The sequence below is a fragment of the Vigna angularis genome, chromosome 10, assembly GCF_016808095.1.
Source record: "Vigna angularis cultivar LongXiaoDou No.4 chromosome 10, ASM1680809v1, whole genome shotgun sequence".
Lineage (NCBI taxonomy): Eukaryota > Viridiplantae > Streptophyta > Magnoliopsida > Fabales > Fabaceae > Vigna > Vigna angularis.
In genome coordinates this window covers 28,326,011-28,428,649 of record NC_068979.1, presented here as the reverse complement: position 1 = coordinate 28,428,649, position 102,639 = coordinate 28,326,011, and the positions used below count along the sequence as shown (strand labels likewise).

General features: G+C 32.3%; 7 protein-coding genes across 14 annotated transcripts in view; 4 read left to right on the top strand and 3 right to left on the bottom strand.

The window, feature by feature from the left end:
* Positions 1-12,949: 12,949 nt before the first annotated feature.
* On the top strand, positions 12,950-14,863 carry LOC108334640 (uncharacterized). The gene has a single exon (XM_017570538.2). The coding sequence runs from the start codon at positions 13,514-13,516 to the stop codon at positions 14,687-14,689; it is 1,176 nt and encodes a 391-aa protein (XP_017426027.1). The 5' UTR covers positions 12,950-13,513; the 3' UTR covers positions 14,690-14,863.
* A 5,437-nt stretch (positions 14,864-20,300) lies between these two features.
* Positions 20,301-22,048, top strand: LOC108335200 (uncharacterized). Its single transcript, XM_017571161.2, has 2 exons — positions 20,301-20,718; positions 20,866-22,048. Exons 1-2 carry the CDS (start codon positions 20,399-20,401, stop codon positions 21,737-21,739), a joined length of 1,194 nt encoding a protein of 397 aa, XP_017426650.1. The 5' UTR covers positions 20,301-20,398; the 3' UTR covers positions 21,740-22,048.
* A 7,274-nt stretch (positions 22,049-29,322) lies between these two features.
* Positions 29,323-31,043, top strand: LOC108334581 (uncharacterized). The gene is made up of 2 exons (XM_017570443.2): positions 29,323-29,731; positions 29,844-31,043. The coding sequence occupies exons 1-2, from the start codon at positions 29,394-29,396 to the stop codon at positions 30,688-30,690; spliced, it is 1,185 nt and encodes a 394-aa protein (XP_017425932.1). The 5' UTR covers positions 29,323-29,393; the 3' UTR covers positions 30,691-31,043.
* Positions 31,044-31,295: 252 nt separating this feature from the next.
* On the bottom strand, positions 31,296-33,619 carry LOC108334582 (uncharacterized). Its single transcript, XM_017570444.2, has 2 exons — positions 33,250-33,619; positions 31,296-32,378 (listed from the first exon to the last, which is right to left on the bottom strand). Exons 1-2 carry the CDS (start codon positions 33,540-33,542, stop codon positions 31,517-31,519), a joined length of 1,155 nt encoding a protein of 384 aa, XP_017425933.2. The 5' UTR covers positions 33,543-33,619; the 3' UTR covers positions 31,296-31,516.
* A 5,191-nt stretch (positions 33,620-38,810) lies between these two features.
* Positions 38,811-69,946, top strand: LOC108318749 (uncharacterized). 7 transcript variants are annotated; one of them, XR_008245709.1, is made up of 33 exons: positions 38,812-39,125; positions 39,827-39,888; positions 40,166-40,258; positions 42,601-42,772; positions 43,096-43,211; positions 43,661-43,747; positions 43,846-43,962; positions 44,092-44,155; positions 44,239-44,381; positions 44,974-45,021; positions 45,110-45,178; positions 46,242-46,317; positions 49,202-49,332; positions 55,122-55,181; positions 55,312-55,381; positions 55,493-55,557; positions 55,645-55,706; positions 55,772-55,895; positions 55,973-56,030; positions 56,379-56,491; positions 58,669-58,746; positions 58,831-58,893; positions 58,982-59,077; positions 59,174-59,283; positions 61,680-61,869; positions 62,054-62,168; positions 62,894-63,006; positions 63,104-63,181; positions 68,684-68,749; positions 68,831-68,947; positions 69,081-69,137; positions 69,225-69,311; positions 69,402-69,420. XR_008245709.1 is itself a non-coding variant. In XM_052869646.1 (33 exons), exons 1-33 carry the CDS (start codon positions 39,014-39,016, stop codon positions 69,450-69,452), a joined length of 3,057 nt encoding a protein of 1,018 aa, XP_052725606.1. In that variant the 5' UTR covers positions 38,813-39,013; the 3' UTR covers positions 69,453-69,946. The 7 variants fall into 7 exon arrangements, 4 of the variants coding, with proteins under 4 accessions (XP_052725608.1, XP_052725606.1, XP_052725604.1 ...); XR_008245708.1 differs by having other exon boundaries at positions 68,831-68,959; XM_052869646.1 differs by having other exon boundaries at positions 38,813-39,125; positions 69,231-69,311; positions 69,402-69,946.
* Positions 69,947-92,813: 22,867 nt separating this feature from the next.
* On the bottom strand, positions 92,814-95,930 carry LOC108335375 (transcription factor FAMA). Of its 2 annotated transcripts, none has more exons than XM_017571385.2 (5): positions 95,801-95,930; positions 94,612-94,741; positions 93,724-94,464; positions 93,201-93,629; positions 92,814-93,103 (listed from the first exon to the last, which is right to left on the bottom strand). In XM_017571385.2, the coding sequence occupies exons 2-5, from the start codon at positions 94,633-94,635 to the stop codon at positions 93,014-93,016; spliced, it is 1,284 nt and encodes a 427-aa protein (XP_017426874.1). In that variant the 5' UTR covers positions 94,636-94,741; positions 95,801-95,930; the 3' UTR covers positions 92,814-93,013. The 2 variants fall into 2 exon arrangements, with proteins under 2 accessions (XP_017426874.1, XP_017426876.1); XM_017571387.2 differs by having other exon boundaries at positions 94,693-94,741.
* A 4,921-nt stretch (positions 95,931-100,851) lies between these two features.
* LOC108335451 (serine/threonine-protein phosphatase PP1) overlaps positions 100,852-102,639 on the bottom strand; it is a 1,837-nt gene continuing 49 nt past the window's right edge. The window contains exons 1-2 of the mRNA XM_017571472.2: positions 102,117-102,639; positions 100,852-102,014 (exon numbers count right to left, since the gene is read on the bottom strand). The exon at positions 102,117-102,639 is cut by the window's right edge and continues 49 nt beyond it. Coding sequence (XP_017426961.1) covers positions 101,281-102,014; positions 102,117-102,285 — 903 coding nt within the window. The 5' untranslated portion in view covers positions 102,286-102,639 and the 3' untranslated portion in view covers positions 100,852-101,280. The remainder of the gene's footprint in view (positions 102,015-102,116) is intronic.

The following is a 102,639-nucleotide window of genomic DNA, read 5'->3' as shown; positions in this document are numbered from 1 at the left end:
TTTCACTTCTAAAGAGGTAAGCTTGTAAATGTTGAAATAGAAACCCCTCTATGACCTGAAATAATACTCAAGGTTTCTAGCAAATAATTGCTAAGGTTTAAAAAGTACTTGACCATGTTATCTAGGAGTGGTTACAATTAGAAATAATATTCATATGTGCTTAGCTAAAGTGATTATAATATGAAAAAAATACTTATTTATACTTCGCAACGATAATTTGTCAAATTAAACTTCACTAGTTGGTCAAAAACTTATTAAGAGAAAAAGAAATAAAACAATTCATTGCATGAAAGATGTATAATTTACATAATAATAAAAATTATATATAATAGCAAACACTAACAAATTAAACATAAAAGAAAACAAAATAAAAGTGAAAATTATATATAATAAAAAATATTAACAAACTAAACATAAAACAAAACAAAAATAACTTCATTATATAATAACTAAAAACTAAATAACTTAATATACAAAGAGTTTATTTGGTAGTCATAACTAGGGTTGGGCAAAAATAACTGATCTGTACTGTATTATAATTAACTATACTATATTATACTTAAAAAAACTGATCCACTTTTACTAAAAGTTCAGTATACTATTTTATGGTTTAGTTTTTAAAAACTGAACTTATAACAGTTTCGGTTCAGTTAACTGTGAGAACTGTATCTACTCTTTTCTCTTCTCTAGTTCCCGTTCAATTGCTCCGGCTTCCTAAGAAAACGTTATTTAATAATAAAATATTAATAAAAGAAACCGTTCAAATAAAAAATTAATAATGAATTTTTTAAGACAAAATTTTTTTATCACCAATTTTTATACTTTTTCATCAATAAACATATATTACTTTTTAAATAATATTATTTTAAGTAATAAAAGTAAAATATATTTTTTTAAATTTAATTTTATTAAATGATTAAGTAATATAAATCATAAAAAAAAGACTATATAAAAAAAATAATACTTTAAATATATTATATTTTTTAACATATTATTAAATATGTAAAAATATGTTAAAAAAACTTTTAATGATATTAAAATGTGTGTAAGCGCACACACTAAAATAACTATTTATTTTAAAAATTAACTTACTTTAAAATAAATATCAATATTATTATTTTTAAATGATAGTATTTTACATACTAAAACTAAAATATATTTTTTAACGTTAAATTTTATTAAATGAATATATAATGAAATATCATAAAAAAATAGTAATGCAACAAAAATAATTAATATTATAAAAATATCAAATGACAAAAAAATTAACAAACATTTATTAAGAGTAATTTTTCTATTATCATCTTTTATTATATAATAATAATTAATAAATATTAGTTTAATTTTTACATAATAAAATATAAATAATAAATAATTGATTAATAAAACAATTTTACGAGGGAACAAAATAAATATAAATAAAAAATTATTTTAAAATAAAATAAGTTGATAAAAAGATAAAATAAATTATATACACATATAAAACAAAAAAATATAAATAAAAAATTAAAAAAATAAATATAAAAGTAAAATAATATTCATGACAAAATAAAAAAAATAAAAGAAAATAAAATAAATAAATAAATAATAAAATAATTTCCATACACATATAATAATAAAAGAAATATAAATAAAATAGAAAATAATAATATCAAATAATTAAAAAGTTAATTTGTAAGACACTTATGAATAAAATAAAATAAATATTAAAATAAATTTCAATTAAAAAGATGTATTGTTATACTATTCAGTTTAAAAACTAGTACAATTCAATTTAAAAACTAGTACAACTCAGTTTAAAAACTAGTATAATTCAGTTTAAAAACTAGTACAATTCAGTTTAAAAATTAGTACAATTCAGTTTAAAATTAGTATAGTTAGTAGTTCAGTTTAGTTTATATTGTAGTTTAGTACAATTTAGTATAGTTCAGTTCAGTCCAGTTTGATAAAACAAAAAACAGTTCAGTTCAGTTTGTCTGAACTGTTTTACACCTCAGTTCAGTTTATACAAATTAGTTTTTAGTTCAATATAGATTTTAGTAGTACAGTGCAGTTCAGTTCTATTTGCCCACCCCTAGTCACAACTCTAAATATATAGATGAAAAGTTATTTATAAACTAAGTTTAGCAAAAAAAATTATATAGACTCTCTTTTTTTAAAATTAGATCAAGAAGCTCACCGATAATAATTGATTATTTAAGAGATAATAGATTAAAAACTTTTCTAAAACTTTTTCTCAATTTGATAATCGATTACCATGAAAGTTTTTCTAAAAATTATTATCTCAGTATGATAATTGGATATTAGGAGTGATAATTGATTTATAAAGACTTTTCTAAAAAAATCTGAATTAATTTGGATAATCATTTAATCGATTATCACATAGTTTTTATGAATCATTTAAAACTTTCGTGATATTGTGCAATGCTTCTTTGTGACTCTAAACAGTGCCTACACGTTCATAATAAGATTTATCACAAAAGCTTAATTTCCATACATACTAAATTGAGTATTTCAATATCTTTTTCATGTTGGAGTTCTTGGACTTGCTTTTATCATCATCAAATCCTGATTTTCATCATCTTTATTTTGTCAACCGGGCGTGCTATGAATAAAATCCCCGCGTGGGCATGTGACCAGGTGAAGCTGGCTAAGGAACCTCAAAGCCTCTAACTCAAGTTAGCCTAGAACAATCCAAGGAAGCTTTGAGATTCAAAGTTTGACTAGAGTTGTTGCAATAAGCCAAAAAGCGTTCTTCGTATTAACTAGGGTTGAATTCATTGTTTTCATTCTTCTCTAATGGAGTCTGAGAGAGTTTTTTCCTATATAGATAGCATAGAGTAGAGCGTGATGGAGAGAATTGTGTAATGCGAAGTGAGTGTGTAGATGTAGAGTAATGTTTACGAATTGTATAGTGCATTCTAGAGGATTCAACTGGTTAGTGCAACATTAGTTTAACTCTTGAATTCAATAGAATGTATGTTTTTCTTTTCCAATTTCAATGCAATTCTGCAGTTATTCTTTTACTTCTACCGATTACAATATTAATTCTCTGTTTTCTTTAAATTTTTCTTGCACCCTTTATGTTTCTTGCAATTTTATCTTTCTGTTCTTACACATTTAACTTAAAGCTTTTTACCCTTTTTCTGTTTGATGTTAAATTCTAATATTCCTGCCCAATTAAAATTCAATATGGATTTTTCGTTTTGGTTCATACGCTGCACTATATTATTTCTGCACATGTTCATTCATTCTTTGCGCTTTTCAGCATTCTACATTTCCTCTGTTGGGATTATTTTTCTTTCATAATGTTTGTTGACTTAAAATTAGCTTCTTTTTTTAATGGGTTGAACTTTTTAGTTTTATAAAATTAAGGTTATGATTTAGAATCTAAGGATTCTAAAGTGAGCGTTGGTTTTTGAGATGTCTTATTGAGTAAGAAATACGTCTAACCCATTGAGTGAAGCAACATTTCCTATTTTAAGTTCTTTTTCAAGTTGTTTTGTGGTTATGTTTCCATGTCTATATTTCTGTTTCTTTACTTTACCTTTGTTATTACTACTTTGGGGTTTTACAGCTTTCTTTAAATTCAGTGTATTTTAATTTTATATTCATATTTTTCATATCTGCATTTACATTACTTGTTTATACATCAAGACATGTCAATGGATCTGCATTCATTCCATGATTCTTATTTCAGCTTTTGCATACCAAACATTTAATTCCAATATTGGTTCTGTTTTATCATTTTACAAATTAGGGTTTGTCTGTGACCAGCTCACACGAGTATAATGGTTCTTATATAGAAAGTTTTTCTGATGAAAGGTTTCAGATAAGCAAGTCTCGTTAAGATGAACGACGGTACCAAGGACTACTCGTGATTGTGGTTGGTTAGGAATGTTTTCGCTAGAGGGGGAGTGTACCAATGTGAAATTGTTGAGAATCCAAGTGTGAGTTCAAGTCCCACATTGGATAAAAATGAGAAAATAGAACACTATATAGTGAAAGACCCGTTAAGTCATTATCTTAAGATTTTGGGTAAAAAATAACGTCAATTCCTTATGTAAGTAGGCTTAGATCTCTTGGTGTTTGTGTTTCCCCGGTGAACATCATCCTCCATAAACCCAACAAGTTTTACTGATCTTTTAATCCAATGAGATGTTCTTAGGATTAACTCACATAGCATATATCATGTTTGCATCACATTTAGTCTGGTCAAGTCATTACATTACACAAAATCTGATTTCACGTTTCTTAGACCTTCATACTATCACGCTATAAATATGCCAAATTTGTGTTAAACTGATTTTATGCCATGCATTCATTTCTCATGAGTACATAGCATATTCCATCCATAATCTTCATTTTAAATTTGCTCAAAGCATTACATATATATAATTTGCATTAAAATTCGACCTTGAATCTGAATTAGGTGCAGTCAAGATTGCCAGCTCAGTTTTCATGCATGATTTTTACTTTTTGCACTATTCTTTGCATCCCAATTACATATATTGCATTATTATGACATAGTAGACATGTATCATTCATCAAATCCATAAAATCTCCATCCTAAGTTATTTGAAGCATTTCATCGAAGAGATTTGAAAATCGTTCATATGCTTTGTTTTTCAGCATTCTAAATGGCCAAACACATTCCATTGCATCTTCATAAGAGTTTTAATGATCATTCTCACATTTTAATCATTCTAGCAGCATTCCACCATGCATTAGCTCTTTACATATTTTAACTCATTTTAGACTAGTACTTGTTTTAAACATAGTAGTTTTTACATGCATCATTTTCATTCATTTTAATTCATTCCCCATATTTGCATCATTGTTACGTGGGCTTAGTTCATTAAGACATAACATTCATTTGTAAGCCATCTCCTTGGATTTTACACTCATGTTTTCCCTATGCTTCATTAGGGAAGTTTGGTTTTTTATTTAAATCTTAGTACGACATGGGATTTTAACACTTGTTCATCGAAAGTGACATCCTGGAGACAATAAGGTGGATAAAAACATTCATACTCTTTTTTGTGTGATAGAGTACCCTAAGAAAATATATTTAAGTTTGTTTGGATCAAAATTTTCCTTTGTTGTTTATGAATATGGTAAAAAAGAAATATAATCAAATATTTTATGAGGAAGGCTAAGAGAATGATTTATATGTAGGTAAAAAGAATAGAGTACTTCCATTGAACTTTTTAATTGTAAAACAATATAGGGTAACCCGTTAATTAAATAAAAGAGAATAAAATGATTTTCACTTACTTTTTCTTTTTATACAAATTGAATATATATAATAAATATTTCTATACAATTTTGAAATCCTTTTGGACAATTTTATGAATAAAAATAAGATACACATAATTAAAACCTAATAAATGTATAATTATAATGAATAAGAATAATGTTAAAAAATTTATAAAATATTTTCTACAGTAAAAATGTTAGTTAAAGACTATTTATACTCAACTCATAAATGTTAAAAGAAAAGCACGAGCTCAAGAAAAATAAAGCATAAAAATAGAGAAAGAAGAAAGACAATACTCTCCAACTTCATTTTAATATTGATTATGTAATCATATTCTCTCTGTGAGAGTAATAGTCTGAACGACTTGTAAACAATCATTGATTGCAATTCTGATGAAAATTAAACCACTTGTTGAACTGAGTTGAGTTAAGGAAATCTTGGCAAGGTTGCTTAGTACTATGAATGGTGTGAATTCTCATCCAGTCTAGGGTAACAGGAGATTATTCGCTAACGAAGGAGACTATAGGAGTGGTGAGAATAATCATCCAGTCTAGAGTAGCAGGAGGTTATTCGCTAACTAAGAAGGCCAAAAGTGGTGCAAATACTCAATTGTAATCTTGTTGAAGATTATTGTGAAACCCTCTATGGAGGAGTGAACCAATATAAAAATAATCTTCATCAATACAGTTCTTTTAGTCCAATAACATCAACTTTTTTTACATGTTAAATCATGTTTCAGATTAACATTTGAACTATAACGTGTCAAATGATTTAATTTAAACTATAACGTGTGAAATGATTTAAACAAGCTAAAACGTCAACAAAAATATATTATTTAACACTTAAGAAAAAGTTGACGTAAGTTAAATTAAATCATTAATTTTGAAACTAAAATATATTAAAGTTTGAAACATAAATAAATTTCAATTTCACGTCCAAATTAAAAATATATTTAAAAATCCTATCATACACCCAAATTTGTTTAAGATTTCTTAAGTACCTCGGATGACTTTTATGTGCTCATGTCTCTTGTATTCACATACTAAAAAAAAATCGATAAGTATTTTTCTAGAAATAATTCAACAGCTATGAAACAGCTTAGAGCATTGGTGACAATATAGGACTAAGATGGGCCCATAAGAGGTGCATGTCAGACAGCCAACATGCCCATAACTTAGTAGGTTAATTGCATTTAATCATTTCTCATTCAAAGAAAAGCACATAGACAAATCTCTTTCTTTTCTTTTATCTTTTTTGGGTCTCTTTCACTTTTGTTGGATGGCTCGATGTAAGTGTATTTTATTACTATCCCAAATCATTTATACCTTAATTGATTGCAAACACAACAAAATAATTAGTGAGCAAAGACCAAGGAAACATCATCATTACCCTAATATTTATAAATTACGACAAACTCAAGAGATTTACTATACAGAATATAAGGAAGAAAAATAAAGGATGAGACAATGCAGCATTGCTTAAGCAATATACTATTCTGCCTCTTTGTCCCAATGATTCAATAGGATTGTGCATGCTATGGAGCGTGCCATTCCCACAATTATGTCTTTCTATTGCTCCATTTGCAATGTTTCATTCCACTGTTCAAATTTGCAATTGATATTATGCAAGAAAATTTTATGAACAGAACTTAAATTCACTCTCTTTTTTAGTTCTTATAACAATTTAATTACACATTTCTTTTATCACTGTTAGTATAATAGTAGCTGGCAACTGACAATGTGTAAGTGTTTTCTGTTAATATTTATGAGACAATAATTGTGAACAATTGTTTAATGTTAGAAAATTGAAAAGTTGATGTATAATTAGATTTTTATAAATTATAGGTTTGAGAAACTATTAGGTGATTTATATGGTTCCCTCTTTATTATATTACTTTTAAGATTTCCTTTTCAATTTCTATTCCAAAATAATTTCTTTATTTAAAATAAAAATGTGTTTTTTAAATAATATTTTTTGTACTCTTATTATTTAATATATTCTAAAAAGATATAAAATTTAAGTTTTAAAATTATGACACAAAAAGATGCATTTAATATATACGCATTAAGATAAAAATGATGAAAGTCAAAATTATTTTTCGTTTTTCATTTGTTTCTAAAAATTATATTTTATCCTTAAATTAAATTATATATCTATTTTGTTCTTATATTATATGAAAGCTGTGTAAAATATATAATATCATATAAAGGTTATCAATCTTTATAGCGTGAAATTTCTTTTGTTATATAACAAAACACTTATATTCCCTTTACTAATCATAATATTTTAGATGAATTTTTCATTAAAAAAAAACAGTGACAAAATAAGTATATAGTCTATTTAATGACAAAACATAATTCTTGAAAATAGTTTAGGTATTATTCTATACTGAAACTTTAAAATACACTAATTTTAATACTTTCATTACAAAAACAAATCTCTAATTAATAATATTAAGTTACCAAAGATAATTTAATCATTACAATGATCAATTTATATATTAATTTATAAATTAAAAGTTATATATAACTAAAATAGTTTCTAAATTGGTCACGGTGAATTGATCTTTAAATGGTTTCTAAATTTATATGTAATTAAAAATTTTATAACTAATATTAGTGACAAATCAATTCACTATGGTGACTAGTTTAAAAATTATTTTAATTATTAATAATTTTAATTTATACATTAGTATTTAAATTGGTCACCATAATTACTATTATTTAAATTTTTTTATTGTGTTTAAAATAAATTAAGCTTGAGTTTCTTAATGTTGTTTCTTTATTAAAATTATCCAATAAAAAATCCAAATTCTAATTTATCATGATAACATTGGTGATTGTTTTGAAGCAACTCAAGGAAGAGTAAAATTCATTGATTTTCTTCATCAATGATTATTATTTTCTCAACACCCAAATTAAGTGAGTTACTGAAAATGAAGTGAGTTAGCCATGTTCATTTGTATGACCTCTTTGTGATCTTTCTATAAACATGGATTCATAAAACTTTTCTTTTTCTTTCTTTCTCTTGCATTTTTAAAATCAAACTTTTCTAAAGACATTCAGAAACGTAAGGCTATCAAATGACAAGTAATTATTTCTCCTTTTCAATTCTCATCTTATTTGGTAAAATTAAAGCCTAGTCTCTAGTATTTATGTCCATTATAAATAATAATATAAATTGTTTAATTTAAACTCATTTTATAAAGTAATTTTTACAGAATTGTTAAATTTAAAATTTATTTTAAATCTATTAAAAGAGTCTATTACTATATATGCTAACAACTCATCAAGCATAATAGCGCTAAAAACATTATATTATTGAAAAGTTTCACAGGAGAGTCAAACTATTACAATATATTAGCAAATATAAATCTTATTTTTACAAATTGTAAGATTAAGCCAGACTAAAACTTAATTTATAGGATAATGATACTTTGACAACATATTTTTTTATAACATTTTAACATCAGTATCATTCTTTGATTGATCCAAAATTATTCCATAATCAATAATAATAATCATAAACACTAACATGAACCAATCACAGAATGACACATAGATGATGCTAAAATATTGTGAAAAAAATGTTATTATCATTATCCTAATTTATATGTTTAAAGATTTTAAAAAAGTGAAGAATGTGTAGAAGGATGTTGCCAAACAGCCATAATAGTTAGTTCCTGTTTTGGTGAGACAAAGAGAGTGGAAACTGCTTTTTCGTGTTGTCAGTTTGCTATGCCTACACAAAAGACTTTCTAAGAGATTTGCATCCAAGGTATAATTTAGATTAAATTATCAATATTTTTTTGAAAACATTTAAGTAGATTTTTACTTCAACTAAAACAATATGTCCTATAATTAATTTATGTGACTTAAAATGAATAAAAATATAAAGGTTTAATAGAATTTTTATTATTATTGATAATTTTCTCATTTTTGTCTATTATTGTTAATTAAGACAATGTTATACATAATATTAACGGTTTATCAAACATGTCGGTTTGATCAATAAGTCGATTCTCATTGATAAAATATTATTGTTGTTCATATCTCATGTTATTATTTGTTACTGGTAAAAATAACTATATTAACTAGATTTATATAAAACATATATATTAAGGCAATATTCCTTTCTGTTTTCACTTTTTTAACTTAATTTTCATTACTGGTAAAATATCTTGTTAAAAATGTTTTTTAATTTATTATTCGTACATTGCTAGTATAGATTTTTTTTTACAGTGTTAATCGATCAAAAAATATTTTAGAAGTACCTTTTTAACTAGTTATTGAAAAATATTAATTCTATCATCTACAATAATCTATGATTAAATGATGTTATAAAAAAAATAGTTAACACTCAGTGTACTATGCATTAAGTCGCTACACTTTTAAAATATATTTATAAGTTTAGAGTGAGTATTCAACCACTTTTTATTATTATTATTATTATTTTCAACTCTTTCCATATATGTTTCCTATTTGCAATTAAATATGCACCTATCCAAATAAAAAAAGAAATAAGTTCTTGTCAAATACTTTTTGTAGCAATAAATATAGTGATTAGAGTGATCTCTGTTCATCCAACTTTTTATGGAGTTGATATTACACATTTGAAGTTCCAATGGGCCATAGAAATAGATACTCCTCCCAAAAGAAAAATCATGGTGATGCAATAATAATGGTAATAAATAAAGAAGTAAATGACACAATTAATTTAACAACTAGAATACCTTTTGCAGTTTATTGTTCTTAAAAAAATGGTGCCTCTTTCTTCCACTCCCCACATGCAAAGCTCTTATGATGGTGATACCAAAGGGGTAACTTGCTTTGCTCCTACCATGAGACTTCCTCATAGAAACGAAACAGTACTTATGTGGAAAAGACAACATAGAGAATTGAATGAATACGGCACGCCAAACCTCTCTCATCTCTTGCCCCAATGATGGATCAACCTAGTCTCTTGCCTCAATGAACTCATGCTCCAAATTGCTCACCTTTCATTTCTCAATGAAATCATGCTTGTTCACAATTAAGTCATCTCTAACAAGAGAAAGAAAAATTAAAAAGTATACCATTAAGAAGTTATTGAAGGAAAATAGTTATGATAAATCACATTATGGAGTTTTTTTTGTATAGTTTAATGGCATTTTAGGTTCCTATTTTCGGTCCAAAATCTCAAATAGGTTGCCTTCTTTTTCGATGTCTCAATTAGGTCCTTATTTTTGTAAAATTGGATCAAATAAAGACTTTCCGTCAAATTGATCAAACACCGTTAAGTTGGGTGTTTCGTGACATGCTGACACTGTAATTTTTTATTACGTGGCATTAAAAACGTGACTGAATTGTATTTTTTTAATTTTTGAATTAAAAAATGAAGTGTACAGAGTGGAAATATAATTTAAGTAAGGGCAAAATTGGAAAATCAAATTAAATTAAGTGCTGAATTGGAAAATCTTCAACCGATCGGCTCCCGTGCTTCAGCTGTTCGGTGTCCTCCTTCTTCTTCACTGCTCGGCCTCGCTCGGTAGCCTCACCGCCTTCAGCCGTTCGGTTCCCTTCTTCTTCTCCCTCACCGCTTGACGTCTTCCTACATTTCGTCGTTCGGTTGACTACTAATAATATCATATAACAGGCTGCCGCCAAACCTTAATTCCCTAACCTAGCCAATGTCGTCGTCAGCCACGTTGTGCCGCCACCATCATCCTCGTCGGAGCACAAGCCGTTGTCGTCAACCTCCATGGTCGCCGCACATTCATCTTCATCACCTACAAACCGAGAAATCAAAAAATCCCAATTGCCATGTAATCCTAAATCGCAGATCCCTTTCTTCTTCCTTGCGAGCTTCGCTGCAACCACCAGTTAGCGATATCATCTCCTCCATCATCGCATCAGAAACCTACATCAAATAGAAACCACATCATCATCTTCGACTTCCCATCTGAACTACATCATAACAACCCACCAAAATCCTAAATCCATAGTCAGCCACCACGCCGTTCAACCACTGCAGGAACACCATCAGAACCTCGTCGGTCCTCCGTTCACCTCCAATGCATCTCGCAACAGCCACAAGCATTGGAAAAACCATTGTGAGCTCGCATCATCCTCATTGAACCACCTCGCGAGCCACACGTGAAGGCTCCATCACAACGCGAACCAGATCTCTGCACCAGAGTCGCACCACCACGAAACAAAAACAACACCATCACGAGCCCCAAAACTCGTCCGCACAAACCCTAATCGCGAAAGATCACCGCGCCGGAAAGGAGATCGAAATCGCAAGCCATCAACGAAGCAACCCAAACCGCAACGAACAAAAACGCAAACACCTCAAAATCAGATTGTTCTCTGCAATTGAAATCAGAGAAAGGAGCAACCTTTAATTTCTTTTTCCCAATTTACCCTCAATTTTTTAATTTAAAAATTACAAAATACATGTCACAATTATGTATAAACTGACACGTAATCTAAAACAACACCCTCAGCATGTCACGTAATACCCTCTTTAACAGCGTTTTCTCAATTTATTTGATTCAATTTTACAAAATTAAGGACCCAATTGAGACGTTGAAAAAGAAGGTGGGCTATTTGAGATTCTGGGTGAAAATAGGACCTAAAGTGACATTAAACCTTTTTTTATTGAGTTTATCGAGAATGAAGTTCACACCGATGATATTTGAGTCTAACTAGATAAGAGATTGACATTATTTCTACTTAAAGCTTTAAAGTAATGAATTAATGGATTTTTTTACCTTTATATAATGTTATAATTTCTTATTTTTATCCAATGTGAGACTTGAACTAATGCTTGGATTTCCAACATTAACGTTAAAAAATCCACTAAAAAGTATACCAATAAAAATTAAATCATATTATTGATTTTTTTTTTCTATTGTTAGATCTATCGAAGAGAAGGTTAACTTGGGAGATATAAAGACCAATGATATCTGAGTCCAACCAAATAAGGATTGACATAATTTTTTATCCAAAACCTTAAAGACAATGGTTTAATGATTTAATGAGTCTTTTATTTTTATATAATGTTCTAATTTTTCATCTATTATGTGAAACTTGGATTCATAATTAGATTTCTAACATTAACATTGATCAACTTTTAAGAAATATAAAATTATTAAATATATCTAAATAACTTTTATGTATGTCATCAATTTTAAAAAATGAACTAAAAAAGTATTTAAATTATTGTTATGATGAATAATTTATTTCTAAGTGAGTTATAATTTTTTAAATGAATTGGAGGAAAGAAAATAGAAGGTGATACAGCAGTTGTGAATGTTAATGAGAGTGAGAGAGACCTGCAAGGTAGAACTGTCGGTGGGACACGTGGTTATGATCGACGAGGAAGGAACATATATTTGTGAGAGACTATGGTTTGGGTAGAAATGAATAGAAAAGAATAGAATAGAATAAATAGAAGGAATGATGGTAGGGAGCAAAAAAGAGAGTGGACAAATGAATATGCGTGCCACACTCATGTTACTATGAAGGGTTGCTTTCTGAAACCACTAATCCAAGGGGACACATGCAAAGTGGGTATTGGGGGTAGGATTTATTGTCAAACCTCTATGCCAATGGCATGAAAAAGTCAAGTGAAGAGAGGAACTCCTTGGGAAAATGCTGTTGACAGTTCATATGAAAGATTGATGGGTTTCAAGACCCGATGATTCCAATACACTTTTTTTTTAAATTTGGTTAGAGAGGGGTGTGTGTGAGGGAGAGTGTTTGAAGTGGCACTTCAAAGTGTGTACGGTGGGAAATGCAGACATAGTGTTTGATATGCTCACTCAAACAAACAAGCATACACACATATTTATCACCATTTGCAATGCATGCAAGTGTAGCAAGTGATGAAAAGAGTTTGTTCACTTGTTCACTCAATTTTGCTGTTTCAGTCTCTTCCCTACATAATAATGCCTGCAGGAGCTAGTGCTTTATTTTTTCTTTTCTTTTCTTGCATCACCCTTTTTCTCTTCCATCCTATCACTGTTTTTCCTGCAAAGAAAACGTAAAGGAAACGCCTCTGTGCTTCCTCTCTCTCTCTCTCTCTCTCACTCTAAACATCACCCTTTATTCATTCACATTCAAATTATCTACTTTTTACTCATAGCTTCAAAGGGGAAGCTGCTTCTACAAGCCAAGTATTTGGTCCCTTCTCTTGTTTTTCTCTTTCTTTCATAGAGCTTAGCTCCTTGCCATTTTTCACTTTATTTTTGAGGCTCCATCTGAAGCCATGAAGGAGAGGAACAAAGGTGTGGAAGCTTACGCCAATGACATGGATTGCTACTACTACTCCACCTCTGAACTCCCATGTAAGAAACACCCTTCTTCTTCTTCTGTTGGTATATGCGCTTATTGTCTCAAGGACCGTTTGGTTAAGCTTGTGTGTTCTGACTGTGGAGAGCAAAGGCTTTCTTCTTGTTCTTGCTCTGATGAGATGACCTCCCACCGAAATTCGTGCACTGTTGAGGTGGGAAGCGTTGGAAGGGTATCTTTTCTCATTGAGAATGAGAAGCATGAGACTCCGGTTCTTCAGCATTTGAATCCCAACAAGGCCAAAGATAAGGAGGAGGAGGTTGTGGTGTTGAGGAGGAGCAGCAGCAGCTGTGTTGAGATCAAGAGGCATGGTGGGTTTTGGAGAATTGGGAAGTTGTTTAGGAAGAAAAAGGAGAAGGATTGTGGGAGAAGTGTTGTTGGGTTTGATGATAGGAACGAGATGTGGATGGTGGATCAAGGGGGTGTGTCTAGGTCCAGGTCACTATGCAGCTTCAGAGGGGGAGGGCTATTTGGATCTGAGGATGGTGGGGATTCAGTGCTGTCAGGTGCCAGAAGCTCAATTTCTGCAGCAAGGAGTTCTGGGGTTAATGGGGGTTTGATGTTGGAATCTGGGAGAAGAAGTGGATACAGTGAAGCTGAGCCAAGAAGAAGTGGTTTTGATGGGGAGAGGAGGGATTTCTTGTTTGATTATGAAAGTGGCAATGATCTCAGTCTCAAGGGTGGTGGGAAGAAGATGGATGGCGATGCAGGGTTCTATGGGGCAAATAGGCGTGTGTTTTCACTGAGGGAGAGTGATTTCAAAGGCATGGATGAGTCTAGCTTTATTGACTTGAAGCTTGATTACTCAGCAGAATCCAAGCATGAGTTTTCTGCTGCAAAGATGAGCAACCTTGGTGATGCCTTCTCTTCTTTTAGAGGTGGCAATTTCATGGCACATGATGGGGGAGGTTCTTATGGGGGCATGGTAGGGGATGGAGTTTTAACCAATGGAGGGTCATGTAGAATCACTGTGAATGACAGAGGAATCAAAAGGGGAAGGAAAAGCATGAAGGGTTGGAGGTGGATTTTCAGATACCATTCAAATTGGGGAAGCTCAAGGAAAAGAGATGAACATTTTATGTTCAAAGCCTGATATAGTAAGTAGCATCATCAAATACATATGAAAAGAAAAGACATCTTCCTGGTAGCTTCATAAGGGTAGTCTTAGTCTCTGGTTTAAATTGTCTGTAGTTTGGTCATTAGCCATTATCTTTCATGTGTACTAATGTTTTTTCAGTAAATGAGGAAACTTCATACTTCTTGTGAAGGTCGTTGCTAAAGGAAAGTTCCTGGCAACATTACTAATAGTCCTTAATTGTAAAAGAAAGAGCTAAAAACCAATCCTGGTCACAAAATTTTCAATGGAGAAAAGTATGCAGTAGGGTAACGTAATAGATATATGATAGCACTCTCTACAACCTAAGTGGTTGCCAAATTTGACACTTGAGCTGTTGCTATCACATATCCATATGATGTATATCTCCAATGCATTTATTTAACCAACCCTTCACAGTGAGACCCATTACTGTGGCAACAACTTATCTTTAAAGGTAACTGATCTGCATTATTGAAAGAAAGGGCCAGGAAACTCAGATGTGGGGATTCTCTTTTGACTCCTTGTTGCAACTTTACTAATCTTTTGTATAAACACAAACAACTATTTGAATTATTTACTTGATTTTTGATATTATGTTTCTCTTCAATTTTCAAAATACATTAATATTAATATATTTTAAAACATTTACTTAATAGCCAGTTGTTTTATAGTTATGGCATTGTTAGAAATTATTCATCATGAGAGGTAAATACTAATGTCCTTTTAAATCTTCAATTCACATAGCATAATTAATATATAGATATTTTATGTAGTTCAGATTCTCAACAACTTTAGTAAAATACACAAACTAAACTAAGACAGTAGCTAATTAACATTATGTGATATGAACTTAGTAATATGTACACATTTTAAAACAAGTATTTTTGTACGATTTCTTGCAATTCAAAACATTTTAAAGCTCAGTGTGTTTCTAGACAAATTAAAAATAGATCAATTAAAACTAATTACCACTAGCCATATTTTAAATTTTTGTCGGATTTATTAAAAACATATTCTTAATAATTTATTAAAAAAAATTAAAGAATAAATATGTTTTTTGTCTTGAAGTATTACGAAAAATTAAAAATTGTCCATGCTCAAAAATAATTTAGTCTTTGATTGTTTTCGTTGCATTTAGGGTTTTCTTTCCACAGATGGATGTGTTTGTTTTCATTCAATGGAAGTTAACTTGTATGTGTAGTTTGTTATTTTCGTTTAATGTGTAATTAACTATATTGGTGAATTTTTTCTTGTTTGTATTATTTTTTTATATAAAAAACAAGAAAGAGGATGAAGTGTAACATCCCAAAAATACAACAATAAACTATATAAAAGAATAATTACATTTAATAGAATATCAGTTCAGTCTTACACTAAAGAGAGCATGCGATTTTTGTCGAACGATCATTTCCGAAAGAGTTTCAATTTAACTAAACAGAAGTACAAAGCCGACCGAACGGTTTACAAAAGGAATTATCGAACGGTCATTTCTTACAAAAGGGAAGGTAATCGAACGACTACCTTACACTAACTAAACTATACTACTAACTGAACGTCCTACGGTTCGGCTTTTACTTCAACGTCGACGAGGTTCTCTTCCTCCAAATTTCCTTCTTCCAGCGCATCTTCCAACAGCGCGTCCGCTTCTGCTCACATCCACACGAATGATCATTGCAACGACAAGACGGATGTACAAAACAAGACACAACAGAGAATACAGGGTAAGCTTATGTAATTTAATTTTATACATCAACATACATTTCAAACAATCTAACAAACAAGGTACATTTCATCAAATATATCATACAAAACCTATTACTAGACTGACTGTCCGGACTGTATGAAATCTGTGTAGCTACAGGCGTTCGTGCACCCGGGTGATGTAGTAACTGGGATGCCCTCAACAGTTGCCACCCGAGGTTAATCCTATCTGTCCAAAGTACCCCTAAGGACTAGGACCTCCTACCGTTCCCACACATGACCTACTCTCCTCTACGTGAAGACGAGTACCCACGGAACATCAGGATGAACAGCCAGCTTAGCATACCCACAGTCATACTTTACCAATTCCAATATTCATACATGAGTCGTTCCTCCCCGGAACGCTCGTCCATAAACCACAACATTTCTATATCACATTTTCTTCATCTTTCACTAATACCTATCTCATTTAATCACCTCGTACAAAGATTCATGAGGATTACAAATAACGAACGTTCAACCCGAACTTAAAACTGGGCCGAACACATAGAGCGAGACCGAGAGACCTTCAAATTTGAGAATGGATTAAGACCAAGGGTTGACATCGGGTTTTAAGAAAGATAGCGAGCACAATAAAATATTCCAAGAAACGAATGGAACGAACGTCGATTTCAACGCTGAGCCAGTTAGAGGAACCGACTCTTGAGAACTCTATCTGAACATCAAAAGACCAGACCAAGAACGAGGACTCCAGAGTGAAACCAATGAATAAGAATATTTCAAGGCACGAAAAATAATACTTAGAATTGTCTTATAGGAAGAAACCGAACGCTTGTGAATACTTAGTTTAGTTGAGTTTAGTATCAAGAATCCAAGTGACAGTCAAAGACTAGACACTATAGTGAGCGAACCCTAGAGGGCTTGAACGAACGCTCATATAAAGAAATTTAGCTTAAGGAGATCGAAAGAGTGCCAGGTGTGAGACCAAACACTTGCTTAGGATGAACACTTGGTATAAGACCAAGTGCTACTAACGGATATAAAAGAAGATGGATAATTATGCCAAGATACTATTGAAGTATTATTTAAGAATACTAAAATATTTCATAGCAGGATATCAAGACGGAACTATGCTTGGCCGAACGCTCAAGCACATAAGTTCGAAGTGTAGACGCTCGTCCTCCACTAGGATTCTTCCCAAATGAAAGAATCCACTTCTAACCAAATTCACTATCAAACCGAACGGTTAAGGACCGTTCAGTAACGAACGTTACTTTCTTAGGGAAATTTCTTATCAGAATTAATATTATTCAAATTCAGTTCTTAACATATAGTTTCACATCTTTATACATCCATACCATAATCAATGTTTCATATCTCATGCCACCAAATCATGGAATTTTCATACATTTCATGCATCATAACATAGCACAGTCATTTTTCATATCAAATCAAGTCAACGAACGTTCATGCAACACATAGTCATATAAATTAAATTAATAAGCTTCCTTTACCTCTAACGTGAACGAGCGTACTAAAAATATGGATGCGGTTTGTCTGACTAAAATTCCTTCTACCCTCAAAGCTCAACCAACTCTTCAAACTAAAACAGATAACAGAAAACCAGAATTGGTTCAGGCAAGAAGACAGCATGCAACCAGAACTTGAGTTGCATGTATTAGAGAACGAACGGCTAAGAGGCGAGGAAACTTACCAGTTCAGAACTCGAAACTGTTCGGTTCAGAATGAAGCTTAGGACGCCGGAAACGCTTCTACAGTTCCTGAATGATGATCGGAGGAGAGAAATGGTGAGATTTCTTAGAGAGAATGTAGAAGATGTAGTGAGAAGGAGGATCAAATGAAAAGTTCAGAGTTTTGAAAAAGAAGGGTGCATGCAGAGAGAGTGGGACGAATTTTCAGAAAAAAAACACAGTTTTGCTTCCCACGTTAAAACGAACGTCCGCTCTTCTGCTGACACCTGCCTTTCACTATCTGATTTCCAAATCTCGACGCTTGACACATGGCGTCCGTTCAGAGGGGTTTTTGGATGCCTTTTTAATGAGGTCTGACACGAAGATTTATATGTCAATTCGTCATATTAAAAACTTGTTATCAATAATTTATTACAAAATTAATGTAAACTCGTTTTGTATTAAGAATTGAAATTCTTAAGAAAAGTGTGTTATCAACACTCCTTTAACTACAAAATCATAAATGAAAAAGGCGTGAATTATTATTACCTGTGTAGAAATTTATTAATTTAACATTACAAAATTACTATTATCACTTAAAATCATATAATCAGTTAACTATTATAAAATTACTATAATTATAAACATTAACTTTTAAAATATACACATTTCTATTTTATTAGAAAAAAGTATAACAATTCACTATTCAAATTTACCAACATATACTCATATTATAAAATTTAGCAATATATAATGACAACTATTATAAAATTTAACAATTAATTAAATTATTTATAAAATAGTCATTATAAATTTTAACCATTATCAAATTCATTTTTATCATCAATAGCATTACAAATTAAATAATCATCTCAATTTTAATAATAACTTATACATTTTTCAAATTCTGGGAATTAATTAAATCTCATTATATTATAATATAATTATGGACTACCATAATTGAAAACTTCTGACCTTTATTATCATTATTTATTTATTAAAACTTCCTATTTTCATTTTTTTATCAACATCCCCAATTTTGTTACACTGTTATTTATTTATTTTTAGACATGTTTTAAATTTTCAGCTTATTAAAAGTAACCCATCTTCACCCATATTCTAAAATTATTTCAATTTTTAAAATCTGTTCTAACTTTACCATAAAAATTCTAAAGGTAAATTTTAATTGATAAAAATTACCCATTGATCACTTTAAAAGGATACCGATTAAAAAATTGGTTACCCATAATCGATTCTCCAAAGTGTTAGAAAAAATGAAACTTCTTAAATTCTTTCTCAACTGGATTTTGAACGTGAATAATAATTTGAGTTATTTAAGTAAATAACATGATGAGGTATTCATTATTGAATTTAATTTTTATTTTTCTAATGTATTGAAAAAATAAAAGTCACGGGTTTCATAAGCAAGAGAATTTCAAGTGGTATTTGCTAAACCAAACCAAAGTCCTTGTCTTTTTACATATACTATCAACCATAGTTCTAAACAGAACACAGAAGATCCTGGTTTATTAATTATTAAAAAAGTTGACTAGGAATTGAAAGACAGCATGATTCGACCAAACAACTAAATCCGACAAAACATACCTAACATTGGCAATTTTTTTAACAGCTTTTCTAATCTTAGGATATAATTTTTTAAAAATTTTATTCTACCATTTTGAATATTTTTATTTTGCTTTTTAAAAGTAAATTAATGGAACATTTTCAGTTAAATTTATTATCTTTAACCATGTTATTAATATAATATATTACATTAGTTATTTCTATCATGCATGCCTTTTATCAATAATCCAGTGTGATAGAATACACAATATTTGTTGGTAATCTGAGAAAAAGAATCATTAAATTAAATCACTTATCTTTTTTTTTTTTTTTTGAAAACATGGTCCAATCTCTTCAAACTTGACATCTCAGCAGTCTACACCAATCCCCAAATCCTCCCTTTGCATCCTTTTAGGCAGAAACTTCCGAACAGCCAAAGCCAACAAGACTGACCAAAATGGACCCTTTCACGCCCCTACCCAGCAGGATAATTTATTGTCCAGTGGGTCCCACATCTTCAAAATCCCATTTGCCAAAAGAAAAAAAAAGTATTTTTCTTCAGCAACTTGGTCAATGGAACACGTTTACTAAATTTGTTCATTGACCATATCAAAATGAAACTTCATCTCATACATATAAATAAGTAGATCTGTACATCCTTTAATTTCCACATTGAACAAGCTGTTCTTGGAAGGAAGAAAGAAACAGAGAATAATTGAGAAGAGAAGCAAGATTAGAGATAGAGAAGAGAATGTATGTGACTAGGCCTTTATCTCTGTTTAAGAAGTCTTCAGATGCTCTGTCATTGCCTCCACCAGAAGGTCCCAATTCTGGGATTTTGGTGATCCAAGATGAAGAGATGGAGCCAACCTCTTGTTTTGGGTTAGGAGAATTTCATGAGCTGAAGGAGTTGCCTTTCCCTCAAAATTTAAACCTTGAGTTGTTCTATAGATCAGGTATTTCACTCAATAGAACCACTCATTACCACCATGTCGCCTTCATCCCAGTTCCCAACCAGCCTCTGTCTTCCAACAAATACTATGTCATAAATCTAAATGGGAAGAAAAGAGGGTAAGCCTAAGCTTTCATTTCAATAAGCAAGTTAGATTTTCCTTGATGAGGGTGATTCCATTCTAATGCAAATTTGAGGATTAATCTTCTTGATATGTCTTATGTTAAGGATTATACTGATGTAATAATTTGCATTTGGTTGTGCAGGGAAGCGTATATTAACTCAAAGGAGGAGGATTTGGACACATTCTGTTTCTACAATGCTGTAACTGATGTACCTCTGCATCAAATAGATGTGAATGACACATACCAGGAGTTTGAGATATATCCTAGGAGAAGTAAAGTTACTTTCAGGAGTGGTTTTTCAGCTAAATCTGTTGCCCCAGATGGATACCCTCCAAGATTTTTGAGCAGAAGGTGGAAAGTGAGTGCTTCAAGTGGTTCAAGTGATTCAAGTCTAAGCGAAGCATTAGGGGTGAATGAGGCCCTCCGTGCCAGCAAGCCAGAATTCAAATTCTCCTTAGGAAAAAAGAGTTCAGACAGCGTTGCTGTGGGAAAATGGTACTGCCCCTTCATGTTTATCAAGGAACGAACTCACAGAACATTGAAGGAAGAAATGAGAAAGTCAATGTTTTATGAAATGACACTGGAGCAGAAATGGGAGAAAATATTTTCATGCAAGAACCAGAATGAAGTGGAAAAGACTGTAGTTGTGAATGCTGTGGTTCAAAAGGAAGTGGTTGTAATTGGTGGCTGGGAAGCTGTGATCGATGAAATGGATATTGCTGAAGGTTTTAGGTGGTTCCATAGTTTGAACAATGTGGGAGAAAAGAGAAGTGTGGGATTGAACAGTGCAGTGGTTGAGAGAATGAAGTGGGAGCAGGAAAGAGCAGGGTGGAATGGAGGAAAAGAGAAGGAAATTAGAGTGAAGAAAGTGGAAGAATTGAAGGGGACTAATAAGTGGAAGGAATTTGGTTGTTATGTGTTGGTAGAGACTTTTGTACTAAAAGCATTGGATGGAACCACATTACTCACCTATTCTTTCAAACACCATGATGAACTTAGGAGTAAATGGGAATGAAAACTTCTGTTATTGGTTTCATTTCAAACAGCATGCCAAACTCACCCATATCTGAGTAGAATGACTGCTCTTGTATGCTGTCAATTTTTGTGAGATTTTGTTCACTAAGTTTGTTCATTCTTTAGTTTCACTGTAATCATTTCGATATTGCTTACAGATTGTAAGGATAAACCATAATATTTTCTCCATATACTCGATCATCTATTGAATCATGTGCTTCCTAGAGTTATATCTATATTGGACAATGAGCCTCAACCATATGTACAGTCAAAAACTTGAAAAACGGAATACAAGGCGGTTCTTCCTGCATCCCCATTTTCTCTTCCTACACCCCTAAAATCCTATATTCCAATTTTACCCTTATAAAATTTATACTAGAGAATGAAAAGTTAATCTTATATTCATTAATGTCTAATTATTTTTTATATAAATTATAAAATAAAGGTTGCATTTAAATTTTAATTTAAATCCATTTATCTCTAATGATAATGTATATATAATTAAGATAGCATTACTTTTAATATAATAGTGAAAGTATGTAAGACCCATAGAAAAAAATAAAAGTAATTTATATATGTTGTGATTTTGAATAATTATTTATGGTGTGAAAAATGTATAATGAAAGTTGTTGGACCCAAATTAATTGTGATAAGATGTTTTATTTCATTTTGTTCCATAATTAATAAAAAATTTATTGTTATATGATACTAATATGATATTAAAGTATCGAGTATATGATTTTAATATTTTATTTTAGTCTATTGTATAACTAGGGTATATATATATATCAATATTTTATTAAGTTAGAATATACATCTAGTATATGAGTTGTCTATAGTAGAAATACTCATTATTTTGGCTAATGAAAATGTAGCATCTTACTTTTCTCTCTTCCATAATGAGACCTTATATTCTTTTCCCCACACACCTATAATTCATTTTTTTCCACCTAGCAACTTTGAAATTTTGACTCCACTCCAAACTTCTGCCCAATGAAACAAAATAGGACAAACCTACAAAAGTTGAAGTGATATTGTGGGAAACATTAAGCATAGATTAAGGGAGAGTGGTCTCTTTGTGGTAGGAACCATCCAACACTAAGGTTGCTGGTTTTCAAGGATAAAAATACATTGGTTCTTTGCCTTAATAAAACTTAAGAAAACAAATTAAAACTTGGGAGAGAAGTGAGGTTGGTTTGAGAAAGGAAGAAAAGGGTGCACAAAGTAGAGAAGTTGGATAAACTCAGTCTAGATCTAGACGTTTGGAGTTACTAAAGTTGAGGTAGGGGAACTAATACTTTCTTATATATGATATTTATACATGTTATGATCATGAATATGAGCTATGAACATGTTCAAATTTTGGTAATGATAGTTATCTATTCACTTGTGTAAATTTAGTTTTCATGATTATAATTTTATTATTTTCGAGTTACTGTGGTAAAACCTTCCTTTTAATTTTTTTTACCATTGGATTTAGCTAACATTTTAATATATGAATCCTAAGACCTATTTATTCACTTTGACTCTTCGGATCATTAATTAGAAGTCTATACTTGGAGAAATAAATTCTGCATGTTTGAGTAAATTAATTACCCCTATAATTCTGTAGTCCTCTCGGTAAAATATATATTTTGACCTATTTGACCGTTAGATCAACCTGAAAATGTGATATATGCTTCCTAAGATATATTACTACACTTTGATCGATCGGATTTGTAACTGGAAGTCTATGTTTTGAGAAATTAATTTCGAAATTCTGAAAAATCTGATGAACACTGTATTTCTGTTCTTAAGTTATCATGGTAAAAACTTGAAATATATTTCATTTACCGTTAGATTGAGCCTAGACTCTAGTATGTAGTTCATAAAACATATTAAGTCATCTTGACCATTCAGATTTGTAATTAGATGTCTGTGCTTATAGGAATTCATTCCGCATTTTGAGTATAATCGAAAACCACTTAAATTTCTGTACTTATGTTACCTCGTTAAAACCTCATTATCTACTTAGTTAACCGTTAGATTAACCTGAAATTTTAATATGTAATTCCTAACACAGTGAATTACTTTGACCGTTCAAATTTTAAATCGGAGGTACAAATTTAGAGATATTAGTTTCGTATCTTCTTAGGGATCTCAATATTGCTTAATTTCTGTTTTTGGATCATCTATACAAAAATTAAGATTTTGCCTTATTAACCGTTTGATCGGACTGAAAATTTTACCATATGTTCTAAACATGTTGTTAATTAGTTTGATTGGTTCAGATCTTTAATTAATGATATGTATAAAGAGTAATCTTTCCACGAAATAGTAAATTTATTTGTATTGGGTAAAATCTTGAGTAATTATATTCTTAAATTGTATGTGTAGTTGTATTTTAAGGATTGGAAGATGAGTAATATGATATATTCTATATTAGAAATTAAATTATATTGAATATTATTGAGTTTGTAATCATTATTTGAGTTAAATCATGGACTGTAAATCATTTGATGGTAAATTTGGATGGGTTGTATAGGTATTCTTGCCATAATTGTAAATTCGAATTTTATTTATTTTCTACGACTTTGGTAAGTCGGGAGGAGAGAGGTTCGAAGCCGGACACTACTTTTGTAAGTAGGTGGGAGGATGAGAGGTCAATTTGACATAAACCGTACTGCTTTGGTAAGTAGGCGGAATGTCCCATGCTATGCTACTTTGGTAAGTAGATAATATCACTTGTTTGTGCTACTTTGGTAAGTAGACAATATTACCTTGTTGTGCTACTTTGGTAAGTAGATAATATCACCTTGTTGTACTACTTTGGTAAGTAGATAAAAAAAATCACCTTGTTATATTACTTTGGTAAGTAGTCAGTATCACATGGTTATGCTACTTTGGTAAGTAGACAGAAGGATTGTTGACTGCTTTGCTTTTGTAAGTAGGCAGGTTAATAATATGTTGTATTGACTCTAGTAAATGGACTAATGATTTTGACTTGAGAAATATTATATAGTATTAATGTAATAGTGTTCTTGAGTATGTTTGAGATGCATAAATTGGACTGATTGTCACACTTGTGATATTAGTAAGATTGCGGATGATGTATATTTCTTGATTCGGTTAGCTCACCCTACTGTTTGTGTTTGTATTTGTGTATGTGAATACAATGATCGTATAATGTGTGATATTATACGGGAGCAGAAACTATTTCAGATGAATTAGCAGATATTTCTGGATTTGCTTAGAAAATGAGAGATCTGCGGGGAAAAGATACATGGGAAATTTTTAAATAATTATACGTTTGAATTTCTGAACTATGTGGAATTTTAAATTTTAGAATTTTCTGAGCTGTATGAAATTTTATTTTCAGAAGACTTATGTTGTAATAAAGAACTTAACATTTTGTTGGTGTTGAAATTTGTCAAAAATAAAATTATATATATACATATATACAGTGGAGCATAAATCGTAACGCCTAATTCGAGGTGTTACAAAGTATATTTAAACTTTAATAGTACAATATATAATTTATAACATATTTATTATTTTGTTAAAATGATATCCAACATTTGATTGTCATATTAAAATTAATACCTTATTTTTATATTATAACACACAAAATATTAAATGTGTAAAGTAATAAATATAATATTAGTAGATAAGTTTAGAAAATGTAAAAAAAAATGAAAAACTCTTAATTATTGTAAACTTATGAAATTATCTACATTGATATTCAGGTTTTCCATAATTTGTTTTATAGAGGTTTTGACAATCCTATCATTATCTTTTTCTTGGAGAGAAATACTTGAAACTTAGAATTTATATTGACATCTCGAAGAAAAGAAAAGAGTTCCATTCTCTCTCTACAATAATTTGTTACGACGTGGAAAAAAGTTTCATTGAGTTTCACTATACATACGTTAACATGGTTCAAGGTGTTCTCAAACTATATGTTTCGGTAGATATTTTTGGCACCGAGACACAAACCTTTTTTACGCTTGAATCTCGAGCTCCACCTACTCCTTCTGTTTAGACCGCTCGACTTCCATAGTTTGACCGCTCGGTTGACTTTCGTCTAGGTCGTTCGGTTACGTCAGTCTTGGCCGATCGGTTGTCTTCGTGTTCCAGGGGGGAGGTATCTGCAAAAGGCACTCCGACGCTCAAGTTAGTCGTGTGATTTGAAGAACCTCGGCTCTTGGTTGAGTATTTAGTGAATGGTTATCACTACTGAATTTTTGGGTGTTATGAAGGGTGAGCGTGAGTAGATTGTGAATGGAACGTACCTGGCTTTTGGTCCTGTCAATGTATTTATAAGTGTTTCATAGATAAAATAAAAACAACCTTACCTGGAGATCCGGTTAGTTACTCATAAACAACTTTATCAATATCAGCTTTACCAATATCTTTAATAAGATATTATAAACAAACTTATCAATATCTTTGATTATTTTATCATCCACTGGATTATTGGCCCAGTAACAACTTAAGTGTTGGCCCAATTACCATTTGAAGTAGCTTATTAGCGTTGTAGGCCCAATTACGACCCAAACCATTCGACCAGGTTGACCAATGGGGATAGACCGATCGGCCTTGTTCAATAACCGCTCGGTCAATATTACATACGATACATCATGCCCCCTAGTCCGAGTTAAGCGTTCGGCTTCAGCCGTGGTTAACTATAGGACTTATGAGTTCGAGGGAGGCTGTATTTGATGTACCTGTACCAAGGAGGAAAAATAATCGAATTTGAAGTAAAAGAAATTAGATGGTTATACCATGTAAGCACGACCGTTCGGCTGCGATTATGGTGTGAATGATCGTTCGGCTTTAACGTAGAAGTTCTTCCTAGAGAGCGAGCTTTACCGTTCGACTTTGCACTAGGAGTTCATGGAGAACTTCCTAGCGAGAGGGCTTTACCTCTTTGCTTTGACTTTGACCTAGGAATTCTTCCTAGGGAACGGGCTTTACCGTTCGACTTTACATTAGGAGTTCCTGGAGAACTTCCTAGCGAGAGGACTTTACCTCTTTGCTTTGACTTTGACCTAGGAGTTCTTTCTAGGGAACGAGCTTTACCGTTCGACTTTGCACTAGGAGTTCCTAGAGAACTTCTTAGCGAGAGGGCTTTACCTCTTTGCTTTGACTTTGACCTAGGAGTTCTTCCTAGGGAACAAGCTTTACCGTTCGGCTTTGCACTAGGAGTTCCTGAAGAACTTCCTAGCGAGAGGACTTTAGCTCTTTGCTTTGACTTTGACCAAGGAGTTCTTCCTAGGGAACGAACTTTACCGTTCGGCTTTGGACGAGAGTGAGCGTTCACTTTAGAACGTTCCCCACCGCTCGGTTTAGGACGAGAGTGAGGCCGTATAGAACCTCACCGCTCGGTTTAGGACTAGGGGTTATCGGAGAGCGTTCCCTGGGTTTTTTTGACACCAGTGATGGCTTACTTCTGAGAAGGATTTACCTCTTCGGTCTTCAGTTCAACGAGAGGGATTTACCTCTCGGTCTTTCTTCAACGAGAGGGATTTACCTCTTGGTTCTTGCACTCCTCTTGGCCGAGTGGTCTGCATGGTCCTGTCATGTGCACTGTGAAGCCGAACGGTTGAATACTAGTGAGGCCGAATGGCCGAGCTGTTACACGGTTGAACACTTGATGCCAAATTTGGGTAAGTGGTGAGTGCATTATTGAACCCTTAATAAATCTTCAACAATATTGAATTAAGATATCATATAAAATAATAAAATGAATCTATATCCAAATAATTATCTGTAAAGCCGTAGAAGCTTGTTGATGTCGATCGTGAGATTGCATCCTTGTCCAGTTTCCTGTGGTTATAAGGGATGCCCCCGGCCCCACGGTGGGCGCCAAAATGTTTTGGTAGATATTTTCGGGACCGAGACACAAACCTTTCTGACGCTTGAATCACGAGCTCCACCTGCTCCTTCCGCTTAGACCGCTCGGCTTCCACAGATTGACCGCTCGGTTGACTTCCGTCTAGGCCGTTCAGTCACGTCAGTCTTGGCCGATCGGTTGCCTTCGTGCTCCAGGGGGGGAGGTACCTACAAAAGGCACTCTGACGCTCAAGTTAGGCGTGTGATTTGAAGAACCTCGGCTCTTGGTTGAGTATTTAGTGAATGGTTATCACTACTGAATGTTTGGGTGTTATGAAGGATGAGCGTGAGTAGATTGTGAATGAAACGTACCTGGCTTTTGACCCTATCAATGTATTTATAAGTGTTTCATAGATAAAATAAAAAATAACCTTACTTGGAGATCCGGTTAGTTACTCATAAACAACTTTATCAATATGAGCTTTACCAATATCTTTAATCAGATATTATAAACAAACTTATCAATATCTTTGATTATTTTATCATTCACTGGATTATTGGCCCAGTAACAACTTAAGTGTTGGCCCAATTACCATTTGAAGTAGCTTATTAGCGTTGTAGGCCCAATTACTACACAAACCATTCGACCAGGTTGACCAATGGCGAATAGATAGATCGACCTTATTCAATAACCACTTTGTCAATATTACATACTATAATATTCATATTCATACTCTTAAATTGTTTTTGTAGTCAATGTGGTTTATATTAAAAAGCAACTTATATATCTTAAAATATGTTAAAAAAGAAAATACGACGGAACATATTTTATCATTTTTTTAATAAATTATTAATTTTTATTAACTGTTTTTTACACTTATGAGGTTATAAAGAACCTAAGTGTAAACCCAAAGACTTAAGTGTTTTTTGAAGTTTGTCCATATAATTATTGATTTATACATTTGATTTTGTTAATATCCTTTCGGTCTTAATTAATAAACTTTTTTGTTTCTCTTTTATAAGATTATTTTCTAATGGTCTCATTTTGCTTCTTTTGCTACATAACAAAACTTTGAAAAATAATTTAAGCTTATATTTTATTTCTGAATATTAATTATTTAAAAATAATTAAAAAAAGTATTACTATTACATATACATTTATTATTATTAATTACATAATCAATTTATAAATAAGTTTGAATAAGAGATTAAACCAATTTGTTTTAACTTAAGTATTGATCAAATAACCATTTATTTAATAAGTACGTAGAATTTGTTTAAAGTGGAAAATTGCTTACTTTTAAATTGAGCAAATTAGATAAATACACAAAAAGCAAAAATCTGTTTATTTTATGAGAAGAGCACCTACTTTATAAAATATGCACTAATAAACTCATTCATAATATTTGATATACAAGATGAATTACATAATATTATTTTCGCATGTTATATTTTAAACATAAACTATATATATCAGAATACCAATGTTGGTGGTGTGTTCGATATTCATTCATATTTGATTACGTGTTTCGTAGCAAATAACTTGGCAGCTCAGAATTTCTGTCTGCAATGTGTCATCTTTGTAGCATACAAGGTTAGAATGTCGCCTATTCCAGTATAATCTAAATCCAAATGCAGAAACCGAACAGAATATCTCTCCAGCTTGCAACAGATAAACATTATCACTTCACTTTTTCTGATAACACTTAGAATCTAGAAATTTAGCATATATATATATATATATATATATATATATATATGCATATTCATGAGAAGCAAAGATTGGGTTTGTAACTAAGATTGAATTATAAGGAAATACATCAGAAATATCAGAGAGAAAAATGTATGTGACAAGACCATTTTCTATGTACAAGAGGAACCCTGAGGTTCTTTCAGATCCTCCATTGGGACCAAATTCAGGTTATCTTGTAATATGGGATGAACCAACATCTTACAGTTGTTTCGGATTATGTGAAGACCCAGAAATCAAGAATCTTCCTTTTCCTCAGGACAAGAACTTAATCATCACAGACACATACACCAGCCATGCAGCTCAACAAAGTAACCCTCCCAACCAAACCATCACATACTGGGAAAAGGTCTTGTTCATCCCAGTATTGAATCAGCCACTGTCTTCAAACCGCTACTACGCCATAAGAAGGGACGGGAATTATCAAGGGTATGGATCAAATTTTTCTTCCAATCGAAGTATCTAGCTTCCAATAACTTCAATATTATATATCTATTTTTTATCCAATTTTTTATCTATTCTCTACGTGAATTTATTTCAGCGAAGCAAGCACAAGTTCAAAGGAAGGAGAAAAAGCTACTTGTTTCTGTTTCCGCTTTGTCAAAGATGTTGAACCAAGACCTTTGGTTCCCTCTGATGATTATCAGAAGGTTGAAATAATCAATAAGCATAACGGTTTTCATGCAAAGTCTGTTGCCCCAGATGGAATTCCTCCTGACTTCTTGAGGAGTAAAGGTTGGCGTGTAAAGGCTAGCACTCCCCGCAATTACCATTTGGATGAAGCTTTAGGCTCGAATGACTCTTTACGCTCCAAGCTTCCAGATTTCAACTTCCCATTGTCTAATGGTAGTTCTGAATCGGTGGTAGTTGGAAAGTGGTACTGCCCTTTTATGTTTTTGAAGGAAAGAATGAGACTGAATGAGCAGATGGAAAGGTCATTGTTCTATGAGGTCACACTAGAGCAAAGATGGGAAAAAATATTTTCAAAGGAAGTTGCAAACAGTGAAGATAGTGTGCTTGTTGAAGTTGTCATTCAGACAGAAGTTGTGAAGGTTGCAGGAAGGGATGCTGTTTGGGATGAAAGTGGGGTGGTTGAGAAGGTGCTGTGGTTTAAGAGTGTTGATGAAACTGGAAGAGAGATGAGTGTTGGACTGAGTTTGGAAGTGGTGGAGAGAATGAAATGGGAGCAGAAAAGAGTTGGGTGGAAAGCAAGCAATGGAAGGCAAGAGAGATTGATGAGAGTAGAGGAGTTTAGAGGAATGAACAAGTGGGAGAAATTTGGTTGTTATATGCTGGTAGAGAGTTTTGTTTTTAAGAGAATGGATGGAAGTTTGGTGCTGACTTATGATTTCAGGCATCCACATCAAATTATGTGCAAATGGGAATGAGAGTTATTACAATCTAGTTACTATGTGATTGTTTTGGAATGCAGAGCTAGAACAAGGGGAAATAGTTCACCTTCCCATATGCTTTGAAGATATTATTTCTTTGCCTTATATGTATGCTTTGTAAACGCAAGAACAGTAGTTGTTATATAGATATTTTGTGTGTAATTTTACTTTTAAAAGCAAGTTTGGCCTTTTCAGTTAGGACATATAGCATCTTTAATCGTGTAAGACTCATCATATTCACCACCCCACACCCAAGTGTCTTCATTTTCCTTCCTTAAATATATCATAGATAATTGTAACATTAGTGCATGTATTTATGGTTTTTTCCATTCAAACCATTATCTCCTCCCAATCATGTTCCATTCCCACTTATCTTCATTCCAATGTCTGAACTCCCCTATAAAGTTGCTTGTTTGGTATTCAAATTGACATATAATCTACGATTTGAATGCATGAAAACCGATGGTGTGGCCAAAAGAGGATGGGAGGTGAGTTATAAAATCCATGATATCAAGTACTAGACCGGACAGAAAACAATTTAAAAGGTTTTCAGGAGAGAGATTGATGACGCAGTTAGAACACTGTTTATTGAAAAAGAATCCTAAATCCCTGAAAATCCTTTAGCCATATTGGCTTGGTCACATTTCTCTTGGATCTGGATATATGAAACCCAACATGATGCATATAAGATTTTGTTCTCATGGGCTATCTGATTTGCTTTCCCTTAGTCAACATTAAATAACATTACAACTCAAATATGCAGAAAAGAAAAACAAGAACTAACCAAACGTTAAATAACACAAGTATGCAGAAAAGAAAACAATCACTCCCATTTGCACTTAATTTGATGTTTGTGTCTGAATTCGTAAGATAACACCAATCTGCCATCCATTGCCCTTAATATAAAACTTTCTACCAGCACGTAGCAACCAAATTTCACCCACTTGTTAATTGTTCCTTCAAACTTCTCCACTCTTTCCACTCTCACTTGCCTTTCATTCCCTGCAATCCACCCAACTCTTTCTTGCTCCCATTTCATTCCATTAACAATTTCCAAACTCAGTCCAACACTTCTTTCAGAGGTTCCATCGCCAAAACTCCTAAACCACACCACTTTCTCATTGTCAACACCATCCTCATCCCAAACAGCTTCCTTTCCTGCAACCTTGGCAACTTCTGTTTGAACAACAACATCTATAAACACAGCATGGTTCTCACCACTGTGTTCATTGTTTTCCTTCGAAAATATCTTTTCCCATCTTTGCTCGAGTGTCAACTCATAGAACACTGACTTCTTCATCTGCTCCTTCAGTCTTATTCCTTCCTTCACAAACATAAAAGGGCAGTACCACTTTCCAACAACCACTGATTCAGACCGATCATTGGATAGTGGGAAGTTAACACCAGGAAGCTTGGCACGCAAGGAATCATTGGCGCCTAAAGCTTCACGTAAATGGTAATTGCTGGGAGTCCTACCATAAGCTGTCCACCCTTTATTCCTCAACAAACCAGCAGGAATTCCGTCTGAGGCAACAGACTTTGCCTGGAAACCGTAATTCTTTTTGATGATTTCAACTTGCTGATAAACATCAGAGGGATCCAAAGGTCTTGATTTAACATCGCTGACAAAACTGCAACACAAACAGGTTCCCATGTCCTCTTCCTTTGAACTTGTGCTAGCTTCACTGAAATCAATTCAAGAATCAAAATGATGTTTGAAACCACACTCTTCAAGAGTGTGTGAATGCAATAACGTTTCCAATCAAATTCATTGAGATAACATTATTATGATTAATCACTTCCATGCTCATAACTCCTGTTTTATCTTTTTAAAAACTTCAAAAAATATGTTAGAAAGTGGTTTTTAAACCTAACTCAACCCAAAAGGTTTGGTTTGCATCCCACTTATATAGTATAATTTGGCTTTATCTCTAGTCGATGTGAGACTTCCAACACACCCGCTTCATGTCAAGATATAAACATATCAAACGTGAGAGTAAAATTAATGGGTGGTCCCGACAACGGGTGAAACAGAATGTCCACATAGATCTCGCTAGGATAGACTCTCACTATGACTCTGACACCATGTTAGAAAGTAATTTTTAAGCTTAATTCAATCTCACAAAACCGGTTTGTAACTCTTAAATAACGTGGAACTATTAGAACAATTAAAAATTTCAAGTTTAAGAGATGAATATTATCCAAAATGTTCAGATTTAGTTATACTTGACCTGATATAAACTTTAGCTTTTCTGTATTGTTTGTGTGACATTTATTATTGAAAGTTTCACGTAAAGATAAAACCAATTTATAATATATGAATAAATGCAAATCTCATATATTTTATAGGGTTGAGTTAAGATTAAAGTCACCTTCTTCGCATTTATTAGAATGTAAAAACATGCTTCTTTAGACAGACTACATAATACTAACATTCTGCAGAAAGAGTGGTTGGGAAACACTTACGCTGAAACCAGTTATGTTGTTAAAATTTTGTGTTACAAAAAGCATCCTTTGAACTTTAACTGAAATAAAGAAAGGAATAATAATTCATACCCTTGATGCTTCCCCGTCTTTCTTATCACATAGTAGCGGTTTGATGACAGTGGTTGATTCAAGACTGGAACAAACAAGGCTTCTTCATCATCACTTCCATAGTTGATGGTTAAATTTTTGTCCTGAGGAAAGGGAAGATCGCTGATAGTAGAGTCCTTGCACAAACCAAAACAAGAGTATGTCTGAGCTTCTTCATCAAAGATTACAAGATAACCTGAATTTGGTCCTGCAGGAGGCTCTGAAAGAGCACCAGGGTTCCTTTTGTACATGGAAAGGGGTCTTGTCACATACATTTTCTTCTCACTCTCCAATATTTTTCAGCAGCTTAACAACTCATAGATACCAATAGTAGATTGGTTTGGTTTCATAACGTGTGTACCAAATCTATTCATTGACTAAGTCAAAGAGCCTGTGGATAGTCTCTATACGAAAAGTATATTCATATAGGATAGTTTGCGAGTACGACAAATAAATATTTAATAATATATGTGCTTATCCATAATATAAAAGACATTGTCTTCTTATCACGGTAATGTAAAAAATAGTTTGAACTTTGAATGGACTATTATCAATTCATTGATTAGATCAAATCGTGTGGATGAATTTTCAATAATGGGTCAACTTTATACCATGTTCATTGGTATGTTCCTTTAGAATATTTTACATGCACAATATCCAAATATTGAATGTATCGGAAGCTAATATAAAACTGTTAATGAATAACTAATTGTAAAACACAAGAAATCATAAGAAAAGGTTAAAGTATATTTTTAGATGATTTAAAAAGTCTTCAGAAAGGAGCATTTTGGCGTTTGATATATTAAAAGAAAAAGAATGCGAAAACAACTTAACGCATAAAGTATTTGACAAACTATATGTAAAATGTTGGAAAAATTTAAAAATGAGTGACTTCAATCTAATTTCTTTTAGTCAGAAATTTTGTAATCTTGTTTAATTAATCCATCACGGATTAATATGTTTGATAAATTAATTCACCGATATTTTTTTCTCTTGATTTATTCTATATGTTTATTAATATATTATAAAGTTTAAATAAAAGTACAATATTCTTTGTACAAGAAATATTTCCAAAACTCAAGCGCTATAAAACAAAAACAAAAATATAATCGATAATGTTCGATCAAATTTTTATTCACATTGTGAATAATGGAAAATAAAAGAGAAGACAACAGTAGTTACCATATCCAATTCAATACTTTTTTTTTTCATGTAATTCAATTTGCAAATCTTTAATCAATTGGCCACAATCAAATTCAAAATGTGAGTACAACAACATATGTAATATGCTGTAAGACTCATTATGCTTCTGTTTTCAAATTGGGAACATTTGGTTTCATAAGATTCTGAATTGTTTTTTCTTCTTAGATATATACCAAAAGTAAAAAATAATACAAACTTTTCAACTCAAAATAACTTTCATTCGTTACGATAAATAACATCGTCAATTATACAATACTGAGCTCAATGTATTTGTCATACATATTGCATCCTAACTACATTGGATCATAATTAATTACAATGAAAACACTGCTAATAGACGTCATGGATTTGTCATCCATATTGTAACTACAATAATGTTCATCATACAAACAACATTAACCACCCCTATCAACACCTTAATCCTTTTTTCCAATCTCTACACTAATTTCTTCAAATCACTTATAGTCTTCCATCCACCATTTTCTCTATTCGTGAAAGACTCAGTCTTTCCTTCAGACTTTACACTCCTATCCCTTTCCATTATCCCATCATCAGTACACCATCTAAAGTAATTGCAACCACCATCTTCACTACCATTTTGTGACAAAAAAACACCAATTACATCCAACAATGGCCTCTTTTAAAAAATAATAACGAAAATACCATACCTTGTACTTAGGACAATCCCAAAATTGCTTGCCTTTGTTCTTAGTTATTCTCGCAGTTCTTAAAACATATTTCTCTCCACAAAGGCAAAACGGTGATACACCACCACTGGTAGATCCTTCACCACCACCACATTAGGGTTTTGCTTCCGCTAGCCACTACATGACGAAGACCAACACGAATGGGCCATCTTCAAACCTATCTTAGCTCAACAATAACGAACACCCCTCTCGAAGAAGAAGAAGAAGCAGAACAAAGTTATCCCCTTTTATTAGGGATTCAATCAGGGATTTATAAAAAATGGAAGTTCTCCCAATTTTTTCCCAACTTTTTAATTTTAAAACAACCAAAATCCACATCATGCCCAACATATGTCAGTTACGTCAATTAAAAACATAGTACACCATGCCACGCCAATCATACATTAACGTCGTTGGGCCCAATTTAACGGTAGGGGTGTAATTATTGCAATTTTCACAAAATAAGGACCCAATTGAGACGTCAAAAAAGAAAAGACCAATTTGAGATTCCTACAAAAAACAGGGACTTGACAAATTATTAAACCTTGTTATTATTAGCATTGAGTATGTCTTCTGTCTATACTTCTTTAATTCGAGTTGTACCTTTCCTCTTGCAGAGGGTAGAAAGGTAGATCTATTCGTCTTTAAAAGGCGGTAGAAGAGATGAATCTCTTCATCCTTGAGGGTCGGTAAAAGGGACTGGGTATTCGAGTGCTACCCTTTCCTCTTTCGATGGAGTAGAAAGGGATGAATGTCTCGCCCGTAGGGTTCTGACTCATGTTGAGTTTAGTGTTGAGGTGAACAACTTGGAGCAGGGGAGACAACTTCGAAGCTACGTGGATGACCATTCAAATCGTCTTGTTTTGGTTAACATGAATGTGCGGCAAAGTATGAAAGTTGACATAAGTTTATAGTGGTGGTTGGTATAGGCACATATTGCCATTTCTCGACAGGTGATGTAGATCTAATGGGTTGGAACTTATTCCGGTTAAGAAAATGGATGATGGGTTTTTGTATTGGTTGTTATAATCTTATTGTGTATTGATGATTCTTGGATGTGATAAAGACTTAACAACTATGATATACATGTTATATCAGTGATTTAATGTTTATTGTGTTAGCTCTTTCTTGCATTTTCTTTGTGGTTGTGGTTTTCACCTACGATGATCGTATGACTCATGTTGTAGGGAGTAGATAATGTTACAAATAGTCTCACGGATACTTGAAGCGGCGAGGATATTGAGAGATTGGGAATTATACTTCTTTGGGTTATTTTTAGCACGGTTGACTTTTATTTAATTGTTGAACGGTCTAATATTTTATTATAGTTGTAAACAATTGTTTTGAGTTTTATTTAATGACGTCTAAAGGATTTAAATTATGTTTTGAGTTGTTTAATTTATTTTTATTTGCACAATAAAAATGGTTTGTTAGTAATGCCCAAAATTAGGATGTTACAATGACTCTTCAACCGTGTTTGCAGGAAATAGGTTCTCTTCGACATGGATGCAGGAAAAGGATGAGTTCAAGTGATAATGACTCTTTTGGTTATGGATGCAAGAAGAAGATGAGTTCGAGTGATGATGACTCTTTTTCGACCGTGGACGTGTGAAAGAGATTCTCTTTGGTTATGGATGCGGGAAAAATGTTCTCTTTGACTATGAATGCCAAAAAAGGAAATGTCTGGAATTGGATAGCAAGACGGCTCAAATTGATTGATTCTGGTGAATAAGTGGTATAGTAGGGTACAAGGAATATACTATTTTTTTTTATGATAATAATGTGTAATAATGTTTATGTTATTGGCGTGTTATCGATGTGTTTCACACTCAATATTATAAAATTACATATGCCGAAATGAAAATAAGATTTGTGCAAAATAACCATTATATCACTCAATTGTCATTCTAATCAACAAATTTTTTAACAAAATTTTAATTGAAAAGTTTTAAATTTTTAAAGATTTAATAAATCATAAAAAATTATTAAAGATTTAATTGAAAGTTTTCAAATTTATTTAGAAGTGGTGATTAAATCTTATTATTATTAATAATATTTTATTACCATCATAACTTTTTATTATCATTATTATTATTTATTGTCGTTATGATATAGGTTGATAACTTACATTTAATTTGGTATTTACCATGTCTAAAAAAGCTAAATCTCGCCTACCAAACCATGAATTTGATTTATTTTTACCTTAGGGATGGGTCCAAACAAGGCTTAATACCATTGCTGGTTCTTATTTTTGTCAACTTTGTTTGATGTGAGACTCATTTTTTTCGAATGTTCAATGTAGTTCTTAATTTCGTAATTTATGTTCAATTTGATTATTTTTGCTGACGCTTTTTAAATTGTTAACGGAATGACTTATAAAATAGAATGACCTGTCACACATCTCGCCATATCATCACCATCTTCCCTAAATTAGAAACCCTAATTTTCCTTCCATCATCTTCTCCACGTCGTCAGACCACCATGAGCTTTGTCGTTAGCAACCACACAAGCCACCACGAATAAACCAAGAAACTCAATCTACAAAAGAAACATTTCACTACAACGAATCATACCCAAACTGCAAGCCCAAATATTTATGCACCATGAGAACTACCATCAACATCTCACCATCTTAATCTTCTCCCCAACTTCACGAGAATCTGCAAAGTGAAACCCCAAAAATCACAAAATCATTGAACCTGCAGAAAACCCAAAATCACAGAACCCAAATCGAAAAAACCCAATTCACGATGAACCCCCAATTCGCGAAATAACGCGCCTCTTCCGCGAAAACCTGTAAAATCCCAAATCGCACCACTGAACTTGTTCAAACTCCATTATTGACGCAAAACCATCTGCAATGAATGAAACTCCCAGATTGTTTTCCATTAAATCACAAAAACTTAGAGAAATTAGGGTTTTTAATTTGGGAAAGATGATGATGATGTGACAAGATGATGATGTGACAAGATGATGATGTGAGTGAGCCATTGTGAACATTATCGTGTGACAACTCATTCTTGATAGCTGACCTGAATACTATGCCATTAATAATTTAATAATCCTTAGTCAAAAGATCAAATTGAACATAAATTATGATTTAAAAAATTATATTAAACATTAAAAAAATTAAGTCTCGTATCGAATAATTAACAAAAATAGGAACCAATATTAAGCCTTACAAACAATGGTGTGCCATCTCGATAAATTTTACATGTTTACATTTTAGTGGAGTTTACTTTTAACAATACTATGTTAATTCCCATGATATAAAAGTAATGGAAAACTGCTTATCAATACATTATTATTAAACTATTAAAGTAGTTTATTGATTGAAATTTAATATTTAATATTATTTTAATTATTAAAAAATATATGCTTAATATTTAATATATGAAACATTTAAATCATAAAATGAAATTAAATTCCTTTGTTTAAACTAACATTTTAGCTGTAAATAAAATGAAAGATTAACATATGCACAAAGCAACAACTAAAAAAATTTAATTTATGCCACTGCCGTGTATATAAATTTAATATTTTATATTATTTTCACTTATTAAAAGAATATATAGACAAAAATAATTGTTAATATATAAAACATTTAAGTCATGATTTTTCACCTTAAATTAAGAGCTAACTATTGATGAAATGGAGGAATAGAGATCCACAAGGCAGCAACTAACAAAATTTCATTTCTGCCACTGCTCAGTAGTCTTCTTTACTAATACTTGAAAACGCCTCTCATGTGTGTATATATCCTTCTTCAGCAGAGCGGGAAAAAGCAGCCCAGTGAAGTGGCAAGCAGCGCAAACCACTAACGTCGCCGTTACATCGTGCTTTAGGGTTTTCCGTTAATGGATCAAGATCAGCAATGGCTACTCAATTGTTTGTCTGCCACACTCGACCCCAACCCCGAGGTTCGATGTTTCGCCGAAGCATCCCTCGATCAGGCCTCTCGCCAACCAGGTTTTCTTCATCATTTTAATTTTCATCGCCTGCAACCTAATTGAATGCGGATTTTGCTCTGTGGTGTGAAAACCTTATGGAGTGTCTAGGTTGGACTGTTTTTGTTTTCTTTTCTTTTCGAAGACAAGAGCGATTGTGGTGGGTTGTTTGTTAGATGTTATGCTTGCTGTTTATGTGGTGTGGTGGTAGCGTGGGAGTGAGTGTTTTTCAGTTGAGGACTTGAGGGGGTAATGGGTTTCGGAAATTGAGTTTGTTTGACAATGCTGTTGTTTTTTTTTTTAGTGTGTGACTAAAAAGATGAGAGGAGGAGTGGTTTATGGTATTTAGAGGGTGGAGGCATCTGCATAAGCATGTAACAAGGAAATGAGGATATTCACTGGGGTGGTAGCTTGTTGAGCGTGAACTTATGACAATGATGTTATGCCTCAATCTTGTATTGGCTTGAAAGTTGTCATTCGTAAATGGAAGTTGTATTTTCATACTTAAATGGGACTTATATGCTTCATTGATTTTAGTGAAACATGTTTTTTGTTTGGCTTGATCTACTTTTGTAATATGTATACATTTCTTTAGCTTGGCCATGGAGATGAAGAACATAACTTGGGGTGCTCATTCACTACTGTTTTTATTTGACAAAAATTCTCAATACCGCTCAATCATGATTTTTCTATGTTAATTTCGAATGTTAAATTGCCCTGAAGGTTTTGGCAGTGCATTATCAAAAGTTACTGCAAACAAGGAGCTCGCGGTGGGACTGCGTCAGATATCCTATTTCATAATGATCACATGTTCTGCACTTTTATTCAGAGCCAAAATATTTCCTTCTATCTTTCATTCTTTTTCTTAAAGAAATTAGTATTTTCTTAAATGCCCCCTTTGTCCTTTAGGATTAACACGTCTTATGCTTTCTTATCTATTCCTTTTTTCCATTCACATTTGAAAAACTTTACTAGGATTACAACTCCAATATTTGTACCAGTAAATTATTTATTTTCCTTCTTCCGTTTATTGGGAACTTGTATAACTTAACCTTGTTGTACTTAGCTGCTGTCCTTATTAAGCAGTTAGTTAAAAAGCATTGGCAGGAGGGTGAGGACACTTTTGAACCTCCTGTTATCTCTACTGATGAAAAGGTAAATATGCATTTATTTCTATTGAGTATTATTGGTAAGTGGATTTCTAAAAGGTATTTTTGAAAAATATTCTGAGCTTGTTTTAGTTGAGATTTAAATATATAGAAACTGATGACATCTTTGAACCCAATATGTGAAGAAGAAGCAGAAGGAGAGGCTGTTATGCCATGTGGAAGTGTGAGTGAGGTCCAGAAGGAGGTGTGCAAAGTTGGAGGTGGTTATAAGTTACAGACTAGAAAGCTTGGATTGGGCTTGAGCAGGATATAGCATTCCATAGCTATTCTGCATTTTCCTTTCTATTTTCTACAATCCATACTTTCTATGTTTATTGTTTATTGAAAAGTCTAACTCAATCATTTTTTATTGTTTTAATAAAAATTAATTATTGTACACCAGTGCCAGAAGGCTTCTCACTCTGTAATGGTTATGCAGTCTTACCCTTGATGTTGCAAATAGGCTGTTTGCAGATTCAAACACACGACTAAATTGGTCAAGGCACAATCCACCATTGTGCTAGGACTAGCCCATAGTAGTCAATTGCATGTGGTGATGGGTTAGCAGAGCAGAGCTTGCTGCTCCTAAGACTCATAGAGCCTTCCTGTCCCAGTAGTTGTGGCACCATTCAGGGGTTAGGTTGTATTAGAACAACAGAGTAGAAGAAGGAACTGCTTTCATTATATTGAGAGAGCACAAGGACTTACATTTCAATGGTAAGACTCAACTATTTATAACAACACAAGGATAAAAAATAAACTTGCAGTTATAACAACTGTAACTAGCTTACAGTTGTACCCATGGCTATCATTTAGAGTCTACTTCGTATGAAAAAAATATTTAATACTCATAAATAGCAATACCAATTCAATAGTTCAACATTTTGATTAAGCAAACTAGTAAAACAACAACTCCACTATTCTACAATAGCTAAGTTTAATGGTGCATAACTACTATATAAGTTCAAACTACTCCAATAAATAAGTTCATACAATTACAAAACAGAAGTTGTTAAAGTGATAAAAATTAGAGGTCGTTGGTGTCAAATATTTGTTTGGGAAGGAAATCATTGTGTTGATAAGTTGGTGAGTTTAGGCCTGTCTTCTAGAGAAGTGTTTAGATGGTATACAATTATGTCAGCTTTTATAAGTTTGGACTTTTATCATAAGGTTTCTTTTTCCTATGTATAACGCTTCTTAACTTGTGTATAGCTTTATAGGTGGCCTGTTTTTTTGTTCATGGGTTTTGGTTGGGTCCCCCATGAGTTCTTTATATCTTTTTTTTTTGTTTTCAATGATATTTGCATGTGATGGCATATGATCGATGTTCCTGAGGGTGTCAACTTAACTGAGATGCCAAGGATCATAGTGATGCCTCACATCATAAAAAAAAGTGATAACAATTAAATAACTAAAAAAGTTTCTATCAGCACCTTTATCACCATCCCACTTCCAAACATTTTAAAATTTTAGGACCTAAACATGTTATAGATACAAACACAAAATTTATAGATACAAACACAATTTTAGAAGTAAAATGGACATAAACCAAGTCCAACTTGTGGCATTGGAAATGAAAGAATAGAACCAAACCACGTCCAACATGAAGTATCGAAAAGTGGTATCGGAGCTTGATTTGTCTTAGCGATTGACTCATTAGATTATGACATATAGTAGGTGGAGAATTCTAAGTTTGTGGATTTCTTTTATTGCAAGTCTTTTGTTTCAAGAAAGTGTGTCCAAATGTGGTGAATGGTGATTCAAAGAAAGGTCACCATTGAGTTACTCTTAAAAAGATGAATTGCTCATTGTTGTTTATTTATAGAAAATATATTTTTAAATAATAATGTGGAAGATTAAGATAATTGGACAAATTTTTAAAATATGAAAAGCAACAAAAAACCAATTTTTATTGTTTTTTGTCTCATAAGTTAGAAAGAGTAGCATGAATAAGCTCTAAAAACTATCATAAAAACATCTGTTGTCAAAGCTGTCCACCTGCTGCTTTGTCTTCCCTCCATTGAGCTTTAGGTCTGATGGATATCTCTTTTATTGGATAAGGATGGAGGGTAATAGCAAGGTTTCTATGCCTTTTGACTGACCTTTTGACTTATTATTTACTATGGGTTCAAAGTCTTGCTCGTGGATCTCATATATAGCACTCCAAATAATATTAGTTTGCTGAACCTGAATTTCTGGAATGTTAAATGATAGGTTTATACATCACTGATTAGCCTTTTGTAGTTCCATGCCAATCTTAGTTTTTTATTTTATTTTCTGTATGGCCATTTAATTGAACTGACTACTTAGTCATTTTTTTATGGTAACTAATGTATGCTACATTGCCAGGAAATCATCCGAAGAATGCTTCTATTGGCATTGGATGATCCTCATAGAAAAATTTGCACGGCCATTGGTATGGCTGTTGCATCCATTGCAGTGCATGACTGGCCAGAGTTATGGCCAGATTTGTTACCATTTCTTCTAAATTTGATCAATAACCAAGCCAACTTGAATGGAGGTAAGCATTTTTGTTTGAGTTGATTTTTGGGATTTTGTATGTGTAAATGATTTGGAAAAAGCCTTGGCTGTACCAAGCACTCCATTTTTGTATAGTAGAGACCAAACATTTATGGTATGAGCAGTTTATATCCCTGAATTGTAAATGGTTTGCTTGATGATTTTCTTTCATGCTGGCTACTAGTTGATTCATTTACTTTCTCTATTGGGTTTTCTGGAAATAATTTTATGATCAATAATTGTACCATATTTGGGTTTACAATTTTATGGAATTTCAATATGTTAATTAGATTTATTATTTGTCTTTTAATAATTTTATTCTAGTGCATGGCGCTATGAGATGCTTGACTCTTCTCTCTGCGGACTTGGATGATAAAATGGTTCCAACATTAATACCTGCTCTCTTCCCGAGTTTGCTGACAATTGTATCATCTCCCCAGGTTGTATTTTGTATATCTTTCTGAACTAAATTGGCTATGCAAAAAGTCTGGAAAGGAGTTATTCATTATCAAAAGTTGACGTTATATCTTTATCCTACATTATCTCCATTATTGCGATGTCTTAACTTTCAACATCAAAAAGGAAAAGAGCATATTATTGGAATTAAGAAGTCCTTTTTACCTATATTTTGCATATTAGTTGTCAATTTTCGTTTGTAAAAAGATTTTTCCATTATGTCAGTGGATGTTTTTGAAGTAAAATTGAAATACTTTCCTTTTGTTAATTTTTTGATAACTCATTTAAATACTTTTCTAAATCTTTAAATTCTTCAATTTAAAAAACGAAGAAAATAAAGGCAAATTACCACTTTTTTTTTTGGTTTCTATGGTGAACTGAGTCTCTTTTGTCTGACCAAAAACATATTTCTTATTTTCTTGTTGCCATTCAGAAATATGACACATACATTCGATCAAAGGCCCTTTCTATAATCTATTCTTGTACATCTATGCTGGGGACAATGAGTGGTGTCTACAAGGTATTTTGTCACTTAAGTGACTGTGAACTGTTTGAGTGGATTGTTGGGTTAGTGTATTTTTCTTTTAAACTATTAACAGATCAAAGTATTCTGTTTAGGCAGAAACAAGTTCTCTGATAGCTCCTTTGGTTAAACCATGGATGGGCCAATTCTCGTCTATTCTAGAAATTCCAGTTCAATCTGAAAATCCCGATGATTGGAGTATCAAAATGGAGGTTAATCTATCTATATGTGTTTATATATAGTTATATTCATGTATCTTGTGTGTATGTATAGTATACAAGCACACATACATGCATATCTTTCCTATGTAGTAACATGATGTTGTATTTTTCTTTGTCAAGGTTTTGAAGTGCTTGAATCAGTTCATTCAAAATTTTTCAAGTCTCTTTAAAAGTGAATTTGAGGGTATGTTTTCCCCTAAGTTGAGCTTCTAGGCATTTGTTTTTAGTTCTTTGACTTATTTGTTTACGAGAGGTTTTTCCCTGTAGTTATACTAGGACCTCTGTGGAATACATTTGTCTCTTCTTTGAGAGTTTATGAGAAAGCTGCTATTGAAGGAACTGAAGATTCATATGATGGAAGATATGATTCTGATGGTTCAGAGAAAAGCCTTGATTCATTTGTTATCCAGGTGAGGATAGCAGCCAGCAGTTTCTCATGTTGATTATTTTATATTGCATAAAATGACAATATTCTGCTCAATGTATTTTTATGTCAAAGTTAACTGACTGACTTTTGGTGGTCTCCTTTAGCTTGTTATTTGGCAAGGAGGATACCTATATTAAACTGGTCACCTGAATCCAAGGGGGATACAGCAGTCACTGCAATGAAAATAAGCCTTTTTTTTATTAATTAGTATTGTGGCTTCATCAGTTTATTCATGAAAAGGAACCTCTTTGTTGGATTTATACCTTTTATGAGTGTTTTATAGCTGTTTTTGCTGAATTGTATGGAAAATGTTGAAAGTTATAATTATAGACTTCTAAGTAATCAACTGGCTGTGGTTTGCATTGTTAGTCAGTTACAATCATCATTATGGTTGTATTCTGTTAGAGTAGTTTATTGCAGCTGTCACTGTCAGGTTGTGATAACTGATCCAGTCAACTGGATGACCTTCTGTAGTCTCTATATACCTCAGAATTATAAAATTTCTTTTCTGTTAGTTTGTTACTTTATGATAACTTTTGAATTATCATTTTTCATCTATTTTTTTTTATTTGCAGCTCTTTGAACTCATGTTGACTATTGTGGGTAATACAAGACTGAGAAAGGTTTGGTTCAGAGTATTCTTGCTATATTTTTTTTGCTGATTCTGGTCTATTGTACGGTTGCTTTGATCTGTGGTTTTCACTTCTATAGGTGGTTGGGGGTAATATCAGAGAATTGGTGTACTATACTATTGCTTTTCTTCAGATGACAGAACAGCAGGTATACCATTTTTTACTCTTCTCGATGCTCTTGTTCATTTTTGCCTTCATTTTGCTTAGTAGCATCTGACTGGCTTTCTGCAGATTCGGTTTCTAATTTCTTTTGCTATTTTAAATGCTGTGCTTTTAATTTGAATAGAAAAACTGTAGCTTCCTGGAGACGAGTGCAGATGGATCTTTCCAGTACCCATTATTTTAATTTTGTTATTTCAGCATAAAATGAATGCCAATTTCTTACTGCTTCATATATCACTTTACAGCATGTGCATGTTTATGTTAGATAGAGAGGAAGCAAATGGTGTATTGGAGTCTTGTTAGGAGTTGGAGAGTCTATGAAAGGAGGAGGAAGAAGAGTACCTAACGGTAAGGGAATGGGGGTCCGAATGGTAGGGGAATAGGAGTGAAGGAGCCGAACAATATCTACACTAATACCGAATGGTGGCTGCAAGGGAGGAAGGAGTGAAAGGCTAGACACTATAAGGTTACTAATACTGAATGGTAGAGGATGAATAAAAAGAGCGGGAAAGTTTGTTATGTTGTTAGGGGGAGAGAGAGAGAGTATAAATAAACATTCTGTAATTCTGTTGAGGAGCTAGCCATTTTCTTTGTATAAACACGTCTTGGACCTTGTGAGGGGGATTAGGCTCCATCATCATTGTATTCGATATTCGTTGCAGTGAATACATACATTTCATTTGTTCTCTCTTGTTTGCGTGCCTTTGTGTGAGTGGGTGTTGTGAGAAAGTTAGGCTTCTAACTTAGAAACCTAACAAGTCTTCTCATGGATTCCATCCCTCAAAGGGATGGTAATGGGCTAGACAAGTGCAGTTTGACTATACTCGCCCTCGGCAGATGTTATATGCTATGAATTGTTTTTTACTGTGGTTTGGTTTAGAAGATGTATTTGGCTGTATTTTGTAATAGTGCAAATAGGACAATATGTAGCAATGCCTTGGATGTTCTATCTGTCTCCCATTGTTGTTTTTTTTTTTCTTTTTTTTGTATGTTCCTGCAAAGAATTCTTTCACTATTTTTTACCAAAGTATAATGCATTCTAATTTTAGGTTCATACATGGTCTGCGGATGCTAACCAGTTCATTGCTGATGAAGATGATGCCACTTATAGCTGCCGCAACTCTGGTCAGTATCTCCCTTGAAGAAACTAGAACTAAGCTGAAAGATAAGGATTTATATACAGTGAAAATGATTTGGCATTACTATTGTTGAAGTGCTAGGACAGGAATTTATATAGATCAAGTAACTTGCACATCAGCTATGCTGAGTAGACTGCAGCTCAGTGTAACTAACTAGCAGAATAGCTTGCACAGCAAGCTGTGCTGACTAGACGACACTTCATCTAACTAACTGACAGTGCAGAGTGTCGATGACTATTGTTAGTTACAACAAATACTAAAGAGATTGTAACTGGGAATCTTATAGTTCACTCCTTGTGATTTTATTTCCTAGTTTAACTATGTGGCTGCTAATTTATTTTACATTAGCTTGATAGTTTCCTATTGTTGAAGGACCAACATTGACTAAAGATAAGACGATTTCATAGTACATAAGTAGATACAAACTTTATCTTACAAGTCGGTTTTGTCAGGTTGAGTTAGACTTAAAGTCCACTTTTTAACATGGTATCAGAATAATAGATTAAAAGTTTATCCTAGCAAAATTTGTTGTTTGTCGAACATTGTTCCACCTGCTATCGGACCACCCATTAATGTTTAGTCTCAAGCACGAGATGTATATACTTCAGCATGAGGGGGTGTGTTGGAAAATCTACATTGACTAAATATAAGACGATTTCATAGTACATAAGTAGATGCAAACCTCATCTTACAAGTCGGTTTTATAGAATTGTGTTAGGCTTAAAGTTCATTTTTTAACAGCTATGTTGAATTACTTTCCTTCATCTTAATTATTTTGGTGTTTGTTATGATAATGATTCTGACTCTTGTCCTTATAATTAAACTTTTAAATTTTGATGCATTTTATCATTCAAGGACACTAACGATCCTATTCCCTCCCTTGCTATTGTATGATTTTCTCAAATAGGTATTTCTCAAACATATAATGACAACACTTAATGTAATCAGATGCCTATGATTCAACAATATAATCAGATTCTTATTATTCAAGGATATAATCAGATCCTTATTATTCAAGCATATATTCAGATCCCTATATTTCAGGGATATAATCAAATCCTTATTATTCAGATATATAATCAAAACCTTATTATTTAGAGATATAATTCGATCCCTATGGGGATATTTTTGTTATATACTTTAACTCTAATATGCCAAATATTAAATAATAAAATATGATTGTTGACACTCCCCTCAAAGTTGGTGGATATGCATATCCCATTCATTGTTTGGAAACAATCCTTTCAAAGTTGTTGCTATTCAGCCCCTTTGTTGATAGGGCGAATGGGTGGAAGGTTGAGTTAATTGATTAGATGCAATAGAGTCTTAAGATTGAATTGGGGAAGGTGTCGGAGTTTTGGTTTGAGAATTTTGATGTGAGGTGGAGGACATGTTTATGGGTGTTGCGTCAGAGGTGGTTGTTTGTGTAGGTGGAGGAAAAGATTGGTTTTCTGTTTGTTTGAATGAAGAGGAGGATTCATGTGTTACCATATCCAGAGGAGGTGTCTCAAGTGGAGCATCAAATGTTGATGAAGGATTATCGTCTTTTCTTCCTTAAGAAAGCAAACACCATATCATCTGATGTTGTTGAGGGGTGGTGTCCCTGGTACGTTTTATCCCATGAGATGGAATGGTCCTCTTTTTCTTAGGAGTTGGCTCAAAGGTTTTTCTATTGTAGGAACATCAGACTGAGTGTATTTAGCCGCATCTTTTGAATTGCCACGGGCAAATGGTTCTGATGAAGGTGAAGAAACTACAAGACTCCTTTTTCCTGTGGTTTGCTTCCCTTCTATTTTAAGCATTCGCCAACATGCAATTTTTCTTCCATCAAAGGCAAGCATTCATAAGTTCTTATGTGTGGAGGCTCAAGATTGGCTAGACAATATTGTCTGAGATTGTTTTGTTGAGTAGGGCAACAACAACCTTGTCTAGAGATATCCCCATATGCATCTTCTTCAAATTGGTCAAGGTTCTTTTTGCAACGGCACGTAATGATAGGATATGTAACGTGTATGATAAGGGGAAAGATTAAAAAAGTACTTATTGGTCGGGTTGTTAGGATAAGTGAGTTTGTCTATTTATAATTAGGGATTCCTGGTATGTGGGGGACTTTTGGATGTTTTGGAGAATTGTTGACAGGATCATTGACATCCTGTGTGAAGGGGAAACCCTTGGAAGAGACAGTGCTTTCCTATTTTGTGTTATTTTCAGTCTATTCAATAAAGAATATTACTCTTTCTCTTTTCAATTCTGGGTTCCTAACACAATATTATTCTGAAAGTGATCCCATATGAAATGGTGTTTAATCTCAATGTGTTTAGCGCTATAATGCAATATTGTTTTTTTTTAGAAAGACTACTAGCAGCACTGTTATCACATAAAGGTAATGAATGACAAGATAAATCATGATAACAATTAAGGCTCCCTTTAAAGAGATGATGGACAAAAATGAAGGTTGTCGTCTAGGATTTTGAATTATTGACAGCAATGATAGTTGACATCTAGGATGTTTGGATGCACATTCAAAGGCAGCTCTTAAGAATTAAACACTCTCATACCATCTCAAAATTAGGGTAGAATAGATGATTTTATTGCTAAGAGTACATCACATATATATATGCAAGATTGGAAAACTAATCTAGGAAATACAATGGCAACACTTAATCCTTATTATCCAGTGCTATAGTCCGATCCCTGTTATTCAGGGATATAATTAGATCCCTATGATTTAGGGATATCAGTTATACATTTTAATTCTAATGTGCTTATGGAATAGTAAAATATGATTGCTAAGAAATTTCATGGATTCAAATGAGTTTGTTTCATTATATATATTTTCATAATCTTCATAAGAAAATACTTTCTTTTAGGTGTGCTTTTACTGGAAGAGGTTGTGAATTCTTTTGACGATGAAGGAATTTGTGCTATCATAGACAGTACAAAGCAATGGTTGGACGACTCTCAAATCAGAAAAGCAGCTGGCAATGCAAGCTGGTGGAGGGTAAATACATAATGGCTATTCTTTTTGGATCTAGAAACTAGCTTATGTTTGGTAAATTTGATTTGCAGGCTGACAGGCTATTTTTAAAATAATGCTGATTCTGAATCCTGTTTATTATGTTGTTGGCATGCAACTCTTTCCTATTAGGTATCTTAGAAAGTAAAGTGCCCCATAACCTGCACTCAAATTTCTAGATCTTTCAACTAGGAAGAAATTATCAATCTCATTGGGAATTGTTCACTTTTGCGGCTAATCTCTGTTGGGACAATTTATTTTATACATTTTAGTAACCTTAGACACTATTAACTGCTTACAGAAGATATTTAACCATTACTGCTACATTTACAAATTTATAATTAATAATTGTATACAATCATTCATTTATTTCAGCAACTTGTGAGGCAATGTTAACCACCATAGGACGTTTCAATAATCTTGTGCACATTGCTTACTAACCATTTGTGAGACATATTAGCCATTAGTGCACCGATTTCAGATTGATAATTGTATATAGACATCTTAGTTTCCTCTTTGAACCACTGGTGACACATAGTTAACAACATTAGACGTTTCAATAAACTCATCACACTGTTAACAACTTGTTAGACAAATATAACCATTACTATTACCGGTAAAAATTGCTATTTGTATGCTATTACATTTGATAAGATATGATTTGATTACATTAACCAGGGAGATGATATGACTTGATTGGGAAATGTCTTACCAAATATTTCTCATTATTTGATATTGATTTTATTCCATATTGTAAATAAGAATATTCTTGTGTACACTACACACGAAATTCATTAGGGTTTTCAGTTTCTCTCTGCTCAACGTGGTACCCTTATTCATGACCTCTTTGGTCCTAATCCTTTCAACATGGTACCAAGAGCCTAACAATAAGGGACCTCAAATCCGTTCATTTCCAGTGGGCTCATTGCTTATCAGAGTAAATGTTTTAGAAACTATGTATGTTTTTTCTCTTCCTTTGTCATTATACACTCTAGATGCAGCGTTCACCACTACTGTTATAGTTCACGCCTGCATCACTTTTTACTGCCGAGGACTTTCAGGTGATCCTTTTCTGCGTAGCAGTACAATTTACTCTTGATTTCTTGTCGACAGGCACAACTGACAATTTTTTTGGCTAGTTTCTTTTTTTGTTGATCCTTTCCCAGTTGGCATGACTGTTCATTGCCGATATATTTTTTGAAAGTGTTCTATTCACCATTAAAGTTTTCCAACAAGATTTCTGTTATTCCATTAACATCAACATTGGCATCATATTGGTGTGAATGTTATCGATATCTGATAATGAAAAATATCAGAGATCCAAAAATCCTTTATAAAGCTATAATGGAAACCATAACAAGTTATGGCAGAAACAATGCGGTCAGAAGAAATATAATACCTTTACATATAACAACAAATTTCAAGTTCAAAACTTAAAATAACAACAAATTTTAAAATAAATGTCTTAAGTTTCGAATCGTCATATTCTTCTTCAATCCCAACATAATTGTCTTCAATATTATCATCCAATGGGGCATATTGCTCTGCCACTTCCCCTTTTGAGAAACTCTTGTGAAAGTTTAGTAGTCTTTCAAACTCAGAATCAGAGCTATGATGCAATTCATTTTTGTTGAAATGTAATGTCTTTATTATTATTAATATTTATGTAATGGTTTTTTACTTTTAGGGTTTTGTTAGGGGCTTCCTGCCCTTTTACTTTTCAGAACTATTGTTTCCTATAGATACAGTAGTAAGTTGTATCAAATTTACGAAGTGAAATAAAACTTTTTAGCTTCTCTCAACTCTTCAAGTTGGTATCAAGATCCAAACCTTTGTGTCTTCCTCATCGACGTCGTCTCTCTGTCGTTTTCGCTGTTCGTCGTTGCTGTCGTCATCAACCATTGCTTTCTCCGACAAAGTCAAGGGTTAGGTGTGCCTTGAGAAACACAACCCAACCCTGGTGGTCCCCTCCTCAGAAGCCTCCACATGTGCCGCCACACGCTGCTTCTCTCCAGCTAATCTTGGGTGTGTGTTCCTCACACGCCACCTTCCTGGTGTTAGAGTTAGACCGCGCCACTGTCGGTCGTCTCGTCAGGACTTCCTAAGTGTGTTTTGGTTCTTGTTTCTCCATTTCGTTGGTTAGTCATACCCAGGGTTTCCTCCCTCAAGTTATTTGGAACCCTAAGTATTGTTTCTTCTCACATTTTTAAAATGGCCTCTCTATTGGAATTAGTTCCTCTTTATCTGCTACCCCTATCATTATGTCTGCAAAACTCAATTGGAAAAATTATTTATCATGGTCCTTTGCTGTGGAATTATTGTTTCTTGGTCAAGGACACCTTAATCACCTTGAACAAGATATTTCTATGGTACCAGATGAAGAAAAATCTCAGTGGCAGAAACTAGACTTTCAGTTATGTGCTGTTTTGTAGCAATCGATTGAGCAAGAGGTTCTAAATATCTTGAGACCCTATAAGACATGCTCCTCTTTTTGGAAAAGAGCACAAAATATATTTGCTAATGATGTATAACGTCTTTTCCATGCAACCCAAAGAGTAGCTTCTCTCAAACAAGTCAACCATGATATGGTCTCCCACATAGTGAAAGCTCGGGCTGTGGTAGAAGAGTTAAAGAACTTCTTTGTAGTTGATTAGATGTTAGGATATTTATCATCATTATATTGTGTCAAGAGTTACCCTATTTATCATGATTATAGTGTTTCAAGGATTATCCTATTTATCATGATTATATTGTGTCAAGGATTATCCTATTTATCATGATTATATTGTGTCAAGGGTTACCATATTTATCATGATTATATTGTGTCTAGGGTTACTCTATTTATCATGTACTTTTGTATCAATTTATTCTTATAAATAGAAGATTATGAGAGGGATCAATTAAGCCCTCTAGAATTATTTTACAGTTTAATTCTCAAGTAGTATTACTATGGTCAAGAGCCTGCATTTCTGCAATCATAGCTTGTCGCCATCCAGGATGATCAAGTGCTTCTTTCACATTCTTGGGTATAACAACAGAGGACACTGAGGATAAAAGAGAAAAATAGGAGGGCGACAATCGATGATAGCTTAGAAAATTATAAATGGGATGAGGGTTTCGAGTCAAACGAGTACCTTTTCTGAGAGCAATAGGCCATGCTGAATCATTTTCACCAGGAGGCGTGGGAGGAGGTGACGAGGGAGAAGAATCTGAAGTAGGAGATTCACCATTGTCTTGGGGAGGTGGACTATCCATTGGGGCCCTGTGTGGGATGATCTCAGTATGTGGAGAAACGGGTGTAGGAGGATTCTGATCAAGACTTGGAATGACAGAGACAATAGAGCTATTTGACTCAGCCATTGGAATAGGAAGGACCTGTTGGAGGATAGAAACATCCTGAACAGATGGAGAGAAGTAAGGAGTTTGTTCAAAGAATGTGACATTGGCAGACATGTAATACTTATCTTGCCAAGGAATTTTACACCAGTCAACATGTCCCCACACGCCACAACCAAATGGCATGCATTACAGAGAGAAAGAATAGACATCTCATTGAAATTGCACACTCCTTAATGTTGAATACTAATGTTCTTGTTCATCATTGGGGCGATGTAGTTCTCACTGTCTGTTTTCTGATTAATAGGATGCCTTCTTCCTCTCTTAAGAATAAAGTCCCTCACTGTGTCATTTTTCCAAATGACCCTCTATACCATGTCTCTCCTTGTATATTTGGGTGTACTTGCTTTGTTCATAGTATTTCTCCAGGTCTTGATAAACTCTCTGCAAAAGCTATTAAGTATGTCTTTAGGATACTCTCGCCTTCAGAAAGGGTATAAATGTTATTGTCTCTCAACCAAGAAGTATTATATGTATGTTGATGTCACATTCTTTGAGGATACACCTTTTTTCTTGTCCTCCATGGAGGATGGTTCATATGTTCAACAAATGTTTCCTTTACCATCATACGATCCATTGGTTACTTCTGCTTCTTTACCTCAAACTCAAAATGCAAATGACATTGTTCCTCCACCTCTTCTCACATATCAACGTCAGACACAATCTCAAACTCAAAACATTGAAGATCCTTGAGACTTAGATCTTCCTCCATCAGATTCCCAAACCATGGATCCTTCATCCTCCTCACCCTCTCTTGACTCGGATAATAATTGGCCTATTGTTGTTCGGAAAGGTATTTTCTCTACTTGTAATCCTTGTCCTATTTATAATTTTTTGAGTTATCATCGTTTGTCTCCTCCATATTTCTCCTTTGTTTCCTCCTTATCTTCCATTAAGGTTCCTAATAATGTTCATGAGATACTTGGTCATCCTGGATGGCGACAAGCCATGATTGATGAAATGCAGGCACTTGAACACAATGGTAGTTGGGACCTTGCCCCTCTTCCTCTTGGCTTTTCTTTCCTAATAATGTTCACTTAGCCAAGATTAGCTTCTTTTTAGCTTCTCTTTACCCTTCCCTGCTGGTGGTGGAGTTGGAGTTGCACTCAAACCTTTCTCAGAAGCATGGGAAGATCCGATAACAATACCACCACTTGATGATTGCTTTTATTTATGGGTTGCTTGTCTCCTTGTTACTGTTATTAAAACTCAGTTATGGCAGTGCCATGGCAGAAACCGCCGTCGGTTTTGCAACCTGCCGCCACAACAAGGCAGTGGCAAATTGGGTTTCTTGTGGCGGCCCATGGCGGCCGCTTTTTGTGTAATGGCTGAAAAGGCGGGGCAGCAACATTGAGAAGTAAGAAAGACAACAGCTGGGAGAAGAAATTGGGGAAGAAACCTTATTCATGTAGGGCAGCAGGGCATGGCAAGAAGAAGAAACCCTATGTGGAGGGTTGCTGTGTTATTTTTGTCTTCTGTTAGGTGTAAAACCCTATTGATGCAAGGTTAAAAAAATTGGGCCAGGCCCAATAAAAACATTCAACCTAGTAACCTGAACCTAAAACCCACGCCACTCTTCTTCTTCAGCCACACTACCCTTTGCCTGACCTGGCTGCTTACCACCACAGCCACTGCCACCAACAGCTCTCTTCGCCTGTTGCCTCCATTTGCCGCCACCACAGATTGTAAGATGGTTTCTTTTCTTTTTTTTTGACAAATACCACCTTCATTTTGAATTTTTGTTTCCTTCTCCACTTCTATAGTTTCTGAAAATATACCTATTTTCTAGCAATAATTATATCTTCCCACAAGCCACTCTTGGCTCAATCTAGGTATTGTTTCATTGAGCCACTCTTGGCTCAATTCAAGTGTTTTTTAAACAAGCCACTCTTCGTCAAGGCAAGTATTCTCTGAACAAGAAGCTAATCTTGGCTTAAGAGAGGTATAAATTGTAATGTCTTTGTGATCAAAAGATCATAATTTCTGCACAGGATAGTTGGTGGACAATGCATCTTTAGCTTGAATTCCCAGAGATATTTGAATGAAGTTTGTATTTGGCATGGAACTATTTGACAACAAATGGTGAAGGCATTACTTGGATCACAAACTTAAGCTTTAGGAATATTTTGAGTTAATGTGAACTTAAAGTCTTGATTGTACTCATCTAATTATCATCAATCACTTATCAAACTAGTGGAAAGATCTTCATGGTGTTTTATCGTCTATCAGATGAAGCACTTGTACTTAGAATCTGTACAGGGCCTATTAGACGTAGCTTCTTCATGTTTTAAGCTTTGTTGTATTTAAGCACTTTATCAAAATTATAGGGTGTTGGACTTTTGCTCTAACATTATTTTATACATGTTAATTTTTGGCAGATAAGAGAAGCTACTCTGTTTGCCCTATCATCTCTTTCAGAACAACTATTTGAGACAGAGGTTTGAGATTCCTATTTCAGTTGTGAATTCTGATATGTAGAATTAGATTTAAGTTTTCATTTCCAGCCTCAATTCTTGTGTTTTTATTTTGAACTTGGGAAGACTGTAATGTATCTTGTTATTGGTACAGGAAACCAGGGTTTATTCAAGTCACTTGAAGGACCTGCTTGAGCAGATTTTTGCAGTAGACTCTCTAATAGGTTGATTTCAACTCTTCCCTTGCCCTCGTTTAAGCTTCCATTCTGATTCAATGAATTCAGCTGTGTCCGTGATAATGTGTTTTTAATCTTATTTTTTCACTTTTATTCCAGGTTCTCTTGAATTCCCATTTTTATATGCTCGTATTTTTACTTCAGTTGCTAAATTTTCTTCTTTGGTAAATGGTCCTGTCCAAACTTTTAAGATTTCATTTCTCAAGATCTTTCTCTGTCATGACTTGTAATTGATCTTTAATATTTTACAGATAAGCAGTGGCTTAGTAGAGCATTATCTCTATTTAGCAATGAAGGCAGTTACAATTGATGTGTAAGAAAAGTTGTCTCAGTTTGTAATCTTATTGTAATATACTCTTCTAACTTTGAATATAACAGGCCTCCACCTGTAAAAGTAGGTGCCTGTAGAGCACTTTCTAACCTCCTTCCTGAAGCAACGAATGAAGTTATCCAATCGCAGTTGTTGGGTTTATTTTCATCCCTCACTGATCTCCTTAATCATGTACCCACATTATAAAAGCTTTTGTTATGTATCTTTACTATTGTTGCATATATTAATTACCAAAATATGATTTCCAGGCATCAGAGGAAACCTTGCACCTGGTACTTGATACACTGCTTGCTGCAGTGAAAGCAGGTTAGGTCGTATACTCCTCAGATATTTACACAAGCACACTCACGTGTATGTATATGATTTAAAAATATATCAGCTAGCTATTTGTTAAAATTAGGTGTAATATTAAATGTATTTCCGGATACTAGCTTGATTATATATTCATACTTATATTCGGCAGCATGTGTTAAAATTTATAATTTATAAATCATTGGGGTGAGAAGTTTTACCTGAAAGCTATTATATTGCTTGTGCAGAATGTGTTATAATTTATAAATCATTGGGGTGAGAAGTTTTCAAAATGTTTTTACTAAAATCTATCCCTTGTTTTCATTTCACATATATTTATTCCCTTATCATTACTTATTATAGGTCGTGAATCATCAACAGTAGTTGAAAACATGATTTCTCCTGTAATCCTTAATGTGTGGGCATCGCATGTTTCGGATCCTTTTATCAGTATTGATGCACTTGAAATTCTTGAGGTAATGATTTTATTTGTTAATATTATTATCTCCAGAGTTACTTGGTTGTTTTCCTTGGCATCTTAGATTAGTCATGACTGATGTTGTCAAACCTTACCCTGAGGTAGGACTGTAAAACATGAGATTCTAATGTGGAATGTTCCATCGAACCAATCACAATCTTAGATTGGGGTCTGTAGTGGTCAACCCCAAAATTGCTAAAAAGGGATAGCATAGCAGAACTCAGGATAGCCATTATTGTATTATTTTTTACTATATTATATGATATGTTATGCTTTATTCAACATTATTATTATAATAGTAATAATAATAATAATTATTATTAGTATCATGGACAAAAATCAAAATTCGTGTTATATTTTAAGGATAAAAAACATAGTTAACCCTAATAATAATAATTATTATTTAAGAGCATTTTTTGTTTTGTTTTTCTTCACTTAAGCTATTTTTAAGAAAAATATGTTTAATATATTAGATGTTTAGGACATCACTTGAAATTTAGTAGAAAACATTTTTCCCTTTCAACTTCATAGATTCTTATTCTTATGTAAAAACTGTTTTTTTGTTGTATCCAAACTAGAGAACTGTTCAATAAATTACCATAATTTGAATAAATTATACATAATATTGATTGTTGAATTAATCTAATTTTTCTAGTTCTTCGACACACACCCTTAGTTATATTTAGTTTACATATTATATTTTAAATATTATATTAACATATTATGTTTGATTAGTTTATTATTACTTAAGGTTAACTTCGATTTAAAATCCATTTTTTAATATGGTAGCACATGCTATCAGGTTGTTAACAAATTATCCAAAAATATCTAGTTTTATGTTCGAGGTGTATTGTCTTTGGCTTTAAAGGATGTACTGGAAATCTTATATAAACTAGTGATAAAATCAAATTATAATATATAAGTGGATACAAACCTTATTTTATAAATCAGTTTTTATGTGGTGGAGTTTTACTTAAAATCTTAATTTACAATATCATAAAATTTTTGTTTGAATAATTTCTTATGTCGTCCTTTTATTATCTAGATTATTTTATCATATATGTGCTTTAAATAAGAATAGGGTTTAATTTTTACGTTAGTCCTTGAAATTTTGGCAGTTCTGTTTTTGGTCCCAAAAATAAAAAAGGTTCAGGTTAGTCCTTCATATTTGAAAAAGAAAACATTACTTTTAGGTCCTAAATGCTAAATTTGAGGACTAAAAATAGTTATCTTAATTTTCTTTTATGTCCCATTAGTATTTGTTTTATTCAATTCTTTCTCATTATTGCTAAAATGTTCAATGAAGTAGAAGTGTGCTCACAGTTCATTCAATTAGGAGTAAAATCGTTAACAAACAGAAACATGGACGTTTTAATTTATGCATAATACAGTTTATATCAAATGCATAGTGATGATTTATACAATTTCATACGTCAATTTAAATATGCAAAAAGAGGCTCATTGTTGGCTTTTTAAAAGTCGAGGGATTTTATTGAACTTTGAGAGGGTCTCATTGTTGCATTTTTAAAATTCAGGGACTTGATTGAATCTTTTATTAATACAGAGACCTAATCGAACAAAAGAAATATGCAAATGGGTATTTAAGCCAAAATAATTTTGAAAGATCATTTTAGTCTCTCAAATTTAGTCTTTAGGAACTACAACCAAAATTTACCCAATTGGGTTTAGTGTTTAGGAATGGGGAAGAAGAGTTATCTTTATTTTTGTTGATCTCTCCATTTGAGTTTGTTCTTTAATCTGAGTCTTCAAAACTGTCCTAGTTATATAATTAAAACTGTCCAAGGAAATATTAACTGCAGCATAAATCAATGGACTCGGACACCTTCATTTCATTTTGATGGCCTGACAATTGGAAATGCTGTAATTTGCAGTATTAAACACACGTATGAAGTTAATTGTGTGCTGGTTGTTATGTGACATGTACTGAGAGCTTTGTTGGGTGTGCATGTGTATATATGCTCGAAATACACACATATATTAGTACTTTAACTTATGTGCTATTCTCGAAGATGTTATTTTGAAGCTATCATTTATCGAGCTCTATATATAGATTCCTTGGTTCATAACTGCTGCAGAGTTTGGAAAGAATTATTATAATGCTTGCTTATAAATAATTTCTTTTGTTCATCTGATTATATTTTTTCCTTTCTCCAGACGATCAAAAGCATTCCTGGATGCATACATCCATTGGTTGCCAGAATTTTGCCGTATGTTGGACCAATTTTGAATAAAGTATGAGTATTCAAAGTTGACCAAGTGTCAGTGGTTAGTGATTTTAGAATAATACCTGTTACTTACACACCTATGTTCTTGTAGCCCCAAGAGCAAACTGAAGGCTTGGTATCTGGTTCACTAGATCTGGTAACAATGTTACTAAAGGCAAGTATACGTAGAATCATGTCACCCTTGACCTATGAGCACTTTATCTTTTGAATTTCTCATCTCATTTCGTTGTAGCTATATGCAGAATGCCCCTGCTGATGTAGTGAAAGCAATATATGATGTCTCTTTTAATGCTGTTGTCAAAATAATCCTACAAAGTGATGACCATAGTGAAATTCAGGTATATTTTAGATACATCCTATTTTATTATTTATATTTTAAACTATTTCTGATTGGAGTATAGAATTAAATATATGTATTCACTTGATATGAGCAGAATGCTACAGAGTGTTTATCTGCATTTATATCTGGGGGAAGACAAGAAATTCTTGCGTGGGGATCTGATTCTGGATCAACTATGAGAAGTTTACTTGATATAGCTTCAAGGTAGTTGCCTATTATTTCACATTTCTAAGTACATTCGCTAACATCAAGCTTCTTTCAACAACTGTTCAAACAATTTACAATTTATTTTGTTATTTCTTTAAGTTTTAGCTTTTAAACATTCCTCTATATTTTCTGCAAAATCAACCTTAAGTTTATTGTATTGTTACATACTATTAGATCTTCCCAATTTAGTTTATTATTTTTCTGTTATTAAAAGTTGTAGATGGAAAAGGCTTAGGTCCATCTTTTTGTCTTACAGATCAGGATATCAGCCTATGTCTCTTTTTCTTTTATTTCAACATGATATTGGAATTATCTTAGAGTTTATCCTTGCGAAGGTTGTTGTTTGCTGGGCTTAGCGGACCACCTGCTATTGGACTGCTATTAGCCACCCATAAAATGTCGAGTTCCATGATGAGGGGTCTATGTTGGAGATTTCACATTGACTAAAGTTAAGACAAATTTATAGTATATAAGTGTGTGCAAACATGACCCTATAAGCTGGTATTATAAGACTTAGTTAAGCTTAAAGTTCATTTGGAATGATTGTGTATACCATTTATGTGGCTAACAACGTGTTAGGTTCCTAGATAGAGGAAACCAGGAAAAACCACTGCAGACACCTAAACTCACTGAATATATCTTGTATTATTGATCCTAGGCAACAAGTACAGCATGAATGCTTCCAAGGGACAATTTTCCCTTCACACAGGATGCCAATGATCTTGTCAACAACTCCAAAATATCCAAAAACGTCCCTGCATACAAAGACCCCCCAACTATATATAGGAAGTCTTGCTCAACCTAACAACTCAACTAACAACTACTTTTTAATATGTTTCCTCCTAACATACACCATACATATCCTATCACAACGAGTGGAAGATTCAACTACAATAACCATTGTTGAAATGTAATTTTCTTTATTATTATTATTATTTATGTACGGGAACCCAACTATTGGGTTTTAGGGTTTCCTGACATTTTTGTATTTTGCACTACTATACTCTATAAATACAATAGTAAATTGTAACAATGCATTTAAGGAAATATACATTGTTTTACTTAACTATGAGTTCTTTAAACCAACAACTTTTTGTCCAAGTGGAAGAGGAACTAATGCACATGTTCTATTACCTTCAAGAGTTTGGATTTCATTAATCATGGCTTGCGTCTTACATGGTTTGTTGTTCATTTAGTTCATTATCTTTTAGACGAAGCGTGACCGTGTTCTTCAGTTAGATGTTTCTAGCAGCACTTAATCTAAATCATAAGGTGTTGGTCTTTTTCTCTAACATCTTGGTATTGAAGTGGCACAATTAGAAGGTGTCATCATTTCACAAAGAAAATAGTCTTGATATTTTTGAGGTGATAGGCATGGAATATTACAAGCCTATTGATAGTTTTATGGATTCAAATCAAAAGTTAACGAAGCCAATCTGGACTTTACTCAGACCTAGAGAGATATAGAAGGTTGGTTAAAACTTGATTTTATTCGGTAGGAGTTGGAAGTCAATGTATTCAAAACATCAACATTGATCATTGGAATGTTGTTGTTCACATTCTTTGATCTGTAAAAGGGAACCCAGGACAGGGACACTTGTACAATAACAAGGGAAGTACTCAAGTCTTAAGGTATTGGGGTGTATATTGGGTTGGTTCTCCCATTAATAAGAGATCTACCACATGATACTATGGATTCCGTGGAGGGAACCTTATATCTTGTAAAAGAAATAAAGTGTTGTTGATTTATCAAGTCATCTAAGAAAATTCCATAGACCAAACTTTCTAATTAGACTCATCTAGCTATATCATCTAGTGCATTTTGGCTACCTAGAACACTTATCATCTGACACGGCTTTAAAAATCTGGTTTTAGTGCATAATTTCATTTAAAGCTCATTTGATCCCATTTGGACGAATCCTAGATAAAAGAATGGATTTAAAGACAATTATTCTTCGAGAAAGCTACGATTAAGCATTGTATGAGTGCGTAAAAACAAACTCATCACCTTTTCTTTGTATCCTATAAGTACATCAATAAAAGTCCAACAATGTAGGTTTAATACATTGTTTTTAGTCCTCTCGTTTGTGCAAGTGATCATATTTCTTAAATGAGCTACATATAACAGAAATGAGCTATATCTCAATAATAGGACGTACAAATCTTAGGTAATTCTCACCTTATAAGTTTTATGGTATTGAGTTAGGTTCCAAGTCTAAACTAAGATATTCTCTTTAATACTTGTTCATCGGAACTTTGAAAACCTCCTTTACAGTGACAGGTACAAACATTTTATTCTTGTTTTATTTTAGGTTTCCTGCTTATGTCACATGTGGGTGTATCTTTTAATCTCTGTTTCCAATTTGTTGTCTGATTTCATTTATTTTGAACAGATTACTAAACCCGGAATTGGAAAGCTCTGGGTCTCTCTTTGTTGGGAGTTACATTCTTCAACTTATTTTGCATTTGCCATCACATATGGCGGTACATATACGAGACTTGGTTGCTGCACTTGTCAAACGAATGCAATCTGCTCAAAACGCTGTCCTACGAAGCTCATTGCTAATTGTTTTTGCTAGACTGGTAATTTAGCCAAATTTTCAGATTGAGTTTAAATGATTCTATTCTCAGTTTTTGGTTGGGAATGGTTAACAGTCAAATCTCTCTTTTTTGTAAATAGTCTTTGGAGGTTGAAAACAGTTAATTGAATGATTCTAATGTCTGCTTTCCCTCTGTCCACATCGATAATTTACAAAATATTATTCAGGTACACATGAGCGTTCCTAATGTTGGAGATTTCATTGATTTGATGATCTCAATTCCTGCGGATGGACATGACAATTCGTTTGCTTATGTGATTTCAGAATGGACCAAGCTGCAGGGTGAGCATCCTTCTACTATTTTGTTGGTTAAGATATTTTGCTATGTGATTTATTTGGTATTTTCCACTTTTTCAAATTATGTGTTTGTTGCAATGTATTTTGTCCATAGAACTGAAAGATGTGTGTAACTGCTCTTTGGTATGGAGTCATCCTCATGCATGAATAGTTGAAAGATTTTGATAGGGCTTTAAAAGTATATGAAAGGAGGAAAAGAAATTAAATAGGAGGTTGTAGACTGTTAGGCGGTTAGGAGGCTTAGGAGGTCTGTTGGGTGGTTAGTTGTTGGTTATCAGGAAGGGTTAGCTTTATAAGGGGCCAGGGGTGTCTTGTGACAGACATGTTTTTGCTTTGTTGTATAGACAGGACAATTGCATCCTGTGTGAAGTGAGAGTGTTCCCTTGATAGTGTTTGGTCTGTGTACACTGTATTCTTTGTTCTCAAGAATAATATTCAGATTCTTTCCAGTATTGCTGGTGCATGTGAGAGTGTTTTGCGTGAGAGTTTGATTTCTTGCTTCAAGAAATCTATCAGATTTTGTTACTAAGTACTAAAATTTTTAATATCTAACTAATATAGTAACTCCTTCTCCCTTCAGTGCGTGTGAATACTTTTTTGCAAAACTCATGTTTGTTACTTTTACCTCTGATGCATGAGAATGATCAATAAGGTATTCTTAGATATGCATAAACAGGATCAATTTTCTTCAATGTGATATATGATTGCAGGCGACATACAGGGAGCATATCAAATAAAAGTAACTACAAGTGCCTTGGCCTTGTTGCTAACCAGCAGGCACAATGAATTGGGAAAAATACATGTCCAAGGCCATCTAATTAAGGTATTACTATTATATGATCTATTTTTGTTCACTTTTTTCTTCACCCGGGGGTTCGGAGTACTTTTTGCTGATTTCCCAAGCTTATTGCCTCGTGAAGTCTGGTGAGGGAGTGACCACAAGATCAAAAGCTAAATCAGCTCCGAATCAATGGGTAATATTACCACTTCCCACCAAGGTAATTCCTTTCGTTATACATAGTTGTTTGAACATATTATGATCAAATTATATTAATTAACTGGAGAGAATACTGAACCAAAGTTTTATTGATCAATATCTAAACAAAAATTATGATCATGCTTCAACAGATCTATGTATATACTTCAGAGGATCATTATTGACATATTTCAATATGTCAGTTATAAATGTCTAATTGTTATAACTGTTCAATAGTTATAACTGACGATTAGGAGTGCAAGCAAACTAACAAAGAAACTATACAATAGAAATATCTCTAACACCGTCTGCAAGATAAAGGTGGGTGACAGTCAGCTGGTGGCTCAACCAACTTAAGTTTTAGAGCCCTAAGAAATAAAAATCTGGTAGGATGTTGTTAGTTGGATATTAAATGCACTACTAAAAGTTGTTGGTAGGATATTAAATTACTAAAAGTTGTTAGAAGATTCTAGAGATCTCTTGTAATGATTACTTTAGGATTTGAGTTCTCTATATATAGAATTGGATGTACTGTACTGTTTTCAATCAATTGAATAAAAATCTTCTTTCTAGTTGGTATCAGAGTTCCCGATCTTGGGAGCTTTGCTTTTGCATTTCTTCTTTACCGTCTTAGTTGTGGTTCCTTTTACGGTTGCCTGAAGTGCACCAATTTCCTTTAAATACTGGGATTGCTTGAAGTGCACCCAACTTGAGGTTCTTTCCATTCTTGCATTGCATGTGCTGTCCTGAGAGCTGGCTTCAGACCTTCATCGAACCTTCTCCAAAGCTATAACTGGACTTTTTTCGGACCTTGCCGGAACCATCACAAGAGTTGTTGCCAGACCCCCGTTGGAGTTTTTGTAGGAGTCATCGTCGAGCTTTTTGTTGGAGCTTCTGCCACCATGCGTCGCTACCACATTGGAGCATGGTAGCTCCACTAAGCAATGTTGAGCTTCTAACTTCGAAGATAAATGCAAATGCTGAAATTGAACGTTTTGAAATCTCATGGAGTCTGAGAAGACTTTCAAGGTGATGTTAGGAAAAAGGTTAAAAATTAGAGTTACGAAACATTTAAATGTGGTTGGGCATTTCATTGGTGGTCAGAGGAAGTTACAAAGTCTAATAGGGGTTAGGGTTTTAAGGGGGGAAATGGTCCCTTGTTTTGGGTTGTTGAGTAGTTTATTTAGAAACAAGTGTTAATTTGTGTAGAAAGGAATTTCTTCCCTTGGAAGTTGTTGGATGTTCTCTTGTATTACGTTTTTTCGAATTAGAGTGTTATCTTATGTTGTTGCAGTAAGATTTGTGTGCTATTTCCTTAAGCTAATTTAGTAATTTGGTTTCTTATCACCTAGAAATCTAACAATTTGGTTTGACCTGCCAGATAAAAAACACCAAGAGAGTCATGGAGAGTAGATTCAGTAGAAACATTGGTGAATGAACATGGAAGAGCAATTGAGGAAACGAGGAGGGAATCTAGAACCAACTTTCAAAGGCTCATCGATATGATGGAGGATGTTTTGTGCAGAGTTAAGAACATAGAAAAGCAGAGGTTCTATAAACGGGGGATAGAGTTGGAAGAAGGGAAGAGATTGGCGAAGAATAGGAGGAAGACAAAAGGGAGTACCAGCGGGGGTGGATGAAAAGAGTGGAACTTCCTTCGTTTGAAGGAGGGGATCCAATTGGGTGGATATCTAGGGCTAAAAAATTCTTTGAAGTACAAGAGGTCTCACCTAGCGAGAGATTCAAGTTGGCTTTCATCAATATGGAAGTACGAGCCACTAATTGGTTCATATTTTGGAGAAAGAAAACAAAAAATCCTTCATGGGAGGAATTGACGAAAGCTTTAATTAGAAGGTTTGGAGGAACGGATAGATGCTTGGTGTTTGAAAAATTGGTTGTCGTCAGACAGAAAGGAGAAGTGGAGGAATACATACAGGTATTTGAGATGTTAGTTGGACAAGCAACAGACTTGACAGAAGAACAGTTGATGGGGTACTTCTTTGCGGGTCGGCATGTTAATATTAGAAATTGGATCCGACCACACAATCCCAAGGATCTATTGAGAGCCATGGAGATCGCTAGAGATGTGGAAGGAGTTTCAAGAGATGTAAGCAAGGTTATCAAACTCTCGAGTTAACTCGTTAACTCAGACGAGTTTGCATTCCTAGTCTTGGCTTTCGAGTTAACTTGGAAGCAAACATGGTTTTCGAGTAAACTCGGTGGAATCGTAACTGAACACGGTGGAATCGTTTTGAATCGCGATTTTGCAAGTTTGAAATAGGGAGAAACAAAGAAAGGGGAAATCCTTTTGAGTTTAGGGCACCGTTGCGTTTCTTTCGCTGTTGTTCGTGGTTGTGCCTCGTTGGCTCGTCGTTCACATGACTTGTGGTCATGCTCCGTTTGCATGGTTCACGCTCACCGTTGTGCTTGCTGATGTGCTTGCCGCCACTCCTGCTCTCGCCTCCTTCGAGCTCTACGTGTGGTGAGTGAAACTTTTTTATTTTAACATTACAACCCCTAAATGGCATTGTTCGTGCTTTTATTAAAGAAATGAAATCGTTATGGTTTTATTAAAGAAATGAAATCCACTCCACTGTTTGTGCGTTTCTATATGCAGTGTTTATATTTTATATTTTAGCATGTAAATATTTAATACTAAAGTAAAGCTGAGTCCTCTTCTTACACTTATTATTTTGGACCATTGGGCCTCCCCTCTACTCTGCTGAACTTTTGAGCCAACATTAAGTTCAACAATTTGTTTTTTATGTGAAGTGTCAACTATAATCAATTAAAATTATGATAAAAGAATAATAATATTAAAGAAAAATATTTAAAAATATATAATATGACAAACTAATAATTATAATACTATAAAAAATAAAAACATTATTTATAACATTATAAATATTAAATTATTATGTTATTTATGAGAAATAGAGAAGATTGGGAGAAAATATCCCTTGTGTGTTTAGCATACACATAGGGTAGTTTATTTATATTGTAAGATATGGGCCAATGCCCTTAATACAGAATAGACTAAGCCCAAATAAAAGAAAACACACATCTTAACATCTAACATTATTTATAAATATTTTAAAATATTTTTATATGAAGTAAACTCTTACGAGTTTACAATCAAAGTTTACATAAACTCCCATGAGTTTAACAACCTTTGGATGTAAGGCTGGGAGAGGACAACAATTAGGAGTAATTTGTATCAAGGTCATTTTCAAGGAAGTTGAGGAGTGGTTTCTTGGCTAGAAACATTGAAGGGGACTTTGACTGAATTGTGAAGTTCCAGCCACATTAGCACGGTTAGGATAGAAGGAGGGGGAATAAACTTGGAGTCTAAGGTGGGTAGTTCGAATTCAGGGGAAAATTGAATAAAGGGATTGCGAAACTTACCCTACCCTGAATATATCAAGCGAAGGGAAGAGGGCAGGTGTTTTCAATGTGGAGGACCATACACTCCTGGTCATAAATGCCCTAAAAAGAATCTTCGGGTGTTAATTTTGGGAGAGAATGACGAGGTAGAGGAACCTGAAGAATGAGAAGAGAAGAATCAAAATCAGATGGAATTATCTATTTTTTTCTTCTGCGGGAGGATTAACTCAAACATATACTATGAAGTTCCAAGGATTGTTGCAAGGAAGAAAAGTATTGATTTTGATTGACAGTGGTGCCAGTCACAACTTTATTTCAGATCAGTTGGTGGCTGAATTGGGTTTGACAGTGGATAAATCTTTTCCTTATGAAGTTAGCTTGGGAGATGGACATCATAAGCCTATTAGTGGGATTTGTAAAGATTTAACCCTACAGTTGGAAGGATTGGAGATGCAGGAAGGTTTTTACCTGTTTGAATTAGGATGAGTGGATCTTATTTTGGGGATTACTTGGTTAGCTACACTTGAAGAAGTCAGAATTAACTGGAGGGATTTAACAATGCATTTCATTCAAGGAGAAAAAGAAGTTCTAATAAAGGGGATCCTTCCTTAACCAAGACGGTTGTCACATCGGCAGCCTTATTAAAAGAAACAGAGATTGAAGTGGTGACATTGGTTTGGGAGATGGGTAGTGTCGAATTGGAGGAAGGATCTGAGAGGCAATACCAGTTAACAGCAGCACAAAATGAGTTGGAAGAGATTTTGGGGTCTTTTGAAGGCATATTCAGTACACCACAGGGGTTACCACCCAATAGGCATTTGAATCATCATATTTCTATCATAACATGTGTAGATCCAATTAATGTGAGACCTTATAGGTACCCAATTGAGAAACAAGTTGTTGAGATGTTGCGGACAGAAATTATTAGGCCCAGTAAAAGTTCATACAAATCCAGTGATTTTGGTTAAGAAGAAAGATGGTAGTTGGTGCTTTTGTATTAATTATCGAGCCTTTGCTACAATTTCAGATAAATTTCCTATTCCAGTGATAAAAGAGTTGTTACATGAATTATATAGAGCTAATATTAATAATAATAATATTATTATTAATGATAATAATATTAATGAAAAACATCGTTAATAATAATAATATCAATAATAATAGTAATAATAATATCAATAATAATATTAATAATAATAATATTTACATTTAAATTTATATCATATTTATCTTCAAGGGTAAAATGGTGATCATCTAATTTTATGAATCAAATAATTTTTTTAATCTATTACATCATATACAAATTTTTACAAACTTTCATTTCAAATCCACTCAAATCACACCATCTTTCTCTTAACCCAAATAATACCACAATTCTCTCTCTATCCCCTCCAATCCATTCACTCACTCCCTTAAATCCTCTTCCAAAGTCGGGGTTTTGTTCACAACAGCACCATTGTTGCATATATCATACTCCCAACCATAATGGGTTATCCCTCAGAAATATTGGATAAAGAACTGTTTACTAATTTGATGATGGGGTCAACTTGCAGACAATCTTTTAAACCTCTCCCAAAACGCACAAAGTCTACTGCCACAAATTTATGTTCTTATGGAAGAAGTGGCTTTTTGAAGCTGAAAAATATTTCTCCAAGAACAACCTCTTCAGGCTCTCCCAATTAAGTTATGGAACCGCATGGAAAATAGTACAACAATCCTTTGCTCTCACGTAGAGAAAATGAAAATGCTTTGACCTTTATCCGTTTTTCAGGGACACCTTGAGTTGTGTACACTATATTGAACTCCCTTAAGTGTTTCTGCCTAGATTATTCAAGTTTAGCGAACTATCCCAAAGTTTATTCAATAACCTCATTTCCCATAACGGCGGCTGGGTCAACTACCTCATTGCATTTTATTAGGCAAAAATAAAGGAATGTTTTCATATTACGTTTCTTTCTCTTGTATCAAAATTATTTTTAAAGCTCAAAGTGTGGTTTCTACGATGAATTGCAACAATGTTACTGTTTTACATCCTCATTAAAATTTGCGGTTATCTCTAAAATAAGACTATGGGTAAGTTGAATGTTTTGATATTGTATCATAAGCTGAGTATGTTTTCTCTTTTTTGAATATCTTGCAGATAGTGGCTTTGTTGGCGGATGCATTAACTGAAATACAAGAACAAGTTTTGGAAGCTGATGATGTGGTATTTAATGCATATTGTTGTGTACGCCAATTGTATACTATTTAGTAAAGAGTTGCTACCTAATATATAAACTGTGTTCAGGATAGTGACTGGGAAGAAGTTGAAGCGGATGGTATCGAAAATGATAGAGATTTTCTTTATTCGGTGTCTTCACCTTTGGGAAAAGCCACTGATGAACATCTTCAAGCAATGGCTAAAGTATTTAATGAGGTTTCGTTGAGTTACAGTTGTTCTCACCTATCTTAATTTTTGTACCATGCAATTATATCATAATTTAATACTGAAATTTAATTTATTATTTTATTTTGCTAACTTGTTTCAAAATTAAAAGGATCGAGATGATCAGTACGACGACAACCTTTTTAGTGTTGCTGATCCCCTCAATCAGGTCTGTGATCTGGAGTCTGTTTTCTTTATTCAATGTGATGCTCTAATTTGCATGTGTTTGTTAACAATTTACAATTATGGTTGCAAGTGACAGATAAATCTGGCAAATTACCTTGTTGATTTCTTTGTTAGCTTTTCGCAATCTGACCGACAGCTCTTAGAGCACATTTGCGAGGTTACCACAGTAATATTTTTCATTTAGTTCACATTGTAGTATAGACGATTGTTGCTTAACTTCTGCAATTTACCTTGGTTTGCACTGCAGAGTTTGACTCAGTCTCAACGAAATGCCATTCAAATGATACTGAAGAGATGAAAATTTAGTGTGTAATCATCGAGTGCTGTCTCAAGGATGGGTTGATAATACTACGAAGAATCCAACAAAGATGAGGTTGGGAACCAATATTTTTCCAATATTTAGGTTGGGGTGGTCTGCAATTCTGAATGGCGTTTTCCCTCTGCTGTACTGTAGTGCTCGCCCGTTTATGTCTATTGATTTTTTTATTGGATTTGTTATTGTATGTATTGAAGTTTTGTTTTTAGTTGGTTTCTGCCCATCTATAATTTTGACCAAATATTGTTTGTATACCAATTATACTGATTATTCAAGAAAAGGAAGAAATCTCAGTTGGTTTCTGCTTGTCACTGTTCCCGGTAGAAAACTGTTTATATTTCATGTAGGAAAACTTTTGCAGTCTAGAGTTAAGCATTGGTTGGAGTAATGATTTCTTTCCCTCCCTTTGTAATAACCCCTTTCTTTTCTGGAGAAACAATACTCAAGAAGCATACAATTGTTGTTCCTTAGTTGCACATTCTCTGATTGATTCTTCGGGGGTTGGTGTAGATCGGAGGAATTGTTATGGACTTTAAGTTGAGATTGCTCTAAACCAAGTTGAGATTGCTCATTAGTGTTATTTTGACTTATCCGATCTTAACAAAGAATGGGGTTCCATATTTGGATTAACAGGGGGTCTCATGACTAATTGTTAATTTATCATTTATAGTATAGGACCGACTTATCAATACTGGTATTCATATAATAATAATAAAACTATCAAAATTGAAATTACAAACTTAGGTACAAAACATCCTACCTATTTTTTTCTACATAACTAAAATTTCATTATTCTACAAAATTGTCTTCATTGCCCTCAAGTGTGTCTTCATTGTCTTCAAGCTGCAAATAATACAAAATATAGTATCAAAATTTCTATAATCATCTAATTTTGATAAAAGTTAATTAAGTATAATTGAAACTATACAACTTTTAACAAATACCAAGGTATAATTATAGAAATAAAAGTGTTTTAATTAGTCAATAATATGCCTTAATCAAATCTATCAAACTTTCATGTAATACTAGACATCTAGACAAGTACATCTCCTTTCACCAGTACAACATCATTTAATGCATATCACAAAACTTACGAACATGCAACATTTATATGATTCAAGTACTTGAAAATAAATTGTATGATACACTCACTCAAATTACAACTAAAAGTAAGTTATATATATAACACAACTTGACAACAACATTTATATGGACTTCCAGTTTGATAGACTTGTGTATTTGTCATATCCAATGTCGTCGATGTATAGCTAGAAAATATTATAAGTTAGATATTAAAATATAAAATTCATCAATTCAACTATCTTTTCTTATATCTCTACTAAAATATAAATCATAAAAGAATCAACAAAAGGAAATAATTATTCAGATTTTTGAAAAGTCTATGCAATAATACCTTAGCGTAAAGAAATGTTAACTCATACTAACTTTTGTAATTACGTTCTCTATTTTTTTTTTCTTATTAAGTTGAGTGTCTAAACATTATTAATAGATTAACTTTGGTTCTTAGTCATAAATCATCAACATAGATAAGTTTTCTTCATTGGTATTTCAAAAACTTCATTTATAGAATTAACTACTTTGGTAGAGATAAATACATGCATTATATATATATATATATATATATATATATATATATATATATATATATATATATAATAAAGAATATATTTAGTTTTTTTTTAAATGTGTGTAGTGTTAATTTTATTATACAACCATTCCCTTTTTGTATCTTTATGCATGCACATGTTGCGAGTCACATAGGGAGTGCATTTTGGACCACATACATGCATTCATTTTCTTCCACTAGTGTTTTTACTAAACCAAATTATTCCTTTCTTACGGTTGAATGAGTGATTGGGTTGAAATGGAGTGAAATTAGGAAATAGAGTGGGAAAGAAGTTTTCTATTTTATTATTTGGATATTCATAAAAATAAAAAACATATTTCAATACCTTCAAGGAAAATGTGATATTTTGTAATATTTATCAATTATAATACTTCCTTATATCGTATAGTTATTGTACTTAAACATTGTATATGTATCATTTGATGATATATATTTTGTTATCATTAAACCACTTCCTCTAATATAATCTAATGGGTTTTATTTCGTCTAGTTTCAACAATAACATATTTAAATAGTTTCAAAATATAATTTAACTTTTGTTATGTATAAATTATTTTATTCCTCAACCATAACAATCCTGAAATAAAATAAGAGTTAACAATAAAAAAGAACATTCAACTTGTTGCCTAATTTGTGCAGTGTTAACAAACTCACTCATTGAAATAATTAATATTCAATTCATTGATAAAACAACCTATAGGTTTATAATACTTTTGAATCTAATACATTAAATATTTCAAAATATATTTAATAAATTAATTGATGGTTGACAAAACGCTTAACCTTTTAACCAGAGAATATATTAAATGATGATGACATGATGAAACTACCAAAATTAATTTTATTTTTCGGGATAACAAAAACAAAATCCTCTTAATAAGATTAGAAAATTCAATTATTTAATTAGTATTTAGATCAATATTTAATTAATTAGATAAAGAAATCAAATTTAAGTATAATCTCGAATTCAATTTTTTTAAATATATTTTAATAAAAAAGCATAAAAAGTATTCCTAAATTGAAATTCTTGAAGAAGTTAATAAGTAGCAAAACTAGGATTAAAATATTGACTCTAGAAGGAATCCAACCAATCCAAAACTGTGGTTGTTAAGACTTTATTAGCTTGATCATTGATCAATCCTCACAATTTTGGCCACTCAATATGTATCCATTGCATTAATTAGAGTCTCCGTCGACAATACGTTGACGTATTACAAAGTAACATTATTCTTTCGCCCAGATATTTTTTTTAAAATATTAGGAAACAATTACAATTATTTAATGTGATTAGATAAAAAATAAATTAGATGATACCAAAAAATCATCTTATATTTCTGCTGTTTTCAGAACTACTATAATTTTCAAATTGGAATATTTTAAAATAAAATAAGTTATGTAAAAAAATACATGAATTAATTGTGTGTACTGTCCTAAGTATTATTCTATTTCAGTTTATGTGTTGTGTCCTGTGTAATCTGGTAAACTATAGAACAGATCTTGTGACAGTAATTTAATACAATATCTCAAAATAATTACATAAATACCAAAGAAAAGAAATTTGGTTGGTGGGTGCAAACAGAGGAATCAACTTTTCGACAGTGTATTAATACCATATAAATACTTTTAAATTAAATATGGTTTAACTTAACGAGTATAAAAGAAATTAAAAATACAGATAATTAATTTATTGTTCCTAAGTTTAGTTCTGAGTTGTTTCCTTTTTTTTGTTCCAAATAATTTTTTTTTAAATATATTTGTCAAGGTATATGTGGTGTCGGTTAGGTAGTCAAAATTTGCGTATAACAATAAATTGTGTAATAAATGAATAATCACACTTTCAAAACCTTATCTTATTTTAACACTTTATTTTTGTATAAATGTACCTAGATTATGACTCAATTTTTTTTACTACGAATACACTTTCAAATCTTATCTTATTCATAACACTTAAGTTTTTGTATAAATGGACCCAGATTATGACTCAATTTTTTGACTACGTTATGCTTAATTATCTAATTGTTTTCCTAATGCATATTACTTGTAGGTATTCAAACCGTTGTTGGCCGATATCATCTCGATTTAGAAAAGATACATTTGCTTTCGAAATATTTCTTGAGAAGGATAAGGATCATTGTTATATTCTGACTTTTGAGTTAACTTCATTTCATATTCTCTAAGTATGTTGGCCAATTGTGTATGGACCACGAGAGCAGTTTAGTTGTCAAGATCAGCGTACTCAAGTATTTGGTGAATCCTCTCTTAAGCTTTGTGTTCAATGGATTCTAAAGTGGGTGGTCATTGTATAAGGAAATGGATGTTGAGCTTCACCTAGACTCAGTGAGAAAATGATCGATCAGTCTAAAATTTTCATTAATTGATAATTAATCTGAATAATAACAATTATTGATGGATAATTACTAAGAATAATAGTCATTGATTGGAAATTAATAGAAACAATGTCATTTATTTATTGGTAATTAATGGGTCAGACTTAATGATAAACTTATTATATTATTTATAAATATATGTCTAAATGGGAGGTCAGGAAATTAATTCTTATTACTAATTTTTATTACAAGATTATTACGTAAAGTTAGTGACTTGAGCGTTAGAGTATCTTTGACAGATACTCTCCCACTCGACTTGGACAAGAAGGAGAGGGTGCACACAACGTAACTTGGATGATGGAGGACCAGTAACTAGTCCATTCGATCTTCAAGACAACTTAGAGTAGGAGACCTCAACCCCTTACCAAAAACAAAAGCCAAAAATGATCTTTCGCTACACACGGTGTAATAGTTGGTAGATCCACATGATTTGCACTTATTTGATAGAATTGTTGTTAGAGAAAATATACAAGCCTAGTTGATTGCAAAACCATGTATTGCATATCTAGAGCATTTTAATTTCAGGACGTTGAACACCCGAAAGTATCATTAAGTAGTGTTGAGTGTATATGTAATATCCTTTCTCAGAATATCACTTGAATTTTTTTGCAAAATTTTCATTTACTAAAGAAAAGAACATTTGGTACCATCACTAATAAGTGAATTCAAAATCTTTATAATAAATAGACATTATTTCAAAAACCAAAACTAAAAAGTTGTTCAAAATACAACTTAGAAATATCATTATTCCATAATACAATTTAAAATCACAAGTTTTCTAGTACGACTCCTTACTCTAAACTACTCTAGCATCATTTGTAACAATGTCTGCTTTCGTATAACAACATGAGTTATATGATCATCTCACAAACACAAACAAGCAAGGGTGAGCTAACCACGATCATGAATAATATACAAAAACTATATCACTTACCAACGTCATTCAATCAAACATTTCAATCCATAAAATCAAAACACACACTCGTGAAAATCATCAAGTCGTATTACCCCACATAATACCCATAACAATACACATTTTCCCTACGTAATCTACCATAACTTTGCCTATTCATCAAGGCCTTATGATTAGAGTTACATACCAAAGCATCACAATCAGAATCTATTTCCCTACTTCTCCAAAGAATCATCATTTGATTTATCTAAATCTAACCATTATATGAATTTTTCGTCTCACCTGCTTAAAGCAGCACGATTTGAATCATCATGTTGCTACTTACCAAAGTATTACGACAAAAAAACATCATTACCTAGACTTTTTGTTACTTACAATCATACCACTACTTATCAAATAATAATTCAATAAATTCAAACCATTGAAAAAAATAAAAAATATTAAATGTACATAGTTACAAATTTAATTATCAAAGAAAATTTAATACACTTTTTTAATTTACTTAAAAAATTAAATATGTTTTTAACAATTTAAAACGGGTTAGAGTATATATATATATATATATATATATATATATATATATATATATATATATATATATATATATATATATGAATATTGAAAGTAGTATGAACAAATAAATTTAACAAAACTAAATATTATTTATATACATACTAATTTGCCTATTAACATTAGACAAATTCAAAGAATACTAATGAAAACATATTCTTTTGCCATGACTACTTTTAACTAAAATTTTATATCTTTTAAAAGAGATTAGCCGATGAAACTACCAAAATTAGTTTTACTTCTCGAAAAAGAAAATCCTCTTAATACCATTACAAAGTTCAATCATTTATAAACAGTGTCGAAAATTTGGACCAATTTCAGTAGAATCTAGCACTCAATTTTTCTGAATATATTTTAGTAAATAACAATAAAAAGCATTCCTTTGTCAATTGAAATTCTTGAAGAATGAAAAGCAAAATCAGACTAAAATATTGACTCTATAAGCAATCCAACAAATCCAAAACTATGGTTGTTAGAATGACCATTATTAGCTTAACCGTCGATGCGACAAGACAATATTATTGGCCACTCAATATGTATTATGTCCTCTTCAAATGCATTATAATCTATGTTGACACATACAGCCAGATAGTCACATTATTCTTTCACTATATAACTTTGAAAAGATGTGACAAGACAGACACTATTTAGTTAATCATTTTAAAATAAAAAATAAGCTGATACTTTTATATTTAACTTTATTGTTTCCAACATTATTTTTATATTTAAGAATAATATATTTTTCAATTTAGAATGTTTTAAAATAAAATATGTAATGTACTATATATGTCGAAGCACGTCTCAGACTCGACTTTCATGGTATAATTTTACATTATGACGATGATCAATAAAGACCCATATCTGAAAAATAATAATAAAATTAACTTATTTTAAAATTATAATTAAGGTATAATTAACTTATCAGTTAATAAAAATTAATTAAAATAATTAATTACATGAATCACACTTATTACATAAAACTTATAAATAATAATATAATTAATATAATATCAAGTATATTAATTACGTTCATTAATTATAGTGCTTATTTCCCTTAAATTGTGTGAAATATTTGTGTTCATAATTTTAAGAATACAATTATTTCAATACCTAATTTTAAGTAGAACATTTCACATATAATAACTAGGTCATCTTCAGGTGAAAACCTTATAAGTAGTTGACACCACTCTTCACCCAAAACCTTAAGGCAATGAGTTAATGTGTCTTCCCACTTATAAACCACTCTACTTTCTCATTTCTCTCCAATGTGGGACTTAAACTCACACTTGGACTTTCGATATAGGGGTCATTACCCTCGTCCGAGCCTTGGTCACCAACACCAACCATCGGCTCTGATACCACTGTTAGGAGTATCAAGGGGGAGGTTTTTGACCGGGAAGTCAACGAGCAATGAGATGTGAGTCCAACCTTATAAGTAGTTGACACCACTCTTCACCCAAAACCTTAAGGCAATGAGTTAATGTGTCTTCCCACTTATAAACCACTCTACTTTCTCATTTCTCTCCAATGTGGGACTTAAACTCACACTTGGATTCTCAACAGATACCTAGTGCTTGACCGGATCAAAAAGCCTTACAATAAGAGAGGAATGTAAATGACAAATTAAGAATTTGGAAACTTGACCATTCACAAATGCTTGCGATGAACTCGATGTGGATGCAAGGAATGTGAACGAGATTAGGGATTTGGTGAATAGCAAACTAGACAACAGTGACAAGTGAACTCGACAACAATGACTAACGAACTTGATGTGGATGGTTTGCTGACCACAAATGATGAACGAGAAAAGAGAGGATGCAGAGAAAAAAAATTAGGGATTGTGAAGAGTGAAGATGTGATTGCATAATAAATGTAAAAATAAAAATAAGATATTATAACAAAATTTTGAGTTTGTCACTGTGTCTCACGTACTATGACAAGTGTTAAGTTATTATGACTGATCTCCAAAATTACATTATAATAAATTTTATTTTTATTACAAAAATGTCATTAGTCAAGTTATTATGACAAATAATTTCAATCAACCTATGACAAGTGAATTTCACTCTTTAGGTAGTCATAAAATCTTATTTTTCTACCTGTGAACTAACTTAATATAGATTCAAACAATATATATTTCTTTTGAGTTTATAATTCTTTTGTATCCAACAACATATTATATTAAAATTATGATATTATTGATATTAATAAATGCATTGGATTTTTTTTCGCTATAATAGTTTTTAAGCAAAGTGTTTTTACAAATTCTTAAACAAACAAAATCAATCAATAATTAACACATTTTAGTTATTTTTTTTAAATGAAGGTTGTCATTAACTAATGCAATCAGGGTGTAAAATTTATATGGTTAAAACATTACCATATACGATAAAATATTTAAATTTTATACTTACTTCAAATTTTAATTAGTTATTTATATAAACATTATATTTTCTCAGAAAAGTTTTTATAAAAGATTATGTTGATAAGAATGCATATGAAATCGAATATACTAATATGTTCATATAAATTTTGCATCATATATGATATTAGAACACAACATCCAAGATAAATATCAGAGTCACATGTTTAAGTCAGGCTCGGTTGAATTATAGGCTATGTACACCACACAATTTGTGAATGTCTGACATACGTATTCATATTTAATACTTTATTAATATTTATTAATAAAATACTCAATCATCAAATAATAATATTTTTATGATGATAATAAATTATAATTTTTTATTCTAACAATGTTTAATATATTTAATTTTAATTTGAATTCACTTGATAGTAATCTTATATTTATTCTGTTTTAAAAAATTGTATACTCTTCTCAATATACAAACATGACATGTCCTGATACTTTAATAATAAATTACAGATAATAGATTATAGTTTCAAAATAAAATACAAATAATAGATTCTAAGTGTTTCCAAACTGAAATTTTAATGCCTCGTCGTAGCCACTGAATCTCTGCAAAGAGGGCAAGTGGTAGAGTTACTGTTGAAAGCAGCCCATGTGTAGAAGCAGCCTCTGTGAAAGGCATGCTCGCACCGCAGAGTTACAATCTCTTCTTCTTCTCTTTCTCCCATTTTGCAGAGACACACGGCGCAATCTTCCTCCTCCAGTGAGACGGAGGAGGTCGACACGTGACGGCACGTGATGGAGTTATCTCTGAAGAGGGTGGACGACAAGGGATGGTAGAAGTGGAGGAAAATAGAATGTAATGTCGATTTGAGAAGGGTGTGAGGAAGAAGAAAGAGGTCCGTGAGCATTATGAAGGAATGGGAACTGGAAATGAAGTTGATTGCTAAGGCTAGTCTGATTAGAGGGCTCATGGTTCAAGTTCTGGTTGGATTTGATGAAATGATGGAATAGTTGGATGGATTTATCAGTACCAGACAAGGAAAAGTTTGGTCAGAATTGCTAGTGTTGATTGTGACTTATTGGTGTGGGAAAAAGACTTGCTCCTAATTTGGAGCTTTTATAAGACAAATATAACCGATTTAAGATATTATAATGGTATTATTTTAATTTTAAAAATTTTAGTTGTGTTATTTTATATATAACTATTGATTTATACTTTGTAACTTTATATTAATGTAAATATTCAAAAATATCACTTTTATAACTAGTAACAAACTTTTAATGTATTCATTTTATTATTATTTTATTATTTAAACAAATTCTTTCTAAAATAAATAGTAATTATATTCATATAATTTCTATTACAACATTATGCAATTAATGAAAAAACATTATTTTTTTAAATAATTTTACATATATAATCCAACAAATATGTTAAATAACATAGTCCAAGAGAGAACATTAAGTTTTATTGAGCTAAAATGGTTGAAATATATTTTGAGATATATTTTTTGGTGTAAGTATTTATTTATTAATAATATATATCAACAAATCTCAATAGGTTAAATACGTTATGATATTCCTTAATATTCTATATTTACATAATAACCACATGAAATCAGACTCAATTGTCACACAAAATGGAGTTCAAGTGTGTGACAATATTCCGTAATTAAATGCAGACGCTAATCCAGCAGAACAAACAACAACAAAAGCACTACGATAAGGAGCACACAACCACATGTGTCACAATTCAACCACTACAGTTCCTAATGTAGAAAAATTTGAGCCTTTTGCAACTTCCATTACTTCAAACATAACACCTCACATTTGGAGCTTTTAGGAGCTTTACACACTTTTAGACAATGGAATTGACCAACCTCTTGAATCCACCCAACAACACATTTTTGAAATTATATTTTTTTGGAAATGCAACTTTCACATAGTCCATAAAGATTTCAAGTGATGTTTATCAACAAAGTTCGACATGTTATAATACAGAGCTCGACCTGTTTTGAAACATAGCACGACAAGTATTGAAATAGAACTCGGCCAGTTAAGAAATAGAGTTCAACCTGTTATGATACAGAGTCTGACCTGTTATGAAACATAACTCGACCAGTTATGACATAGAGCTCGGCCAGCATCGCTATTGTGGTACATAACTCGACACATTTTACAACCCAATTTCTAATGCTTATTCTGATTAGATTTCATAGATTTTACAACCTATTATGAAGAACAAGGGCTCGATGATGGGAGTGAAAGAAAATGTAGTAGGGACCCTCGATAACAAGATCCTTCAACATGAACAAGTCATCCCAACAACTTGATATCACGGTAGGGTCACGCCACGACAACGTGAAGGCAAGGCAATGACAACATCACTATATTTGTTATGTTGGATGGAGCTTTCAAGTTGGAAATTGGAAAGGAGAGTGCAAATTGAAATTGCGCGAGGGAAATCCAAATGTAAATTTGATTTCATTGAACAAGCTACTGATAAATATATCATCCAATAAATTAAGTCAACAATTTCACATACAATCTTACCAAGAAATATATTTGTCTATAAATTAAGTGAATATATTCGTTGATAAATCTGTTGATAAACACAACTTACTGACAGACACTTCTATCCATAAATCAAACAAAAGTATTTGTCGATGAATCTGTCAGTAATTAATATTTATCAATAGATTTCATGTTGTCAATAAAAATTTGTTGATAATTTGTTTTTTTCTTGTAGTTCACTGATATGAACTTCACAATTTTTAACTACAATGTATAGGGTTATTTAATTAGTAATATTTCTACAATATCTAATAGTCTCCCATCTCACATCACTTATGAAGGTCAAAGACAATTTAAATATTTATTCTTCTTTCTACCCTTCAAGGTGTGTTTTAAAAAAAATATGATGAAACACATGTTTCAAAGAGAACAATATTTTGGATGAAGTGTTATTGACTCTAATGATGTCCCATAATGAATGTCATAGTTTTGTCCTTAAAATGAGTTTTGGAAAATGAAAGAAATACTTAAAATTCTTTCAATTTTAACTTATAAATAATGTGAGCGCGATAGGAACAACAAATTTTACTTGTTATTTTTCTTTTTAAATGAGTTTGGTTTATTTATATTTTTTTTCTATTTATTTTTTAATAATATTCTATATGATGAAAGATGATCGGTATATTATACAGTGTAGTGAAATATGAGCCTATATAATGATGGCTAAAAAAAGGGAAAAAAGAAATCACCACAAAAACTAATTCCAAATATTACGAAATTAGAAAGAAAAAGTTCAGATTTACAGTGCAAGTTTAGGCTTACACTTAGAGGAAACAAATCTAATCGTTTCTACTGTGTCGCATACAGGCCTTTAATTAAACCATAATTGACCATTTTCACTTATGACTCAACGAAGCCACCATCTGTCGCCCTCAGTTGTGTTTACAGAGCAAAATTGAAACCACAGAACTTCAGCTCCAACCTCATTGAGGGTTCTTCTTGGCCTAATCGGTTCTCTGCAAAGAGGGCAAGATGGGTTTTTGAGAGCAGCCCATGCATCCAAGCAATTTCTGTGAAAGAAATGTTCACACCTAAGAACTCTAATCTCTTCACCGTCTCCAATTTTGCTCAGACAAACAGCACAATCAGCATCTTCCTCTGTGCCAGGGGTGTGCGCATAGTGGCATATGCTCTGGTCTTCTCCAATCATTGCAATTTGAGAATCATGGAGCTTATAGAATGGGTAAAAGAGAAGGAAATCAAACACCCATTTCATATGAGAGTAGAATTGAGCCAAGTATTTCACCAACATGCTGAAAGGTTTTGGTAGCGAAAATTGGGAATCTGTTTTCGTGACTCAGGTTTTGCTGAGAAAACGATTAAACCTTTTGGATATTTATAAACTTTTAAACATTGTGTATGGACGTCGAAACTTTGACTTTATAAGGATATTATCACACGTTTTTATATTAATTTGATATTCAATATAAAAAAATGGTTATAAAAGTATAAATTTTTATATACTTTAAAAAAAATAAAAAGTAAAAAATTATAATATCAAATGAATATTAAAAATTTTATGTGTGTGGAAAAATAACTTTTCGTTCTATTTTTATTACTTTGGGTCCACAATATATTGTTTGAGAGGATTATTTCTTATGTTTTGATCTATATTCATATTTAACGATTCTTATGCCAATATTATATCATGCTTGGTATAATTTGTTTTAAAAAATATTTTTCTTTTTATTAAATTTAAATACTTTTGTTATCTTATTTTTTAGTAAGATTGTTTTATCTTTTATTAAATTAAATATTTTTTTCAAATATAATACGATTATAAAATTTATAAACCGTACAATCCCTAATTTTATTTTTTTATTTATAAATATAAATTTTTATATTATTGAAAAAAAGATAGTTATGAGTATCTGAGAGTTATTTATGTTATTATATATATACAGGGGTTTGTTACGCGTGTTTTTGCGTTGGTACATTTTAGCAATGTGTATCAAATTTTAGTAGGCAAAAATATCCTTATATATATATATCATGGATTATAAGTTTTAAGGTTAAGGGTATTTTAATAATTTTTATTCTCAAAACTTAAAAAAAAAAAAACCCCAAATCCTTACTCACCTCTCTCATTCCTCTCAATATTTTCTCTTTCATCTCTCTCACTCCAATCTTTTCTCTGTCATCCCTGTAACCCCAATTGAAAAAATCAGAAACACTTACCTTTAAACAATTTGCCTTTGTAAAGAGTTGAGTCATTAACATATTCACCTTGAGCTAAAGGTTCATTCAAGATCTCTTCAATTTCACCATCTTCACTAACATATCTAATTTCATCATCTGCATATGTTGAATCATCATCTCTAAAAAAAACCAATTCTTTCGGATGTCATTATGCTTGTGAAAATTAGATAAAATTATATACGACAAAAATTATAAAATGAAAACTCATTATAAAGTCATTTTTTGTAAGAAATTGTTTAACAACGAGTGTTTCTGATTTTTTCTAGGCCAATTACCAATTCCTTTGATGTCATTATGCTTGTTAAAATTAGATAAGACAAAAATTATAAAATAAAAACTCATTATAAAATCATTTTTTTGTAAGAAATTGTTTAATAGCGAGTATTTCTGGTTTTTTCCAGGTCAATTACCAATTCTTTTATGTTTGTGAAAATTGGATAAAATTAGATAAGACAAAAGTTATAAGATGAAAACTCATTATAAAATCATTTTTTTGTAAGATTGTTTAACGGCAAGTGTTTCTGATTTTTTCAATTGGGACTACAGGGATGACAGAGAAAAGATTAGAGTGCGAAAGATGAGAGAGAAATGGTTGAGAGGAATGAGAGTGGTGAGTAAGGGTTTCGGGTTTTTTTTTTAGTTTTGAGAATGAAAATTATTAAAATACCCTTAACCTTAAAACTTAGAATCCATGATATATAAAGATATTTTTGTCTACTAAAACTCGGTATACATGGCTAAAATATACCAATTGAAAAACATGCATACGCACGTTAGCAAATTCCATATATATATATATATATATATATATATATATATATATATATATATATTGTGTCATAGTTTTGACTTTAAAGTCGTTTAAAAGCTATTGTAAATTGTAAAACGTTGAAAATGATCCCTGCTAAATTTAATGAAGATGTAGGTAGATAGGTTAAACAATATCCAACTATATAACACGAACAATTATTAAATAGTAAGAAAATTATTCTTATAATGTAAATTTATGATAACTGAAAAAAATTAAAATATTGATAATCTTATATTTATCTCTATTTATCACATCACATTTCAAATACAATTTGTAATATTAAATAAAGTTTATTTATTTTCATTCATCTATATATTTTGTAAATGATTCTCCCGGCGAACAATGAGAAGCATACGATGACAACAAACACCGACCACGTTTTATTTGTGAGATATCACGAAACACAAAAAGCGTGTATTTAAATTAAGTTGTGACATTTAAATGCATGTAAAATGGGATTGAATTTGATTATTTGCAAACGTTCTAATTTGATCCCTATTAGAAAGAAATTGTGAACCGCGCCAAATGTTTATATGTTCCTTTGAAATAAATAGTCAAATGGGTGAAAAGAGAAAAGAGACCAATAGGAATATAAAAATTTCCTATATCTACCGTTTTATTGGAGAAAAGTTTAGAAAATCTTAAATGGATTATAGATATGATCTAGTGTATAAGTGGAATGATCTTTATTTTTATAAAATTGATTTAGACTTAAATGTTATTATTTTAATATAATTTCAAAGTCAGATTATTAATAATTTATTTTAATAAAAAAATTAGATTTATTATGTCATTTGTTATTCCATTTTTCTCAATTTTTATGTTTAATGAATGTGAGAAACAAATCTCATCTAATTTAATCTTATTTTATTATTCTGATTCTTGTAAAAATAAGTTAAACTTAAATTAATTTAATAGAAATAGAGAAGAACAAATTGTAGTTTTTGAGAGACTCCATAACTATTTTTAAATAACTCACATTATCATTATTAGATCAAATTAGTTTGTCACTTTAACTAAGAAAAATAATAAACAATTTTAGGATAATGAAAAATAATAAGTCAATAAATTTATTTTTTAATTAAGATAATTCTTTTTCAAAAATTTTTATTTATTTTCATTCAATCAATACTTTAGTGATGAGTTTACTCCTAGTAGTATTTTAACCTTTCTTTTAGATAGGATAACTATAGTTCTCTATAAGTATAAGTAAATCTATGATGTTCTTATAGAAAATTTAGTGGATAGCCTCTGATATGGATGAAAGATATCTAATGGTCAGATTTTTGATGCAAAGTGATAATAACTTAAGTTAATAGGAGTGAAGAGAAAGTATATTTATAAAGACTGTGTAACGCTTAAGTCAATAAAAGTGAATGGATAATATGGTAATAATGATAATAATAAAAAAATAGTATTTAAGTAATGAAGAGTGAATGAGTCTTCATTTTTTACTTCCTGAGGTATAAGTGATGATATACCCCTAGTTAAGGCTAAGTACAATCAAGAAGAGTTAGAGTCAGCTGAGCCCAAACTCTTTTAATCATGGGTCATCAATAAGTTTTATTTCTTTAGATCTTATATTTTGGGTATAGTAGTATGGAGTTTTCCTCTGGATCTTGTATAATGAGTTAAGTAGTCTATGTTAAATTACATTAAATGCATGTACGATAAAGTGTTTCGATGCTTGTATACCTTGTTATTGATATTTGTGCAAATCATAAAAGTAAAATGATTTGATCAGAATCACTTCACACAAGATAAAGACATTGAGAAATATGAAGAACATTTTGGAAATGTTTCCCTTAAAGACTTTTGCTGTAACACATCGTGCAAGCTACGTTTTGGTAAAAGTTATGACAAATCATTGTACCTTTGTAAAGTAAACTTGAGTTTGGCTTCTCACCTAAAAAGGCTACCAACTGTACATGAAGTGAACATTCTCTATCTAATAGACATATCTCAATGAAAGCTATAAATAGATGGACGCATGAAGAGAAGACAAGAAGAATACAAAGAGACTTTTTAATGCTCATACAAGCTTGTTATTACTCTTCCATATACCATATAAAGCTAAATTTCTACGACAAAGAACTTTGGAAGTTCTCAAATTTCATTGTATTGATTTTATCCTCTTTCTGAGAGTTACCAATTTGTATTTATACTCATAACACTAATTGTGTTGGATATTCTGAAGAGAATAAAACACTTAGTATTTAGCTCAGTTGAGTTAAACATTCTAGATAGTGTCTAGGATTGATATCATAAATGGTTAGAATACTTATATACCGGGAATGATGCGAATACTCATTGTAAACCTAAGAGGAAAAACTTGTGTAATCTTCTTAAATACTAGTGGAATCCCTTAAGAGTTCTTAAGAGAGAACTAGACCTATGAAACTCTCCCCAACCTTCTCCAACTTGTCGTTCCTCAACATTTCTTTAAACCTCAACCTTCACGAAATGACTGATCAACTGAACCTGAATACTGAAGAAGCTTGCCCCACATTAAGAAAGGCATGTTGCCTTTGCCCTCACAAGCCAATGAAGAAGAAAAAAAAAAGAAAAAAGATGAACAATTTGTTGGGTTATTGGGCTCCCTTCCTATGTGGAGAATAGGCCCAAATAATGTGGACCTTTAGGTCTCACTAGGTCAAATTGAGATGGGTCAAATTAGTAGAGCACATTAGAGTCATTTGAAAAGAAGAAAAAACCAAGTGAGAGAAAAAGAAAGAGAGAAAGCCATTCCCGCATAACCCTAAACCTGCACTGGTGTTTTATTCTTTGTGAATGCGTTCACCGTTGGATCGAGCTGATTTTGGACAATAGGTTCCAGACATATGGTTCTTCATTCTGACCGTTCGGATCGTCAATCGGAGGTCTAGATTGGGAGAAATCGGTCCCGCACCAGCAGCCCTGTTTTGTGGAATTTTCATCTTCTTGGTTCTCATTTGTAAGCATTTGTGCTTATTTAAATTGGCTTATTGAACACATCATTTGGTGTTATTATTGGAGACTCTTTTGTACCTTATTATTGATCATAGTGGATTTTTCTTTGGTCTGGACGACTCGTGGTTTTTATCCTTGCATTGAGGGTTTTCCACGCTAAAAATTGTTGGTGTTGGATTCTATTTTTGTTCTATTTATTTGGTGCTCCTCACAGATTCTCGCAAGAAGGGAGATTGAATATTATTACTGTTTGATAAGTTATTATATTTTTTGGCCATTTCCCATTACAATTGAGTGACTATAAGACTTTGGGAAATTAATACAATTCTATATATAAGTTAGTTAATGGAATATCTCTTATTAATAAAATAAGTTATATTTTATACCAGTGCTTAGTGAACACCCTAATTGTAGACATAATTAGATATTTGATTTGTATGAGAATCTTGTATATTTTTAAATAAATAATAAAAATATTATGTTGTTTAATTAGTGAGAACTTAGTATGGTGGAGTAAAGATCTCGTACATATGTGTATGTGTTGTGAAAAACAAAATAAAATAATAATTGATTTAAGTTAAATATGTATAAAGTGTGTAATAGGCGAAATAAGACACTTAAATACATGTTAAATGGACATGTAACCAGCGTATTGAGCTTGGCTTTGTAGTAGAATGTTGTGTGTTTATCAGTGTGACTGGTGTGTCCATGTTTGAACTCAGACGAGACCAAAGAAGGTTTTATATTTTTTTTCTGCTACACTTAATTTAATGTTTTTTTTCTCTCTACATTTTGGTTTTTCGTGGGTTGGGTCACGAAGCCCAAATAACGCGAGTAGAGTTGGGGTAGAGGGCTGGCGAGGCATTTCTTCTCTTCCCTTCCACTCTCATTGTTCTCTTCTCTTCTTCCCTTCTATTTTCTTGTTCGTTCATAAACCTAGGAGGATTAGGGGAATTCAATGCTTGAGTTGTAATGAGCAAAACCATGGGGAACAAGAACGCATCCAGTGCCAAATTTCTCATGAGAGATTTGTGGAGAGACCGTGTTTTAGGAACTCATCATGGTAGGCGTGGGGATGCGATTCTAGAAGAGCGAGAGAGATTCGTTGGCGTTCTCGGGTTATTGGGCAAACATGGGAGAAAATCTTATTAGGGACGAAGCGAGGACAAACGAGAAAGATAGATCGCGGAGAACGTGAGTTTTGTGCACGAGAGTACGAGATTAGGGTTTTCGGGTTGAGGGTTTAATTGTGAGAATGTATCGAACTAGATATGGAGAGCTAACCTAGTTCAATTTCATGATTATAATGTTCATTCTGTTACGATACTTGGAATCGAATTGACGCCTGTTCACGCCGCCTTCATTGGTCCTCGTTTCTCTCTAGTGCTAATGTCAAATTGCGATAATCAATTCTTAATTGGTGAATTTGAATGGTTGTCGTGTCTGTAATGTGAAATTAGTTGAGGTTCAATGTATACATGGACATATCATTATTTCTGGTTTAGGGTATATAGCGGGTGGCCGCCATGTTCGTTTCCCTTGCTTAGGCTAGTGAATTGAAACTGGTTATCACTGCATTGTACTTTTGGTCTTTTGGTTGGTTGAGTGGATTTTTTTTTGTGTGTAAATGTTGTTTTGATTTTGTCAATGCTTGGTCCAGATTCTAATTGGGTTTTATTGGTTAGACACTATCCTTATTGCTTGAAGCCAATGCATGTAGTGGTCTCTGTTACATTAAATTTCTAGAAACATGAGCACGTCGAGTTTGGGTTGTAGGGGCTGAGCCTGCTGGAGTTTTGACTTTGGGGGTGCACAATAATTTGTGCTATTTTATTAGAATTGGAGAATAGTTTTATATATGTGAGTGAAAATTGGTCATATAAGTTCTATTTTGTTACTTTTCGTAAACTCGTGAGTTAAACTCACTTGTAAAGTTGTAGGAGTTTACTTCAGATGAAAAATATAAATAATATTTTAAATTAAATAAGTCTATAAAATTATATATCTTTAAATAAATAAAATTTATAGATATATTGTTCATAAAAATCAATATTGTAAAACATAAATACATAAATTATTATCATTAATTTTGATGCATTTCATTAAATATATAATAAAAAACGAATTGTAACAATGGTAAGGACTTAGGTTTTATTGTTTAGAAAAAACAATTTCTTTTACCTATTACAAACCAAAACATTGTTTAGTCAAGACTTTGTTAAAAGAAAATTAACTTCATTCAACAATGAGTGATGTAGTGGGAAGGAGGCGAGACCAGTATGCATGGTGGCGAGCGTGACTGTAGGCGCGATGATGAGCGCGAAACAGACATGATGACGACCACGAACAGAGCGTAAATGGAACGTGAACAGAGTGCGATCGAGCGAGGAGGCGAGGCGATAGCAATGGCCATGGAGAGAGAGGGGCGCGAGAAATAGTGACAATCAGGTCATGAAACCCTAAATCCCAAACGACCTCGTTTTTTCTTAATTTTTTCCCCTTTCAAACTCGCAGAATCGTTCCAAACTCGCGATTCTACACGATCCTACCGATTTCACAGTCAATTCTACCGAGTTTGCGCAAAAAATGAGTTTACTTCCGAATTAACTCAAAAGCCATGTCTGGAAACGTAAACTCGAGTTTACGAATTTACTTTCGAGTTAATTCGGAAGCTATATCGGGAAACATACGAGTTTACTTCAGAGTTTGATAATCATGCTGGTTGCTATAACAGTATGTTGGTATAGGCTAGAATTTCCCAATGGGTGCTTTAATTGCTAGAATACCATGCATCTTGCTGTTCACATATCCGTTTTCCTTTGTTGGAATAAAATGCTGTTGAATGAATGTATGAATTCAACATGTTAAGTAATGGTCATTCTTTAATTTTGAGTGGTGCATCATTCAAAAAATGAGCCCTTTCTCATATATCTTTAGGTTATGGGGTGCAATATTTTATTTTGAATAGTTTTCGGCCATTGAAGTTTTTGCTTTAAAATGAAAAAGCTGGTGCATTATTCTAAAACCACTGACGCTGAAAATCTCTGATTTAATGCATTCAAATTGTCCTTGTGTTGCTGCCAGGCCTACTTTTGCTCTTTGCGGTGCATTTTTTTATTGTTGGGTCTCGAGATTATTTTTTATGTGGTGTAACCATGACACATTCATCCTATAATTTATGGGCTATTATTTTTGGTTGGCTTCTAAGCGGTGCTGCAATATAGTTCTCCTTGGTTTTTCCCATACATTTGGGGAAGCAGTTTTTGACAAGTCACATTGCCTTAGTTTGTTACATTACATATATATCATTGATTTCTTCCTGTGATGTTTAGTGCCTTATTGGTCAATTTGAAATGACGTGTCGATGCGTTAACATTAATGTTTTGCATGCAGTTTTCATATAAAAGCCTTGCTGTCTTGCACTGTTTTTGCTGTAAACTCTGCACTAAAAGTCTTGCTGTCTTGTACTTTTTGGCTACGATTTCTGTATTAAATCCTTGATGATTATTGGCTGGTTGAGCTACTCTGCGTGTGCGTGGTATTTTATAAAGTTATTATGTTTTCAAGCATGTTTCCGTGAATCCATGACCTTGACGCTGTGAGCATTGTATTGGACACTAGATAAAATTGTATGACTGTTTGAGTTGTTAATATAGTTAATTGCTTTGGTCAGGGGTGTTATGGGTGAAAAGGTTAGGTGAAAGTTGTGTGTGCAAGGTTTTATTTGTGTTAATAGAATGGATTGGGGTGCGGGATATCAAAGTCATGAGATACCTTGAGAGTTGTTATTGGTACCTTCTAGGGTATGGAATGGTCTTGGTTTTGATTTGTAATACCTAGTGAGCCATAGGGTTCTCTTTTGGCTATGCTATGTAGGAAAGAAATCCTCGTTATGTGATGTAGGAAGATGAGTTCAAGGGTTCTCTTTCAATTATGTGATGTAGGAAAAATATTTTCTTTGGTCGTGCTATATGGGAAGATGATGGGTTCAAGTGTTGTATCCTTTCCAACTGTGTTTCACATTGATTTTCGCGTCTTGCTGAAGATAATGCTCGGTGTGTGATTTGTCGACATTTTCATTCATAAGTCTTTGAAGAGCAGATAAATAGGTCCTTTAGTTGCAAGGACGGGACGACTTAACCACCCGGTTTTGGATATGAGTGTGTTTTGAAAGAGTTAAAGGGTAGACCATTGAGAGGCTGTTAATTGTGATTAGGAGAGAGTTGTTAGTTATGATTGATTGATTGAATGTGCCTTACTTTATTTAAAAGCTATAAAAGCACAACACATTTATCTTCACATTAGGTGTTCTATTAGGTTCTATTAGGTGTTCTATCTACACAGAAACATAAAAAAAATAATCAGATCATGTCATTATGATCACTAATCAACAAAAACTCATATTAATGACTTAAACAATACATACAACAAAAAGAAGATTATGTACAAGAACAAAATAGATTGGACCAAGAAAAAATAGACAAAAAAACTGATCTACATTAATGAAATTACTGATGGGTTTAAATTAAAGAATTCGTTGTGATGATCATTCGTATGATTTTGAACCCTCAATCAAAAGAACAATATGTGAGAAAGAGAAGAAAAAAGTAAGAAAATTCTAAAAAGGTAATTTATTGAAAGATAATGTGTTTTAAAATAATGAAACTAATTTATAACAAAACTATTTATATTAAATCATTTTAATATTAAAATAATCTAATATTATTATTCTTAAACCAATGTCAAATCTAAAATATCATTTTTTAATTTTTTACAAATAAAACTTTTGTTTTTCTTTTAACATTGTTTAAATTTTCTACTATTGGACAAACTTAAATATTAATTGTTTGAGTTTATTATGCATTTGAGCATGTTTTATAAACATTTATACATTTGCATTGTTTAATTTGTTTACAATATGAAAATCCTGTTACCAATTGGGCATGTCTGTTTGGTAAAACTTTGTGGTGTGTCATGACATAATTAAAATGACGTTTTATATATATAAAAAAAAAAGAGTAAACAAACGATGACAATTTTTACCTTCAACTGTCGGTCATATTCGAACAAAAACAACGACGTCCAATCCACAATCGTCATTTGAATTTTTTTAAAATTTTTATAAGATAGTTGTCGTTAAAGATTAAAAAATTATATCAATTTATTTTTAAAACATAAAAAATGAAAATGTATCAATTTAAAAACATAAACTAATTTTAACTTTACACCAAAATTAAAAACATATAATAAAAAAGAAGTATTACCCTCACCTTATAAATATAATACCTCTGATCTTTACAGTAACCCTGTAATAAGTCATAAAGCCACAGAAAAGATGCAGAGGTTGAGATTGAACAGTAGGAAGACCCTACAAGGGTGGCAACATCTGAATCCAGCCTAATACTTCCAACATGGTCTTACTTCTTCTGACAGGTCAAAAGATCGAGAAAAGGGAAGTTACGGGACACGTTGACTTTCCTCCTCAGAGTCATGTACTTGCATGCTAACTTCCGAATCTCATAAAGAAACACTAAATTGAAGATTTTGTCTGCAACACTTTCTGCCACAAACTCTTCACTTACTACTACTGCTCATCATCAACTGACTCAGTTCATGCAAATTAGATAAGTCAACCAATCCTAAACCACATGTCATAATCTCTCTATGTTATCTAATTCACCTAAGAATGCTATCCAAGAGACTTCTCTTCTCCATACATGAATTTCTGTGATTCCATGAAATCAACAATGAGTTAAACTAAGTTTGTACCAAATATTATTGTATATTAAAAGAGAGACAAAAGAAAAAAAGATAGAAACAATAAGAGTAATGTGAGGGAGGAAAATAACTAAATGCACAGTTAAGAGTATGGTAAATTTTTTTATACAAATAATGTAATTCTTTTAAAAGGCCGCACGTACGTCAACCCTATATTTAAAAAAAAAATACCTTTTTCTCGTTGATTTTGTATGTTAATTGTCAATCATTTTGACCCTTACTATTATATAGCATTAGTTAAATGTGTTGAACAGCATGTAATAAAACATGTTAGTGTTGTGATATAATATTAAATATGATATAAAAAAAAGAAACTCAATATCTGCAAAAGATATGTGACTTATCTATATTAAAATAAATATTGGGAACTAAATATGACTTGAAATTTGGAAAAAAATAAAATAAAAGGAAACATATTTTATCATGACTATAAAACTAAATTTCACATATTTTTAAGGACTAAAAGTAATGTTTAAAATTTTATAAAAATGAAATAGGAAGTCTGTTTAATAAATAAAATAAAAGCAAATTAAAAGAACATTAAGCTCTATGTGATATTAAAAGTATAAATACGCAATGGCTGGGTCACTTATACTTCTGCAACGCAAGTTTATTAATATTATTAAATCAATTAACTTTTTCATTGTAAAGTTTAACTTACCATTAGATCGACTTAGATGCGTTAAAAAATGAGTTCAAATATATCATTCAATCTAATTCAGTGCAGTTTCAATTTATTGGACTAGAAAAAATACAGTTTTTTCTTAATGCAGATAAAATTGAATTTGACTCAATTTATATGTTAAACGAATTAGAATTAAATTGAAGATGTGTTGATATAGTTCATTACCAACAATTTTTTTATCATTTTTTATTATAATTTTTTGATATAAAAATTATTTGATTAAGATAGATTAATATTTTTATTGTAATAAAGATTAAAAATGAATTGAGAGAAAAGAATATGTTAAGTAAATTAACCCATCAACGTGGAATTGGTTTAATGGGATATGTGGTTCACTAAAAAGTAAATGTACTCTATTATATATATATATATATATATATATATATATATATATATATATATATATACATTGTGTTACTTTTAAGAGAGAGAGAGAGAGAGAAAACAATGATAGAAAAGCCATGTTACCACTGATATAAATCATCTTGTTCAGTCATCCTTGCGACAAAGACAATAATAAATCGAAAAACAACATATGATGAAAAGGTCTGGTGTAAAATCAATGTCAGTAACTATAGGAATCACTAGTTATTCTTGTACAAACACAGCACCTACACTAGCACACAACATCTATAATAACGACATATAATTGTTATCACATGCTAGTGTTTGCATGGATAAAATTGAATATCTGCTGCACCGAACTGGCTATATCTTCTGCGGTGAACCTTGAATCACTAGCCACCTACATACACACACAGACATTAGCCGAATCAAGTTAACACAAGGATCTTAAACTAATTCATAGATCTTAAAGTAAATATAAGGTGATCCATGTGTACCTTGACATTGAATGAATAAAGAACTGTTTGTTCAATGGTGGTGATGTTGGTGTGAAGGATTATCAGTTGCAGATCTTCGAGTGCAGCAATGGTTTTGATCAACTGTCCTGGCCTCCTCCTTGATAGGATTTTGATCATGGCATCAAATCCTAGAAGCTTGACTTCAACATCAGCCAAACATGACTTGCTCTCTGCTGTTTCTTCACGAAGTCCACTCTCCAACTCCACCAGCTTCATCTGCTCGTTCGGAATTGCCAAAGGTGGAAAGAATGGAGGTTGTTGTTGTTGTGCAATGGAGGGTTCCCCAACTTGTCTTGCTTGAGCTTCTCCCAGTAGCCTCCTCCTCTTTTGTGATTCCAAACACTGAAGAAGTTGCTCCAATTCCCTCACAAACTCTATAGCTCCTCCAATTATAGAAGCTTGATCACCCTACATAACAAATAATTTAGTTTCAAAACTGCATCATGTGCTGTTTTCTAGCTAGAACTATGATTTCGATGGAATGAATGTAATATTTTATTACCCTTTGAACATATGAACCAGGCATGAGTGATCTAAGAACACGAAGATGCTCATTCATTTGCTTCCTACGATTCCTTTCAACTGCTATGTGGGTCATGCGCTGGCTCTCAACTTCCTCACTTGTCTTAACAGTTCTTGGTCTCTTCCTCTTGTTCTTGTTTTCCTGCACTCCTGCATTCTTCTGAGTCTCTTCCTGACCAAGAAACCGAATCTGCACGGAATTGTTGTCATCAGAAAGCCGAGTCTCTTCATCTTCTCTCATCATCATTCCCTCTTCACCAACCCTTGACTTCTCCTCCACATCCACCAACTTGAACCTCTCATCGTGATTTTCTGCTTCACCATCAGGCTCCTCATTCACCATCAGAGTCTGCTCTTCCTCCATCTTGTCGTTTAACACCGGAAACTTGAGAAAGTAAACTGGATCTAACCCAGATTCTTCGCAGCTTTTTGTTTGATTCAAAGCCAACTTAGGTCCAAAATCCGCAAACTGCATCACGTCTGCAAAACTCAATTTATCATAGGATATTGTGCCAGTGCTAGGACCACCGTAAAAGCCATGTGGTGGTGGTGGTGGTGTTTGAGGCATGTAATCCACCATTGACCCACTGTTGTTTTCATCACCAGAAGCTTGGAACTTCATGAGCTGCTGTTGATGGTGATTTGGTGGATAAAGGTGGTGTTGGTCGTGATCTAGAGAGTAGTCAAGTGTGTTGAAGCTTGGAGGCATGGATACTGGTGCCTGCAGTAATGGAGATTCAGCAAAATTGGAGCAAAACAACATATTGTGATGATAAGAGAGGGTGAAAAGATCTGACATGAAAAGCTTTAATGGAGCCAAAAACATAAAAAAGCCACAGAAGATCTATAAATATATATATGTCTGTACCGAATAGTTGTGATCTTTCTCCATTCTTATTAGCTTATAAAGAAGATGACTTTAATCGAGAGAAACCCTAATTGACCTTACTTCATGTTAAGACAAAACCCCACAACGAAGTTTCTCCAGGGCCCTCCACCTGCATCATTTGCCATAAGTATTGTCATATATGTATTTTGTTAAAAATATTATTTTATTTTCTCTTTCTATTTTAATTTTCAAATTCTCCATTTCCTGAATCTACTTCCAATTTAAAACAACCTTTTTCTTTTCCTCTTTTCATGGAAATATTTGGAATCAAAAATATAAATTAAAACAAGGTGACGATTTTCTAATACTTAAGCATATTTCAACTCTTTCGAATTATATTTGTCTTTTGATGTTAAAAATGATTTTAATAATCGTACAAGTCTAAAAACTAAATAATCTAGCTGTAGTTTACGTCAAACATGTAATAAGATGCTTGATAATAAAAGGAAAATCATACAGATATACCTTTCAATCTTGTTAATAAAATACAAATATTTTAACTTTCTACTTGATTTATCACAATTATATTATATTTTAAAATAAAAATACTCTTTTATTGGTGCTGAATAAATGTAGAAGAAAAAAAAATGCGATATTTGTGTATGATCGATCATAATAAAATAGAAAATTATATTTTATTTTGTAAATAACCTATAAAGAATAGTAGCTTACCACTTTGTTTACAAAATAATTTGCATCGAGATCAGGGAAGTATTTACATTATATGTGATTATTTATGCTTAAAATCTCTGACCATACTTATTAACATTACTTGTTTATAAATTTATTTTATTAAGAATAAACTAAATCATTTTCTTAAAAATTACGAGTCTAAAAAAGTTAGGTGTATAAAAACAAACTTGAGAAGCTAAAACAATGTTAAGTAAACTTATGGAATAGGTTAAAATAAAAACTAGAAAACAGAAAACAAAAACAAATAAAATTAAGAGATAAATTATTATTATTATTATGTGATTGAAATACTTCCCTTTTTGGCAATACCAATATAAACAATGATCTTGAAGATAATTTGAATCTAGCATGTGACATGAACAAGTACAAGTAACAAAAACACCATATATATATATATTAGAAATGATTTGATGCAATTGAAGAATAATTAACTAAATGAAAGGCATAAATGACATAAAATTGTGAGCTAGGAAACCTGTTTAGAGTGAGGGAATGAAGACAATGGAGTCAGAAAGAGGTGTGTAATGTGTCCCACCAGTTAGACCAGCAGAAGAGGACGATGGGAAAACGAAATGAGTACGTTGTTTTTGAAGAAGATGATGATGATATTTTGTGCATATATATATATATATATATATATATATATATATATATATATATATATATATATAAGGTGTGGGGGCGCTGAGGGGTGCGTTTGACTTCTTGAAGGTCACAGAAAAGGACAGAGAGAGAGCCTAAGTGAGATTAATTTGCACCTCACAGATTCACCACCTTTTATTAATGTTTCTCACAAGCCACCAACGCTCTCTTTTACTTTGCCGCCTTCCTTCATGAGCTAACTATGAACTTCTATACTTTTTTATATCTACGCTTTCATCTTTCAATCTTTCAACCACTCACTTTATAGGACAAATACTATTCTTCTTCTTCTTCTTTCTTCTTCAAAAATTATAGATAATGTTTTTTATTTTTTTTATTTTATTCATCTCGATATATTTTATACTTTATATTTTAAAATAAAAATGTTTTTTTTTCTTTTTTTTTTGTGTTGAATATCACCCTTTTTTTCTTTTGTGGTTTGGATTTTGAGGATGAGGTGGTGTATGACTCACATGGTCACATGGAGATTTTCTCCAAAATGGACAGGCATTCGTGTTTATTTTTCTTAACAGCAGAAGGTCTTATAAAGTAAGTGTGCACACGAGGTTTTAAAAACAAAATTTAATTATTTAAGAAAAAATGAAGCTTCAATTTGGTTTATTTAATTCATTTTTAAACTAATTTTTTTCGTTTTATCAATTTTTTAATATTTTAACTTTATCAATATTTAATAACTATCGTAGTTCCTGATAGTATAAAAAAATGTGCTTGTAATTTGTGAAATTCAATAATTCTAAACTATTATATTTTCAAAATTTAATAAATAGAAATTTCGTGACTTATTCACTATTACAAAAAAATAACCTTTAAAATCAATTTGTTGTTCTCCATAAAATCTTCGTATTTTCAAAACCAGTGCATATATATATATATATATATATATATATATATATATATATATATATATATATATATATATATATATATATATATATATATATATATATATATATATATATATATATATATATATATATATATATATATATATATATATATATATATATATATATATATATATATATTACATCATGAATATAAGAAAAGTTTATAATTACGCATTTAAACTTACGTTCCTCCCTCGTTTGAACTTGGACATCACCGAGTTGTAGTGGAGCTGGTCATGCTTTCATGCAGATAACGTACAAGTGATTCAAGTTATTTCTCTAGCAGAACTATTAGTTAATGTAATGAATAATCAAATCGTAAAACAAGAAAGGAAAACCAAATACTAAAGGAAATAGCTTCGGAGCAAAATTACTTCACTAAATTACCGAATCAGCTTCAAAATATTAACATAGTCAAATGTTATTTGTTAATAGAGAAAGTTAAATCCATAACTTCTATCTCTCAAATGTTAGTAAATATCTAGAGTTTCTTTGACGTCTTTTTCAATTTTTACTACTAAATCAATTTTATAAAACTTATTAATTAAGTTAATATTAATATAGTATTAACTTTGCTCAATGTTGAATGCTACTAAAATCTACTTAACCAACTTTAATACAATAAAATAAAGTTATTTTTTTAACATTTACATTTATTTGTATGTGTACAAATTAGTATATTTTGATAATAACAAATAAGAATTATAAATTATTTTTAATCTAAACGTTCTGATTTAAATATGAAAAATTTTCTCAATCATAATTTTTTTCTTACTTTTTAATAAATGTTTTCACACTCATTTCCTTTCAAAACACTCATCTCCACACTTATCTTCTTCCTCTACACATATCTTCTATATTCATATTTTTCTCATCTTCATTCGTACTCATCTCTTTGTCAATGATTTTATCCACACTAATTTTTTTCATCCACTACAATTTTGTTTTCTAATTTTCGTGTATATTTTATTTTGTTAGAGATGAAAAGTATTATATATAATTTTTAAAACTATTGTTTTGTCACAAGTTAAATTAATATATTTTATTTAGCATTTGGCTAAACTGATGCTAAATTAAATAAAAATGCAGCATTGTTGACCAAGTTCATACTAATCTCCTTTAATTAAACATTTAATTTAAAATTTAGTGATAAATTAGTGTCAATTTAGTCAATGTTACTTAGAATCAACTTTTAAATTTTGACACTAATTATTTAGAGTCTATAGTTTTAGAGTCACATATACACTTCTAACGCAAACCTATCACTATTAACGTCAACTTTTACCTATTAGTGTTGGTGAAAATTTGATGCTAAATCTATATTTTTCTTGTAGTGAATTGAGAATCATATCTTTTCACCTACTTTCTAGTAAATCTAAGTGAGTATAAATATAGAAAATCAAGTATTGAAAAAAAAAATCTAGATGTATTCACAGTAAGAAAATTTAATAAAAGTGGGAACTGCTTTGGATTTGTTAGGGGGAAAGATGTTGTTGAGCTTGAGTCAGAGCTTGATTATATCTTAATTGTTAAGAGGAATCTTCATGTAAATTGATAAAGAGATCGAAGATTTGAAATAACCAACAAAACATCAAAATCCAACAAACAACAAAGGGTAAACAAGACAAAAGAGTGAAAGAGAATAGAAAAAAAAAGTACACTTATGCATAAGTAGTACGTGAAACAAATAGGGATGAAAACTTGTAAGGCAAATGGTTGGGCTAACGAACCATGGTTGAGGAAGTAGAAAATGGATGAACACTACCATAGAAGATACTATTTATGTCTGATACTTTTTGTTTTTTTTATGTCTGATACTTTTTGTTTTTATATGTCCGTTAATCTAACATTTATTCAAGTGACGTATATTTACATCAAAAAAATTCTAGACGGAAGTTTACATTAGACCTTATAATACTTCATAAATTTACGATGGGCTTATAATATTTCACGTATATTTTTTAAAAAATAAATAATGTTTTAAAGATATGAGCACTCGTGTGATTGTCTACATCATCCTAATGTTTTATAATTTCTTCTTTTTTTCTTATATAATGTTCTAAAACTATGAGTATTCCCGAGATAACCTTTATTGTACTTAATACCTTACTTCTTTCTCAATCAAAATATATATATATATATATATATATATATATATATATATATATATATATATATATATATATATATATATAAAATCTTCAAAAACTAAAAACGCCCACATTTTCAAACAAACAAACAATCTTTCATCGAGAACTACGTGACCCTTAATTTTTCATCGTGAATGGAGATACGTAAGAGCAAGATTAGTCCTTATCGGGTTCACTTCCCAAAAATTCAAATCATTTTCAAAATTTTCCTAAAGAATCATGTAACCCTGATTTCTTATTTTGAATGAGAATATGTAGGAGTAAGGTCAATCTTTGTCGAGCACAAAAAACTAAATCTATCTTTTGTTTCTTTAGAGTTTTATTTTTCGGAGATAGTTAAACATTTTGAAAACCACATCACCTTTGCGTATTTAAGTAAGTTTGCGTATTTAAGTAAGGGTACTGCCTTCAGGCAGACACGGTAAGGTACTAATACCTTTTCTACACGTAATGGACTCTCGAACCTAGAATTCGGTTTTCGTCGACCATGTCTTTCTTTAGAGTTTTGTCATAGTTTTCCAAATTAAATTATGGTGACGACTCTAAAATTTCTCTTTTTAAACCTAACTTTTTTTGGTTCGTCTTTAGTTGTGATTTTAGTTGTGATAGTAGTGATTTTTTTCCCAAAATCTTGGTAAATTTATACTAGATTATCATCATACATTCACAATTAACAATTATAACTCAAATTTTTTTGAAAAATTGCACCATACAAGTTAAAAATAATAAAGTCGTGTAAGAATTCTAGGAGCAAAAATAATTACATTGAACCCTAAATCCTAAAAATAATGACGTTGAAGTTGTCATATGTAAGCACGATTTGAGTTCAAATTCAATTGTACTAAAGTCCTCACATGAAAGGACGACTAGTTCAAATTCAATTGTACTAAAGTTGTTACATGAAAGAAAGACTTTAACTCAAAATCATTTTAACTGAAGTCAACATACCAATGCACGACTTCAGTTCAACTTTAGTTTTTGGCATAAGCACCACACTCAATTACAACTTCCATTGAAATTATTTTCAAAGAAGTTGTCACACCCAATAGCAACTTTAGTTCAATTTAGTTTTTGACAAAAGTCGCCACATCCATAATAACTTTAGTTGAAATTATTTTCAAAAAAGTTGTCACGTCCAATGATGTCTTTAGTTGAAATTATTTTCAAAGAAATCACCACACCCAATAATGACTTTAATGTGATCTTTTTTTGAAGAAATTACTAATATCTAGTTCAACTTAGCTTTGGAAGCAGTCCTGGTGACGACTTCACCTTAACTAAAAATTTAAGTACACGATTAAGTAAATATAATTTGATGGAAGTCACCTTTGACTCCTACAATTTTATATTAATGAAAAAGTTTTCTGCTGATTTCACGACTTTATTTTTAAGAGTCACAACTCATTCTTAATTTTCACGATTTTTTTAAACGAAATCGTGGATACGAGACATGACTTAGCCTTTAGATAATTTTTTAAAAAGGAACCTAAGTAATATGAAAAGCAAATTAACCTTGGTAAAAGAAACCTAGTTATAATGGAATATGATATGTTAACAATTTTTTTGAAAATAGATTAAGTGTTACTATTTTATTGGTCCGTATATTTAAAATAGACCACGAGTTATCACACAAATGTAAAAAAGTTGTTAAAAAAATATTTTTCAATTATAATATATACCGACTGATGACTTATTTAGACACATGATAAAGCTGTGGTTTCAAGTCAAAAGAAAGGATTAGGAGTGAGACATTAGATAAAAAAGCACGCAATGGTATTATTTGGTCGTTCATTTATCCGAATGCCCCCAAATACAAACGAAGAAAATAAGCTTGAAAGTAAACACCTTAATATACTGTGAGTCATGCAGATACTAATGACCATGCAGATGATATACAAGAAGTAGAGTGCACCTCAAGTATGGAAAGTGCACTGTGAATAGAAAATCTTCTATACAAGTTTCAGAAAAGGATATATAGAAGTTCATAAATAAGAACATGAAATGATACTACTATCTACCACTACTGGTACAGATTACTCGAAGAGGATTACTTCCACGTAAAAGCACTAATCCTAATAAAGTTGTGTGGATAAGAGAACGAAAGCATATATAAGAGAGAGATTGGTGATGTGAAGCCTAGATAGAGGGATATATACAGTGTTTTGTGGGGGTGAAAAATCAAAATTTTGGTGTATGGGGTTGTTTGAAACGATGAATGGATGCAGAAAGTGTCGTGGGATTATGAAGTTGTGTTGTCATGTGAATTTTCCTCGCAAGCCCATGGGTTTGATGATCTGAAAGGAGCAGAGCAAAGTTTCGTCGACGCACATGAGGGCGCCGGCGTTGTTGAACTCGCCGCAATAGTTGGGGGCTGAAAAGATGGTGACGAGCTGCCTGTCGGCGAAGAATTGGTAGCCGTCTTCGACCACTTGGTGGGCCCTGCAAATGAGATCGAGCTCGTGTTTCTTCAAGAACTCGGCAACCTTATCAGGGCCGAAGGTGTAAGAGACGCCCCTGTCGTTCTCGCCCCAGCCTCGTATGTCGGAGTCAGGATCGGCCCAAAGGAGGTCACACAAGAGACCCTGGTCGGGGACGTCGACAGGCCTTTCTATGGCTTTGATTTGGTCGAGGCTGTCCATGTCCGGGGAAAGGCCGCCGTGCATGCAGAGGATCTTGTCGTCGATGACTGCGGCAACGGGGAGACAGTTGAAGCAGTCTGTGAATATCTTCCAGAGGCGAACGCTGAATCTGCGCTTGCACTCGTCGTAGAAGCCATAGATTCTATTAATAGAGGCACACTCGTGGTTTCCTCGGAGAAGGAAGAAGTTCTCTGGGAATTTGATCTTGTAGGCCAGGAGCAGGCATATTGTCTCCACGCTCTGTTTTCCTCTGTCCACGTAGTCTCCCAGGAATAGATAATTCGAATCCGGCGGAAACCCACCGTACTCGAACAGTCGCAACAGGTCTGGATACTGCCCGTGTATGTCCCCTGAAACAATCAATCAACCAACAACTCCGTATGATAATCTATTTGAGTCTATTGAGGAAGAGATTCACATAAATACACGATACTAATAAGATATGGACTCACCACAGACGTTTATGGGAGCCTCCAATTCCAGAAGGTTTGGCTGGCTTAGTAACAGATCTTTGGCCGTGCTGCAAAGGTTCCGAATTTCTGACTCCACCAGTTGAACCCGTTTCCCCCTGTTCTTCCTTACTTCCAAAAGCCTCTCTATCAAACCATCCAATCCTTCCATTACCCTCCGATTCTCTTCTCTTCTCTTCTCTTCTATTCTATTCTATTGTAAGATTTCTCTTCTCTCTTCTATTCTATTATTTTGTAAGCTTTCTCTTCCCAGGCTCAAACTCATGAATGCCAAAAATATGTTCTTTCACGCCCTCCCACTCATATTGAGCAAACAAATATTCCCAAAACAAACCAATTTTGAGGACAGATATATTTGGGCTCTGGGGAAGCACATTTTTCTTTTATCAATTTGACTAATTTCTATGGCTCACAAACTTAGGAGCTAATGGAATGGAGAACAGGCATCCACCCACTCGCTAAAATTAGAAAGCGGGAATCACTTTCTTTTATAGCCTTATTTAGT

What these genes read in the sequence shown, in the direction of transcription:
- LOC108334640 (XM_017570538.2), top strand. Translation starts at nt 13,514, where the DNA reads ATGAAGGAGAGGAACAAAGGTGTGGAAGCTTACGCCAATGACATGGAT.
- LOC108318749 (XM_052869644.1), top strand. Translation starts at nt 39,014, where the DNA reads ATGGATCAAGATCAGCAATGGCTACTCAATTGTTTGTCTGCCACACTC. An exon ending in TTCAGATGACAGAACAGCAG is followed by an intron (nt 45,179 to 46,241) that starts GTATACCATTTT and finishes TTCTAATTTTAG; the next exon opens with GTTCATACATGGTCTGCGGA. An exon ending in GCTTGCTGCAGTGAAAGCAG is followed by an intron (nt 56,031 to 56,378) that starts GTTAGGTCGTAT and finishes TACTTATTATAG; the next exon opens with GTCGTGAATCATCAACAGTA.
- LOC108334581 (XM_017570443.2), top strand. Translation starts at nt 29,394, where the DNA reads ATGTATGTGACAAGACCATTTTCTATGTACAAGAGGAACCCTGAGGTT. An exon ending in AGGGACGGGAATTATCAAGG is followed by an intron (nt 29,732 to 29,843) that starts GTATGGATCAAA and finishes AATTTATTTCAG; the next exon opens with CGAAGCAAGCACAAGTTCAA.
- LOC108335375 (XM_017571385.2), bottom strand. Translation starts at nt 94,635, where the DNA reads ATGGAGAAAGATCACAACTATTCG. An exon ending in AGAAAGATCACAACTATTCG is followed by an intron (nt 94,465 to 94,611) that starts GTACAGACATAT and finishes CCATTACTGCAG; the next exon opens with GCACCAGTATCCATGCCTCC. An exon ending in CTGGTTCATATGTTCAAAGG is followed by an intron (nt 93,630 to 93,723) that starts GTAATAAAATAT and finishes TTTGTTATGTAG; the next exon opens with GGTGATCAAGCTTCTATAAT.
- LOC108335200 (XM_017571161.2), top strand. Translation starts at nt 20,399, where the DNA reads ATGTATGTGACTAGGCCTTTATCTCTGTTTAAGAAGTCTTCAGATGCT. An exon ending in CTAAATGGGAAGAAAAGAGG is followed by an intron (nt 20,719 to 20,865) that starts GTAAGCCTAAGC and finishes TTGGTTGTGCAG; the next exon opens with GGAAGCGTATATTAACTCAA.
- LOC108334582 (XM_017570444.2), bottom strand. Translation starts at nt 33,542, where the DNA reads ATGTATGTGACAAGACCCCTTTCCATGTACAAAAGGAACCCTGGTGCT. An exon ending in AAGACGGGGAAGCATCAAGG is followed by an intron (nt 32,379 to 33,249) that starts GTATGAATTATT and finishes AATTGATTTCAG; the next exon opens with TGAAGCTAGCACAAGTTCAA.